Raw genomic sequence first — 120,666 nt, forward strand, 5'->3', positions numbered from 1 at the left:
CTGCAGCTCGCCGCTTCCCTGCTTTTTCCCCCACCAGCTCCCAGGCTTTTTGACAGGGAATGAAACACAGACACCCAGTGAGACAGGCTCCGGCTTCTACAAAGCTCCACTCCCTCCTGCTGCCTTTGTCCGCGAACAGCAACTCCTCCAACTCTGCCCGTAGACACGAGGGAACCTCTGCATCAGCACTTTCCTAATGGCTGCTTCGCCCCAGCCCTTCGGCCCTTCTGCTGCTGCTTCTTCTTCTTCTTCTTCTTCTTCTTCTTCCTCTCCTCTACCTTGATGGCTTCCTCTGGCTTTTTCTAGCCCAGCCCCAGCCCCGGCACGCACAGAGCCGGGAAGCAACAGCCCCTTCCCGATGGATCCAGCTCAGCTCCCCCGCGCTGCTCGGGGGGCAGCAGCCCTGCAGCCCATCCTCATCCTCGCTGGGCACCTTCCATGGAAAATCGATGGTGGGACAGCGTCCCTGAAGGCTTCACTTTGGGCTGGTTTAAGGGGCAGGGGGTTGCGTGTGTGTGGGGAGGGGAGATGGGGGCAGAGGGAGGGCTGAGAATTGGAGCCACTTCTTTCTATTGCAGGCGGGGATTATTTTTATTTTCTTTTCGAAAGGTTGACTGGAGTCCAAGTTTATTTCTTTGGTGGTGAGCATTATTTTAAGCCTTTTGGGAGGCTTTGGGTGCCTCCAGGTCACACTATCCTTATAACAGCGAGGCCTTTTTGGACAGGGTCAAAGTGAAACCTTCCCCCGCGGAGGGGAGCGGGAGGCACAGGGATGCTGCAGTGGGCTCACAACCTCGGCTGGCTCCCAGCCAGAGGGAGATGCAAACCAGCCACCGTCTGTAATTTTTGCTACACTTCCTCCACACTCGGTCACCCGCGAGATCCCAGGGCTGCTGCCTGCTCCTTTTTTGGGGATTCACAGGCTTTGTTCAAAAAAAAAAAAAAAAAAAAAGAAGAAGAAATCACAGCCAGGAGACCTCCAGCCTCGCCAGCGATGCTCGGCGCTGCTCAGCGTGGCTGTCACGAGCTGGCAGGTCACAGAGAAACATAAAGCCCCACAGAACACGGCACATGAGGAGGCTGCCTCCTCCCCTGCCCTTTGGCAGCCTCTCCCTCACTTTTCCGTGGTTCCCACCACAAGTTTGGGACCAGCAATTCCTCCCTCTCTCCTTCAGCAGCATCCTGGAGCAGCGACTCTCCTGGTGCCCAGCTCCCATCCTCTCCTGAGATGGAGCATTGTTCCCTCACTGCTCACAAACACCCCAGAGCACCTCAGGGCAGCGCTCCCAGCGCTGCCTCCGCTCCCTTCTCCACCTTGGCTTGTCCCATCTCACCCCATTCCACAAACCTCAGAAACACTGAATTTCAACCAACACCAAAATCCCAGGATGAAAAGCACTGCAGGGCCTTGCCCCAGCCCTGATGGATACTCAGTTCACAGCAGGGATTTGGGATTTGCAGATCAAAGGGGACACCAGCTCACACACTGGGCACGGTGGTCCTGTAAAGACCACTCAGGGACATCCTGACCCCAAAATACTGCTGCTTTCTGTCTGTCAGGCAGCTTCTCACATGCCAGCTTGCTCCTCCTCTCCTGTCACCCCAGCATGCCCATGGAAAGATTCCCAAATACCTCCCTGCCCCAATGCCCAGCCAGAGGTGCCAGACCAGAGTTCCTGATGCTCCCTTCAAAAATAGATTAAAAGATTGGCTGCAGAGCTGGGGTGGAAGTCTGGCCATGGGCCAGGGGCACCCACTGGGGTGAGGGGAGCAGCTTCAGGGTCTCCAGTCCAAGAGTGGGGCTGGCTGGGAAGGCTGGGAGGAGCTGGGCAGCCACAACTGGCCAGGCTGGTGTTCCCATCTCCTGCCCATGCTGGTGGCTTATCCCTCTCTCCCAAGTTTGCTACAGGAAATGCAAATGATTCGCCTGGGACTTCCATCCTGGTAAGCCCCAGATTCCCTCTGCTTTTGGGGAGAAGTTCCCCATGTTTTTCCACCAGGGCTGGGGAGAAACTCGTTGTCCCCTTCTGTCAGCACAGAACCGCAGCCCTGGGGACCCCCATGTCCCGTGGGCTCCCAGCCAGGGAACAGCTCCAGCCAGGATCCAAGCTCCCCCTGCCCCAAACCACTCTTTTAGGAATTGTCCAGGTGAGGGGAGGAGGATGAGGGGAAAGGAGGGTGCACCGAGCCCTGGTGAGCGCCTGCAGCGAGCGCGGCTGCGCGGGGCCGTGAGCTCAGAGTCAGCGCTGAGCCATTAGGGCTAATTTAATCAGGATGGATGGCCCGATTGGAGGGCTGCCGTCCATGAATCCCCCCCCCTCCCGCTGCATTAATGTCAGGGCTCCCAGGGGAGGAGGCCGAGGGGGAGGCGGGGATGGGGAAACGTGCTAAGTCACCCATCCTCCTGGTGGCCGCTCGGATCGGGTGCCACCAGCCCGTCCTGCACACCCTGGGGACACAGCCCATTGTCCCCAAGCCCTTCCAAAAACCTAGCAGCTGGATTGCAAGCAAACTGGGTTTGCTGAGCACCAAAAGGTGCAGGGTTGTTCACAAATCCCCCAGGGCAGTGTGTGCTCCCATGGGCATCTCGCCCATTTGCTCCAATGGGTTTTGCAGCAGGAGGAAGGTGGGGTGCTGGGGGAAATAGGCTTGGAGCCCCATCGAAGGCTCCAGTGTGATAACTGGGACTTGGAAATACAAGCTGAGAAAGCCCCAAGGCTGATGGATGCAACAGCCACCCCAGAGCCCAGCAAAACATGCAGAACTCAAGCCACACCAGATCACAACACCACTGCAGGACACCCCTATGGAATACCAGCTCCTCTCTCCCAGCACCCCACTCCCTTCCCACTTCTGCTCCAAAAAAGGCCATTTGCAGGCTTTTGATGACCCAAAACATGTCCCTCCATCCACTGGGCAGTGAGAGCCACACATGCCAGCTCAGGAAACAAACCCTCATCCATCCAGGTCAAAAATAGCTGTGAGCTTTGCCACGGCCACGCCTGGCCCTGGCGCTCCAGCCCCATCTGAGCTGGCTCCATCTCTCCTGCCCAGGCTGACCCCCAGCTCCCAGCCTGGGCATGGGTCCGGCTGTGCCATCTGCTCACGGGCATGGGGTGCCCACCCTGCCAGGCCACGCCGTTGGCCAGCAAAGGGAAGCAGGAAGCCAAGTCCTGGTGGGATTTGGGAAGAGAGCGGGCCAGGGGATGCGGCAGACGGAGGGGAGGAGGGATGGCACGGGCTGTGGGCACTGCTCTTGCCCCTGGAATGCTCACAGCAGGGAGGAAAGCAGGGGTGAGAGCCCAGGGCAGAAGAGATGTTTGCGTTACCAGAGGATCTCAGCCTGGGAGAGCAGGCAAGGATGTCCAGGAGCAGTTGGATGATGGAGAGAGGGATGCTCAGACCTGCCCTCCACGTCCAGAGCATCTCAAGGGCTGTGTTGGCACAGAGGGAGCACAAAAGAGCTCAGGGAGGTTGACCCCAGGGCAGGAGGAGCAGTGAGCTGTGGCACCGCCAGGGATTTCTCTGGAAACAGAGGAATGCACATCCCTGTGCACCTCTGGTTTCTGGCTGTGCTTCAGCAAGACCAGGAGGGACAGAGAGCAGGGAAGGAGCCCAGCTGGTGGCAGGAGGAGCACAGCAGCTGAGGTCCTTTGATTGTGGTGCTTTTTTGGCACTAAGAGTGAGGTCTTGGGGACCAGAAACTGCTGATAGGGACAAGAATTGGCCATTGCCATGCAGGGATGTGGAGCAGCACTCCATAGGTTGGTTGCATCATGCCCAGCAGGTCTTGCTCTCTTGGCTCAGCACCTTTGTCTCCACTCACCCAGGAAGGAACAGAAAAAGCAGGATTTGGCCTGAGAAACCATCAGCCAGGAGAAATAATCTGCTCCATGAAAAGCTATGGAGCAGGTGAGCCATTTCTCCCCAGAATGGCTAGCACAGGGGGAAAGAAAAAGACATTTGTATTTCTGCCAGTTGACAAAATGAAATGCCACTTGTAGCCAGTGAAACTCTGCAGATTTTGCTAATGAAGGACTGCTCCATCCAGCTTCCAGCTGGATCCCAGCCCCAGCCACAACACGGACACTGGCAGCATCCCCGTCGCATCCCAGCACTGGTGCCACAGCTCAGGCTCCCTGCAAACCCAGGCTCTGCCCCACAGCAGGGACACAGATCCCCCTGCCAGGTTTGCTCCCCTGTGTTTGCCCTGGGGACTGTGCTGCTGGGATGGCACCGTGTCCCTCGGGAGGCTCTAACACATCCTAGGAAATTTTCCCATTCTACTCAGTTTAATTTCACCCATTAGAGCTTGTTTCAGCAGGGTCCCGAGGGAATGTCACTCCCCAGCATCCTCCTCTGACTCTTCCTCTGCTTCTCTTCTCCCTGTGCACACAGCTCAGCTCGGGATGGCTCAGCCTTGCTCCTCCATGAGCAGTGCTGGTCCAAACAAGCACAACTTCCATAAAACTTGCACCTCCCTCCACAGTCCCAGAGGATTTCCCAGCTGGTCATGATACACATTTAGGAGTTGAAAGGTGCTGACCCCACCCTGCTGCACACAGAGAGGACAAACACTTGAGGAGACCTTGGCCAGTGCATTTCATCATGGCCAGAACTGGGAGCCTGCTCCTTATCCACAACTGAAGAGCAAAAATTGAGCCAGTTTAGGAAAATCCTGCACCCTCAGAATGCCACCACTCCAAGACCAGGCCAGAAACTCCATGACTTGGGATCCTGACTGGAAAAAAACATGAAAAAGCAGGAGGAAGGAAGCTTATCTGCTGCTGTCATGGCCTGCAGTGTTTGGGGGGAGAATTTGGGGCAGCAGGTGGGAATTCCTAGACTTTGTGCACAATCCCAGTGCCAGCTCCATGGCCCGGGCCAGTTGTGATGAGCTTTGGCTTTTTACCAAGGGATCCTCCAAAAGAACAGCAAAGAGCAGCTCCCCTGGGGGCTCACAGCACCCAGGAGAAACCATGGAGCCCTTTCAGCTCTCCTCACTCCACAACCAATGCTCAGCTCCCTTCCCCTCAACCAAAGGGTGAGGAAGGAGGAAAAAGCAGCAGCGATGAGCTGCTCCCAGCAGAGCCCAGGCTGGACACCCTGTGGGTCAGACAGGCACCTCACACGACCCAGAGGTTTGGCTGCAGCCCCAGAGCCCAAATGGCTGCTTACATAAAGGAGCTGAGGGCAGGGCCTGCAGGACCACCAGCACAGGCAGCAGATGCTCCCAGGGCAAATCCACCCGCCCGGGCAGACGTCACCTAATCAGCACGCTGGCTTCCTCCCAAGGCACTCCTGGGCCACTCTGTAAATATCTTATGTAAGCACCCCTGGCCTGGCTGGAGCCAGCTCAGCCATGTCACAGCCATTCCCTCCTGACAGAGGCACTAGAGGGGGCCTGGGGGGCCTGAAGGGGCTGTCCCCATCATGGACCTGGCAGATCCCCTTGGTGAGCCAGAGGAGGCTCCAGGGAAAACTCTGGTGTGTGGAGAAGAATTGCCCGTCCCCAGAGGCAAAAAAACACCAGAAGAAGGGGTCAAAATGACAAATCACTTCTGCCCCCAGGCTATTTGTCCTCCAGGATTTGGTAGCTGAGTGCAGGGCTGGAAGAGCCCAACAGGCCCTTCCTACAAGGGCAGCACTTCCAGCCCAGCCACAGCTGCTGGGCCCTACGTGCCCTCAGTGATGGAGACACCACACCAAGCCAGGAGACTCTGCCAGTGCTCAGCTCCCACCACGGGGGGAATTTCTCATCTCAGTCTCCCCCAAATTTCACAGCACTGCCAGAGACAAGATAGAGAGGGAGAGAGAGAGAGAGAGAGAGAAATTCCTCTTTGTCCTGAGCAGCCTTCTGGAGACAGCTGGAGTTGGGAGGCTGGAGAGAGCCCATGGATGGACGCAGCAGGGGTAAAACCAGCTGGGCTGGGGCATGAGCAGGATGCAGAGGATGGATAACCTGTGGGCATCTTCAGCACTGAAGCATCTTTCCAGGCTGCTCAGTGAGGTGAAAACCCAGGTGAGGGCTGTGCTGGCAGACACTATTTCCTCCCTCTCTCCGGGCTCACATCTTCAAAGGATTTACCCACAGTGGTTTTGGCCAAAGAAAATCCCAAATGAGTGGGATTTTGCCTTTACCTGTCAGCACCAGCCTTGGGGGACTTGCCCATGCCTGGGACATCCCCTCCTGTGCCAGACCAGGTCACAGCGAGCTCGGTGGGGTCAGACATCAGCTGGAGGATGCTCGGAGGCACAGACAGCAGGAGGCCGAGGGATCAGACAGGACACGACCCGCCCCAGCCTCCTGCTCCCTTTGACAGGTCACTTAAACACTGAAAACCCGCCCTGGCTTTCACAAGAGGCATTTCACACCCGCCCCCGCTGCTAAATAAAGATGCTGCACCTCCCGGGGCCGTGCTGGGCACCGAGCAAGGTTAAATTCATCCCTGCAGAATCAGCACCAGCAGCTCCTCCATCAGCACTGAAGCTCCAGGCTGAGCTGGCCGTGCCACCAGCAGCCCTGGGCTGGGGAGAAAAGAGAGGCAGGCAGAGAATTTGGGTCTGTAGCTGGCAGAGGGGAACATATGCACAAATATTTGTGCTGTCCTGCTCTTGGCAAGGCCTCTGTGCCCGTTGCTGGCAGCTCTCAGGGTTTGGGGGAGGGAAAAGGGGTCCAGGCAGCAGCTGCCCATGGCAGCCCTGGGATCTGGGTATGGCAATAAAGGTAAAACTTGAGGGATTGCTCAAGTCCTGTCCCCAGGCACGCAGCACTAAGTGACACTGGGCAGCTGCAGGCACCAGAGCCAAGTGGAATTGGAATTTATAGAGTGAAGAAACAGTCAAAACTGGCACGAACCCCCAGTTTTCACCCTCTGCCCAAAGCCTTGAGCAGGACTCACAGCAGACACCAGGGCTGTGCCAGGGAAGCCAAGAGGCCAGGCTGAAACAGAGCTGCATTTTGGGATCACCTGCCTGTGATGGCTTTCTGGAGGGTGGAGTCTTAGAAAACAGAGGTTCAGTAGTGCCCAGGGCCAGGGAGATGAAAGGCTGAGCTATTCTTTGGGTTGTGGAGCAAAATAAAACTGTACATTCATATGGACACAAATTATTTTTAAGTGAAAGACTAAATTATAAAGGTTTTTTTCCATGAGCCTCAAAGCAGTTTGTTCAATCCAAAGGGCACCAACTCCCCACCAGGTTTGTTGCACTCATTTGTAAATCACAGTTCTCCTGTAGATAATTTAAAAGACATTTTCCAAAGCAGAAGAGGCAATTGAAAAAAAAAAAAACTCCAAACAGAGCATTCTGACTCTCCCTGAAAACTCCACGTTTCCAAAAAGCCAAGGTAAAGCACCGTGGTGTTCCCAGTTGTTTCTCTCCCCCATTTTGAGCAGTCACATGTAATTCCTGAGCTCTGCATGAGTTTGGGATGGGTGCCAGGCTCTGCAGTGCCAGTGCTGAGCACACACGGCTGCCAGCACACCCCGGAGCAGAGCCCCAACACCCAGAAACCCCAGGGCTGGGAGCTCCTAAAGGGCTGGGGAAATACCCTTTCCCTTTTTTGGGGTGTTTATCCCTGTGGGGTGAGCCAGGGAATTCCATTTGTGATGCAGGGGTGGCACAGCAGATCCCATCAGGTGATACCTGATGCCCTGGGATGCTCCAATGCAGCAGCTCACAGAGATGACACAGAAGGGCTGAGTCCCACGTGGAGCTGCTGTGGGACTTCCTAAAGCCCTCCTTTCCAGAGGGGAGCTCAGCCCTCTGCAATGCTCAGGTGGCACATGCACCTCACATGGGGATGCCAAAGCAAGGTGAGGTGGGACAGCCAGGCAAGGTGTGATCCAGCTCTCTGGGAGGACAGGAAACTCCTCCTGCTGCTGGAGCAGCCCATGCCTCAAATCCAGTGCCACTGGGATGGGAGTTTGGCCATCAGCAGCTGTAAATGCCCAGGGCAGGGCAGAAATTATTTATGTCCTTCCCTGAGGCCTGCAGCCAGCAGGAGGGCACTGCCTACCAGGCCAGCACTTTGTGCTTCCCAACAAATTTGCTTCTTAAGAATTCCTTTTTTTCTTGCTCTCCCCCTTTCCTTTCTGGATGATGGATGATAAAAAACAAAGCAGCAAAACCTTCCCAGAGCCCAGTCCTGAGTGACCCCCAAGCCCCCAAATCTCCCTGGATGTCAGCAAGGTTCCAGTGTAAATTTTTGGCTTGGTTTATCAGGGATCAAACTGTGCCTCTCCCCAGGGGATCTTCCACTTCTTCTCCATTAAGATAAAAAGGAGAAAAGTTTTAAAAGCCCACTGTTTAACAAGGCAGCTGCAGGGAGGCTACTCCACTGATTGAGTTTTTACCTGGTCCTTACAGGCAAGCTCAAGTACTTAACATAGAAATGAGGTTTAGTCACAGCGAGGCATTTGGGATTAGAGCTGGCTGGAGGAACTCTGATGAAACCACGTTCCTTCAGAATATGCACTCTTTTCAAAATTGAAATGTTTTGTGAGATTGAATAGGTTTAGCCAGAAGTTCATTTCCCAAAGAAAATCAGGGAGAGGTTGCAGGAAAATTTGTAGAATGAAAAAAGATGTTCTTTTTCTTTTGAGCCATGCTGAGGTGTAGGTTGTTGAAGAGGTTGGATTTTTCTTTTTTTGTTGTTGTTGTTGTTGTTTTGAGGGTTTATTTTAAGTCGTGTATTGCTCAGGGAGGAACCTGAAGAACTATTTTCTCTCTAATGACAAGTTTACCCAAACTCAGCAATTCCCTGCTCCCTGCTGGCTCACAGACTGGTGGCCCTGAAGACATTTATGGCTCTGCAAGAAATCCTTGCTACCAGACTCCAAGGACAGCACGACTCAATAAAGATAAGCTATCAAATCCCACCTGGAGTGATCCTGGGGAGGCAAGGGAAACCAGGCAGGACCAGGGCAGGCAGCACAACTGCAAACAGCATCAATGACCTTCACTAAGGTGAGTCCCCAGCAGCAATTGGGAGTTTCTCACCCCAGCCCCACTGAAAAAAAAAGGAAAGGATGGGGCACCCCTCAGCATGGAAAGAATGGGTGAGTGATTTCCCTATGGAATGACAGACCATGGGGGGTTCTGAAAACCTCTTGGTTTCAACTCTCTAACTGTTCTTTTGCCAAAATCTGGCATTGCTGCTGTTGGATAAACCTGTTACTTGACTCTCTTGGTAAAGGTTCACACTCTCGGGTCCAACAGGTAAAACCTCAGGGTCAGGGTTTCATAGGGAAATGAGGATCCACTCGGTTTTTGGGCTATGGTTTGATCATCAGCTGGGACCAACAATGGCCTGGGCTTCTCCTGCTCTGAGGCAGCATCCTGGAGCACCTGCTTAGCAGGTAGGGGAAGGAGCATTGGGATTTCCCAGTGTTAGAGCCAGCAGCAAGTCCCAGAGCAGCCACACAGATTTTGCACAGACCTTCCCTGTGATCACACCCAAGGGGCTGTAATCACCTCCAGGCTTATTTAGGATATGCCAACAGCTTCCTCTGCTCAGTTTCAGGAGGCAGGAACTCCAAACTCCCTTAGATTGGCAGCAAGTTGGTGTCTCAGCAGCCCTGCCTGGAGCAGGTAGGCTCAGAGCAGACACTTTCCCAAGGGTAGGAGTAACAGGCAGAGCTGTTGGTGCCAGTCACAACAAGGGATCCCTGTTACAACTCAAACTACAGCCCAAAACATCCTCCCCAGGTTGTTGGGGGTGGGATGCCAGCTATACAAGTGGATTTTGGAGAAACAATCAACAGCCCACAGTCCAAAGCAGCAAATTCCCAGTTTTCCTCCAGCCCTGTCACAGCCACTCATCACCATCCGAATCCAAGGAGGGTTTGTGCCTGACCTCAGCCTGGGGGTGTCCAGGAACCCTCTGACAACTGTCCCTGTAGCCCCAGCTGTGAGCAAAGCACCCAAACCCAGCAGTACTGGGGGGGCTTTGTTTTTGGGATGAGAGGAGCTCTATAAAAGACTTCCTCTCCCTCTCCCTGCCAAGCGGACATTGCCGGCTCCTGCCGTCACATCGTGCTCTGCACACACACACACACACACACAGATTTCTGCCCTGGCTTAAAAAGAACATTGTTTGCAGAACAGAGCGAACAACACGTGAAAAGGAGAAGAGGAAAAAAAAATTTAAAAAAAAAAAAAAGAGATCTGTGATGTTTGCTGGAAGAAAAACCCACTCATTTGTTTGGACAAGGATTCTCAGCACGTACAATCTCAGGAACAAAAGGAGATGCTTGCCTTCTGCCGTGTTTGTGGGAAGAGTCCTGTAAATATTATGGGGTGTCTGTGCTGTAGAGATGATCTCCAACCCGCCCTCAGAATCTCCCAGCACCCCCAAAATCCCTGCTGGGGGGTCCAGCCCTCACACAGCCCCACAGATCCGGACCCTGAGCCCTTCCCTTTATATTCAGTAGCAGCCTGTTCCAACAGAAGTAACAGCAACACTGAAATTCCTTTGGGAAGAAGTTTTGGGAAGAAGCACGGCTCCATCTGACCTTGCTGCTACTCAACAAGATGTAGGTCAAATATTTTAATTGCCAAGTCACTAATCCCCCACGCACAGCTCTCCAGTATTTGCACATTGCTGCGGACTTACAGCCTTTGGAAGCCTCGGGGGGGAAAGAAACAGCGGCTGGATTGATGGGGAAGCAATTCCTGCTGAAGCACAGCGCTGGGTACAACTGCTTGGGATGAATGGCTGTGACTGCAGGGAGAAGGGAGAGGAGCAGGGGGGAGTTGCTGCTCCACCAGCTGCATTTCCAGTTGGAGTCAAAGCTCTTCCCACCTTCGCAAGGCAGCATCCCTCAGCATCGGAGCACGACTGCCCCAACTGCACAGGGCAGCACTGAATGCACCCCTGGAGCCTCCCCGCTGCCACTGCTGCTGGGGAACCCGGAGGAAGGCAGGGATTTCATTTGGATAAGAAATCAGAGAGTGAAGCAGCGCGGCGGCGGGAGCGCCTGCAATGCAGCCACCTCCAGGCTGCAGCTCCTGACACCTGAGACTCCTCGGGCAGGCACAGGACCAGCAAATGCCTCCCTGCTCCCCAAGGAGTTTGAAGAGACTGAGTGTAATTGCCCGTGATGGAATTTGACTCACACACAAAAAAAAAATACTCCAGCAGGAATCGCAGCTCTTGGGTCGTGCAGGGACAAGGAAAAGGACCCTGAACTGCCAAGTTCAGACCCTGCTATGCTGCATAATCAAGTTCAGAAATCTGTCCTGGAAATCTTTAAATTAGCTCCATTTTCTACCCCTCGCTGCTGCTGGCATCCTGCTCTGGAGCTGCCTCCTGAGGATGCTCCACTCCATGAGTGCTCACCTCAGGGTGGGCTCCCCACATGCTGGGACACACAAAGCCTCACCTTGGGGCTGGTCTCCCAGTTAGGCACCACCAGCATTAGCTCAGTGACAGCATCTCCGGAGAGGAAAGGGAATGGGCACAGGGGAGTGGGATATGTGGCGTGGAAAACCTCCCATTTTCAGGTCAGAATTAAAAAGGCCAATTACATTATCATCTCTCAGGTACAGGAATAGTCTCACCCACTCAAACAGGGCTTAAATACAGGAATAGTCTCACTCACTTAAACAGCAAGACTGGCCCAGAGCAGGGACGTTGCTGCAGCCCTGAGCACAAACGGGAAATTCTGATGAAGGCAGAGGTTGCATCATTAAAATGGAGTGAGGTGGATTCTGCCTGTATATCTGCCCCTGCAAATCCCAGAGAAAAGATTTTCCAGATGAGGTATTCACATTCCTTTCCCTGCTGTCCCATTAAGGAACACACAGTGCCCCTTTCCCAGAGCATCACCCCAGGCATGCAAGAAGCAGGTTTAAAGCTTTGGGACCCAGGGCTATCCAGGGAAGGAGATTCCCTGGAGAAAGAAAAGACTCTGGGGCTTTTCCCCCCATTTTTCCCATTTTTCAGAGAAGATGTATCTTTGTTTTTCTGTGGCAGAGGGAAAGCTCAGGGTGGGACAGCAGCAGCCCATTGGATTTGATGCACAGCAAAAGGAGTTGGGTGTTTTTCCTTGGCTGCTCCAGGTACTTAAGACACGACACTGTCTGCTGGGGCATCACATGGACACACTTCATATTCAGTCTCACTTTCACAAATAAGAAGGAAATTTTGATTTTCACTATTTCTCTTCCTTAGACTCAGCCACACGGGAGAGTTATCCCCAGTTTGGGGAGGACCCAGGAGCATGGAAGAAGCTGTGGCTGCTGGGGTACAAGGCTCATCCCCCTGCTTTGCTCCATTGCCCCCACATCTGGCCACTGGAAGGGAACTGTTTGTGCAACTACTGCCCAAAGCACGCCCCATGGAAAGCAGGGAACAGGTTGCAGGGGATGCTGGCCTCTGGAGCAGTGCATAAAACTTCAGTGTGTCCCACAGGGACAATTATCAAGTGGGAGAGTCAGTCTTCCCAACCCAAAGCCATTAATTACAAAACAGGGAAGAAGGCTTAAAGCTCTTATGTTTGAACATGTTAGCTCAGCCCTTTAGGGAACTCCTGATGTGCTAGAGCATCTAATCTCTGCAAATCACTTTTATTCAGCCTTGCTCTGGGTTTTCCTTTTTAATCAACTTAATCTTTATTCATGAGGTGTGTTACTGCATTATGGAAACACCCAGATTCTAAACATCAGGCTCAGGGAACGGAAATTGAGGAAACTTGGTGTTTGCTCCAGTCAGGGCTTAAGGTCTGGAGCAATTTATCTGGACTCGTGGCAGGCCCTAGAACTCCTCCATGTCCCAGCAGGGAGGAGGAGGAGGGAAATAGCCCAAGTTCTGGGAGGACAAGCACTACACCCCAGGGCTGGCACGCAGTGAGCAGCACGTCTCGTTGCTATATTTAATCAGAGAAGTCCCCAGTCAGCCAGCCTCAATGATAGAGCCTTTTTCTTATAGATATATAAAAAATTATAATAAAAGATTCTGTGAAATAAAAGTAATAAATTAAAGGGATCAAAGAACCGAGTGACTGGTGAGTGACAGCAAAGTGAGGCAAAGAATAAAGGAAGCATTAATGGGATTTCAAGGGGAGAAGGAGGGCAGGAGGGAGGATTTGCTCCAGAGAAAGCACAGAGCTGTGGTGGCAGGACCCCATGACCTGTCCCACATGGGATCAGATACTTATCCTGATCCATCCCTCCTCAGGCAGAGTCTCAGGAGCCATCTGTAAATGGGGATGTGGGCAGAGCACGGCAGGACAGAGCAGAGTTTGACAACCAGCACAAGCTCCTGGGAGCAGACTGGGACACAGCAGTGCTGGCACTTCTGTTGTGGGAAGGCAGGAGCAAGTTCAATGTCTGCTTCCCTGGAAGCAGAGGGCCATTATTTGGGGATGGTCTGAGCAGGACCCCATCCCCACAAATCAGAGCAGCCCCAGTTTCCCCAGTGCAGCTCTCAGCAGCCTGGAGTGCCCTCAGTCTCATCCTCTGAGGATCAGCTCCCCCCCATCATGATCCAAAGGAGCTAATGGGATTGTAATTCTTCTAATGAGCTGTAATTAATTAATTACCCTGTTAGCACAAGAGCTTTACATTTTTTGGCAAGCACGGTGCAGTTTTGTAGCTAGAGGGAGGCTCTTCCCCAGCACCATCAGGCTCCGATCGTGGCTGCAGACGAGCTCATTCCCCTCCACTTCAATCTGACACAGTTCCCTTTGGGAAAGAAACTTGGAAGCAGCCACACAGCTCACAGTTCTCTCCCAAATTACAGACAACCAAGGCACAGACATTCATCCAGAGGGATCACAAACATCTTCTCTGTCAGTCCTTCGAGAACATCCACCCCCTCTGGCAAACTTAACCAGACAAACACACCACGGGCAGAGAGCAGGAGAAACCGAGACCCTCCGTGGTCCCTGCAGAGCAGGAATATAATGTGGGAAATTCCAAAAAGCACTAAGAATGAAGCCAGAGCAGTGTCTGATCTGTGTTGCTCAGCACAGCAGCCCTGGGATGCTCAGATCCAGGATGCCCAGGATGCAGGATTGTACCCCTGCACAGCAGCCACCTCTTCCAGCTTGGCTTCTCCATTACCTCCACGTTTAATAATTAAAGCATCAGTGTAAAAGCATTAAAGTTTCAGGGACTGACACGTTCAGAGCAAGATGAAGGGCTCAGGGATAAGTCAAGTGCTGCTGCTGATTCCCCCTGAACAGCTCAGTCCATGAGGAGCAGCTCCCTGCCCCTCTGCCCCCATGGATATGTCCTTTTCTCCTCACAAACCCTTTCTTCCCAGATCTGCTTTCCAAGAGCATCCACTCCAGTCTGTAGGGGAGATTTGCTCATCATCGGGTGTCTCTAAAAAAATCCTAATAGAGGGGGGCTCTTCCCAGGGAGCCTGGCTTTTTATAGAGCACGCGGCTTTGCGCAGAGCCAGCTCCGAGCAAGGGTTACCAGGTACCTTTGGCTGGCTGTGGGGGCGGAACAGGAGGGAACAGGAGGGCTTTCTGCAGGAGCAGATGGAGCTGCCATGCCTGGGAGCCAGCCCAGCCCTGCTGCAGTGACAGACTGTCCCACGCCACCTCCCCCAGAGATGCTGCACCAGGACCCCCTTGAGGGAACTGGGGGAGGCACTGAGGGGCTGAGCACAGGCACAGCTCATCCCACCACCACCACCAGGCCCCACACCAGGCAAGCCTTGCCCAGCCTCCAACCCACCCCATTTGTTTCCTCCTATTTATAACCAGTAGGCTGGGAGGAGGATGCCTCTCCTCTCATTAGGTTGAGCTGGGCAAGAGTACACCATCTTCCCTCTAATACTCACACCAGTTAAGCTAATTGCATCCCCCTGAGTAGCTGATGCTGGTTCCCTGATCACACAGCCCAGGGTTCTGGGTCCCTCTGCATTTTGGGGGTTATGAGCCCCTTGAGTGTAGGGTAGAATCCCCCCAGATGAAACTCTTTAGACACATTATTTGCTCCTAAAAAACCACTGAATCCAACCATAAGGTTGGGAACAGAGCTCATCCCTCCATGGAGTAGCAGAGATTTGGGGTTGGTGGAGCCCTGCCCATGGGATAGCAGGGCCAGGAGAGGTTTGGGGCTGATAATGCAGGCAGGAGTGCTCAGCCAGCCCCTTCCCTTCCTGCCTCTCCTGCAGAAATGAAATGCAGTTTGCATTTGGAAGCAAGGATGAGCGGGGCCATCTGAGCCCGGGCTGCCACCGGGGCTGGGTGTGCCAGGCCATCAATCCTCTGGTGACACTGCCCGGGCCTGGACACAACTGAGCATTTCCTTGATTAAAAGAGATGGGGAAATGCAGCACTGGGTCCCAGCAGAGCCAGGCAGGACTGTCCCCCACCATCAGCTCCCCCATCACAGGTGACAGCAGGAGCCTGGCGGGTCCCACCTGCCATCCCACACTCCCAGGGATGGTCCCTTCTTGCCAGGCAAACAGAGGTTGTTCCACCCACTAATCCAGCATCTGCTCCTCTGAGGATGCTCCTGCCATTTCAGAGCTTCTCCTGGTTTGTCCCCTGCCTTTTAAGGCACTGCAGACACAAAAGACCCCGTTCTTTGTGCAGTGCCACCAACCAGGTGCACCATCCCCCCTGGGTGCAGCCCTGGACTGGGTCTAACAATGCCACAGGTCACCCTCTTCTTTACCCCCAGGTTGTTGTCCCAGTTTCCAGCCTTGTTTCACCACTTTTGTATTTCAAAGAGATTTTTGGAGAAGTTTCTTTCACGGCAATGTTTTCATAGAATTCCAGAATGTTTTGGGTTGGGAGGGACCTTAAAGCTCACCTCATTCCAACCCCTGCCACGGGCAGGGACACCTTCCACTATCCCAGATTTCTCCAAGCCCCATCCAGCCTGGCCTGGGACACTTCCAGGGGTATAAATGTGATGCACAGGGATGTCCTGCTGCAAGGTCACCTTTCTCCCAGACTGGCCCCATTTGTGCTGGTCCCTCTCCTTCACATCCCTGGAAACTGCAGCCAACTCCCACAGGGACCCTTCCCAGGTCCCTTCTCCCACTTGTGTTGTTCTTGCACCTGCTTTAGTTTGCTCAACACTAAATATTTTATTTATTACCTCTCTGGAAAGTTACTGGGGAGATTTCCCAGAATAGGAAATCATCAGAGCTGTGAGCTGCTCCTGGGGGGTGCACCAAGCCCGGGGATGGTTCCAACCAGCTCTTGAGTTGTGCTTTGAATGTGTTTTTTAATATCATCCTCATCCCTTTTGATTTGGTTCTTTGACCAAGCCATGACTTCAGTGGCACTGCCAAGATCTTCCCAGCCATAGGGAGGGTGGTGATCCCTCCCTATGGGGCTGTTTGTCCATCCTCTGCTCTTTTGGGAATGTGGTGCTCCAAGCAGAGCAGGGGTGGCAGGACCCTGTGGATGCCTGAGGACACCCAGGAGCAGGGATGGCTGCAGGGAGGAGAAGCAAGGCTCCTGTTCCTGAGCGTGGTGGCCCCACAGGCTGCCCAGGCTGCCCCAGTTCCCTGTTCCAGGTGTCAGGATGATAAAGCCCAGCCCAGCTCCCCGGAGCAGGCGCAGCTCCCATAATTAATGGCACCGCCAGCACTTCCCTGCCGGGCCATGAATAAAACATCGCTGCTGAGGACCCAAACTTTGAAAAATCTCTCCTTTTTTTCCTGTTAATTATATTTGTCGGGACACTGTGATTTTTTTTTTATTGTCTCCTCCTGCTTAATCCAGGGGCTGGAAGTGAGTTTGGGGCCCATTCTTTCAGACTGGCACCCTGTTTCCTAAAGGGATGGCATAACTGCCAGGGAGATTTCCCACCTCCCAAATTCCCTGCCCTCCCTTTGGAAAAGTTCACCTCTGCATCTTCAAACCTGCTAGATCTCTAGATTTGCTGCAGCCATTGGAATTTTTATGCATTTCTGGCTTTTTCAGCATCCAAGAGCCCCTCCTGGAAACCAGCCTCTCCAGACCCTTCTCATCTTGCAAATGTTTTTGCTACTTATCCAGGCTATGGACATGGAGCTCTCCATTTTCCTCATGAAGATGGGACTGTACCTTTTCCCTGACCCTTTTAGTCCAGAGAAGGAGGGACAAGACAGAGGCACACGTCAGCCAAGGGAGCCCAAGCCCCTCAGACTAATTCCTGGCATGAGTTTCAGCACATCTCCCTGTCTCAGTTTCCCCATTTCTCTATAAAATCCTCAAAAGGCAGTGGAGGTAGGGGAAAACCTCACAGGGCTGGGAACAGCTCAAGGGGAGAGAGGAGGCTGCTTACAGCTCTCAAACCAGACCCTGAACATTTTCCTCTGCCTCCCCACCCTGCCATGGCTTAGATATTTCCTCCATCCCAACTAACAACTCATCATATCCATCCCTGCCATGCCTGCAGCAGGCAAAGATTTGCACTCCTGAGTGATTTTGGGAGGCTGAGCCCATGTTTGTGCCACGAGGCAATCCTACCCCAGAGAGCAGCTCCCACCACTGCTTGGCTTGGAATGGGAGCAGTGTCTGAGCAGGAGAGAGATGTTGCCTGCACATATCCAAGTCTGAGCATCTCCCTGTGTGGAGAAAGGTGAAATTCCACCCTGGCTTTGCTGGCTCTGATCCAGGAGCTGCATTAGCAGGGCTCTGTCAGGTCAGAATCAGACTCAAAGCCAGTTACTGCTGTTGCAGAAGTGTCTCAGCCACCCACAGTGCTGCAAGAGAGGATGATTCCCTGCCCTGGAGCCTGGGCAGAGGCAGCAGCAGCTGAGCTCAGGGCTGTGCCATGCTGGGACACTGCAGCACAGTCCCCTTGCAGGTGACAACAGCCAGGCCTTGCATTTCCACGATTCCCAGTTGGATTTTAGCTGTGGGTCTGCAGGTCCTGCAGGGCTGGGTCCCACAGCTCTGCCCACACCATCCCCAGACAAGGGGTGTTGGGGAAGATGAGACAGGAAAGCCTTATAAATATGATTGTCTGGCAAAAGATTTGGAGAATATAGAAACTATAAGTGAGATTGAAATGAAAGCAAGCTTTGAGATACTTTAGTTACTGAACAACTGGAAAACAATGGTGTGGCCAGCTGAAGGTGATCCCCTTTTAATGGAACAACACCCTCTGCTTGCAGACAGGCCCAAGGGTCAGAGCAGACCCTACAGCTTGGCAGAAGGGGCCCAAAGAGGAGTTTGTAGGGTTTAAAATGTAACACAGTGTGGTAATGTAATGATTCTTATAGGCTGTATGGAAATGCTATAGGATTTGTATATTGTACTAGATTGGTTAGTGAGAATTAGAACATCCAACACAGAAGAAGATTTATTGTATTGGAATGGGAACCCCTCTCTCTGTTACCCTCTTACTCTCTCACCCTCTCATCCTCTCTCCCCCTCTCTTCTCTCAGGCCTGCTCTGAGCTGTGGCTGCAGCTCCCAGCAGGCCCCTGCACTTGGCCCTTTGCAATAAACCCCAAATCCCAGCAGGCCCCTGCACTTGGCCCTTTGCAATAAACCCCAAATCCCAGCAGGCCCCTGCACTTGGCCCTTTGCAATAAACCCCAAGTTCCAGACCTGGCTGCAGAGATCTCTGCTCTCCATCCGTCCTGACCCTCCTGCCCCCGATGCTCCCACAGAGGGGGATTTGCAGCAGAGGCTCTGGGACACAGCAATTTCCTGCCTGAGCAACAAGCTCTGTGCTGCTCACTGGATCCTCTGCCAGCCCATTTTCTCTCCCTGGGCTCCTTCCAGCTCGGCCCAGGGATGCAGCCAGCACATCCAACCTGCTTGGGATGGATGCAGCCCTGGCTCAGCCCATCCTGCAAGGTGCCTTCTCCTTCCCTTGCATGTCCCAGGGGGCCTCCTCTGCCTGTCCTGCTGTGCTTCTGTCCTCCTGAAGCTCCTGGGAATGTTCTGCTCCCGGTGAGATCTGTGCTGTACCTTTACAAGCAGGAGTGGAAGTGCTTGAAGTGCTCTCAAAGGGAAGAGCTGGCACCTCTAGCACTGGGAAACAGAGCTGCAGCCACTCCTGAGTGCTAAGGAGGCTTCCTTGGTTTTTTAAGAGGGGTCCTGCAGAAGAAAAGGATCTTCTCACAGCTTTGTTGCCACAGTGAAAGCCTAAATCAAGTAAAGGAAATCGATTCTGCCAAGGTGGAGTGGAAGTAAGAGAGAAAAATGACAGTAATCTCAATGGGACCACTAAAAATCTCCTGGAGCTCTTCAGCAAAGCAGAGATTAGCAGGAGGATTTGCAGCCATGCTGGAGGCTGGGACTCAGATCTGCTGCTGAGGCTTTGCATGGGTTTATGGGTGAATGGCTTCATCTCATCCCACCCTGTTTCCCTGTCTGGGAAGCAAGGACAGTCTTGATTGCCCAGAAAAAAAAAATAAATCTCCATTTCGTGGTGGTTGTGAGGCCTTTTGAGATCTCCCAAAGCAGGGAGAGGCCATGGGAGGCAGAGTGGGACACAATGGGGTGGTGGGGAACCATGGATGTGATCTGTGCTGCTTCCTGCATCAAACTCTTCCCTCAGGTCCTTTAATCAGCCTCAGTTAATTGCTCATTTGATGTCTCTTGGAGCTGCAGGAGCTTCTGGCCACCCCAGCCCCCTGAGACACCAATCCTCACCAAAACCAGCCTCATGCCACACAGCAAAACCAACAGATTCCCTCCTGAGCCAGGGATTTTTATAAGGCAGCGAGACCAGGACCACACACAGGGCACATGAGATGAGTCTTTGTGAAACTGGACCGTGAGATGGCCAAGGTCCCACTTCCAGGGGTGCCAAGGTGAATCCTTCCCTGCCTCGGGGCCCCAGGGCACCTCCCTTCATCTCCACAGAGATGGAAATCAGCTTTCCCCATCCCGGAGCCCTGGCAAGGGCTGGGCTGTGCTGGGCACTGGCACCAGGAGGCATCAAGCTTTCCCAAGCCCTCCTAACACAAATAAAACACAGGGATTTGAACTGGCCAGCAAAGATGGACCTGAAGCAATCCCACAGGGAGGATATTTTTATAAGCCAGGGCTATGAGAGAAAGGGCAGGAAGCCTGACCCATCACAAATCACTCTGCTGTCACTTGCTGTAATCTAGAAATGCTCTGTTAAAAACAGGAGCGGCCCCAGCTGCAGGCAGTGACCCAGAATGGGAGGAGGGCAGCTCAGGCTGGGATCTGCTGCCAGGGAGGTGAAATCTCTGAGGCTGGAAGTGCTGCTCTGCTCTCCCGTGGTTCATGGGGCTGCCCGTGGCATCTGTCACCCGCAGCCAGCACAGGGCAGTGGGGGAGATGTGTCCCTCCCGAATGGCTGCCTGGGCTCAGTCTCTAAAGGGCTCAGGACACAGCTCCAGGTTCCCAGTTTGTCCCCAGAAATGCCCTCCCCAGGCAGAGCAGGGGCAGGCAGGGCCCTGAGTGCTCAGTTTGGGATTGGACCTGGCGCCGATGGGGTTGGGAAGTTTCCTCCTCTGCCCTCAGCTGTGGCCATGAGCCCCTGTGGCCACCACCGCAGCAAAAAACATCAGCTAACAGGGATTCACCTGAAAAATGAGGTTCTGGGGCAACAGCAGCACTTTGCCAATTCAGCACAAACTGAGGCAATAATTACCAGGGGAGCAAAAAATAATTCAAGGGTATTGAAGCTCTTGAGGGCTTCCAAAAGGTTTTTTTCCTTGGGAGATGCAGATTCCCATTTACTTTGAGGTTTTCCAGGTGAGATCTTTGACAGCATTTCAACATTTTCCATTTGAACATTTTCCACTTGAACATTTTCCATGTCCAAACCCAGCTGCTCTGATCACAGGGCATGGAGCAGCTCAAGAAGCCCCTGAGAGAGGAGTGGGAGTCTCCTCCCTCCCTCCTTCCCTGGCTCCATCAGGGTTTCCAAACCACAAAACCTATTTTCTCGCGTCTCTCTCCCTTGACAAAACCAAATGTCCTGGACCACCTTCAGCCCCAAGCACTGGGCAGAAGATCTGGTGATGCCAGGAATGTCCTGGACACGGGGAGAGCCTGGAGCAGGGTGTGGTGAGGTGCCCCCACCCCAGGGCCCTGCTGCTCCCTCCTCTGAGGCCACTGCACACCAGCTTGCTCAAACAAAGCCCATCTGTGCAGATTAATTACCAGATGATGTTTGCTCTGTGGCAGGAGCTGATTGGCTGATGGAAGTTTAAACAGGATGGAGAAGGGAGAACGGAGCACGGTGTCCTAGAGATGGAACAGAGCCCCTGGGTCCCACCCAATGGCAGCACCCCCTGAACCCCGCACCCTGTGAGCACCCCTCTAGCACAGACACAGAGGTGGCAGCCCCAGAGAGCCACCAGCCCCAGGACAGCCTGTCCTGCAGGTTGCAGGGACACAGAATGACCTGTCCACACACAGAGAACGAAATCCCTGTCACTGTCCAAAGGTCCAGGGAGTCTTGTCAGAGACAGCCCAGCAACAGCCCCCAGGAACACCCATGGAAAAGCCTGTGGTGAGATGGGGGAGGACAGAGCAAGGAAATCCCCTTGCAGAAACAGTTCCTACACAAACAGGCTCCAGCTCTGGCCTGGCTGCCCAGCTGGGAAGAAAAGCCCTGTTTGGGGCTGGAACACATTGCTGCACCCTGAGCTAGACCAGGAAACCACCCTGAGTCCCTTCAAGCACTGAGGTGACCCCCAGACCACCCCATCCACTCTTCTCTTTGCTGCTGGGGGCAGATGAGGAGCCCAGGCCTGGAGAAAAACCCCCAGATTTCCTCCCAACCCTTCCAGGTCCCACAAGAGATGGCTGGTTCACCCCTGAGCCTCTAGAACACTTCCAGCACAGGTGGACTGCTGCAGATCACTGCTTTGAACCTCCAAATGACCCTTCCTGGCAATCAAGGAGCCTTCTGGACCTCAGTGGGAGGTGAAACAAGGCTGGAGCAGCTGCACAGGCTCGCCCATCCCATCCCATCCCGTCCCATCCCATCCCAGACTCACACTCAGCTCCTGAGATGGCTCCTGGAGCTCTCCTCTTGCTCCTACCTCCCAAGCACTGGTGGAGGAAGGTCTCACCTCTTCTTTGGAGCCAGCCCTCACCACCCTGTCCTGCTGCTGGAGCCCAGAGGAGACCTCCACACCTCCATTCCTGCCATGGGGAGGCTGAGGAGCCTCGGCAGCTCAGAGAGGACGTTCCCCACGGATGGACCCAGAGCAGGGAAAGGGCTGGGGAAGGAGGAGAACCTCCCTTCAAGCCAGCAACGCTTGCTCAACCACTGGTTAGTGGCTCCACAGGAAACACCTTGCCATGCTCACCTGGAAAGACATGTTCCCAGTGAGGCAGGGCTGGCAGGGCAGGGAGTGACAGGAGGCTGCAGGAGATCCACCCCTTGGCACATGCAACCTCCTCTTGGCCACAGCTGGTGAGGAGAGGAGGCTGCCAGCAAGGCCTTTGTGCAGGATGGGGTCTGCTGTGGCCATTCCTGAAGGTAAAATGGCTTTGTCATCCAGGACTGATCCAGCCTGGGCTTGCTCCAGTGTAGCTCTGATGTTCTAACACAGCTTTCTGCTCCTCAGTTTTATTTTAGACCGAAGCTGTGAGGCCACACATAAGGCTTTTGGAGAAATGCTTCTCCCTACCCATTCCTGAGCTGCTCCAGGACCAGGATCTACAGGTTCACAGCATGCTCCAAGTCCAGGCTATGGCTGGTTAAAAACAACAGGGCTGAAAAATGGCTGGACTGGGAAGATGTGTCCAAGGCCAGGCTGGACAGGGCTTGGAGCAACCTGGGGCAGTGGAAGGTGCCCCTGCACATGGCAGGGGTGGGAATGAGATGATCTTTGGGATCCCTTCCAACCCAAACCATTCTGTGATTAATTCAGCTCCTCTGAAGTTTCCTTGACCTTTAGGGTGTGGACAAATCCTGTGGGCGTCAGGATGCAGAGGTAAGTGTTGGGAAGGACCCCAGGCTTCACCATAAGCCCATGTGGACACCTCAGCACTAGAGAACCTCCCAGGAGAGCTGTCTGAAACTGTCACAAAGAACTGGGAACAGCAGAAACCTGGAGCAGGAGGTTGGGACAACATCGCACCCAAACAGGTCCTGCCTACTTTGTGGAGAACAACCCAAACCTGCCTGTTGGAGTCATGGCAGAGCTGCTGGATGACAAGGAGCAGCCACCCAGGCTTGTCCCAGCATGGAGCTCCTCCATGGCCACCTTCTGCTGCCAGAAGGTGGCCATGGACACTCTCATGGACAGGTGCTGGATGTGCCTGCCCTGCTCCAGCACACAACGCCCACAGCTCTGCCATGGACCCTCCTGGAGCACAGGGCATGGTAGAAGGCTCCATTCTCTGTCAGGAGAAGGTTACTCAGAGTAAAAGCATGTGCTCGTGTGTCACCCAAACAAACCCTGTGTCCTCCTCCCACCACAGGCCCCGCAGAGCCGGGCGGGATCTCCAGTGCTCACCACAGCCACGCCAGCCTGTCCCATCACACCCCTCCAAGGAGGCTCCACCACGTCCCCCAGAGCCTGCTGGAGGAGAGGAGCCCTACCTGGACGTGCCAGGAGCCATCTCAGCCCCGAGGGATGGCTCTCTCAGCTGGCACCAGCCTTACCTTGTGACATGGCACACGCCACCCCTTCCCCTGCTGTGCCCTGCCGGTGACAGATGCTCAGAGCAAAGCAGCACAGCTCCACTGGCATCAGGGACACAAAGTCCCTGCCCATGATGAGGGGCTTGGGACTAGATGATCTTAAGGTCCTTCCAACCCAAACCATTCCATGATTCTGTGACTCAAAGCCATTTTCCAAAGGCTGGTCTCACCCTCCCAGGTAATTTCCATGCTCAGACCCCTCTTCAGATGCTGTTTCAAAAGGGCCACATCATCTGCCTTCCCACACCTCCATGAGGCCCCATGCCTGCTCTGGTGCAGAGCCCTGGCTGCTCCAGGCTCAGGAAGGCTGAGACATTAAGTGGGAAAACACAGATTTTTCAAGGGACTGCACCAACACAGGTGAAGCAAAGCCCAGCCTGGGAGAGCTGCAGCTCAGAGCAAGCCAGGAAGAATTTCTCTCCAGCCACACATGAGGGAAGGGGAGGAGGAGACCCAGGTGAAGCTCAGCATGAAGCATCATCTGCTGCGTGGCTTTGCAGGATGTCACCAGTTTTCACAGGCCTGATCAAATGGAGATCTCTGGTTTGTAAACACACAAGGGTGTCTGGTGAAATCAAAGGGCTGTGGGCCCAGGGTGAAACACTCCCATAGCCATGAGTCAATCCATAGCGTTGCTGTGGACAGGAAGCTGGTGAGTCATGGATCACAGCCAGGCTGGAGGTGACCACCCAGAGCATCCCTGTTATTTACAGCCACCACACTGATGTGGGCAGAGAGACCCCAGCAGCTGCCCCAGGCAGGGACAACGTGGGGCATTCCCAGCATGTCACCTCCTGGGCACCTCCTGCGTCCCCAGCCTGGATTCCCAACCCAGAGCTGGTTCTGGTGTGCTGGATGTGCCCCCTTCACCCAGCTAACACTCTCCATCCAGCAGCCAGTCTGTGCTAAAGCCATTGCTGCTAGCTGCCTCAATACAGAACTTCCCAAGCCTGTCCCTCCATGGGCACCACTCTTGGAAAGAAACACATGGAAGAACAAACAGAGTTTGCAGGGGGATTTCTCACATAATTTATCTGCAAATCAAGGGGCACCAAGGAGATGCAGGAACTCTTGGATGAAGCCTTTCTTCCACCTTGAAGGTTTGGCTTTGCTGGCTTTGCCAGCCAGACCCCACCTGGACGGCCCAGGACTTTCCTCCCATCTCCACAGCCAGCCTTCATCCTCAGACTCATCCTCCAGCCCCATCTGCAGCCTCCTTGGAGACATTTGGGCTGTGCCTCAGCAGCGGGGACGGAGCAGCTGCGAGCACAGCATGCAGAGCTGGGGGCCAGCAGCAGAGCTTGCCAAGAGATCCGAGGAAGGGCTGCTGGTGAGGAGCTGCCCTTTGCTTCGTGCCTCCCTTCCGACTGCCTGGTGAGCTCAGCCAAATACCATTAAAGGTTTATCCACACGCTGATCAACTTATCTGCCTCCAAAGCTGGAGCCAGATCGGCCTCCAAGGGGAGAGGTGGTGGACGTGGCACCATCTTCCAAAACAACAGAGGATGAGCAGGCGCTCCGAGAGATTGGCCAGGACACTCTGGGAAGAAGTGGTGATGCCTTCAAAGTGGAGAATGGGTTGATAAGGGGGGAGTGGGGAGAGACATTTTAGCTCCTACTGGGTAATTATCACCCATGGAAAGCTGAGGAGTTAGCTGGTGGGAGGGAAATTACAACCTATCATAAAACCAATCTCTCCCAAATCCAGTCTCTTCAGTACTCAGGAGTGTTTGGTCTGGTTCCAAGGCTCGGCTCCTGGAGGAGTTTGAGAGGTCCCTCGACAGAGCTGCAGCCCTCTGCAGAGCAGACACCACATCCCTTTTGTTCGGAGGAGCGCGGAAACGGGAACGCGTCAGGTGAGGGCCTGGAGGAAAACAAACGGCTTCATTCAGGAGAACCAGTCCTGGGGAGAGGAGAAAGGGACTTAATTACAGTAAGTCCCTTTACAGCAAAACTGCCAGGTGCTAAAAGACTTTTTAATTTAGCAGAGAAAGGCAGATCAACGCCAAGCATCTGGAAGCCGGAGACGGAGAAAATCCAATTAAAAATCAGGCAATGCTGCGAGTAGAACAAGCCATGAAGTGATGGATTATTCATTCCATGATGTCTTCAATTCAAGAGAGGGGCAGAATAATCGATCCTTCCAGCACTTCCACACTGTTTGTTGAAGATGAACACTCCAGCCATCCCAACTTTTGGGAGCGTGCACATTCCACTGCGAGGGCCAGGCCCTGACTTTGGCAAACTGCAAAGTTCTCATGGATGATGGAGGACAATCCACCAGCCCTACTAGGTAAGTTGTTTTATGCTTGGAGGCATTAATAACCCAGAACTAGCAGCCAACTCCATGGAAACCAACTGGTAGTCAGTGACAAGTTCTCCTGTTGCTATAGGAACAGGGCCCAAACAAATAAAAATTACCTATAATTTCTCCTCCCTAAAGTTCTCCCACATTACATTTCCATAGCAACTAATTAGCTCATTATTGATCAGAACCAAACCAGTGGAGGTGAGAACCAAGCCAGTGGACCAGTGGAAGTGCCTGGCTGCCATGGGCAGCTCCATCCTCTCTTGTGGTGAGCTGAGATGAGCCTTTGAGATGGTTTGTGCTGGGTTTGAGAGGAAAAGCTTGAGCAGAGGAGCTGGATTCCTCTCAGGGCTGGATTCCTTCATGCCTTCCCCAGGATACCTCTGATACAAATATCACTTGCTCCCTTCTATTTCCAGCTGTCACCTTACACCTCAGGGTTTTTTTCCCTCGTTGTTCCTTTCCAGTCTCCCCCCGTCTCCTCCAAGCCCAGAGCTGCTCTGTTGGACACCTGCTTGTCTTGGCAATGTTCTCTCATCCTTCTGGCCAGGATATCTGAGTCTCTTGGCTTGCTGCTACCTCTCCTGGACCAAGCCAGCACACTGCAGGGTCCTTGCAGGAGTCTCTCTTTCCTCATGTACCCCCACAAATACAGCCCTGCATCCTCCTCTGGCAGTTCTCTGTCTTAGATCTCTTCTCTCTCCACCCCTGGAAGTGTCCAAAGACAGGCTGGATGCAGTTTGGAGCCATGTGGTTCCAGTGGAAGTTGTCCCAGGGTTGGAACTGAATGATCTGGAAGGTCCCTTCCAACACAAACCATTCTGGGATTCTCTGGTCCAAGGAGACTGGGTGCATTAAACCACAGGGCTGTACCCTGCAGACAGCAAGGAGGTAAATTAGCCACAGCTCAATGGGAAAAGCTGCTGTAACACCCAAAGCAAGGGAAACAGAGCTGTGCCAGGTCAGGGAGAGCTCAGGCAGAGCAGGAGCACCAAGCCTCTGTGCTGAACCTGCCAACCCAGTGCAAGGTGAGCTCGTGCAGTGGCAGCCCCACATCACAGCACTACAGGGGTTGGGTTGGGTTGTTGGCCCTCATCTTCTCCTCCCCTGGGCCCTGGGGTCAGCAGGAATGGGGCCCTGGAATGGGGCACACGGGTCAGGGTGGAGGATGCTGTTTTCATCCCAGTCTGGGGGGAAATTCCTGCTGTCTCAGCATACCCAAGGCCTTCCCTGCTATGCCCAAGCCCCTGGCAAGGACCAAGGGATGGAGGAGAGGCTGCTGCTTGCTCTACCCCTCCTGTTTTGGTACCCCCAAATTCACACACACAACAAACACCCCATGAAGCACTTTGCTGGCAGAAAGGCATCTGGAGCGGGGGCCAGCACAGCTCTGCAAGGAATATTCCCCCATCCCAGGGGCTGCACTTCCAGCTGAATTCATGTAAATCACACATGAATCTCTGTGATTAATTGCTGCCACCACACACATGGCAGATGTGCAGAGAGCTGAGCACATCCCTGCACAGACTCCAGGCAGGGCAGGGTGAGGCCAGGCTGGGTTCCAGCAGTGCTGGGGATGCTGGATTTGCTCCAACCTGCAGCAAGGTGGAAAGTTTTGCCAAGGAAATTGCCTTTTTTTAACCAAAACCAACACAACCTGCAGGGTTCAACCCCTACAGGGACATTCAGTTAATTTACCCATCCCCAAAACGTGACTGACCCCAGGGTGGACAGAGCCTGGCTGCTGTGTCACCTCCCTGGTGTCTCTCGAGGACCAAGTGGCATCACCCAAGCCCCTGTCTCTCCTCCTTCCTCCACCAGCCCCATTTCCACCTCTCCCATGGGAATCTGATTATCAGCAAGAGCTCTGCCACCATCAGATGTGATCAAAACCACAATTCAATTAAATGAGATTGGATTGAAAGCAGAGGGTTGGGAGGAGACAGGCACAAACACCCAGAGTGGGAGGCCATGCCCCAGGACAGGAGGCTGGGATCTGTAGGATCTGCAGGATCTGCAGGATGGTCACCCCAGGTGAAGGAAAAGCCAGGATGCAGCTCTGACCCTGGGATGAACTCCATCCTTTGGGGGCAGGAGCCTTTGCCAAGTCACTCATCCTCCTTCTGAAGGATCCTGGATAGAGTAAGGTGAGCCCAACCTCCTGAAGATGCTTTTAATTCTTTCTCATCTCCTGAAATCAAATAAAATACCAAATAAGAAACTTTGTCATCTGAGCAGTAGAAGAGGGGGGGGAGAAAAAAAACCCAGCCAAACATGCCTGGAGATGAAAGGGAATTGTAGATGGGTATTTCATCTCTTGCTCTTGTAAGGAACGTGAACATAAAAAAAAGGGAGAAACAAACAAAAAATCCCAGACACGGTTAATGAGCTTTGCATTTAAATGTGCCACCAATGTCACTGCACAGACAGCTCCTGCAAGGTCCCACGTTCCTGCTCACCCCAGACAATGGGTCGGAGCAAACATTGGGTGAGATTAAATTCCACTGGTGTTTAGTAAATAAAACATGCATTTCGAGAAATCAGGGAAAAGTTTGTTAAATATTTTAGTACATCTGGTCTCCCCACCCGTACGCGGCCTTACAAAAATGTTTTGCATATTTATTTTAGCATGCACTAGATTTATTTAAAAATAGCATCACCAGCACTGGAAACAGCCCACTTGCTTTTCATCTAGATCTTTGCATTGAATCAATGAATCCAAAATTAAACAAGGTTGGGTGAACTAAATCTATAAAAGGACCTATTTGCTGATCAATACAGGAATGGATGCCTGGGATCTCTTTGCTGGGTGAAATATGAGGACTTACGAGAGAGAAATTGCTTTTGTTATTATATTTTTTTAAAAATTCAGATTTAATCTCCCCACATAAAAAAATTATTTATCGGAGAGATGCTTGGTCCTAAATAATTCATGCTGGTTGTATAGTACCCAGAAGACAGAAGACTCCTGTCTTCCATTCCTAATGAGAGGGAAAAACACCTCAAATACTTTTCTTGGATTCACTTTCATCACTGCAGGGAGATTAAATTCTACTTGGCTTCCAGAGGGAGTCCTCCCCCAGGGGAGCAGAGCCCCCCAAATCACAGAGAAACCACAGCGTGCTCTGTATGGAAGGAGAAGAGCTTCAGACACATCTGGAGGCCAAATTTTAGCTGCCAGTAAGAGACACCTGGCTCTGGTGTTGAGGTTCAAGGTATGACTTTGGTGACCAAGGAGCCAGGACAGAGAAGGATCCTCCTGAAAAAGCTATCTCAATATGAATAATACATTTTTTTATATTTAAATATATATATATATATATATATATAGTCTATAATATAAATTCATCCTTTCCAAAACAGGGTGAAGCCACCCTGGGGGCACTGAGCCTCCAGTAAAGCAGAGCTGGAAGAGGAACAAAGTCAACCCAGGCCACCCCAGCTGAAGTACGTGGGAAATAGAAGCTGTAACAACTGTCAGTGGAAGTTTCCCCTGGCCAAAAACAGGAACAGAATTTGGGCTGAATTTGGAGCCCAGATTGGTGGATTTGGAGGAAAAAAAAAAAAGAAAGAAAAATAAAAGAAAAATTAAATAATTGGCCTTTTAGCCCATCTTGGGCACAAAATCTGGGGCCGGCTTTGGGAGTGCCTTGCATGGCTGTTTGCTCAGCCAAGTCCTTTTCTCCTAAGCCTGCTGCAGGAATTGATCCACAAAGGGTTGTACCTGCTCTGCTCTGAATAAATCTACATATCAGCCTCTTCCATGAATGAAAAATGCATGCACCAGTAAATCTGAGGTGAAATAGAAATAATACATCTGTTGTCAGCAGCCTTTTCCTTTTTTTCCCCTGCTTTTCTCTTCCACAAGTTTCATTAAGAAGAGACACATCAGCTGAGATAAAGCTGACACCACCAGCTCACTGATTGTTGCCGACGCTTCCCCGTTGCTGTGACGATGGATTGCTGCAGAAACGCCCGCCCCGAGCAGGCAGGGAGGGTAAAATCCCCTCCCTGGGCTAATCCTGGGAGAAAACAGAGCAGGAAGGGAGGGTAGAGTCACCTCCCTGGGCTAATCCTGGGAGAAAACACGAGGAGGCTGCGAGGCCATGGCAGGGAATGTCCCCAGGCTGTGGTGAGAATGGGGACACGGGGGTGGCAGGGGTGTCCCACCTGAGAGGTGCCAATGGGCTTCCTCTGAAGGACAGGGGAATGAGAAACAGCTGCCCCTGGCCAGGCACATCGTGAATCCCAGGGACAAAACTCAAGGAACAGCCCCAGCTCCACCTTGACCTTCATCCACCTGCATCATCCAGCCCTTCTCCAGATCAGGAGCTGGCAAACCCAAACGGGTTTGGGCTCATTGCACTCGGGCCATTTTCTCCCTCGCTGGAAGGGCTCCATGGTGGGAAGGTGCAGAGGGACCCAGTGCTTGATCCCCACTCAGCTCAGATGATTTCAGCCCTCACTTCAGCAGGGCAAGGCTCCCAGCAGCCATCAGCATCAGCAGGTGGGACAGTGACAATGGCAGTGCCAATGGCAGTGCCAATGTCCCCGTGCTGTCCCCTCACTGTCCCTGCCTGGCCCACACTCAGGCTGGCAGCTTGCAGCACACTGCAAAGAGGCAACAGCTGCAACAAAAGAAAAGAAAATTATTGGCCTTTTAGCCCATCTTGGGCACAACATTTGGAGCTGGCTGGGACAGTGACAATGGCAGTGCCAATGTCCCCGTGCTGTCCCCTCACTGTCCCTGCCTGGCCCACACTCAGGCTGGCAGCTTGCAGCACACTGCAAAGAGGCAACAGCTGCTCCCCGCTGGCCCAGATCGAAGATTTTAATTAAGGAGAAGATTTGGGGGAATAAAGGGGAAGATCTCTCTCAAAGCTGTAATTAAAGAAGCTCAGGGTGGGGCGGGATGATGGCAAAGGACACGTCCTGCTGCTGCTGGGGCTGAGGGAGGGCAGAGCCCCCATCATTGCCCCCCTCGCCGAGGGGAAGGATCCCCCAAATGCAGCTCACAGAGGCTGCTCTGCACCCCAAAAACAACCTTCCAGTCCTGGCTGAGGTTCCCACAGGGCTATCAGGTGCTCCAGCCTGGAGCAAACCCAAATTCCTGTGGATTCCACTCTGAGTTATGGCAAAGGAGAGGGAGAGGCTGGAGGGTCCTCAGAGCTGAATGTCCTGACCCCAGCTCGCCCCCTCTGAGCCAAAAGGGGCCAGGTCAGAGCCCAGGAAAAATTTGGGAAGTGGGGTGCAGTCAGAAGAACCCCCAGACCACTTTTGGGCTGTTTGAAGAGGTTCCTCAAAAGAAGCACAGAGTAAGTTTCCAAAAAACCCTTACGGAAAACAGCGGGGTGAGAAGACAAGCTGGAGGCAGCTCTGCCTGAGGAATCCACGTGCCATCCCTACCCCTCACGCCAGCACAGCCCCGGGAGCCACCAGCACCTCCCCATTCCTCCTGCCTTACCCCAGGCTCCCAAAATTCCACCAACAGCGCTGCCGACCCCTCCCGCCCGCCCGGGGTGTGGGGTCCGTGCCCGGAGCGAGCCGAGCCAGCCCGGATCGATCCCCGGCAGCTGCTGGGTATTTGCAGAGCCACTGCGAGCCCTGAGCATCATCCCTGGGGCTGCCTCTGCCGGGGATGGGGCAGCAGCACAGGAACCGAGCACCTCCTGCCGCAGCCAGGGCTCCCCGATCCGCAGGCACACCCTGGGGCATGCTCGGGATCATCCATCAGCTCCGGCGTGGAACGGGACCTGTTGCAGGGATGATGTTCTGCAGAGCCCGAGCAGAGGGTCGGCATGACCTGGGAAATGCTAGTTAGTCGCTAATTAATTAACTGAGTGGAGCACTGGTGCTCGGAGCAGCCACACACCACTCGTGGCAGCTTCGGACCCGAGCCGGAGCTTTTGTCAGAAACCTCGGGGTTTATTTATGAAATCCCAGCTTCAGTCAGGGGAAAGGAGTGCATCCCTCGAGGAGAAACAAGCAGCCCCGAGCGGGGAGTGACAGTGAGGAAAACACAGCTTATACCAAGGTTTGCTCATCAAGGTTTGTGTCTCCTGCTCCACCCGAGATGTAAATCGGGTGCAAAAGCCACCGTGGCTCGCCAGGCTCCTCTCAGCCCCCTGCCTGTGTGTGCCTGCAGCTCTGGAGACAAACAGCCTGTTCCAGCTCCGCTTGGCATTTCCACAAAGGTTAACTCAGCGTGAGAGGGGCCACAGCCGCCGCTCCGGGGCTGGAAAAGCTCCGGGAAATCCACCGGGGGACCGGGGCTCCCTGCGGGGCAGGTGACCCCCCCGGTCACCCCCGGAGCGCTGGCGTCGAGCTTTGATATTTTCAGGCTTTGCGCTGCTGAGGCTTCCTCCTCCCACCCCCACGTTCCCGCCTCGGAAAAATCAATAGGAGCTTCAAGCTGAGAGGGAAGGCTGGATGGAGGCTGGTGTTGCTGGGCGAGAGAGGAGTTTTCCCCCTGGCTTGGGGCTCCAGCAGAAATCACCCCAGCTTTCCAGCACCCTGCTGATGGGGAGTTGGTGTTGGTCCTGTACAATTCCCAGGGGATGGAGCAGTGAAGCAGCTGTGCATGGATGGGTGGCACAACTCACTCCATAAATACACACACTCTGGGGCTGGGTGTGCAAACCAGGCCGCTGGGACAGGCAGAAAGGGCTTGGAGATGCTTTGTGCAAGCCAGCAGTAAAAACAAAACTTAGAAACAAACTTAGATCAACCAGGGACGATCAATTATCAGAGGGAAAAGGCAGGGCACCAACACACCTGGATACCAGTGGTTCAACCAAAGTTTGGGCTCTCCTCGCCGCAGCACAAGCCACCCACACTCCCCTCTGGAGATGAGAGTTGGGAGACATCCCCAGCAGCTCCTCATGGGCAGCAAAGGCTTCTGCACCCAGTGCACCTCATTTAAACCCTTCCCTCCCAGCTGGGCTGCACTGGTCCCTCTGGGTGCCGGCTGAAACGATTTTAGAGCCTCTGGCTGGGCCAGGAAAGGCTGATCCATATTCCTGAGGCCTCATTGCTATTCTGCAGCTTCAGCTCATTAGTGCTTAGGTGCTACAAGAGCTTTGGAAGTTTCTGGGTGAGGCAGCTATTAGGGGAGGATTGAACACGTCTGGTACAAACCCCTGGCCTGGGTGAACCCGCTAATTTACACTATCGAGCGACAAGGTGCCCACAGGCCACCTGAACCAAAAAAAAACCACCCCTGTCCTAGAAACGGGCTCAGCCACCATCTGAAAAAAAAAAAAAAAAAAGGAAAAATTAAGCAAAATAAATAACCCTCAGCCCCAGAAAACTGGCTGCATCATCACACCCCCTGCTAATCCATTAGCCAGCCCTCCTCCGCACACGGCTCTTAGGAACAGCGTGAGCTCCAGCTCAGGAGCTCCTGGAGAGAACCACCACAGAATGGAAGCACAGAAGGGTTTGGGTTGGAAGGGACCTTAAAGATCACCCAGTTCCAACCCCCTGCTATGGGCAGGGACACCTTGCACTATCCCAGGTTGCTCCAAGCCCCATCCAGCCTGGCCTTGGACACTTCCAGGGATCCAGGGGCTGCCACAGCTTCTCTGGGCAACCTGTGCCAAGGCCTCACCACCCTCAAAGCCAAGAATGTCTTGTGTTTCAAACCTTTATTTTCCCCTTTTCAGTTTGAACCCATTACTCCTTGTCCTACCACAACAGTTCCTGATGAACCACCCCTGCAAAGGGCCAGTATGACCAGTACAAACACCTGCACTGTACTGGGGGAGCACTTTGGGGTCTGTCCTTTTAGAGGGACTGCTTGTAAGGCTTTATAAAGGGAAGGCCTCATAAGATGGCTCCAAGCCTGTTACTTAGGCCAAGGAGAAGGGAGATGTGGGGGAGTGACTGAGCTGGAAGAGGGGTACAGAGATGAGAGAGATGAGGGAGTATGGTGGTTGGTTGACTTGGGCTTGTTGTGCCTTAAAACCATGTACCCATGTAAACATGTTGTGCCTTAAAACCATAACTGGCTAGCTGCTTAAAAAGGCCAGGGTTTTGGCAGTGAAGAGCCCTCCTTCACACCTGCCTGGGGTCTCTCTGTCACTCATTATCACACCATGCTCCCAACACATGTTCTCAGCACAGGGCAGGGAGAGCTGTTGGCCCTTCATCTGAGCAGGACTGAGCTGCTGCAGCCCTGATGGTCCCCATGCCCCTGCCTGTGCTGGATGTGCTGAGTTTTCCCTTCTCAGCAGCAGGAGCTGTGTCCTTTCCACCCAGGTTTGGGCACTGCCTGTTCACACCTTGTGACAGTCCCATGGGGGAGTCACCAGGCAGAAATAACCAAATAACCAAATAACCTCTTTTTGCCTCTGTTTGAGACAAATTGGGGGGGGGGGGGAACACCAAAAACACCTTTTCTCCTAATAAGGGAGCTCAAAGTGATGAATTTTCCACTTCTCCTGAAGTTCTTTCCTTGGAGGCACTGATGCATTTTTAATGGTCTCGATGTAGCTATTAAGCTGGTAATTGGAACAGAGCAGACTCCAGCTCCCAGCAGGTCGGGTGTGTCCCCACACCACATGGATGGGTGTTCCTGGGGTCCCTGTTCTCCCCAGCGCCGCTGACCCCCTCCTCGACTCCATTTCCAGGCAAACCATCACCACCAAATCCTGGTGCTTGAGGGACGCAGTGATCCCGACCTGATCCTGCCTGGCTGACAGGGAAAACACTTGGGAAGGGAGCTGTTCCTTCCTCCCAGTGCCCCGCCTAATCTGCAGCTCCATCCTCCATGGGCACGATCCCCCGGCCACCCCTGCCCTAATCCCGGCCGAGGGAGGGCTGGGAAGTGCCGAGAGGGGGGCTTGGGATGGAAACGGGGGCTCCGCCGGCTCCCGCCGCCGGTGGGAGCTCATCCCTGCGGATCCAGGCTCATCCCGCGGGGTTCCCATGGTTATTCACCCCCATGGGTCCAGGCTCATCCCTGCGGATCCAGGCTCATCCCGCGGGGTTCCCATGGTTATTCACCCCCGTGGGTCCAGGCTCATCCCTGCGGATCCAGGCTCATCCCGGCTGTCCCGCTTGGTCCAGCCGTGTCCTGGGGGATGTTCACGCCGTGGATCCAGGCTCATCCCGTGGGTCCAGGCTCATCCCGTGGATCCAGGCTCATCACAGCTGTCCTGGTGGATGCTCACCCCCCTGCATCCAGCTCGGTCCCGCCGTGTCCCGGTGGATGTTCACCCTCTCGGATCCAGGCTCATCCCGCGGGGTCCCGGTGAATGTTCACCCCCCTGGATCCAGCTCGGTCCCGCTCGGTCCCGCCGTGTCCCGGTGGATGCTCACCCTCTCGGATCCAGGCTCATCCCGCCGTGTCCCGGTCGATGTTCACCCCCGTGGATCCAGGCCCATCCCGCCGTGTCCCGGTGGATGTTCACCCTCTCGGATCCAGGCCCATCCCGCCGTGTCCCGGTGGATGCTCACCCTCTCGGATCCAGGCCCATCCCGCCGTGTCCCGGTGGATGCTCACCCTCTCGGATCCAGGCTCATCCCGCCGTGTCCCGGTGGATGTTCACCCCCATGGATCCAAGCTCATCCCGCCGTGTCCCGGTCGATGTTCACCCCCGTGGATCCAGGCCCATCCCGCCGTGTCCCGGTGGATGCTCACCCTCTCGGATCCAGGCCCATCCCGGCTGTCCCGGTGGATGTTCACCCTCTCGGATCCAGGCCCATCCCGGCTGTCCCGGTGGATGCTCACCCCTGTGGATCCCGCTCGGTCCCGGCGCCGGGCGCTGCCTCCCCCTCGCGGCCGCGGGCAGCGCCTGCTGCCCCGGGACGCTCGACTCGAGGGGATCCCCGGTCCATGGTGAGCATCCCCCTGCCCCAGAAACCACAGCCTCACCCTCCTGCCCGGCCCCAGGAGCAGCAGAGCCCTGCGGGGAGCCCCTGGCAGCGCTCCCGGGGCTGCCACTCCTGGGATGCTGAGCTGGGGTTCCCGGGTTGTGCAAGCCCCAGACTGGAACCAGCAGCCCTCCCCAGCCTCCTGCACCCCCAGGCCCAGGGGGGCTGCTCCAGGGGTCCCATCCCAAGGGTCACAGCTTGTACAATCCCCAAATCAGCAGCAGCATCACCCCACACTATGGGGAGAAAGCAGGATTCCCCTACAAGCTGCTGCCCTAAACAGCCCCCAGCTGATGCTCAAACAGCAAGAGGAGACAAGAATCAGGTTTGAGGGTGAATTTTATTGGAAATAAGGATGGGGGTTGAGGGGTACAGACCATTCCCAAAAATACAAGGGGAGAGGGGCTTCCCATGCGAGTCAAAATCCTCGCCCACCTTAAAGCCAAGCTGGTTCTCACCAGGGAACTGCCACTGCAGAGGGAATGAGGTGGGACAGGGGAGCAGGGAGGTGGAAAGGACACGGGATTTGGACAGGTGAGACCTGTGTAGGATGAAGCAGAGGAGATGGCACAGGGAGGTGTGGTGTGCTGGCCTCCTCAGCAAAGCCTCAGCTCATCCCCAGGGGCCCAAGCCCACCCCAGAGCCATCTCCCCTGTGTTTGAAAGGGCAGATGCTCCCTTATCCCAAAACACAGAAATCAGGACTCTCTCCAGGAGGAGAAATGCAGAAAAAAATAAAAAGCATGCAAAAAAATTTTTTACAAAAATGAACGCCATTCCCCAAAGCACCAAAAAAGGGTGAGATAAAGGAAGGGGAAAAGAATTTAAACACAGAAGAGAGAAAACCCAAAAGCTTAACTCAAAACAAAAATAATCCAAAGTAATCAACTATGAAAAAAAATTACAATTGTACATCTCAGCAGCAAAGCTGTCAAACCAAGCAGGTACAGGTGAGTGTTGGGTGGTTTGCAGAGCAGGATGAGGAGGAGGGAGACATGGAGAACATCAATCACTTCCTTATTTTCCATCCAGAGGTGGGCTGGGGGGTCAGGGTTGAACTGAAGCTGAACAGGGTTTGTGCAGCTCCACCTGGGCTGGGTTCCTCAGGGTTTGTGGACTCAGGGAGGGGGATCAGAGGGATGGCACAGGAAAAGCCTTGGCTGTGTGATGCATCAAGGGCTGAAAACCATTTTCCCCAGAGCAGCTTTGCCAGGAGCAGCTGGTGGGGATAGATGGAGTGGAGCACCCCAGCTCCCAGGCAGGGGGTCCCCAGCACTGCATCAAACCCTGGACTGCAGGAGGGGGGGATAATGAATTTAAGGGAACATCACTCTTCATTGAGGGGGACCCTGAACACTGGAAATTCACCCTGAAATTCAGACCTCCAGGGCATGAATTTCAGGAATAACATTTTTAAAAGATTCAGTTAAAAAATAGATGCATTTCTTTAAAAAAGAAAGAAAAAAAGTCATCTTAGGCCAGAGTGTTTTCTAGTGACCCCTTCCCCACCTGCCCAAATTTAGCCAGAAAAATTGTTATTACGCCAGATCTGCTGGCCACATAGACATCCACACATTCATCACTGATTTAAAAATATATAATATATATAGAGCACACATACACACACACAAATATATATTAGAAAAGAAAAAAAAATCCTTCAGAAAAAACTCAATTATTAAAAAAAAAAAAAGAAAAAAAAATAAACAAAACCAAAATCCACAGCCGGTGCGTTTATCCGTGATCATGTACAGTAGAAGCCAGAAACCCCTCCTGCCCCCAGGCTCCTCAGGCTGGGAGCTTGGGGAAACACATCAGGTTTTCACAGTGGATTTGTCAGCAGAGAAGGAACTGCTCCTCCCTCCTCCCACACAGAAAGGGCTTTAATTTATAGCGAGTTAGATCAAACCTAGGAAACACGTTACAAAGTCCATCATATATAGACATCAAATGTACAAGAGCCCCGGGCCAGTCTCTGGGGTTTGGCTCTCGCTGGCACCCGCAGGGGTTGGGGACAGTTTGGGACGCCAGGGGTGCGAGTTCAGCCTCTGGAACAGTGTCACAGTGCGAGGTCTGACAGCAGCTCCAGGCTGGACAGCAGATGGAGCAGAGACTTCTCAGGGAGCCAGGCAGGGTGGAGGCAGCCAGGGCTGAGGAAGGCGATGCCCAGGGCAGGGATGTGACTCCCAGCCCACAGGGAGGACAGGCAGCTGCTGTGTCTCCATCCCCTTGTGCCCCCCAGGGAAGGGATGGATGCTGGGTGAAGCCCCACGGGCAGGTGGGCTGCAGCTTGTGGCACAGTGGGCTCGTGGAAAAATGCCTTTTTCTCCCTCTCCTCCTCAAGAGAGCAGCATTGATTGAGGGAGAGGGATGCCCGAGCTGGTGCTGCCTCAAAGGGTCCTTAAGGTGTTGAGCCAGGCATTAAAACATTCAAACAACATTCCTCTGGTGTGAGCAGCAGCCCAGGGAGCTCCATGAGCCCCTAAAGCTGCGTGGGCTCCTGGGGGCAGAGAGCCAGGCACAGAGAGAAGGCAAGGGAGACCAGACTCCAGGGAAGGGGCTTTGGGCAGGCAGGAGAGGAGTGGGAGAAGCACAGCAGCACTGATTCTGTCTGTCTTCCCCTGACAGCAGAGAAACACAACCCCCTGTGCCGTGCTCTGGGTACTGGGGAGGGGAGGTGGCCTCGGGCACCCACTGCTCCTCTCCAGGGACCTCCTGAGCCTTCAGAGCTCCTTGGCTTGGCTGGGAAGGTGTTGGCTTCAAAAGGCTCCTCCTGGGGGATTTTTTTCCTCAGGGCAAAGAGAAAAGAGATTTTGATGGGGCCAGAGATGCCCCCAGGCCGGGGAGGTGGATCTGTGATTTGTGCAAAGCACCCTGAACTCGAGTCCTCGCTCGCTCTCCTGCGGGGAAGCCGGGATGGAGGGACTGCAGGGAGCTGGGAGCTGGGAGTTAGGAGTCTTCCCCGAGGATCTCTGTCACAAAGGAGGCCATGTCAGTCTCTTTGGTGTCGTGCAAGGTGAAGAAAGGGTGTTCCTGCCAACGAGATCAAAGAAAACGTCAGCTGACACCACAGACCCCGGGGGGATGTCAGGCAGCTGGAGGTGGACTCCACCCTCCTCCCCAGACACCATTCTTCAGCTACAAGATGAATTTGGCATTTCTCAGTTCAGCCCCAGCAGGACACCCCACCTTGGCAGCTGTACTGCCATCCTTCCAGGTCTAAACTCTCCAAGAGCAGACAGGACAGAGGGACAAAACAGCTGGAAACCCTGACCTTAACACCCATGAAATCAACACACCCTTCCACCCCTGACACACTACACCCATCCCACTCCATGCCTGAAAAATCACCCATGTGTTGTCCCATTTCCCTGCTGGACCACTGACTTGAGTTTCAAAACTGGGAATAAAGACCAGCAGAAGCAGCTCTGCACTCACCATAAGTTCTAAATAGTTCATTCGCTCAGCTGGGTTCTTCCTTAGGCTGGAACAAAAAAATGGGACAGAAAGGCTGTAGGATCTTTTTGTTTTGCTGAACGTGGTCTGTCATAGGGGATCTCTCCTTCCCATGGGCTGCACCCATCCCTCTCCCTCCTTGCCTGAGCAGGTTTGAACCACCAGCAAAGCAGCCAGGCAAGTGACTGGGGAAGGACAACTCAGTGTTTTGCCACAAAAAGCACAAGCCAAGCAGCTCTGCAGTCTGCCCCACACGGAGAACAACTGGGAAGGGGAGGATATGGTTTCCCAGCACCTGCAGGGTGAGCTTGCTCTTGTCTGGCAGCACCCAGGGAGCAGGGGACACCCTGGGGGAGCAGCTTCCCACAAACCCACAAAGCAGCTTTCACCCAGGGGCTGCCAGCGGGTGGTTCTGGTTTCACTGCCACTTTGCCAGAAAACACCAACATTTCAGCAGCAGCGACAGGAAAAGGGGAAGAGAAACCTCTGCACCTTCCAGCCTGCCTGGGTGAGTCAGGCTGAGAGCAAAACCAGTTTGGGCAGCGCTTCCTGCCATGCTGAGCACCAGGTACAGCGAGGAGGGCAGAAATGGGCTCCCAAAGGACAGCAAAGCCAGCCCCACACCTCACTCCAACCCCCAGAGATCAGGGCTGCTCCTCAGGCAGGCTGGGAGAGCCAGCAGTCCCTGCTGGAGCCTCACCACTGTGCTGTGAAGTCCACAAACTCCTTGGAGAAGCGTTCAGGGGGCAGCTGGGGCGAGGGCTCCTCCACCACCTGCTTGAGCTGCTGGAAGGGCGTCCCCCAGGACTCGTACGGGAAGCGGAGAATGGCCAGCTCAATCTGGGGTGGAGGCAGGGACACGTGAGAAACACATCAGGAACAACCCCACCATGCCCAGACAGCTCAAATTCAAAGGAAAACCCTCTTTCCTTAACGTGAGACACACACCAGGTACAGCCCCACCATGCCCACGATGCTCAGATTCAAAGAAAAACCCTCTTTCCTTAATGTGAGACACACACCAGGCACAGCCCCACCATGCCCAGATTCAAAGAAAAACCCTCTTTCCTTAATGTGAGACACACACCAGGCACAGCCCCACCATGCCCAGATTCAAAGAAAAATCCTCTTTCCTTACAAACCATTTCAATTTGGGTCATACCACCTTTTTTTCTTTTTTTTTTTTTTTAAATATAAAGACCCAGAGGCCAAAAATACTTCCTTTTGAGGTTGGTTCAGCATATTAATGCATTTACAGGAAGTCACAAAAGATATGTAAAATGGGATTATTTAAAAAGATAATAACAGCACACAGTTTCTACACTGGCTTCCAAAGTGCTCTGCTGGCCCTAAGGCAGCCTCTGGGCCTTGGGCTGGCACTGCCTGAGCTAAACACACAAAAAATCCACAAACCCAAGAAAAATTAAGCGCTAGAACATAATTTTGCCAAAACCAGCTCAATTACTGGGTTATTCCTACAAGTCACCTCTGCTCCATCCCTCATTTAAGCAGGAAAAAGTCTGTCACAGCTCTTGGGTAGTGTCCTCATGCCAAGGATCAGTTCCTGTCTCAAAATGGGCAACAGAACCTTGAGACCTGCCTGGTAGGGTGTGATGGGATGGGAGAAATAACAAACCTGAAAGGACAGAGACTGGGACAGAGCCCAGCATCCCTCCCTGCCTCTGGCTCAAGCCAGGGGAGCTCAGTTCCTGCTGCTTCAAAACTGAATGAAGCCACCAGCCCAGGAAGGCCTGGAACAGCCCTGCAACTCAATGGCCCACAAACTGTCTGGTCTGAAATCAATCCAACTCCTTCATAAAGAAAATAAACCTAAAACACCCCAGGAAGCCAGCCCAGGAGGAAGACACAAGAAGGAACCAAACATCCTGGGGCTCCATTCAGCTGCAGGCTGGCCAGCTTCCAGCAAGGTGTCCTCTCCCTTCCAGCTTTGGAAAGGTTTGGATATTCCATCACTCAGAGTCTCCCATCCCACAGCTTCCTGCAGCTCAGATGACATTCCTGATGACATTTCCAGTCAGCCAGACCAGCTCTGCCCTGGCATGGGCACACCAGGGAGAGGGCCTTGGGTTTGGCACTTGGGTTTGGATCCCCACGCTGGGGAGGAGGGAATATTTGCCAAGACACAGCATGCACAAACATAGGGATGCAGCCCCCAAAACAAAAGCCTAAGAGGGCACAGGAAAAGTTCCTGAAAATAATCTACCCTCAGAGAGAGTCTCCTAGAAAGCAGGAGTTGTTTCCCAGGCAGCATCCCTCGGAGCAGCAGCTGGGATTTCCTTTGTCCACTGGCGCCAGAGGATCTCAGCTGCTTTCTGCAAGATCTGCTTCTTGCAGGAGGCAGATAAACCATCCCAAGCAGCTGCAATTTTGGAACTGAAAGCATTTCCCCTTCCTGTTGGCTGTTCTGAGCTACCCCGCAGGCAGGATTTGCTGCAAACCACACACAGCAGCTCTCACTGCAGCAGGACTGGAATCCCCTGCAAGGCTCTGGTGACTTGGGGGTGAAGCAGGAAGGCTGAGCCCCACCTGCAGCAAACCCTGCTCCAGTGACTACCCCTCAGCCAGCAGGCAGGGAGCTGCAGGGCAATTCAAAGCCAGACTCTTGGATATTCAGCATGGATATTCATTGTTATCCTGATATTGCCTGCTGGGAGCCTGAATTCCCTGGGTAATTAACCTCATTGCCCATGTTCAAATTGAGTCCTACTTGATGGGCACCCACCCAGCTGCCAGTGCTCCCAGCAGGGTACAGCCCCACCTGCCCAGACCCCATCCCAAACCCTGGGCTGCAGATCCAGATCCCAGCCCTTGGTGTTACCATTGTGATCCCAAGGCTCCAGACATCTGACTTCACGTTGTAGCCCTTCTGGTTCAGCTCAGGGTTTATTCTTTCTGGCTGTAACAGCAAAATGGGAGATGTTACCACTCCTGCTTTCCCAGTGCAAACCCCACAGAGCACATCCCTGGCTCCAAAAGCCAGGCTGGGTGGATTTCCCTGGCTCATGTCCTCAGGGAGGCAGGGTCTGAGGTTAAATCCAGCTCTGATGAAAGCCACATCTTGCTCCACACAACTCACATCAACTCTCCCTCTCTGCAGGGGAGTGAGGCTTGCATGATCCCTCCCCCAGGAGCACACACTTCCCACATGGATGCCACAGATGGCAAAGGGAAATTCATACTGACTTGAGGATGAAACTAAACAATCCTGCCAAGAAAAGCCTCAGCACTTTCTCTCCAACAAGGAGCAGTGCCACAACCAGTTTTGTGTCCTTCTGCAAATGGAAGGGGCAGAGGGAGAGTCACTGTGGGATTAACACAGAGCTGGGCTTAAAGGGAGGCTCTGCTGAGTCAGGGAGAGCAGAGCACTCCTGAGTGGCTTTCATCTCAGGCTGGAGGTGGAACAGGCTGATTTCTGAGCAGCAGCCTCTTACAGGCAGGGCTGAGGCTGCACAGGGGTTGCACTTACAGCCATGTAGGGTTTGCAGCCAGCATCCATGGTCTTGGCAACAGAGTCCACCAAGTAACCACTGATCCCAAAGTCACACATCTTCACGTGGCCCTCCTTGTTGATCAGCACGTTGGAAGGTTTCACGTCTAAGAGGAAATGCAAGAGGGAAAGTTGAGCTTGTTCAGGGATATTGAAGAGTCTGAGACAAAAGTGGCAATTCCCTGCAGGCCTGGGAGGGACCAGGCAGGCCCCAACACAGGGGAAGGTAGACAAAGCCCCACCAGTCTTATTGCAATAAAAGTTATTCACAGGACAACCGTGTCCTTAGGGAGAACAAGTCCCCTCTCCAACCAGGCAGGTCAAAAGGTTGAAATAAAATGTTGAGGAGTTTATCCCCAGCTCCTTAGGAGAGATTGATGGGCCCAGCACAGCCTTAAAAGCACAACTCTACCAAATCTTCAGGAGAGTTTGACTCATGCACATCCTGATCTGTCCACAACTACACAAGGGACTTCACCAGGGTGGAGAGCAAGACCTGGGTGTTACAATTCCCATCTGTGATTTTTAAGGTCTCCTTCAGCCCTCACTTTGCTAAAACTACTCAGCCAGGAGGATTTGGGGATTTTTATCTCCAAGAGCTGCCTTCAAGGCATTTCTGTACTCCAAGAGGGACAGAGATGCTCATAAAATACAGGTGGTGAGGAATTCTGTTGTTACATTCAACCCTTCATCTGGAAAGGAGGAAGAGAACAACATCCTGCAGAAAGGGAAGCATCTCAGGAACAAGCATCTAGATCTGTTCACCACAGTCCTGAGCACCAGCAGATTCCACTTTAGGCATCCCACAGGGACACAGCACACCTGGAAAGGTGCCCTCCCCTAACTTGGATCTCCAACCACACTCCACTAACCCCATCCAGCATTTACCTCTGTGGATCACAGACAGTTTACTGTGCAGGTGCTCCAGAGCTCGTACAATCTGGGGATAAGAGAGTGGAAAAGCACCCATCAGTCACAGGCAGCAGCAGCCTCTCACTGCAAACACCACAGCCCTCAGCAGAGGCCTCCAGCAGGCCCAGGGGATGCACAAACCCATCTGAGAACCCAAGAGCCACTCACAGACACAGCCATTTTCCCCAAAATGTCTTCAGGGATGGTTTTCTTCTTCTCCAGTACTTTCTTGTAGAATTTATCTAGGGAAGTGTCCATGAGTTCCATGCAGATCCACACGTCACCCTGCGGATGGAGAGAAAGCAGCTGAGAGGGAATTCCCTGGAAACCCAGGGGAGATAAAGGGCTGGGCTGAAGAACACAGAGGGGTGTTTGGGGACAGTTTGGTGCCTCCAGTGCAATCCCACAGCCCCAGGTGGCCCCAGGCACCCAGCAGGTCAGTACCTCACGGAAGAGGGCTCCATAGAAGGTGACTGTGTAGAAGCAGTCAACTGTCCTCATGGAGATGTCCAGGTCCATCAGCAACCTCTTCTGCTCCTGAGTGTTCACAGTGGCTCGAATCCTCTGAGACAAACATGAAACAACAAGAGTTTGGTGTGGGTGGGGTAACCAGATATCAGATATTCAAACAATAGAAGAAATTAGTAGATATTCAAACACTTGTTTTAGGTTGGCTAACTGGCCAATCTGCATGGCTAAAAGCAAGCAAAGCAAAAAGCCATAACTATAACTTTTGATTGAGCTCCTTGAATCCCCCAGCCTGACTCAGGACCTGCAGTCCTGGGGCCAGGGTGTTTTATCCTTATTTTGCAGCCAGCAGCACCCAGGAGGAGACGCCCAAATTGCCTCTGCCAGACAGAGCCTTAACGAATGCCAAACCCTTGGCACGCTCTGCAGAGGGTGCAGGGCCAGGCCAGCATCCTGACAGGCACTGTGCCACGCCAGCCTTGCACTGCAGGCACCAATCCTGGATTCCCAAGCCTGTTAACAACCCCACTGTGCCCAGCCAGTATCAGCACAGAGCCTGCACTGGCCAAACCACACCAGGAATGCCAGAGGCTGCCAAACCTAGATAAACCCACCCTCGTTTTGTCACAACCAGTGGAGCTCAGCAGTTCCTCTGCTCCCTTGGGGCTGTCCTTCGTGGTCCCCAGCCCAGCCAGGTGTCTCCAGCCCAGCCAGGTGTCCCAGCCCAGCCAGGTGTGCTCACCTTCACGGCCATGATGGTGCCGCTCTGCGCGTGCCGCACTTTCTCCACCACACCGTAGGCCCCACGGCCCAGCTCTGAAATGCTCACCAGGTCATCAGCTTCCACCTCGAAGTTCTTTAGGGAGAGAGGACAAAATGGCATCAGGGACAAGCAGGTTTATCAGCAAGGACATCAGCAACACTGTCAGCTCACTGGTGCAGAGCGTTTCGACAATGGAGGACTCCGGAGGCACCACGCTTGGAGAGGATGGGGGTATTTTTGGCTCTGTTGAATCACAGCCCAAACCCTCTCACCCCACACTCACCAGGGTTCATTTAATTCCCCCTCTGCAGCTGGAGATCAGGACTTTCATCCTTTAAGCCCAGGGAACGTTGCCACTACACAGGGCACCAAAGGTTGGTGCCTCAGTGCCTGTGGGGGATTACCCACCAAGGGTATTTCTGCAGTTGCTGAACTATCTGCAGGATTTTAACAGCTCCTGTGCCAACATGGGCAGCTGTCAGGAGCCTCCACCAACAGCCAGGGATCCCTCACCTCTCCCCACACCCCAAAAATCATCAGTCACAAAAACCCCTCTGTGTGTCTAACAACACCTGTGCAAAGCCTCTCTTAGATGGGGTGCACACAGCAACTCCATTTCTAATTACCAGTGAGTTCACACAGGTTTTACCCACTTTCAGTACCTTCTCCTACCACCACAAAGCTGCCAGCAAGGTAAAACCTGAGTTAACACCAAGAAAACAACTACCTAAGCTGTGAAAAAACCATGGCCAGTGCTCACCCCAGCGAGTGGCCGACACTGCAGGGAGCCAGCGAGCTCCTGCACCAGCCACAAACAAGTTTCCCTAAAGCCACGTTCCCCTGTAATTGCTGCCTCTGCTGGGCAGGGCACCAACCCAGTGACACACGGGCTATTTTTGGATGCTGCATTCATGGCTCCTAATAAGTCACAGCCTCCTTCCAGCCAGCCTTTATGCAGCCTCCAGCTTTCCTCCGGTCTCAGGGAACGAAAATAATACCAGGATGCCAAAGTGCCCCAGTGGCCACAAAGGCAGTGAGGGTGGGAAAGGAGCACGGCACAGCTCCGGATACGGAGCTACGCCCTGAGCAGGGAGAGAGGAAACGGCCTCTGGCTGGGACATGTGGCTGCCAGCACTGTCCCCTCAGCACAGGCAGCAGCCACCAGGTCTGCCCGACCTTCCTGCCAGCCCTGGTCCCAGCCAGATGTGGCTGTGGATTGCAGCCAGATGTGGAGGGCTGAGCTCAGCCTGAGCTGTGCCCTGCCCAGCACAGGAAGGTGCCGGCCCTTTCCTGGGCAGGACGTGGATCCTGAAGTGAGGAGAGCACAGGCAGAAGGCAGAGGAGCAGAGCAGGCTCGCAGGGGCCTCCAGGAAGGATCTGGTGGTGCTTTTTGGACACGTGTTCTGCAGTTGTTCCTGGTTATTGTGTTTTTCCTTTCCTGGCATTTGCCTCAAGGCTCCCAGCATGCTCCAGGAACCAGCACTGCCCTGCCCAGCAACAAGAGGTGATGGATGCACCCGAGGAGCCCTCCCAGGACAATGGGATGCATGGCATGGCCTGTGCACATCCCAGGGACCCGAGGTCACCACCCACCTCCACTCCTGAAGCTGGACTGCTGCCCCAGTCCTCTTCACCATGTTACTCCAAAATACCCGGACCAGACCCTTCCTGCAAACACTGGAGCAGGCAAGGAAGTGATTCTAGAGAGTTTTCCCTAGGCTGCAGCACTGTCCCCTTGCACACACAGTGCCCAGGCTGTCACAGAGAGCATCTCTCCCAGAGCTCTTGCTACACTCAACACCAGGCCCAGAAAACAGCACAGGCAGCAGGATTGTTCCCTGGACCCAGCCAAAGCTTCCTCTCCTCAACCCTAATCCTTGCACTGAGGCCAAGGGACCCAGATCCCATCAGCCAAGCCACCTCCCAGCCTGGAAGGGTCCAGATATAGGGCTGATCCAATGCAGGGTATTTTTAGCTCATTTGCAAACAGCTTCTGCAGCCCCAAGAGAGCCCATAACAAGAGAATGAAATAAAAGAGGGACAGTGGCTATTTCCAGCAGTGCTTTTCATCAGGTCACTAGGAAAGACTGGAGAACCAGAGAGAAACTTTGTGCCCAGCTTCTCCTGGGCCTCAAGCAGCAACACAGGCAGGATAAAGGGACTTGGTTTGGGGCAGTCTGAGAGCTTGGTGAGGCCACCCTCGTTTAGGACAGATGGGTTGGATCATCCTAGAATGGTTTAGATTGAAAGTTATACCCCAGGAGGCTGCACTCCTGATCTGACAGGTTGCAAGGCACAATCCACAGAGCTCTCCATGCCCAGGGAAAACCAAACTGGAAGGAAGCAAAAAAAGAAACCTCATTGACACGTACTTTATCTCCAATGGTAATGAAGGCCCTGGAGTCCAAGTTCCTTGGGGGCCTGCAAGAAATGAGACAGAGTCAGGAGAAAGCCCAGCTTCATTCACCCTCTTGGCCAGAGCCAGGTTTCACATTCCTTTGAGCACTTTCAGCTGCTGCTTTCCCCCTGTGCCTCACTGTAGGTTCCAACCAGCCCCCTCCAAACACCCACAAATGCTTAAATCGTGCCAGTAACGCCTCACCCCACACCCACAGGGCACAGTGAGAACCCCAGGGAATCAGCCAGGTGAGACATGCACCAAACCACCAGGCTGTGAAACCATTCCTGCTCAGGAGAGGAGCCTGAGGAGCCGAGATGAGACGTTTCTGTGGCAGAGCAGCTCAGCTGTCATGTTTTGACAGGCAGGTGTTGTACCAGCACAGCCACGTAGCCCGAAACGCACGCGAGGGAACAACAGGTAATTCCTCCCCTGTGAGTCATTTGTGTACACTCTGCTGCCTGTTCCAGGCAGGCAGAGCAGGCAGCACTTTGGTGTCACCCTTTGCACAACACCAGGCAGGTGAAAGTTGTCCTTTATGGCTTTTTTTCCTTATTGCTGCCCACTTCCCATTCTGGGCAGCACGGTACTTTTAGAGCCACCACGAGTGCTCTGCCCCTTGTGCCTCACTTCTGGGTTCTCCCCATCCCCTGGGAGCTTCTAAAGAGCAGTGATTGCCCAACTGGTTTAGTCTCAATTCCCACCAGAGCAGCCTCCAGCTTCAAGGAAGTACTTTGGGCTCTGAGCAAAAGCCTTGCACTGTGCAAATATTTGCACTGCAGCTTGAAAAGGAGGGGAGAAAAGGAGCAGTGGGCAGCTTGCACCAGACTCTGGGCATGCAAAGCCCTGCAGACTCCAGCATGAGGCCTTCTCCAGGGGAAATTCAAACCCTGGCAGGAGCAGAGACAGATGTGCCTGTGGGGGAAGGAGGTGGCTGTCACAGGCAGGGCAGGGCAGGGCTGTGCGAGGCTGCACAGCATCACTGGGGGAGCTCCCCTGCCTCCCTCTTTCTACCTGGGGTTTTCAGCAGTGATGTTTCCCTTTTGGGGACTTCACTGCTCTCCTGGAGTTCTCTAGAACAGGTTTCTGGAGCAAACAAGGCTCAGCAGTGGTGATGCAGCCCAAAGTGTTTTGGAAGAGCACCATGGAAGTGGAATTTTAGCAGTCTGCTCTTTGTCAAACCAAGCACAGCTACCCTGGGCTCTCCCCCATGGCATAACAAGCATCAGCAGCTCAAAGCAAACAGGGCAGGGAGAAATTCCAGTGCCCTGAGATACTGCTGGGCACTGGCCCCAAACAGCACAACAGTGCAGGATGTCTGTGTCCTCCTTTTAGCAGGGTAAGGAGCTGCAAACAACTCAAACTAAACCTGATACTCAGGCCGTGTAAAACACTCCCCCAACCTTTGTGCCTCTGGTTTCTGTCGAGGTCCAGCTACCACCACTTCTCCTCCCCTGCATTAAAATTCTTCCCTCAGGCAGATTTACTCTCTCTACCACATCTTTGCCATTTGGCATTGGCAGAGCCATGGCAGAAAGACTGGGGAGAGCACCCCAGAGGATTCTGAGTCTTTGCCTTTGGGACATTTCCTATCCAACAGGCACCTCCCAGAGCAACACACGTGTGCAATTCCTTCTCATCACCCACGAGCCCCAGCTTCAGAGAAAAGAACAACTGTGCTGATTTTGGGAACCCTTCACAGGCCAATCCCCCTTGAGAAGTGCCAAATGCAGCTCTGGAGAAGCTCTAAGCAGCAGAGATCCTTACGTGGTGTTGGCCACGGGTGGTTTGATGGGGACACATGTGATCCTCAGATCCCGTTTCTTCTTGCCTTTCACTGCAAGAGAAGATGCACACGTAAGGTGAGCAAATGGATTTTTGCTTTTTTCCTTCAAGTACCCTTTTCCCAGCAGCCACTAGGCAGGAATGCACGGCTTGGACCCCTCACCATGGTCAGCAAAATGCCAAGAAGGTCCCAGTGACCACCTGCCCAAAATTTCAGGCAAGAGCCAGAGCACGAGTGGGTCTCAATGACACTGTTGAGCATTGCTCTGCAGAAATAGCCAAGGGTGCACTAACAGACCATTTTCCAGGTCTTGCAGCCAAGCACTGTACCCCAAAAGTGCTCTTTACCCTCCATGGCCATTAACAGTCCCCTCTCTTTGGGATTTAAACCCTTTCTGGGGTGAAAGCTGCAATTTCTGCTGGGCACTTACCTGGTTTGTGTGGCTCCAAGGATCCTTTGGAATCTGAAAGAGAAAAACGAGACACCAGCTCAGCCTCCATGCTGCAGGCAAAGCAGAGAGCAGCCCTGTGCCCCTCATGGCTCATGGACCCAGGAGAGCTCCAGGAGAGGGAGGCAGCTGGGCTTTGGGAGCACAGCCAAGCCTGGCCCCATCCCTGTTTCTCCAGCCACAAGAGGTCCCCACGCCATTAGTGATGTGCAGGGCTCCCAAAAAAACATTCCCTGTCCAGAGGCTCCTTGACCCCCAGGGCCCCAGCCCCAGCCTGGCCTTCCTGGGAAGAGCCAGAGCTGGATCTGGCATGGAGAGCAATGACCATGAGACATCCAGCAAAAATCCAACAAAAGCACTCCAAAACCCAGCAAAAGCAAGGGGTTGGTCCCAGCAGGAGAGGGGACACCCCATCCACAACAAATGGAAAACAGGGAAAGACCAGACATGAGCTGACTGTCAGCCAGCAGTGAACCCCTCACAAATCTGGGTGTTTGAACAGGCTGAGGCACCAGGACAAGGCACCAGGAGTGACTGGCAAGAGGATGCTCTTGTCCCCCTCCTCCCAGCTCCAAACAGCACTGAGATAACAACACCCACTGCTGCAGAGGGAAACAGGGCTCAGGCAGGGCCAGAAACCTGCAGGTGAAAATTCCATCCCTGAGAAAACAAACTGACCCCAAGGGGCTGAAAGTGCAGCAGCTGAGAGCATGGAGGTCCTGATCCCTCCCAGGAGAGACAAGGAGGCAGCTGCACTGTGCAGCTAAAGCTGCTGTGGCTGCACAGAGCTGGAGGATCCATTAGAGAGCAGGAATACCAAGGTGTGCTCCAGGCATGGGGCTGGGAGCAGACAGCTCAGCGTGGCCTTGGACAGCCTTTCAGAGCAGCTCCTACCTGCCTGGCTGCTGGGAGCAGGCGTGTGGACAAAGTCCAGCACTCCAAAGGCTGCCAGGGAAGGGAGGGGAGAGCGAGGAGCTGGAATTTCAGCAGGAGACAGCACTGTGCAACAGCTCCTGCAGCTGCAGCAGGACAGAAGGGAGACACATGCCCAGCATGTCCCCAGCTCTGACAGCCCCCAGCCCTGTGCCCTGCCAGCTCCAGGACAAAACAGGTGCCTGGGACTCACTTCTCCTGCCCTGTCCTTCCCCAAATGCAAACCTCACTGAGGTTGTGGGTCAAAACTGGTCTGCAGCGTACTGCAAAGGTCCCACCTGCAGGACCAGCAGCATCCCTCCCTGCTGAGGGAATCAGCACAGATCAGCCCACACCCCCACCTTATCTGCCACTTTTCCTGCATCAGAGCTGAGCCAAAGGCTCCAAGACCAGCACAGTTTCCATGATGTGAACTTCCAGCTCAGTGAAACCAGCACACGAGCCACTCCACCCCAAGCCCATCCCTCTGGGATGGAAACCACCTGACCATGTCAGAGCAGTCACAAGTTCTAATTTGTGAGCCTGCAGAGTTTCCCTTCCCCACTGCCCACCCAGCAGGGCTGGAAGGGGCACTATGAATAGCCCCACACACCCACGGATGGCACTTGGCAAAATACCCAGTGGAGCAACGACGGGAGCAAACACAAAACGGAGCCAGAGGAACGATCCTGTCCGTGGGTTCAGCAGTGCCTCCCCTTCCCACTCCCAGCTTCTTGCTACTCAGTGTGGGAGGCCAAGAACAGAATCTAGAAACTGGGGTCCCCTGAGTCCTTCTGCACTCAGCTGGGGAGTTGCTGTGGGCACCCATCCTATGCCAGGGGATGGATTTAGCCCCGTGCTGAATGTTTCACCCCCAGGACCTGCTCCAAAACTCAGACTGCTCTCTGCTCCACACACAGCCCCCCCTCAAGCAGTTACCAGCCAGACCTCCACACGAAGCCCTGAAATCCCCCCATGCTGGCTGGGATTCTGCTCCATCTGTTTGCTCTCCCTCTCCCCAATTGCCATAGTAACCCCGCAGAGCCGGCACAAAGCGCCTTCTGTGCCATCAGCAGCTCCCCTGGCACCGTGGCTGTGACTCACAGGGCAGCAGCAGGGTCCACAGGCACCCAAGCCAGGCCTCTGCAGGATGGCCTGAGCCCCTCCTCAGCCCTTCTGGGGTTGGAGGGAGCAGGGAGCACCCAGTGTGGGGTTGGGAATCACAGGGTGCCTTGTCCAGCAGAGCCGGAGCTTGCAGGCAGGATTTGCAGCATGGGATACCAGGGCAGCAAGGGACACAGAGATTCCCTGTTCCAAACCCCCTGCTCTGTACAGGAGAGTCTTTTGATGTGCACTGGCCATGAACTCTGCTGTCACAGGCACCCTGCACACATCCCTGTACTCCCAAACTTCCACCCTTGACTTCCCAGAGGTGGAATCAGCAACCATCCCTTTCCCAGCCTGTCCTGCTTAGCCCCAAAAAGCATTTCCTAGCTCCAGCATGAAAAAGCACTGATTAAAGCAGAGGTATTACACCACCACTCCCAGACTCTGCCTGGGCCATTTGTGAAGGGCAGAAAACCCAGCTCAGCCCATTCCTGCAGGAATAAAATCACCCAGGATGCTGCCCTGCAGCCAGGGAGCTGAGGCAGAGGTTGGATTCGTTTGTTACAGCTCTCCTAAAATTTGACACGAGATTTCCAGCTCCCAAAGGCTGGCCTGAACTACTCCTTGCTGCAAGCTTCTCCCACTGCTTGTGGCTCCAGTGCCTCTCCCCAAGGAGAGTCCATGCCCCGTTCAGGGTGAATGAGAATGCAGAAAAAACTGGGGAAGGGAATAAAAAAAAAAAGGGAAGAAAGAGAGAAGCAGAAAGGCAGTGGGATGGGCATGACATGACCCTGCAATTCAAGCCCTTCAGCCCCCGCAGGCAGCTGCTGTCAGCTCCTTCCCACTGGAGAGTCCCTGGCACTGCCTCTGCTGCCCTTGAGACTCAGCACAATCCCTCCCACATTTGGGATCCCGTGAGGGTCCCCGCAGGAGGAATTGCTAGAATGTGCACAACTGCTTATGTCACCTGAAAATCCTGGAAATGCTCCAGTTTCCCAGGGCACTGGGCTCTTGCAAGAGGGGTGTCTGCAAGCACAAGTTCCCCTCAAGAGATCCCTCTGCAAAGGCCAAAAGGCAGCAGCAGGACAAGGCGATTTGGGGACGTGTCCCGGTTATCCCTGCGAGCTCCAGGGCTCTGCTGCCAGCCCCGAGCCCACGGGATGGCAGGGCACCATTCTGGGCACAGGAAAGGGCTGCCAGCCACAGACACACACAGCACGGTGCCCTGCACCCAGGCAGGGGAAAATTAGCTGACAGAAGTTCCTGGTGCGGATGAAATTGCAACCCACGTGATGCTGCAGGCACGTAACTGCATCCTTTATGCTAAGAAAGGAACCATTTCCTCCTAAAGAGAAAAAAAAAAAAAAAAAAGCCCAACGAGATTTTTTCTCATGCTATAACCACCACCAGTTAAGAACCACCAGACATTTCCTGGAACTGCCTAATTCAACACCGGAATCCTCATTTTTGCCACCACCAACTTCAGCCCTATTAAGCTGCACCTCTCCACGGGAGGTTTTTCCTTCCCACTCTGCTGGCGTGGGTGGAGAGAAATGAACAGGACAACCTAAAGAACTGCAAATAAAACTATTTGCCTGAGTCGACCTTTGAAATTAAACCTCACCACTGCCTCTCCAGGGCTCTGGTTATAGCCCCAGGTGAAGTCCTGGGCACGGGAGGCTGCTCTGAGAGCTGTGCTGCTTTTGTTAGTGCTGGGGGAAATGTTTTGGATGCATCTCGGCTCTCCTCGATCCAAGGAGGAGAGTCAGATGCCATGGATAGGGCAGAAAGCTGGAGGGTGGATCCCAGCCCTGCTGCAAATAAAGAGCTGGAACATAAAAGCATGAAGGAAAAAAAAAAAAAAAAGAAGAAAGAAAGGAAATAAATTGGAGGCAGGGTGCAGAGCAGAGAGGGGAATTTGGGTGCTTGGTCATGAGAGCCAGCTCCTCAGAAGCACACTTTGTGCTGTTTTCCACTGTTGGGAGTGGAAAAAGCTATCCAGGGAAGTGGAAAAAGGGCTCTCAACCTGCTGAGAGCCATCCATCACTCATCAGCCACTGAGGTCCCGCTGCAGAGGGGCTCCCGCGGGTCAGCGCGCTCCGCACTTCTGCAAAACTGCCAGCGAGCAGCAGGAAAAAACCATGCTGCACAAAAAGCCCCTTGCAGCCCCAAAACAGCCTCTCAGCCTGTGCTGAATCAGAGCTGCTGACTGCTGGGGCCGTGGGCACCCACCTTGCCCATGCAACAGGCAGGGGACGGCCACCAAGAGCTGCTGGAAAACCCTGCGTCCCAGGAATGCGACTCAAACCAGAGCCAGAAGCCAGCTTCACCCTCTGCATATTTTCCTTCAGACATGCTGGATTTGATTTTTTTTTTTTTTTTTAACAATTAAGACGCCAGAGTTTTAACCCTACAAAACATGCAACTTTTCCAGCGCTTTAAAAACAGATCCCCAGCTGCAAAGAGAGACCCCCTGCCCAAGCCAGGAGAAACAAAAACGCGTGGATTGACCCCAGAAAGTTACACAGCCCCTTTTAGCACCAAAACCAGCCCTTTGCTCTCCCCCACCACGTGTTTTGGAAATTGCAACATCTACCTTGCTTCTTGTCCATGGTTTCCCAGAAATGAAGAGCAGCGCCTGCACGCCTGGCACGAGAGAGGGATGGGGGCGGACTGGAGGAGGGAGGGGAAAAAATTCCCGCAGGATCCAGCGCACGGCACTTCTTGCAAGCACCGCTGATTCCTTTCAGTGGGAATGCATGGCCCCAAGCACCCGCTGGCTTCACAGAGCCCTGTGTCCCCAAATCCCAGGGGTCCCCAAGGCTGGGAGCGGCAGCCAAGGCAAGCAGGGGGAATTGGGGAAGGTAGAGCCGCGTTCCCTCATCGGCAGCTGCCGAGGTTGGCCGGACTCGGCTCCGATTACCCTTGAAAGCTCAACAGTTGTAAAAACTGCAGCAGAGAAATAGCAGGTGACGTCAACAGGAAACTGGTGGGGAGCCAAACTCCAGCTCCCGGAGCTGCCGAAGCGCTGGATTGCTAAAGTGCATCCCGGTGGGACACGTTCCCTTCCCACCAATTCAACCATTCCAAGCCAGCCTGCAGGCCCAGGCATCCCAGCGGAGTGACCCTTGCTCCAGGACAGCCCTGGCACCAAGCAGCAGAGCCCAGGCTCGCTGGTTTGGGCACCAAAGGGGTGCTGGGATGGAAAGAGGTCACGTTTCACTGTGCTGCAGGTGACACGTTAATTGCTCTGCCACTAACAACTATTACCACAACAAATAGTAGAAATATTGTTCCATGACAATGCCAGCTCGGAGCTCAGCAGCTATTCCAGGGTGACAACTGAGATGGTAGCAAAATATAAATTGCTGCATGCACTTGGCTGGGAAATAGCAAGGGAGAGTGGGAAAATAAAAGCATTCATTTCTCTGCAAGCATGTGCAAGAAAAGCCATGGCCAAGAATTGCTGCTCTTCCCCTTTCCCTCAAAGCCACTCCAGCAGAAGCCAACGCTGATGTTCCTGATCAAAGCCAGGCTCAGCTCTGACAGGCTGGAGTTTTGTTTTCGATTTCCCTGTCAGCCTGGAGGGGAGATACTGTACCAGATTCTTTACCTTGAACTAATTATAGAAAATCTACCAGTGCTTTGCTGCTGAGCTCTCTCCCGACTCCAGGCTGTGCTGGACCAGGCACATTTGCAGGCTGAAAAGTCAGAGGTCAAGGTAAACGCACATACCAACATAATGAGTGGCTCTAATTTTAAATAGTGTTTATGTAAGCCCCAGAAGGACTGCGGAAGGTATTTTCTCAGGCTCATTTCCACTCCCAGGGTATAGTTTCAGGCACAGATCATCAGCACATAAAGGATGCTGACGCAGGAGCTGCTCTTGCAGATGGCACTGAGAGCTGCCAGCACCCATCCCCAGCACTCCAGGGGAGAGCAGTGCTGTGCTGCCCTCCCATCACTCACTCTATCAACAGCTAATTCCCTCTCACCCAGACACAGACACTCCAAGGATCTTTACAGACACCCACAGAGTCAGAGCTGCTTTGGAGCAGAAAGTCCCTAACCCAGCAGGTGGGATGGGAAAGAAGATTTCTTTTGAATTTGTCCCGTTGGGTTTCAGCGCCTGAGGACCAGGGGTGGTATAAAGCTGAGCTTCCTGACATCTCAAAAGCATCTTTAAAAAGTAAACAAACAAGGGGAAAAAAGTGAAGAAAGAAAAACAAGCCCAACCATCCTTTCAAGTCTCACTGTTGGGAACTCTTTCAAAGGTTTGCTGGTGCAGTTGGAATAACCAGGCGTGCACCATTTGCCAGAAATTATCCAGTCCTTTATAGGGCACAGGTAATCCCAGGGGAACAAAAAGCATCAGGTGGTGTTAACAAAGCCTCCCCATGAGGGATGTCACCCCAAAACAGGTGAGGGATGCTGGGAGAGCAAATCTTGGGAAGAATTCAGGTACTTGCACAGGGTTGGGTATGCCAGGGCAGAGCCAGGGACAAGGATGGCTCCCATCCCTCCCAGCAGCCTCCTGCCAGGGGGCTGGCTTGAATAAGGGGAAGAGCACACCCACAAAAACAGCAATGAGCTCAAACAGTGCCCTGCCAACAGCGGGCCCCTCTCCCCACCCTTCCCCTGTGGACACTCAGCCCCTCCCGAGGCCACTGCAGTTAAGGCTGGGTCACCATCACAGCCAGGGAGTGGAGAAGGGGACGAGCTGCTTTGCCATGAGCAGCAGAAGTGTCCCATTTGGGGCTGGAAAGGAGCTTCTTATAGGTGTATTTGGGATAGGCCACAAAATTAAATTACTTCACGTGTTTCCTAAGTAGAGTTGCTGCCTAACCACGGGGACAGTCTGATTTTCATGGAATACTTCATTCCCTCTGCTCAGAGACAAGCCCATGCACCAGCTGGCTGTCCCATCCCAGCACCACACTGCCTGATGAGCCCAAATCTCCCAGGAATGGCAGCAGCTTCCCTGGTCAAGGCTGCAGTACAGGCACTGCCCCAGTCTGGGATGTGCTCACTGTTCACATATCCCATGGGAATGCCTCACATGCCCCACTATGCATGGGACACACAGGCTGGAAACTCTGCTTGAAAACAGAGCCTTTGAACTGAATCCAGGTGGAAAGGGAACAGTGTTATCCTTCTCATCCCCGTGGATGGGGCATGACATTGTCCATGAGGTTGGGGACAATCAGAGCAGGACGTCCCAGCCACAGTGCCACCAGCTCTGGATGAGACTGTGCAAGGGAGAAGGATGTGACATCCCGGTGTGTCCAGTGAGGAATTTGGGGATGGGCACTTCAGCCAGAGTGTCTGACAAGCAGAGGCACTGGCACAGCCACCTCTGGGGCTCGCAGCCACGCCCGGGCTCTGTGCAGCAGGCAGATAAGGCTGGGGCAGCCCCGGGAGGGAGGATGTCACCGCCCAGCCACATTCCTGATGTATTTTTAGGTTACCTGCACAACCTCGAGGGCTGGAAAAAAACGTTTGATTTCGTCTCCATGTGTCAGCCTGCCCCGTGACAATGGAACACCAGGGCTCCACTCCCACATGTGACCAGAGGCCAGACTCCCCTCAGGAAGCTGAGAAGCCCCATCTGGCTGACACTGACACGGTGACATTACAGGACACAACAGGTACATGCCCAGAGTTGTGGTGCTCTGCACCAGAGCTTGTGCAAAAGCCCTGTGCAAAGGTGGGGACAGTCACAGGGGCAGCTATTCAGAGCAGGCACCGAGCTGGGGTGCAGGCAGAGCATCCTCTGGGACGGCCACTGCCTCCTTTGCATCCCTTGCTCCAACTGGATTTTCTCCCCAAAAGCAGTGGCTGAGACTGCACCTCTTCAAAACTCAGCTTTGTTCTGAAACAAAGATCTGGAAGGAATCCCAGCCCTGATGCCCTGGGATTGTCAGGGGAAGGCAAAGGAGAGAATGCTTAGGGAAAGCAAAGAACACACTAGAAGAAAAAAAAGCCAGATACATCATCACCTGTGCCCCTCTCCTTGCCAGCAGGTACCAGCATCACCCCTTCCTTTGATTTCTCACTCCGTAGGCTAAGCCATGAAAAAACAAAATCTGCTTGGAATTGATGTGACTGGCTAGTGACAGTTTCCTGATAGGAGAGAAAACTCAAACTGTCCTTGGAATAGATCAGCTTGACAGGAGGCACAGTGGGAAAGGGAATAGTTTGACTTTGTAATTGTCAGCAGTAACTCAACTCCTGCATCAATAGACACTTTTTCTACCCAAAGTGGCATCATTCATGTACTTCCAGGTGTCCTTGTAAACTTATCAAGAGAGCAAAGTATTCCCCTCTCTGCTTTTTAAAAAAAGAAAAATTAGGGGAAAAAAAAAAGATTTCTACCATCCTCCCTCCCATTTGCTTTGGGCAGGGATAGAGTGATGTCATCTCTGCAAATGATGTAAGAGAGCAGACACCTGCTATGAAAATGGAATTTATGGAGGTGAAAAAAACCCCTTCACATTCCCAGCTGCCTGCTCTGGGAGAGAAGAAGAAACAAGAGACTGACCCAGGTGCTTCCCTGGCCCACAGACTTCAGGCAGGACTTTCAAGAGCAGCATCTGCACTGGGGAACAGCCAAGCAGCTGCTCAGAGGGTTCACAGTGACATTATTCCCCAGGGACCTGGAATGCTTCCCACTCCCAGGGTGCCACCACAGCTCGGGTGGACAAAGCCTGTGCTCCCTCAGAGGAAAACTCCTGACCTCCAGCACTGAGCCAGCACCACATCTCTGAGGTGCAGGAGCAGAGAAAACCTTGGATTATTCCATTTGGAGCAGGGTGCTGTTCCAGCAGCTCACAGATAGCAGCAGGAGAGTGTTGCAGTACAATTCCCGGCATTTCCTGCTGCCCCACACCAAATTTTTGCTCTTTTTGGTACATATTCAGTGCCAACCCTCTTCCCTGCCTCTCTCACCCATCCCTTCTCTGCTCCAGGGAACCAGGCAGGAGACACAAATACAAAGAGAGAGCTCAGCCCCACCAAGCTGGACCTGCAGCCTCTTTCCCTGGCATTACCCGCACCACCCTTATGACCCACACCACGTTCCTCCTGCCCTCCCTCCCATCACTGTTCCTCTGCCCCACAGGACAGACTGCATCCACACTCCCAGAACAAACCCCACGTCCAGCTGGTCCATGAGAAATCACCTGCGAACACTTCTCTCCTTTGTTCCCTCACACTCCCTGCTGCAAAGCCTAAAAAATGCCCCCCAGTTAAAGGCTGGAACACCAGCACACTGCCAGCCCCACTGCCCAGCATCACCCTGGCTCTTATCAAAGGCTGTACCAGGTCTGTGTGGGGAAAACACTTTTATTTTCTGGTGGATTTGCCCAGTACCCACAGGGCAGCTTTGATTCATGACAAGGAAAAGCTCCACAGGAAATGTGCCCACAGCTCAGCGGTGCTTTGCCACCACAGCTGCTCCTCTGGGTGGGATTGATCTTCTTTCCCCTCCTTCTGTCACTCTCTCATATCCACCCTATCACACTGCACTTTTTCCAGGGTTCAGGGAAGTGAGAGTTGCAGGTTTTTCCTGGTAAAGGCAGATTAAAGAGCTCTCCATCCCAGGAAGGCAGAGGTCTCCACAGCCGGGCTGGTCCCGACGCATCCGGCTCACATCCCAGCTCAAGAGCTCGCAGTGACTCAGCCCAGCCCAGCCTGCAGCTGTCTCGGGGCACACTCAGGGCTTCCAAGAACCATTTCCATTTGAGTAAGAGAAAATCAATTTTTAAGAAACCCCTTTTCTCTCAGAAGAGCAAGCCTCACATCCGTGTTCTGGGGAAAGGAGCAGCGCTCTCTCTGCAGGGTGAGGTGTGGAGAGGAGCTGGAAGGAGACGTGTGAAACATCAAACCTGTCTGAGATCAAGGGAAACACACCCTGCCTCCTGTCCCTGGGATGCTTACACATGGTTTCCCTCACTGAGCTGAGGCTGTAAAACCCCCTGGGGAAACCCACAGTTACCAAACACAAAACCCTTTGTGGATCCAAAATTAAGGGGAAACTCTTGCAGGTACCTGGAATGTACACAAAAACATCACACCTACAGGGGAGCTACTGGAGGAAAAGCTGAGTGGTTTTCAAGCACCTTAGCACAGCACACACAAGGCTGATAAGAATTAGAAATTCACCCACAATTTCTGCTTGGTTATTTCTGGAGGCACCTCCTCCAGCCCTCGCTTCACTCTCATCACCCTTCAAGAAACCAGGCAGGGACAGGAGTAATTAATACCTGTAAAAAGCTGCTCTTGGGTAAGAAAGCAGCATCAGCAGAGCACAAGAGGCAGCTCCAGCACAGCCCTGCAGGTATCCTGGGCTCTGAGGACTACCCCAGCCCTGGCTGGCACCAGCCATCCTCTAGCACCTGATGCTCAAAGCCAAACAATTGCAGGGATCAACCAAAAACCTGAGGGAAACAGGCTGCAGATGCTAACAGGGACTGAACACAGGGAGCTGTACAAGCAGATCATCACAACACCCACCACATCCCTCTTTTCAGCAGCCTTAAAGCAGTGTGGAGCTGCTTCCAGACCTAAGGAAAACGAGCGCTGCCAAAGAGAGGCAGACAGAGCTTGGCACAGGGGCTGGTCAGGTCCAGGCTGGTCCTCCAGCAGCATCACCACCCACCAGCACCTTCATCCCTCTTTCTGCACAATTACATCTTATTTTTTATTTTCCTCACCACCACAGGGGTGGCAGTCAGCACCACAGGTGAAACAGGTGAGGATTTAGCACAGAGTGGAGGATTTTAGTTCTGGGGACACCAGGGAGACCTCAGAAGTCAGCTGAGCACACGTGCACGCACACATGGGTGTCTCACACTGCCCTGCCCCGTGCCAGCAGGGATTTTCTGGGGCTTTTACAAACAGGCACGTGGGGCTGGGCTTGTCACCTACCCCCGAGCACCTTTCAGAGGTGTTTGGAAGGTGACAAAGAGCAGCCAAAGCCACGAATCAGCACGATATCATCTCAGCTTTGGCCAGGGTGCAAGTTGGCAGCAGGTCAGGAGAGAAACCAAGCGGTGCAGAGCAGCAGGGGATTGTGAACTATGCAGAGCAGCTTTCCTCAAAAGCCCTGACCATGAGCACATCTGGCCCTCAGCACAGGAGCCACGTCACCTTTGGTGACAAGCTGCAAAGACATCCTCGTGTCTGCAGCACAACACAGCCCTGCAGCCATGCCCCCAGTGCTCAGGGCTGATTCAGAGGGGCCATCCCAAGGGCTGAACACTTTGCTGCTTCATCATCTCCCTCTCAAGCCTCAGCTTTCCCACTCCCACACCGACTAATCCAAGATCTTGGTGCTACAGCAGAAAACTCCTCCATCCTGCAGCGTGTTTGTCCTTCACCAGCTTGAGCAGGGAACAGTCTCTGTTGTGCAGCAAGAGGGAGCATCTGCTCCAGCTGTGCCAAACACCCTCCAGCCAGCAGGGTCAGGCTGCTGCCATCTCCAAGCTGCTGTTAGCACAGCCCAGTGAAGGCATCCACAGCAGCCAGCCCAGCGCTGTGTCAGCCATCCCCACGGGACCCCAGCTAGGAAGGAATTCTCACACACACACACACACACACCACAGAGCAGTTTCTAACTGGCCTGCAAGCCCAGACAAGCTGACACACCCCAGATAACCCCGTCATCCTCCCCTAAACCACCCCAGCCCATCCACGTAACCAGCCCCGCGTGTTTGTGATCTGTCACACACATGACTGTCACCTGCCAGGCCCTGCAGGACAACTTCTTCCCCTCCTGTCCCTCTGTCCTGCACTGCTGGTCCACAGCCATCACCCATGGATGCTGAGGGAGGATGTGGCTCTTGATGCTGGCAGGACCCCATCCCAGCTGCAGGGATTTATGCATTCCTCATGAGAAACCTCCAAGATGCTTAGAAATTAAGTACAAAAATTAAAAGCTGCTTTTTACACTTCCTAAAAGGCACTAGCACAGCAGGAGAGGAGGCAGCAGGGATGAACACTGGTGACAAGGGGCACTTGGTGCTCAACAGGCAGATCCCAGGGAGAAAAGGGTCCAAGCCATTCCCAGAGAGCTGCATCAGGCACCAGCAGCTTGGCTGATGCCAGTGCCAAACCACAGCTAAGGTTAGCAGCCTCTGATGGGAAATTACTTGTATTGAGCACTCTGGAGGGTTCTTCCTTTCCAAACCCAGATTTGTCTTTGGTGGTGGTGAAGGGGGAGGAAGGGTGAATGCTCCACAAACAACTTCTGGTAAGCGTTGTCTCCTCCTCATCCTGCCTCCTCTTACAAGTTATGCTTTTAGTGGAAATTTATCTTTTAATTTTTTGTTAAATAATTTCAATTGAAATGATGAAATTAAGGCTTGGAGCACAGATCAACTCAGCAGTGCCCCTCCCTGGGCACAGTGCAGGCAAGAGGAGGGAGTTTGTGGCAGCTCAGTGGGTGCTGGAGGGGCTCCAGCTCATCCTCACTTCACCCCACTACAGGTCCCCAGCACAAGGCAATGATTTCCTTCCTCCCCTACCCACTGGGACCCCCAAATCCTGCCCTTCCCCTTGGCCACACCATAACCCACCACATCCCATACAAGCACCTCTGCTCCAGCCTTTTGCTGGGCAGAGAAATGGCTGCAAGAGAAAGGAGCACACAGGGAGCCCTGTCCCAGCTCCAAAAAAGGGAGCAGACTCAGATCCAGGGCAAACTGAGGCCCACTGGGGCCACAAGGCAGCACTGTGACATCTGAGCTTGCTGCAGTTGTGCCCAGTAATTCCAGAGTTCCTCAGGACAACAAACACTGGGACTCACAGCACTGCCACAGCACCACTGCAGCATTGCCCCCACACAGATAAGAGGCTGTGAGGAGATGGATGAAAAATCTCCCAGGTGGAAAAAACCAACAGAAACTTCCAGTTTCCATCATTAAAAAAAAAAAAATCCTCTCTGCCCTTTCCCCCACTCCAAATCCCTGACTAACACTTGACCTGTGCTACAGAGGTTTGTCAGCAAGAGGCAGCGGGTAGATCCAGCTCCACATGAACCCACAAGCCATCCTGAGTCATGCCAGCAAAACCCCAAACTTTTTGTTGATAGAGTAAAATCACGTCCCCAGCCAACACAAGTTCCTCTCCCAGCTCTTTGCCCAGCAAACAGCCAGCCCAGGCTGTGCCTTATTAACCAACACAAGCAAAAAACATCTTCTGCCCAAAAACCCACAGAGCCCCACACCTGCAGAGGTGTCCTTTTGGGGCACAAAATCACCAGTACCAGAAAGCTGCTCCCAATGGGAGCCTCTACAAAGCACAGATGAGTTTCCTCCAGCAACAACAACAACCTCTGCAAACAAACTCCAGCTCAGCCCTGGACCACGGCTCAGAGCTGGAAAACAAAGGGATCAGCCTGCAGTGAGACTCATTATCCACTAAAAGAAAAGCAGGGAAGCATCCCTCCAGGGAGGGAAATGGATTTCTGAGGCACAGCTAAATATTTATCACATCCAGCATGATATTTTCCAGGCACCCACCGTTGTGGCAGCAGAGGAGGAAGGCAGGAGCAAAGTGCTGTGTTTGCTCCAGGATCGTTAACAATTAATTGGATTCGAGCTCCATGATGCTCTAACTCAAATTAAATAATGGCTCCATGGGATCAGAGCTCCCACCTGTCCCAGCACTCACACCCTGGGAACACCAGGCTGGTTGCTGCCCTGCCTGGACAGCACAGGAGCCCAGGAGCCAAAGTCCTGCTTCAGCAGGTCACGACCCACACGTGTATTTTTGGCAGAGCTGCCTTTTTTTGGGGATGGCAGCTGGAAAAGTGTGAATGGCAGATGAGACAGTGCTGGATTCACAGACTGAATTGCATAACAGTGGTGTGCTCCCACGGAGGGCACGGCCAGGGCACGGCAGGGACAAGGCACCACCACTTATTTACCCACCCAGAATAGATGTGCCACGAGAACAAGCAGCAGTTCATCCCCAGGCCCTGGCATTTCTCACTGCTGGTTTTTCCAAGCCTCTGTGGTAAAGCAGAGCTGCCTCCCCAGAGACACAGCCTGGCTCCAGACAGATCCTGATCCCTCTCCCCAGCAGCACCTCTATTCCCAAAGGACAATCTCCCTGCTAAGGAAAAACACTCGGTTTTGAATTACTCAGCCATCGGTGCTGGGTGAGCCAGGACAGGACAAGCAGGTTTCCCTCCAGATCCCACCATGCACTCACCCACCCTCCCTCCCTCCCTGCAGCTGCTTTTCCCAGCAAACCCCAAAATTTTGGGAAACAACTGTTTCCCCACTAGCACGCTCCTGCCTGTCCCTCCAGGAGGGGCTTCCCAGGCATCAGGGGCCACTCAGGGCACAGCCAATAGCCCCAGGGATGGGCACAGGGATTTCCATGTGCAGGGCAGGCAGAAGATACACCTTGAGGCCCAGGGAAAAGGCAACAGCCTGGTTTTGTACCCCCAGAGTCTCAGACCTTGCATCCTCCACTGTGTTTCTGCACCCACGCAAAGGCTGAAAATTCCCTGAGGCTTCAATCCCCTCCTGCTTTAACCCTCTGGGATACAACACCCTCCCCCTGCACAGCATCCATTCCCTGAAAAAGGTGGAACCTTTTGGAAAAATCACACCCAGCCACATGCTGCAAGCTGCAGACAGAGGCTGTGTCCCTTGCAAAGCTCTGCAAGGAGGACACAGGGACAGCTCCAGAGCTTTGTTCCCAATCCCTTCCTTCAGTGCCACCCAGGCCATGAGACACAGCTCAAGGGAACTTGGGTGACCTGAGAAAACAGGGAGATTTTGCATACATGAGTAAACATCAGCCTCAACAGCACAAGATAACACAGGAGATGCTCTCCCACATACAAGATCATGTGAGATAACTTGGATCAAGCAGACAGGAGCGATGGGAAGAGGAAGAAAGAAAGCCAAAATCCTCCCTAAGCTCCACAAAATCCCCAGAAGGTGTTTATCTCCCAAGCTATGTTTAGTGCAGAGCAAAGCCCCGGCACAGCACCATTCCTATCACCGGTGTCACAGCCAGCCACGTGTCCCAAAAACCTCCCGAGGCAGGAGACTGCCCTGTGACTAAACCAAAGTGATGGCAGGTGAGTTTTGGAAGGCATCTGTCACAAAAAGAACCAACCAAGAGCCTCAACACAGCGGCCTCTGTTTACAACCCTGAGCAACACAAACCCAAAGAGAACCAGCAAGGGAAACCTGAGATTTTTCACTGAAATTCCCTAAGGAAAACCAGGGAAATTCAGCTTTAATTCAGGCTGCCTGAAAGAGAGGGAAGCAGCTGCCATGAGCAGCAGGTGCACACAGCCAGACCTGCGAGCATCCCTGGAAAAACCCCCTGGGAGGCAGGTGCAAGGCAAGGAGAGGCAGGATGAGAGGAGGCAGATGTGTGCCACACACTCAGGATCCACCCTTGTGCTGCTGCTGCTGCCCTGGTGGAAGCAAAGGAGCTCAGGTCACACAGGGACTCGGAGCTGCCAGCACACGTGTGACACCTCCAGCACAGCACACCAAGCTAACTGCATGAATGAACCAGTTTATCGCAACCAACAGAAACCTGCACGCACAGAGCAGCTCCAAACCTCCTCCGAGGAGAGCACCGTGCTCCCAGGTGCTCCTCCAGGCATCACCTCTTGCTGCTTCCCCCAAAATCCTCCAGGCTCAGCTTGAGCATCATCTCCCGTGGGGCACAAGTGGTCCCTGGGCCAGGCTCACCTCGTCCCTCCATGCACACATCCGCTGGTCCGGCACAGGCAGCCGAGGAAAGGTGTGGGCTCAGGTGTCCCAGCCTTTTAAGAAGCCTGGATGATCCCTTCCAAGGCTGGATGGCTGGAGGCATGTGCTCCTACCTGTGAGTCAGCAGCTCCACTCAGCAGCTCCGAAAAATCGCTGCTGATTCACCCCCTGCTTACACAGCAAACAGGAAACTCAGGTCCACATTCCCTCCGGATAAGACACGGATCGTTTAAAATCAGGGGGGGGGAGGAAAAGAAAAAAAAAGTCACGGGAGGCGCGTTCATCTGCTCACATGGCTCCTGACTTCGAGTTTCCAGAGCATCAGGGAAAACCCCTCGAATTTTATTCCGCTGATTCGAGAGGCGGCAGCCACACTCCGTGCGCTCCCTGCTCCGCCCGGTGTGCGGATGGGGCCGGCTCCGGGGAGCACCGGGACACCGGCAGAGCCACTGTCGCCATCCATCCATCCATCCATCCATCCATCCATCCATCCATCCATCCATCCATCCATCCATCCATCCCTCCCAGCACGGCCACCGCAGGCCGACACCTGCAGGCCGGTGCTCACCTGGCGATGGGGACACCTGAGTCACGGCCGTGCTCCACAAATAACCCCGGTGACACACGGTCACGTTCTCCGGCCGGGACCGCGGGAAAGCAGCGAGGCAACCCCGGCACACGCCGGCATCGGCTCCCGGCCGTGCCCCAACACCGACACGAGGCGACACGAGGCGACACGAGGCGACACGAGGCGACACGAGGCGACACGAGGCGACACGGCCCACGCCCGGAACCTCAGCCCGGTCCTTCCCACCCGGCTGAGCTACGGCGAGGGCTCCCAGCCCAGGATTCCCGAGGAGCGGAAGCTCAAGGCAGCGAAAACAAAACTCGCCTGTTTTTATCGCTGTCCCCACGCCAAACGCAGCCTCGCCCCGTCCCCCGCGGCCCCTCCGCGCATCCCCGCTCGCTGCCCCGCGCATCGCGGCTCCGGCCCCAGCGACGCCGCGGGGTTGCGGAACCACCGGGGCCCGCGCAGAGGAAGCCGCGGGGAGCCCAAGCCCGGCGGGTTGAGCACCATACCCGGCCCCGCGGTTCCCCCCCGGCCCTCCCGAGCCCGCTCGTACCTCTGGGCAGGGACATGGCGCTGTACGAGCCCGGCGGGCCCGGCCCGAGCGGAGCCCGCGAGTCCCGCCCGCCGCGGCCCCGCCGGCAGCCGCCCCGCCGGGCCCGCCCCCGCGCCGCCATTGGCCAGCGCAGCGCGGGGGCGGGGCTAAGGCCCCCGCGCGGAAACGGCTTTGCGGTTCTTGGGCGCTGCTGTGAGGGTGAAGTGAGGCGGGCGGGCGCTGCTGCCCCTCAGGAGAGGTGGCCTCGGTGTCACCGTCGCTGGTGTGGCCCCTCCGCGGAACCCGTGGGGTTGGAGCGTGGAGCATCCCCGTCCTGTGCTGCTCCTCGACCCGCGCACCTCAGCTGTCAGCTAAGGATGGCCAGCTCGCCACATCTCCCGTGGGTCCCTCACGGGTGGCAGCGGTGTGTCCGGCTGGGAAATGGACGGGGAGTCAGGGGAGCGGCTGGAGCTGGGCCAGGGAGGATCGGGTTGAGTATGAGGGAAAAGTTCTACCCCCAAAGGGTGTTCGGGCGCTGCCCAGGCTCCCCAGGGAATGGGCACAGCCCCAAGGCTGCCACAGCTCCAGCAGTGCTTGGAAAACGCTCCCGGGCAGGCACAGTGTGGGTTTGGGGCCTGGAGTGAGACTGGGTGACCCCTGTGTGTCCCTCACAGCTCGGGACACTCTGTGACTCTGTGGTTAATTCCTCTCTGAGTCACTGAGGAATCAATCCCTCCTAAACGTGGCACATCCCGGGGTAAGGATGCTCCCACAGCCCCCCGAGCTGGGCTGCAGGCACAAGTGCTGCACAGGATGTGAGAGATGCAGTCAAAGAAGCAAAAAAAAGCAGATTCCAAATGCCACTTTCTGGCTGGAATTCTTAGTGTGATCCGTAAAGATGCAAAGGAGGGGTTGGAGGGGTGGCAACTGCTGACAGGACTGGTGAGATCACAGCTGCTCTGCCACAGCCAGCTCGCAGCTTTGCAGAGCATTTGGGATAAATTTGAGGACTGGAAAAACCTCCTGAAAGCCAGGCAGTGGAGGGGAATCACTGCCAGAGGGAAGGAGCTGGAGGGGTTGGGATCTGTGGCTGCACGGGTGCCTCAGGCAGAGCTGCGATCCAGCACCAAAGGCACCAGATCCAGCTGCACGCTGAAGGTGGAAGAGTTCAAATGGAAAATAAATTACAGGTTTTTAATGGGGAGAGCAATTACCTTCCCCAGAGACGTCGCAGATTCACCACCTTTCAAGTCTTTCAACACAGACGAGGAGGAGTCTTTCCCAAAAAAAAGCCACCGCTCCGCAGCCCAGCCACGGGTCATCAGCTGATGCAAGAGCTGTGGGTGTCACTGCAGGGCTGGGCAAGCTGAGGGGCCCTTTCTGACATTTATCCACATCTTGGGTAAAAGATCTTGCTGATCTTGGAATCAGCAGCAGAGTTTGAGCTGATCCACACAGCTCTGGGCTGAGGCAGTGCTTGGGTGTTGGATAATATTTTTTTTTTTTGGCCCAGAGATGGGGCAACTGAGAGGCATTTGAAAAAATTTTATTCTGTTTTCAGTCTCGATGAGTACTGAGACACAAATGATGTAAAACTCAATGCCATCCTATCAGAAGCTAACTTATTTATTGGTCACAATACTTTATAAATGTTTTTCAGCCTGTTAGCTTTTGCCACACAATGCTGCTATTACTTTTACCACAAATCACTTGTATTTTTTCCCCCACTATGGCCTTCTATTCTATGGACTTGAATTCTTTACAAATCCCTTTCCCACAGGGCAGCAGGAGCTGAAGGGATGAGTAAACAAAGGCTGAGCTACATGAGATGGTGTTCAGGTGCAGAGAAGCTGCCGGTGAACTATTCTTTATTGTGAATTTAGGTGCTGCTGCTTTTCCTGTTGCAGCTGCCAGCACAGCCACCTCGGGCACTCTCAGCTCCTGTCACTGAGAGCTCCGGGGTCACAGATGTGATGTGTATGTGATATGTGATGTGTGTGTGATACATGATGGAGCACTTCTGCTGTGGGAGAGCCAGAGGTGTTCAGCTTGGACAAGAGAAGGCTCCAGAGAGACCTCAGAGCCCTTTCCAGGGCCTAAAGGGGCTCCAGGAGAGCTGGAGAGGGACTTTGGAAAAGGGATGGAGGGACAGGACACAGGGAATGGCTTCCCACTGCCAGAGGGCAGGGATGGATGAGATATTGGGAAGGAATTCTCCCTGTGAGGGTGGGAAGGACCTGGCACAGGTCCTGGAAGTGTCCAAGGCCAGGTTGGATGGACTTGAAGCAACATGGTCCCAGAATAACATAGGAGCCATGACCTGGGGCTTCTCCCCACAGCCCCAGCAGAGCCGGGCACAGGCAGGGCAGAGCACAGGGCACAGGCCAGGGCTGACCACAGAGCACAGGCAGGGCTGACCACAGGGCACAGGCAGGGCAGAGCGCAGAGCACAGGGCACAGGCAGGGCATAGGCAGGGCAGAGCCGGGCACAGGGCAGAGCACAGGGCACAGGCAGGGCAGAGCACAGGGCACAGGCAGGGCACAGGCAGGGCTGACCACAGGGCACAGGCAGGGCAGAGCGCAGAGCACAGGGCACAGGCAGGGCATAGGCAGGGCAGAGCCAGGCACAGGGCAGAGCCGAGCACAGGCCAGGGCAGAGCACAGGGCACAGGCAGGGCAGAGCCAGGCACAGGGCAGAGCCGAGCACAGGCCAGGGCAGAGCACAGGGCATAGGCAGGGCAGAGCCAGGCACAGGGCAGAGCCGAGCACAGGCCAGGGCAGAGCACAGGGCACAGGCAGGGCAGAGCCAGGCACAGGGCAGAGCCGAGCACAGGCCAGGGCAGAGCACAGGGCACAGGCAGGGCAGCAGCCCAGGCCCTGCTGCAGAGCAGCCGGCACCGCGGGCAGCCCCAGCACAGCGGCCCCGGCCACCCAGAGCAGAAAACCGGTGCAGGGCCAGTAAAGGACCAGTAAAAACCAGTATGGGACCAGTACAGAACTGCTACAGAACCCGTGCAGAAGCAGTACAGATCCCAAGCAAGACCAGTACAGAACCAGTGCAGGACCAGTACAGATACCAAGCCAGACCAGTACAGAACCAGCACAGAGCCAGTGCCGGACCAGCACAGAACCAGCACAGAACCCGTGCCGGACCAGTACAGAACCAGCACAGAACCCGTGCCGGACCAGTACAGAACCCGTGCCGGACCAGTACAGAACCAGCACAGAACCCGTGCCGGACCAGCACAGAACCAGCACAGAACCCGCGCCGGACCAGTACAGAACCCGTGCCGGACCCGTGCTGTTCTGGCGGCCGCTGGTGGCGGTGCCCGCCCGCGCGGGGGCGCCGGGCGCTGGCTGCGGTCCCCACGGCGGTGGCGGCGTTGCCCCTTTAAGGGCCGCGCGGCCGTACCAAAACAAAAGCGCGGCGCGGCCATTGGCTGCGGGGCGGGCACGTGCCGCACAGCTGGGGCTTCCTGCGGCCGGGGCCGCGCCGGGCCCGCCCGCGTCTCCGCTCCGGCACCGACGCCGGCACCGATACCGGAACCGACCGCGGTACCGGCACCGGGCCGCCATGGCGCACTCGGCGCCGCTCGGCCTCCTGGAGCAGGGCTGCCCCATCCAGGTGGAGCACGATCGCAAGCGGCGGCAGTTCACCGTGCGGCTCAACGGTAAGGGACGGCGCTCGGGGCTCCCCGGGACGTTACCTGCTGCCCTCCGCCCGCGGTTCCGCCTCGCTGGGGACACAGATTCCCGTTCCTTTTCAGTTCTCGCTGTGCCCCCCCCCCCCTTCGCCCCCCTCCCCCCGTCTCTCCCCCCATTTCCCTCCCCGTTCCTCCCCCCTTTTTTCTTCTTGTTCCTCCCCTTTTTCCGGTTCTCACCTATTTCCCCCGCTCCCTCCTCCTCCCGTGCCCTGTGTCCCGCTGCGCTTTCCCCCGTACTCTCCACCCTGCCGCGGTGTGACCCCTCCAGTGCCTCCCACCCCCTCCTACCCCCAGAACCTTCTCCCAGGGGAGATGTGGGCATCGCTCGGCTCCTTCGGCTGGGGCCGGGCTGTGGAGCCCGATGGTGGCACGGGCAGGTTGGGGGCACTGCCTTGTTGCCCCCCAGCAGGTGCCTGTGGGGGATGTGGGGGTGCCAGCTCTGGGGACATTCCTTCAGGGAAACCCCTCGGGAGCTCCAGCAGGGTCTGTGCCGCGGTTCTGTAGGACCAACGACATGGATCCAAGCTGCCACAGCCACCTGTGGAGCTCTGGTGACACAGTGACCCCCGAAAAGCTCTGTCACATATTGGGTGGAGTGAACAAAGGAACAAAAAGTAGATGCCACTAAAATTTCTCTGTGGTGCACTGATTCTTTCCCAGCCTTCATCTTGGTGGTTAATTACAGATATTCAACCATCCCAGCATCTCTTCCCCATCCATTTGTTATGATGAGAACTACTCTGGGTATAGAACTACTCTCGATACAGAAATTGCAGGGTAGCTGCCTTTAAAAAAAATAAAAGTGTAGTTCAGAAATCATAGGGAATGCAGGAGGCTTTGTCAATAAAACAAGAATAGTCCAGATTTTATTTTAGACTTTTCTTCCTCCCCCCCCACCCCATTTTCATTTCAACCACTAATTACAAAGTGCAGGCTGGAGCTCGGCAGTGGTGGAGCGAGGAAGGAGGAGACGGGTGCGGAGAAAACAATTTCACCAACTGCTTATTTCAGCCTGAGATCAAACAAGATCCCAGGTGCCGGGTCCCCACTGCCACCAGCAGAGCATTGTCCCAGCCAGTGAAGTTGGTGTGTGCAGGAAATAGAGGGGACAGCCAAGGGTCAACAATTATTAGGGAGACATAATCTTTTATTGTGGTTTTCTGGATAAAAGCTCTGGCAGCCACACCACGGGCCCAGCAGCATTTGGTGGCTGAGCAGGGATGAGTCGTGACTGGAGAGGGTGAACTTTGAGAGGGAGAAATTCAGCTGTGGGAGTCGTGTGTGAATCAGCACAGAACCTCCTGATTCAGGAGGGGGTCCTGGAGTCACAGAATCCCAGAGTGGTTTGGGCTGGGAGGATCCTAAAGCTCATCTCATTGCAGCCTTGGGCAGGGACACCACCTGTGTGTCCAGACATGGACCAGGTTGCTCCAAGCCCCATCCAGTGTGGCCATGGCCTCACCCAGGTGAATCCCCATGACCAAGGTTGTGTTTTCTCTGGGAGCTCCGGGAGTCTGAGCCCTTTTTTGTGAGTTCAGCCACGCCAGGCTGAGCAGTGCTGTGCTGGTGTCTGTGCTGCTGTGCTGACTAACATCCACGTGGAGTGGGTGACCCACCTCTCCTCCTCCTTGTTAGGCCCTTGCTGGTAGCAGCCAAGCCCTGGAAGCTGCTCAGGAGATAACATCTCTGTGGGAGTGCATGGCTGGGTGTTTATTTCCTGCACTGCTCTTTGTCCCTCCTGGCATGATGAGCATCACTGGTGTGGAATGCCCCGGGAGGTTTTCCCTGCAGCAAGCAGGGAATGACAAGAAATGGGTCAGACACAGATTTTGGCATCAAAGTGACGTCCATGTCCCTCAGAGAGCACTCTTGTCCCGTGTCACTGAGAGATGAGCAGCACTTTGTGGGCTCCAGGGTCAACTTTCCTGTGATGTCCTAATTTCTGCTAAATGTCAAGTGTGGATGATACAGCATGGATGCACCAGGCACGTGGACCAAGCAGCCAGACTTTGACAGCTGGTGGTTTATGGTGGTGTGATGCTGGGTAGAAAACTTTGCATGGTGATGAATTTCTGGAAATCCCAGGAGCAGGAGGCTGAGACAGTGAAAGCTGTGAACTGGTTGTGAAAGTGTTCATTTGCAGCATCATCCTGTGTTTGCCTCTGCGCCCCTGTGTGACCTCGTGTCAGGACTTCCTCCTTGTGCACAGGGAAGATGAATTGCACTCGAGTTTTCTGAGTTTTTTGGGGCTTGCCCTGTCTTCCCTTTCTCTGCTGGTTCGTCCCCTCTCTCATTGCTGCAGTAGCTGCTAAATCTCTGGTAGGAACAGCTGCTTCATTTGAACACGTTCCCTTTTCCCCTGCATCCTAAATGAAGGAGCATTTAGAAGCTGAAAGTAAAGCTGATTATAACCAGACCTCACTGAGCCTCGTTATCCCTCGAGAGGAGGGCAGAGAGACGCCCAACTGGATTTGTAATGGGTTAGGATGTGACTAACAGCCTGAGCCAGCCAGAAACCTCCCTGTGCAGAGACTCTCTTGGAAAACATCAATTTGTCAAAGCTAAAAGCTTCCATGGGAATCATATAGGCTGGTTTTGTCAGGAATAGTTGGGTATTTCTTTGAGTCTGAGATGAAATTTCAGCTCAAAACAAGAAACTCAAAGGGACCCCCAGTGCCAAAGCAGTTGGCTGGTTGGTCCAGCTGCTGGCACAGATGTTTGGGGCAGGGGAAGAGCTTTTAGCAGCAGCTGCTGTCTCTTCTTGATGCCCATCACACCCATCAGGCTCACCACGAGCATGGAGCAGCTCCAGTTCCTCAGGGATGCTCGGGCTTCTCACACATTCCAGCTCCAACACTTCTGCTGGCTGCGGCACACCACACTTCCCAAACCTCCCACTCCTCCCCAGCTGCACTAGGGCAGGATTTTGGCTGGAAGCTCCTGCTTTGCCCACTGCTGATCTGAGTCTCAGGAGCTCCTTGTCCAGGAGCCCAGGCTCAGGTTTATTGGGAAAACTGGAGCAGGTCATGCCTTGGAGCTTTCCTGCCTGATGGGCAGGTGCTTTCAGGAGGGGAGAAGGTGCTGAGTTTGCAGCAGGGACCAGGGGATCTCTCACCAGGCCCTGCATCAAAGACATCCCCACTCCTCCTGTGCCACAGGCACCCCCAGAGAGCTCCTAAACAGGAAACTGCTCCAAGCCAGCCCCCCCTGCTGCCCCTCCTGCCAGGGAGGCCCCTCCACGAGCCCTGTGCTGTCTCCTCTCTGGCTGTTGTGCTCTGTTGTGTTTTCTCTCCCTAGTAACGTGCCAGTAGCTCCCTGGGGAGTGAGGCCAGCCCATGGCAGGCAGAGCTCCAGCCTGGGATGCATGAGCTCCTCAGCACTTCTTGTCCTCTCAGCCCACCCCACACACAGCTTTTGCTTTTGTTTTCCCCCACTGTTTGGCTCAGCAGCAGCAGACCTGAGCTGCCTCCTGCTGCTGGGACATTTGTTCTGTCCCCCTGCTCCCAGGGAATGGCTTTGAGCAGTGTCCAAAGGGGGCTGGGGCACAGAAATTGGCCTTGCAGGCAGCAGCCAGGGCCCTGCCCTGGTCCTGGGCACACAAAGGGGTGTCGTGGGCTGGGGTTGGTGCAGGGGACAGGGACAAGGGACAGCCCTGCAGTGCTGCAGCCTCCCCTTGTTGGGTACTTTGTGGATGCCAGGAGAGGGGGGCAGTGAAGGATGGGCTGGGCTGGGGGGTCTGTGTCCTCCCAGATGCCTGAGGTGTCCCTTCCTCAGCTGGGCTGGGACTGGGCTCTCTGCTGTTCCCCCAGGCTCCTGAGCCACCCAGCCTGGGCACTTGTGTCTGGCTTCAGGGCTGAGCCCACCACTGCTCCTGGTGCAAGCAAACCTTCCATGGAGAGCGAGGTTACAGCTGCTCCCTTGCCCAGTTCCCAGAAGAGCTTCCCCTTCCCTGTGGCCCCTGGGAGGGGGTGAGCAGGGCACCAGCTGTGCTGCCATGGCTGCCATCCTGCTCCTCTCTGGCTGTGCTGATTTGCATCGACTCCACTTCCTCAGTGTCACTGAGTCAAACTCCAGGGCAGGCTGTCTGTGCCCAGCTGTGTGCAGGTGATAAACTCCTGTCCCAGAGCCCAGGGGTGGCACAGGCTGGCAGGAGGTGTCTCTCATGCCATGTTCTGGGGGGGTTTCTGCTTGTGCCCCCTCTCTTTGGGGGGGATTGCACCAAACTGGGGCTGGAAGGGTCAGCACAGCCCCCCCACCTGCTCTGGGAGCTGCCCCCATGGCCAGGGCAGCACACAGCTCCAGGGTTGGCTCTTTCCAAGCCATGGCTGGGACCTGCAGGGCCCACACCACACCCTGAGGCACGAGGGTCCTTGGTTTTGGGTGCTGTGCCACCGAGGTGTGTGGATGTGATCGTGCACTTGGCTGAGCTGGGATGTTTTTCTGAACTGGGCCCAGTTTCCAGCAGCACTGACTGTTGTAAAATCAGGCTGGTTGTAAAATCCTCTCTGTGTGTGTTCATCTGTGCCCTGGTGGCACTCTGCAGCTCCTGTCCTGGCTGGGTGCTGCTGTGGTACAGGGAATATCCAGGAAAAGCCTGTCCAGGACATGTCTGAGATCCTCCAAACACTCCAATCACCTCCTGCTTTAAAATGCATTTGTGTCTTTGATACTTCTAAACAGATAATATGTTTTAAAGTGTATTTAAAGAAAAAAGATCTTTTGTTCTGTGGTCAATTTAGTTTTAAACTCCTCAAAGCTTCAGGCAGAGGCTATGGAAAGTTTTAGCCTGGGAGGAGAGTGGGGTGGAAGGGCTGGAACGAGTGAAAGCTGCTGCTATAAGATCATTTTACAGCCTTTGGTGCTGCCAACTCTGCCCTTGCCACCCCTGAGAGCTGCCACCAAATGCTCTGTGAGGGTGAGGGCACCTCATGCCCCAGCCTGGGCAGGTTTCCCTCCAGGTCTGTGCTGCAGGAAGGGCTTCACCCGCTCCCTTGGCTTTTTTGGGGTGCCTGGATCCACATGGAGAAACATTGCAGTGCTCCCTCTTTTCTGTCTGGGGGAAACTCAAAGCTTTTTGGTGAGCCAGAGCTGAGAGGGGCAGGACTGAAGCCTAGAAATACTTGGGGGAATGGCAGGGAGGGAAATTATTTATGTCCACCCAAGAACAATGTTGGCACAAGAAGGAGTGGGCAGAAACCAGCAGGAATAAACTCGGGCTGGAAATGTGAAGGTTTCCATCCAGTGTAGGAGAATGGAGTGTCTGCATAAAAGGAGCAGGAATAAAAGCTTGAGCTGCTTCTCTGGAAACACAAAATTCCAATGGGCTCCTTTCTAGTTTCTCTTGAATACAGGGGTGAGGCAAGCTGGGCTGGAGTTGTCAGTGCAGTGAAATGGAGGGTACTGAGCTCAGCTAAAGCTCATCCTGAATGCAGGTGAACTTTGCAGCCCTTCAGCCTTAAAAAAACATCAGAGAGAAGTAAAAGTTCCCATTATTTTAATCAAACTTGTCTCTTTGATTGGGATCTTGCATTTCTGAAACTCACTTTTAAGCACAGAAACTCTCTAGAAATGAAACATTTGCTTTTGCACTGAAGGCTCAGTTTCTGTGGATGAAACCAGAGGGCTGTTCTGACTCCTCTGATTTATACATGAGCTGAAACTTCTTTTTTCCTGTAACTGAGCTGCTGTGAGAAAGGTCAGGCTGTTGAAACAGGAAGCCTGTGTGTGTGTACATGTAAATTTATGTGCACAGCCCCCCTTGCACACCTGTGTGTGCTTTCCTGTGTGTTTGTGGGATTCATCTTTCCCAAAACATGTCTAGACAATGCTGCAACACCAGGCCAAGGAGTTTTGTCCTGTTTTATGTGCCACAACAAAAAAAAACCCCTGTGCTGGAGGAGAAATTAACTGGCTGTTACCTGGGTCAGCTTTGTTGGTTTTCCCCCTCTTCTTTTTACTCTCCCCCACCATCAACACATCTCCTCCCTCCCCACAGCTGCTTTCCCACCCTAAACTTGTGTTGCTGGCATCACTGATTCAGAGCTGGGTCAGAAACCTGCTCCTGCTCCAGGGGCATGGAAAGGCCTTGGGGGGACCAGTGAGGACATCCAGGTGTCACTGAAAGAAAAGCCACCACTGAAACCCAGCACCAGAGCCATTCCCGTGGCATGAGGGATGACGTAGCAGTCCCAAAACTGCCTGTCCTGCTGGGGACATCCCAGCTCTCAGTCCTCTGTCCCATCCCCTGCTGGGGTCTCTCTGGGGACATCCCAGCTCTCAATCCTCTCTCTCATCCCCTGCTCTGGGTTCTCCAGGGACATCCCAACCCTCAATCCTCTCTTCCATGCCCTGCTGTGGGCTCCCTGGTGTCACCCCAGCCCTGTCCCCTCTGTGCCACCCTCAGGTTGCCACGACAAGGCCGTGCTGCTCTACGAGTACGTGGGGAAGCGGATCGTGGACCTGCAGCACACGGAGGTGCCGGACGCCTATCGAGGGAGAGGAATTGCCAAGCACCTGGCAAAGGTACAGCCCCCCAGAAGGGCAAGGTGCCCATCCTGCTGCCATCCCAGCTGTGGGTAAAGATCCTGGCTGAACCGGGCCCTGTCCTGTTGGAATTGCGTGTGTGCCTTGTGGGAATCCTGCTGTGATGGGAGATGGGGTGGCTGGAGGGGCAGATGGAAATCTGGGCTCAGACATTCCTGGGTTTTGTGGCAAGAGGAGCTGGGTAAGTGTCAGCAAATCCAGCCACTCCCCCAGGTTCAGCCCATTCCTCCTCTCAACAGAAATCCCTTGTGCAGGGGCTGATGGCTCAGCTCAAGCTGGACCCCTCCTCTCAGACCTTCACTGCCCTCATGAGCCCTCTGCCTGCTTGGGCTGTGAGGGGGAGCTGGGGAGCCATGAGCACAACAGCGGGGTGCTGCTTTGGGGTCCAGCTGCTCCCTGGCCCTGTAAGCAGGGACAAAGGGATGATGAAGGTGGCCTTCACAGGATGGCCTGTGTCACCTGCAGCACAGCATCCACGGGGCTGGATGTGCTGAGGGTTAAACTGGGGACTCTGTGCTGAGCTGGTGGCTGTGGCAGGACAGCTGTGCCTCTGCCTCCACCTGCCTCACACAGGGGGTACCTGAGGGACTCCTGCTGCTTCCCCCATCTGGGTGAGGGGTACAGGACTCCCCTGAGGCTGGGGGTGTTGGTTGTGACCCATCTGATCTGCACTGCTTGCAGGCAGCCCTGGACTTTGTGGTGGAGGAGGACCTGAAGGCGCACCTGACGTGCTGGTACATTCAGAAATACGTCAAGGAGAACCCTCTGCCGCAGTACCTGGAACATTTGCAGCCTTAAGGCAGGACTGCTCCCTCACCAGCACACCTGGCCCTGACTGTTCAAGGCGGCCTTGGCTTCTCTGCAGTCTCAGGAACCCCCTTCCCACACTGGCAATTCCCGGTTTTTTAGCGTGTCCATGCGGTGTGTGAGTGAGGGCACCACCTCCTCCTCCTCTGTGCCCACGTGTGAGCATGGCCACAGCCCCTGGGCCAGGCTGCTCTGGGCACACAGGCTGCCCACCAGTGCTTTTCCCAAGCCAGGGGATAGAAGAGGGTGAACTTTCCACCAAACTCCATCACAAGGCCAGGGCATGACTTGTTCTGCACCTCATCCTCTCCCCCCTGCTTGGCAACAGCTCTGAACTTGCTGGGGGATGTTGGTTAGGGCTGCTCATGGGCTACCAGCCCCCCTTTGCTCCTGGCAGCTGGGGAGATGCTGTGGATTCAGCTTTGTGGGACAGAGGGAGGTGCTGGAGGAGCCCCAGCCCTGTGTCAGGCTCATCCCCTGCAGCACCTGGTGGGCACCAGGCCGTGTCCAAGGCCACCTGCAGTACATACCAGAATGTGTGGACCATGGTGGCACCTCAGGGGCTTTGCTGCCCTGGCTGTGGAGACACTGGGATGGTGACACCCTCGAGGCTGGAGACAAGAGCCGTGTGAGGAGTGGACTTGGACTGCAGAGGCAGTGGCAGAGTCTGTGCAGAGGAAGAAACATGGCTGAGTTGCAGATGCTGCTCCCTGGAGATGCCAGCTCCTGCCCAGCTTGTGTACAGAACCCAGAAGTGGCATCCCAGAGGGTCATGGATGGTTATTCCTGTCTCCCTGCCCTTGGTGTGGGCACAGCCTGCTCAGGAGAAGAGACCAGCCCCACAGCCAGCCTTGGCCTGAGCAGTGAGGGACATCCCAGGGCACCAGAGTGGTTTCCTGCAGCTGAAGAGGAAGGCTCCCTCCATCTCCCTCTCCTCCATCTCTGCATCCCTGTCAGTGCCCCAGATCAGCCCCACCAGGACATCCTGAGAGCAGCAGGGTGAGGCCTCCAGGACCTGCTCCTGGCCCATCTCCAGGGTTCAGTGCTGGAGGTGCTGCATCCATGTGGATTCCAATGGCTCCTCCTTACAGCCTTTGGGAAGAAGCCCTGGCTCATGGCATTACCTGTCTGCTCAGGGCCCCCTCACAGCTCCAAGCTCAAGGCACTGGCAGCATCGTGGGGACCTTGGCCAGCAGCAGGAACACCCTCATTTCGTGCTCTTCCCTCGGTGGATGATGATTCTGTAGCACAACCCAGCATTGCCACCCTCAGACGTGGAGGTGACACCACGATGGCAGGGCACTGCCAGGTTCCAGCTTGCTGCCAGTCCTGCCTTGCCTGCATTTTCCAGGGCCTGAGCTACACCTCAGAGCATCTCACACTGAGCTCTCAGGATTTTGGAGCGTCCCAAGGCAGAGCTGTGGTGAGGGAAAGATGTTTGCAACACTCCCAGCCCTGAGCAGCCACTGGGGGCTGCAGCCAGGCAGGACATGGAGAACCTCTCACCTGGAGACCAAACCCAGGCCTTGCTTAGCTCAGCAGGGACTAAAGTTTACAATCTGTGCCACGGAGTGACTGAAGCCCCAGGTGAGAGGCAGCTCAGCCCTTTCCCAGAGCCCAGCACAAAATCCATGGCAGCAAAGGCAAAAACTCCTACAAACTTCTCTCCTGGTTGGGGTGGCCAGAGATGGAGACCCTGTGCCAGGATTTCAGCCTGAGCTGTCCCTGGCCACCAGCTCGAGGGGAACCCTTGCTGCCTGCCCGTGCTTTTGGGCTGCCCATCACCAGCACAGCACAGCACAGCCCTCTCAGGCTTCCAGAACTCCCAACCTCCATCCCTGCCCTGCACACTGCAGGCTGTGAGACCCCTGCCCGTGCCCACCACCTGTGCCAGGGGGCAGAGCCACCTCTGCCCTGTGCTGCTCAGGAAAGGCTTCAAGCTCAGCCCTGCCTCTGCTTCATTTCTGCCCTCCTGCTGCTTATTTCACCCAGGCTGTGACCTTTAGGGTGGCTTCGAGGGACTGGGAAAGGGTGACAGGTAACAAACTAAAGGGGCTCAAGAAGAAACGTGGGCTGCTAAATGTTCCTTCTTTAACATGCACAACACACTTCAACACATAGTTACAGGAGCAAGGCTGGCTCTGGTACTGCTGTGATGGCTGAACCATCCCTTCTCTTGATTCCAAGGTGAAGCTGAGCTGTTTTGTCCCCTGGAAGCCAAGATCAGACACTTGTGTCTGTGCCACAGCCGGGCTGGGTGCGATGCTTGAGCTCTGTCCTGCTTTAGTGCTCATTTCCACTGTGAGCAGTCTCCAGCAGCCCCCTGATGTGTCAGCTCAGTGGAGGGTGTGCTGTGCTCACTGTCTGGGCAGAGCCCCATGCCCAGCCTGGCTCTGGAGCCCCTGTGCTGCTCTGGCAGGAACCTCGAGCTTCCCGGCGCTGGATCCCCGCAGCGATCGCTGCCTTAACTCAGCACAGCTCCCGGTTCTGCTGCTGCTTCCTTCGAGGTGCTACAACCCCCTGGTGTCTGAGCTGGCAGAGACCTGTGCCAGTGGCTGTGCCAACCATTTCTCTACTGTGTCCCTGCTCTGTCCGTCCCAGCCTCCCCTCCTCCTCGATGCCAGTGAATAGCAATACCCGCAGCTCACCAGCGATGAGCCCACGGTGCTCCTGTGACCCTGCATGGCTGGGTGGGACCTGCCTGGGGGTCCCTCGGTGCTGGGTAACCCTTCCCTGCCTCCCCACCAGCTGCCTTTTCCCAGCTGGTCTCTGCAGAAAGGAGCTTGGAGTCCTGTGCTGCCCTTTGGTGCTGATTAAGCCTGGAGGAGTTTGGGATTTTGGACTCTCCCCGGGCAACAGGAGTGTGGAAGTGGTTTGGTTGAATGCTGAGCTCCCCAAACCCGTTTGAACTACAGACCTGTGGTGGGTGGGGGAATGCAGGTGGCTGTCAAACCTGCTTCCACAGCCCCCAACTTGAAACACCCCCTCCCTCATCCGCTCTCCAGCGTTGTCTTCCTCTGTCCAAGGTTTCCGTTCTGTTGGATTCGGTGGTTACGATGTGCCTTTCCTTCTCAGGACCTGTTACAAACGACCTTTCTGCTCTTGTTTTTGTTTAACATTTATCTTGATCCCTCCCTCTGTCATACTATAAAACATGAACATAATGCATGGAATACAATACAATAAAAGTGTGGCTTAACTGAGCTGCAGTGGCTATGCTGTGCTGGGGGACCACATGCTCCCACTGCAAAGGATCAGTAGGTAAGGGGTGAAATGATTGTGTTTTGAGATCACAGGGCTGGCTGACCTGGTGATGACTGTGCAGAGCTCAGGGTGAGCAGGATCACAACTGGTTCCTCTCCTTTGCCAGCTGATCCAGCCCTGCTCACCTTCACCATTCCTCCTTGGGATTTCAGGCCAGTCTTTGGGAGTTGTCCTGCAAATGAGCAGACACTCAGTGTTTGTGTCCACTGCTTTAAGATGGCTATATATCCATTTGCTGTGCTTGTCCAGAGCAAGGTGGGCAGGCAGGTGACTCAGAGGGACACAAGGCACTTCCCTCCTGGAGCCAGCACTCCCCAGGGCTGGGAGCACAGCCTGGGCCCTCAGGATCCTAGCAGGGCATTTGTGTCAATTCCCAGCACTGTGAGAAGGCTGCAGAGGCTGAGTTTGGATAACTCAGATTGCCAGGAAGGCTGGTGTGGGGAGCAGTTATGATTTGATCCAGCGTGACAAGCTGCCCCTGGGCTGCAGCAGGAGCGTGGGGTTTGCTGCTCCCGAGGGACAGCACGGCCGGTTGGGATCTGTGGCCGGGCTGTTGCTGGTAACACACTCTGTTTACATTCCACATTCCACACAGTCCGTGCTCCGGCGTGTCCCAGCCCTGCTACACGTTCTGCCGGGCTGGGCACGCTTCCCAAACACCTCCTTGTTCCTGTGACTGCAGCCTTCACCTCCCCCGAAACAGCTGCCCCCCAAAACACAGCTGGGAGGGCAGCGCTGGGGGAGGGCCTCGGCATGCCTGGGGAGGTGGAGGCAGCCAGGGGTTTGTTCTTACAGTCACATTACATCACTTGGGAATAATGCTGTCAGAAAGAGGGTTTTTGTAGGAACAGGAGATGCAGAGGCAGCGCTGTCAGGCTGGAGGAGGGCTCTGAGAAAGGAGGGGGTGTGGAGCAAGGAGCTGCTGTTTGATAAGGAAAACTTAAAATTCCTTATAAAAAGGCTCCTCTTCTGGGAGGAATCCAGCCCGGAGCAAGAGGGAGCCCTGCAGAGGCTCAAGCACCCTGGAGAGACCATCCAAGCACAAAACCTTCTGATGGATCCACAGGAGCTGGGAAACCTCTGGCAGTACCAAAGCTACACTGCAATTCTAGAGAAGCGTTTGGTATTCAATTTTATATTGAATTAATGATCTTGAGGTCTTTTCCTAAGTGATTCTGTGATTTATTCCTCCTCAGAGATGCAGCAGGGGAGTCTCCCCATCCACTGCCCCTATTTCGAGATTGATTCAGGGGGCGAAATTCACCCCCAAACCGCACCGCCTCTTCTTCCAGGGAAGTGCTGCACAGGGGATCCTCCATCCCTAGTCTCTCCAGGGAAGGAGCCCCCTGGGTTTTTGGGATCAGGAGGCGATGCTGAACGGCGCCCACCCTGGGCAGCCACATTTCCTCACGGCGGGGCCGCGGGGCAGGCCGGGACTCGCCGCCGCGCTCCTCCCACAGGCTGGAGGATCCCGGGCGGCGGGGCCGAGCCGAGCCGAGCCCCGCGGAGCCGCTCCGCCGCCGTTGACGGGGCTGTGCCCGGGGGTCTCGCCGGGCTCTCACCGCGGTGCCCGCCTGGCCCCACCGCCCCCGTGCAGGGGACTACACGCCCCAGAGCCCCCCGCGGCCGTGCGGCGGCGCGAGGCACTGTGGGACTTGTAGTCCTTCCGCGGGCTCAGCCCCACCCCAAGCAGCGGCCGCCGCCGCCCCCACGCACTACATCTTCCGTCGGGCATCGCGGCGCGCCCGCGGGCCGCCGGCGGAGACATTTGCGAGGCGAGTGTCTCCAAGATGGCGGCGTGGGGAAGGAGGCGCGCGGGCCCCGGCAGCACCAACAGCGGCGGCGGCCGGGACAGGTGAGGGGCAGCCGGGCGGCGGCGAGGGGCGGCGGGGGTTGCGGGGCCGCACCGCCCGCGGCGGCCCCGCGACCTCGCGGCAAGGGCGGGGGCGCCGCGAGGGGAGCGTGGCCGGGCGGGGCGGGCGCGGGACGCGGCCGCGCTGAGGCGCGGAGGGGCCGGCGGCGCTCGGCGGAGCCGGGCCCGGGGAAGGTCAGCGCGGCCCGCGGCGCGTCCGGGGCAGCGCTGCCCGCGGCGGGATGCGGCGCTGCGGGCCGGGGAGAGGAGGGCCGGCCCCGGGAGGCTCCTTCCGTCCACGGCTATTTTTAAAGGCGGGGAGGGAGCGGCGAGTCCTCCAGGGTGACCTCCTTCTGCCGGGGCCGCGGCGGGCACGGAGCTCGGGACCGCGCTCCGGCCTCTGCCGGCGCGGAGGAGCGGCCGGCACAGGCTGGAAATACCCACGGAGCAGCGGTGGAAGTTTGGGAATCGCAACTTTAAAATGGGGAAAAGAGACGGAGGGATATGTCACGGAATCAGTTAGGCTCGAAAGACCTCGGAGGTCATCGAGTCCAACCTGGGAGCGATCCCCACCCCGTCACCCCGAGCAGAGCGCTCAGTGCCACCCAGTCCTTCCTTAAACACCTCCAGGGACGGTGACTCCACCACCTCCCAGGGCTGCCCATTCCAGTGTTTAATCATCCTTTCTGTGAAGAAATCCTTCCAAATGTCAGTCCTGAACCTCCCCTGGCACAGCTTAAGACAGTGTCTGGTCGAGCTACTTTAAAACCTGTGTGCACAGCCCTCCACCTGCTGAAAATGTCTGGGTTTATCCCGCATTTCCTGACGTTGGCATTTTTCTGTTCTGCCCCAGGGCTGACTGATGTAACCGGCAGCTGCTGAAAGCTGCTGCAGTGTTCTCTGAGTTTTTCTTTGTCCTGCTGCCTCGCCTCGAAACTCTGATATCCCTCTTAATTAGAAACTTTGATATCCCCCTTCATTTGTCTCGTGGCTTTTGCTTGACTTTGTTCCCTTGCTGTGATCCAGCAGCGTTTGCTTTGATGCTGTTGAATCCACCCGGCCAAGGAGAGCCACAAGTAGCCCTGAAAATTCTGGCGCTAATGTGAACTGCAGGAATGCTGCCTATGTTCAGGGAATTCAAAAGTAATTGAACTGGAAGGGCCAATGGAATTCCTGCATCAGCGTGGTTTAAATAAACAGCTAAGAATACCACAGTGGTAAAACTGTCTGCACCCAGGGCTGGCACTGCCCCAGCATGGGAGGTGTGGCGTTTTCATGTGGCAGACGTGTCCTCCCAGCAGAAGGGAAGAAACAGAATATGGAAAAGAACACTTAATAACTTCAATTATTCTTCCAGGGTGAAAATTGACACAGACTTAAAAGTGAGTTGTTACTGTGTAACTTCATCTGTAACCTGTACAATATTCTAATTGTTGTTTGAGGTGATCTTTTTTTCAAAGCTGTGATTGCTCTTGATCTTATGATCAAAAATACTCCTAAACACGAGTCACTCCATGAACCTGCTGCATTTATTATTTTTCCTTTGCCAGTGAGAAGGGTATGGAAGAGAACAGAGCAGCACATCCTCCCCTGAGCAGCATTTCAGAATCTCCATCAAAAGCTGGTGGTTCTTTAGGTGTCACCCTGGACAAACGTGGCAGGAGGAGAATTCCACGAGGTGTTGGGTGATGTCAGCAAGGTGCTGCTCCTTCCTGGCAGCTGCAGAGCAGGAGCTGTGGATGACTGGGCCTCTGCCTGTGCCTCAGTGGCTGATCCCAAACCACCCCTGCCTGTCTTGCCAGGCTGCTGCAGCACCGGTTGAGCAAAGGCAGCGCTGACAGACCTGATGTCATCACATGATGACATGTGCTTTTTATAGGCTGAATACAGTTTTCTTACTCTGGGCAGGATTCTTGTCCAAAGACACGTTCCTTTGAACTGAATGTGCTGATCCAGTTCTCCTGGTAGCTGAGCTGTTTCAAGGAGGGTTTGTAGTTGTCAGCCAGCCGCTCTAAAAGGCATCTGTGTGTCGGAGGTGGTGTGAGGAGACTCAGTACTGAATCAAATCCTGTCTGCTACGAGAATACAGCAGCTTTCATTTAAAATTATTTTTAAAAAAATAGACCAGCGTATCTCTGGAGACTGAGTCCCTTCATAAGTGACTTTATTGATACTGAGAAAGCTATAATTGGTTAAAAAGTACTTTCCTTGCTAGGAGTGAATGTAAGGACATTAATTTCAAAGGATGTTGACTGTGAACTCCAGCTGGCTCTAGTGGTGAAATAATAATGTTAAACAAAATAACCAAAAACACTGAAGAGAACCAATTAAATATTTGTTTTTCTTCATTCTGGATAGACTCTTTAATGGAGCCTGTCTAAAGGGAATTGTTAATCTGTAGACCAAAACAACTTTTTCATACAGAACAGACACAGGATTGTGTGGGGTGTTTCTGTACAAAAGGCAGCCTGGTGCCCGCCAGAGCAGTGGACAGCATGTCGTTTGTTCCCCTGGGAGATGTTCTGACAAACTCTGGAAAGAGCAGCTTCCATGTCATCAGCACTGCCTGCACTGGTGCCCTCACAGAGCTCCCCTTTCGCTGCCTGCACTGCTCAGATTTCTGTGCTCTGCTTGCAGCAATGATTGACCTATTTCCATCAGCCTGGCTAATCATTAGTTGACTTAAAATTGACACCTCCTTGTTGTCTGGGGCTGGATTTGTTGTAATGGTCTGGTGATGTTTTCCTTAGAGTTCAGGTAATGTTGTCCCTCCCTAAGGCTGCTTGAAGAGCTTCCCAATGTTCTCCTGTCCTTTTTCCTATTTGAATTAAAGGTGCATCTTTTGAATTCAGGTCTTGCTTTATTGCCCTGCATTTCCTGTTCTTCCTCTGCTTGAGTGCCCTTCTTAAAGCCCCAGGCCTGACAGCCCTGGCTGAGGGCTTGAGCCTGGTGGATTGTGGGGACCTTCAGCAGAGGAACAATTCTCCAGGTGTTTAGGGTGGGATGTGTTTGTGCTTTCTGTGCACCATATCCTGAGTAGAAACATCCACTGGGGAATATGACTGGGAGGTGGAATATTTCCACTGAGAATTAAAGCCAGGCCACAGCTCATTTCTTAATCTTGGAATTAAATTAAATTTCAGGAAGAATTTATGTTGGAGGGAGGGAAGTTTAGTGTTTGGATTTGTCAAGCCTTGACTCTGTTGACTTCCTCCAGCTTGCCTGAGATGCCAGCAATGCTCCCAGACATGCTCTGGCCATCTCTAATGTCCTTTTTCTGAGATCTTGGAGAGCCAGCACAAAACCCCTCTTGCACTGCTGAGCTGGGCTGTGTGTGCTGCTTGTGACCAAGTGTTATCACACTGCTGCAAGCTTCTTCTTTCTAATTTTTTTAACTACTTATCAAACTGGTCTCCATTTTCAGTTAATCTGATTGTTTGGTGCTCTGAGCAAAACTCTTGGCCAGGAGAGAAAACTTTACCAAAACTTGACCTGCGTGTTATGGGAGGGGCTCAAAAGAACTTTTATTTTTGTCCAGAACTGTACTTGTGCAGCTTAAGATTATTTCCAAGTGTGATTTTGAGCATTTGCAGAACTGAGATAGTTGGATAACTTGAAACCCTCACCAAAAGTCTGTCTGGCAGGTGCCATTTGGCTGAAGGCAGCAAACTCAGGAGGCTCAGTCCTTCTCCAGACTGCAGGTGGGCAGTGGTAGGAGGATGCTGAGGGTTCTCCCAGGATGTTTTCCCCTGCCTTGTTCCCATTGCTCTGTTCCTTTGTTTCTGCTTTTGCCACTTGGCACCTGGCAAAGCATGGAGTGACATTGTGCCTCCTCTTTGGAATGTTTCTTATTTCTTCATCCATAGAGACTATCCAACTGAAATTTCCATTTACCAGGCAGGCTGCTGTTTCCAGGAGCCTGCTTCCAAGGTGGAGGCAGAGAAATGGAGCCGCTCTGAGGACTGGAACTTCAGAAGAAATTGTTCCCTGTGATGGTGGTGAGGCCCTGGCACAGATTCCCAGAGAAGCTGTGGCTGCTCCTGGATCCCTGGAAGTGCCCAAAGCCAGGTTGGGCAGGATTTGAAGCAATTTGGGACAGTGGAAGGTGTCCCTGCCATGGCAGGGAGTGGAACTGGGTGGGCTTTGAGGTCCCTTGCAACCCAAACCATTTCAGGATTTGATGAACTGCTGGAGCTGCTATTGTTCACCCTCTCCTGGTGCTCTCCCATATTCCCATGTTAGGAAGACAATCCAAATGTAATTTGAAGCTTGCTCTATAGCTAGCAGACACTTCTGCCCCTCCTGCTGCTGCAGCTCTGTTAACAATGGATTCCTTATTTTTAACTTGGGCAATACCAAAATTTGACATTGTTGAGTTTTAAGTGATTTACATCTTGCTGTGCTGAATAGCTGAGAGTTCTGTCACATCCTCCCATCCAGGCATTCATTCAGCACCAGGAATGAGACACTAAAAGTTCTCAGATATAGAATGCCTGAAGCTGCAGTAGAACAAATATTTGGATATAAGGCCTAGAACTATTCCTACAGAAGAGCTCTACAACTTTTTAACTGTGCCCTCTTCTTTGGGGTGGGGAGACAGGTCCTGGAAAATCACTTGATTGAATAATATTAACAACTGCTTTTAGGCTCCAGTCTGGTAAACAGCCCATCAGGCTTCTGAACACCTGGCAGCATTTTATGTCTTCTGGCATTAGGTGCTCTCTGGTTATTTACTATTCTTTCAAGTAAAATGGAGTTTATATCAAATCCCCACACTTGATAAGTGGTGGATGCCAGCTCTGAGTTGCTTGCAGAGCTCTGCAGTTGTGTTTGTCATGGCCAGGGTGGGTGACAAGCTCCAAAAGGCAAACTCCAGAGCCTCCAGTGCTTGAGCAGATGCAGTTGCTTTGACTGGATTTGTTGGTGTGCAGCTGCTGTGCTCAGTGGAAAGGCTGTGTCAGGAGAGTTGTGTCTGTGAAGTCCTCAGCTGAAACCTCCTCAAGCCCACATATCTGAGTCTCTTTCTGTATCATCTGAAATCCAAACAGTTTGCAGCTTTCCATGCTCCAGGGGCAGCCAGTTCTTGTGTGGAAATAATACATGATACCCCACTTCCCTGTGCAGAAATTGAGACTTGCTGCCTGCTTTGCTGACTCTTCACATGTCCTATTTAAGCAGATACCTTTTTTGGATTGGCTGTTTTGCCATTTGCAGCTTCAGCACTATGATAGAGATTTATTCTGATTTTAGAGGACTCATTTGCAAAAGCAGCACAGTTGGGGGGGGAGACTCTTTCAGGGATGGAGCCTTTGTGCCGTTCAGTTCCCAATAAATTTTTATTTTTCCCAGCAGAACATACTTGAAATTCTGCTTGTTTTGGCATTGGAGGCCAAGAAAACAAAGCATGTGCTTTTCTCAACTGTATTGTTATAAAGCCCCAGAGCCTGGCAAGCCAGAAAATTCCAGAGGAGATGGGCAGTGCTGCCTCTGGCCAGGCTGTGGGATTCCTGCTGACAGGTGGCTGTTTGTGGTGTGGCTCTGCTTGTGCAGTGATGCTGAAAGGAAAAAAGGCTGTTCAGAGGGAAGAACAGGCAAGACTGAGCAAGGAGAAACGAGGCTGAGGGTTAGTGCCACCTGTCCTGGTGCTGGGCCTGGAGAAATCCCATGTAGGTACTGAATGCTAGAGTTAGAAGCTCAGTTCCCATGGCTCTTGCAGAGGCAGGGAAGGAATGGCCTCACTTCATCCCTGTTTTCCCAGTGGTGACAGGGAGATGTGGAATGACAACTGTGCTGTGCCCAAGCCTCTGGGAAGTTCTCTCTTGAATTTGGATTCTCCTTCTCTATTTTGCCCACCCATCTGCATGTTCCTAGGTATTACAAAACACTGAAAGTGCTCCTTGTTGGGAATATTAATTTTGTCTGGAAAGTTGGATTAGCTCTGGGTTGGCTTCCAGCTTGAAAATGCCTTTCAGCAATAGCTTTTCCATGAAGTCATTATGCCCCAGCAAGTGGTTTCACAAAGTCATGGGTGGTGGTGTGCAGTTACCTTAAGCCTCTCTATGTCTTTTGCAATGAAACTGGACTTTTGATTTGGAAGAAGCTGCACTTGGAGCAGCTGTTATCAGGGAAAAGAATCCTTGGCAGAAACCATGACCAGCTGTGTCCTTGGTGTCAGTGTAACACCTGCTTAACTGGTTTCTTGTTAGAAAATCCTTATATAGAGCCTGTTCTTAAATTTTTTTTCTCTAAATACCACTCAGTTCACTGCAGAACATCAGAGCCCACCACATCCTGTGCTGAAAGGGTTAATGGTAATTTTCCCAACAATATCTAACAACTCATTGCCCTAAAGAAGCCCCCAGCATGCACAGAATTAAGCTGGACTTTTATTTTTCTTTCTACCCATGAACAGGCCAAGGGGGAAATGCGCTGCAAGAACTCAATAACTACATTGTAAGTTGAGTTTTCCTTGTAGGTTATATAAATTCCAGCTGGACTTTTAATGAAACTGCTTATGACTCTGCTTTGGGAGAGGGTGGTGCCTCTCAGGTCCTGCTGGTTGATATCCATGTCTGCAACAGCCATGTCTGCAACAGCTTGTAATTTAACAATATTCTTGATTACAGCTGGCCACTGCTCAATCCCCTTTGCAGCCTGAGTGGAGCTGCACATTAAGGATAATGTTTGGCAACAGCAGCTTGTGAGTGTGTATTTTTCTCCCTTTTTTTCCAGTGCATGCACATAAGTACCACTGCACTAATGGAGCAAAAAGTGCTCATTCTGTTCTCCACATCAGCAGTGTGTTCCTCCTGATATCACGGGGGTCTGAATGCTGTTGGGATGAGGCTGTTTTGTCTGCTGTGATTAGGTCAGATGTGTGATTTGTTCTCCTTCTGCTAAAGGAATCTGTTAGATATTTTTATCTTTGCTAGGCCATGTGCTCAGTTTTGCTCTGGTTAAGCACAAGTATGCCAGAAATATTCATTTCTGCATAGAAGAGAGGATTTTGCCTGGTTCTGATGGACAGGTTTTTACCCTTTCTCAGAGCAGGTGAAGAGTCATAATCCTATTTCTTAGCAGTCTGTACATGAATGTAGCTGCAGATATAAGGTGATGTGGTGAAGGGGGTGGAGGGAAGGTGGAAATTGATGTGACATTAAGTAGCTGAAAGCTGCTGCTCCAATACAAGTTCCCTGAATCCCCTGAGTAGGAAATGTGCTCCCAGGTGAAGTGAGCAGCTCTTTCTTCACTGTTTGAGCAGTGCCTGGGCTAAAAACTTGTTCATGTCTTGCTTTGCTGCATCCCACTTCAGGAGAGAGAGGGAAGCGTTCTGCCACAAACTGAATGCTCTGCTGCCTTCTTCACCTTCCCTTTCAGCAGCGTTCCTTGGCCATCCTTGTTGGATCTACCATGGATTTACTAGGCTGCGTTCATATGGAGGACTAAATAGCAAGCTGCATCAGGAAGCAAGTGTATTCATCTGGAGATGTTTCCTCTCTCCAAACCTCCCAGAGCAGCTTGTCCTCCTGATCAGTGAGCTGCTTGTGTTGGTGTCTGTGAAAGCTCCTGAAGTCTGTGGGGTTTGTTCAGTGATGTGTCGTGGTCACTAAGGTGTTAGTGACACTTCTGCTTGGGTAACAGTGTGAGAAACCATTTCAGGACTGCTACAAGACCCTATTTCTCAAATTGTTCTAGGTCCTCCAAGTTAGGAAAAGGTAAGAAAAATACATTGCCTTCTTTCAGGATGAATTATTGTACAGCAGGAGTAATCAGCTGATGTGGAATGAAGCTTGAGTTGAGAAGCTGCTGGGTTGTGAAACAGGCAGTGACCTTGAGGGGCTGCCCTCACTTGGGGCGCTTCTATCCTGCTCTCCCATCCGGGTGGGTGAACAGCCTTGTCCTTCAGCCCTGTAGTTTTAATTCTTCATTTCCCCTCACCAGGGTGACCTTGTCCTCCACGGACTGTTACATTGTGCACGAGATCTACAACGGGGAGAACGCTCAGGACCAGTTTGAGTACGAGCTGGAGCAGGCGCTGGAGGCGCAGTACAAGTACATCGTGATCGAGCCCACGCGCATCGGGGACGAGACGGCGCGCTGGATCACCGTGGGGAACTGCCTGCACAAAACGGCTGTGCTGGCAGGCACCACCTGCCTCTTCACCCCCCTGGCACTGCCCGTAGATTATTCTCACTACATCTCCCTGCCTGCTGGAGTGCTGAGCGTGGCTTGCTGCACCCTGTACGGGATCTCGTGGCAGTTTGATCCCTGCTGCAAGTACCAGGTGGAGTACGATGCCTATAAACTTTCGCGCCTGCCCCTGCATACGCTCACCTCGTCCACTCCCGTGGTGCTGGTGAGGAAGGACGACCTGCACAGAAAGAGACTGCACAACACGATAGCACTCGCTGCCCTGGTGTACTGTGTAAAGAAGATCTATGAACTCTATGCTGTATGACTTCAGCAGGGAAGAGAGAAACCCACAAAGACAAGTGTATTAAGACTCCCACAGTAACATTTTGTTTTTCCTCTTTGAGAAGCGGTGGAGACTGGGAAGGATTTGGTTTGATAGAGCTGTTATTTTTCAAATAACATATCACTGGTGCACCAAGGTTTTTCAGCTCTTCGTTACACTTGAGATGTGGATGTGTGGTGACTTGAGATCCGTATGTTAGGCCAGGGGAGTCCAATCCAGCAGCAGAATGTCAGTGAAAGAAAGCAATAGAAAGAAGGGGTGTGAGAGCTGCTTTCTTTTTTTTTTTTCTTTTTTTTTCTTTTTTTTTTTTTTTTTGGGAAACATTTAAGTATATTGTTTAATTGTATTACACAGAACCAGCCAGAAGTTATCATTGACCATTAAAGGATGAGAATTTCAAATGCTCTCGCTCTCTTGTCACTGTTATCAAAGTGATGTCACTTGAAGTGTCCAGGTACAAGCACATTCTGCTCAGTTCTTGTACAAGTTCTTCCTAAGGTGGATACATCTCTGAAATGCCTTGGGGGCTGCCAAGATGGGAGCCCACCTGTCCTACCTTTGTGCTGTGCCCTGACCACACAATTCCACTGCTTTTGCCTGGAACACAGGAGCTGTTTGCTCCTGCTGCATGGCATCCACATGAGTGCACCTTGTAACTGTTACCTGAAATTTTAGAATTCAGTCCTGTGCATTATTCCATTTTTTAGCTCTAAACTCAAAATCTTGTTCTTAAAGTGGGAAGCATTTACTCTTCTGTGACATCTGCCAGTTATTTTTAAAAGATAGGGGCTTGCTGTCTGTAATCTCCTCCCACCACATGGGGAATAGGTGTGGCTGGCGTTGGCAGGGCCAGCTTGGCACAGCTCCAGGTGTTACATTTGAAATAGGAGAGCAAAGGCCTGCAGTGAGAGCTGCCCGTGCACTGTGTGCTCCCTGCTCCAGTGGGAGCTGCAGCCTGACCTTCACAAACACCGACCTTGACAGGGGTCAGGCCCCAAATTCTGCCTTTCTGTCTTTATCTCTCCAAGCTGCCACAGCAGGCACCAAGGTCTCCCTGTCCTCATGTCCATGGGCTGTTCTGAGCACGGTTCTGACCTGTGCTGCTCTGCTGGGGCAGTTTTTCTGTGAGCAGGACACACAGCCCGTTGTGTGTGTGCTGGGCAGACTGGGATTGCTGGGTGTCCCAGCCCTGAGCACCAGCACAGGCAGCTGTACCTGAGGGGGCTGGAGGAGCTCCAGTGGCACTGAGACATTTCTGGGTGGCAGCAGCCCTTTGTACAGTGCTGAGCTCTCTCCCTCCAAGGTTAAAAGAAGCTGGGATCCAGAGCATCTATTTATAGCAACAATGTACAGTTGTCTTGGCAGAGAGGAGGCAAAGAAATGCAACTACTTCATCTCTCAGTGGTCAGGCCAGGCTGGGCAGGCTGCCCTCCCACCCTGACGTGTTTCCAGAGTCCTGCTGGATGGATTTGAAGCCAGTGGCACATCTGCCACAGCTACTGCTGCCTATTGCTACAGAAGGCCCTGAAATACCTTTGTGCTGGCCACACCGAAGGTGTTCCTGATCTTTTTTTCCTCAATGCAGAATTCTCAGAGCTGTTAGTTCCTTTCCTGCACCAAACCTCTGGGGTCCTGGTGCTTTTTTGTGTTAAGCTTCCCCTGGTCTGGAATGATCACTATGGCAGGTTCCCTAAATGCATGGCTGGCATCAGAGACTTGAGTTAAAAATTAGCAAGTTTCCTGGGGTCTCTTATTGTAGGAGGAAAGGTGAAAAGTCAGCTTAGCTGTCACAACGGGTAGGTCTGATTGAAAAACACAGCTGTTACTCCATTCTGAGGTGGAGGGGCAGGGGAGTTTGTTTTCCAAGGAATCTCAGTGATAACGTAGCTAAAATGCTTTTTAACATCCTGGTTGTTAGTCAGTCAGGGCTGTAACTGTGCAAGGTGACCTGGGAGAATGAGAGGGGTCTTGAGAGGCATTTTTGTACATGGTGAAAGGGTAAAACAACTTCCAGAAATTCCCATCCATGTGGAGTGATGCTGTATCTGCAGTCCCCAGTGCCAGTAGCTCAATGGAATCATCAGTGGCTGGGGACAAACCTCCCTTCAGAAGCCCCCACACTTTGCTGTCCCCCCTGCCCATTGTGGACCTGCTCTGGAATGTGCAGCATTCCCCTCATCACAGAGAGGGAATTTACCTCCAAAGGGAATGGCTGCACTCTCAGCAACCTCTGCCTCGGAGCTGTAGCTCCCACAGGAACTCCAGGAACTCCCCACACATCATTTTCCCCTCAGGCCTGATGTGTTTCACCCTCAGTGCCCTGGATGGGAACACAGAAATGCAAAGCAGCCCCTTGGTCCTTCCTGGGTAGCCACGACCTGGAACACCAGAACATGGAGCAGCTGAACAAGCCTGGCAGGAGCACTGCATTTCACCAAGGAACTGAGGAGCTGAGCATGGGAAACACAAAAGGAAAAGCACAACTAACACCAACACTCCCCTTGTGGAGAGGCACAGAAGGTAATGCCTTGCTTTCCTCTCTTAACAGGAAAAAAGGTGTCTACACCTGAAAGCTTCACCTTGTCAGCCCAAGCCCAGGCCTTTCTGTGACACAGGGAAGGTGGCAGAGGATGGATGTCCTGACAGAGCAGCAGCATTGTCACCATTAAACACATCCTGGTTCTCAGAGGTCGTTTATAAATCTGTAGTGGTTAAGAAGAGGCTTTTGGAAGCAGAAGGTCCTGCTGAGCCTGCACACCCATATCAGAGTTTGTGTGACTAATCCTCTGTGTGGATTCACACTGTGTAAGCTAACAGGTCCATAAAGAGGGCTGGGATAAAGCATGTTGTTCTGCAGCTACTACTGGTACAATAGCACCTTGCAGGGATGTAAGGAAAAACAAAACCCTCCTGCTTTCCCTTCCTCTTATGTGCTGTGAGGAGCTGGAGTAGACCAAGGGATTCATTTCATAGCAATGTAATTTATTTGTCATCAGATGTGCACTCCCAGGCAGGACATGTGAGGCAGGACACCTGGAAAATGCTGGCAAGTGCATGGAGGGGCAGGAGAGGTCTGAACCTTGGTTCCTACTAGTAATTTCAATTTTAAGATTATTTCTGTCCTCTATCTGTGCAGCAATTCCTTTTTCCTAATGGTGCTGGTATCCCTCACATGAGGAGAAGGGCTGAGGAATGGAACACAGCACCCTTCAGGCTGTCAGGCTCCCTGAAGTGATACCTGAACAGGCAGGTATCATTCCCCACTGGATGTGATCCTAATTAGCATCTGTGATTGCTTTAAAGCAGATGAGAACAAAGGGTCTGTCTGCTACACTCTGCACTTTACACACATGGATTCTTCTCTAGTGCCAGAGAGTGCCTGGCATCCACAGGATCACACCTGCTCTGTGCTGCAGGTGGCCCAGGTGTGCTGCTGTCACCTGTGCAGTGTGTCCTGGCAGCAGCTGCCTTGCTGTGCTGTTCTACCTGTTCAGTGCTTCCCTGCATTCCTCGGGCTGGGATCCACAGAGCTGTCACTGCAGAATGAACTGTCCCAGTCCATCAGCAGGGCATGATTCAGACAGGTAAAATGATGCCAAATACACCCAAATTGTACATCAGTTACTTCTTTAAAAGTGGCACTGGACTGAGCCTAATTTATCAGCTGACTTGGCACGTTAACAGGAAGAGGCTGTGAAGTTTCCCACTGCAAGCAGCATGTCCTGGATCAGACTGGAAGGAGTGGGAATGAGACACTGATCACGAGAGCTCCCAGCTGAGGACTGTATTTCACAGGGGTGGGGACAGCCAAGGGCTGCTCGTGTGAAGGCAGAACAGGTGGGTTTTATTTGTAGCAGGCCAGTAAAGCTGAGCATGCCTGCAGTGAGGTGAGGAGTCTCCCAGCCAGGGCCTCCCCAGCTGCAGTGTTCCCCTGACCCCTCCCCTGCACCTCAGCTCTCCCCCATTGTCCAAGCACCTTCCTTCTCCAGCTGAGGTTTAGGTGCTGTCTTCCAGCAGTGTGGGGGAAACCACTTCCCAGTCTCCATGCAATGGTAAACAGCTTTTGGAGGAAGGGTTTTCCTGCAGGAGCACCTCCAGTGATGTCCCAGCCGACTGCAGGGGCTCAGCCTCTCCCTGCTCAGGGCAGCTGAGCTCTAAGAGCCTTTTGCTTTTCTCTCCTTTTTTGCTCTAGATGCCATTAAGGTGAAGAACAGCCTGGGGCAGAGGTTCCTCAGGTAGACAGCCAGGCAGGGGGTCAGGCCAGCCACAAGCACTTCCTTCTTCTTCTGTCCCACTGCATTGAGAACCACCTGAGCCACCTCGGCCGCCGTCTGTCCCTCAGCCGTGGTCTTGTCCATAACTGCCAAGGGAAAGCTGAGTGAGCACCAGCAGCAGCAGCAGCAGGTAAACCCCACTGAGCACCTTTCCTAGGAGTGCTCTAACTGCACATGGCTGCTTGCTCTGGCCCTCACTCCAGCTGGGTATGGGAGCACAGGCAGCTGTTGCTCATGGCTGGCCCTGAAGGCAATAGTTGTTGTCTGGAAAGGTTCAATTTTGGGGCTTGCTGTTCCTACCCTACATCCAGAGGTGGTTTTTGATCCTTCAGGGCTAACCTGTGGCCCCACCAGAGGCCATGTGTTGCAAACACACCTTATGATGACATGGAGATGCTTTGGAAAGGGCAGTGAGGGGTATCTCACCTCCATAGCGAGATCCATCCGCCGTGACAGCGTTGAGGGACAGGTTGGTCTGGATGTACCCAGGGCTCACAACTGTCACTTCAATGTCATACTGCTCCACCTCTGCTCGCAGACAGTCAAAGAAGGCCTGGGTAGCGTGCTTAGAGGCAGCATCTGGAAAACAGGACAAGGACTGTGCACCAAGGAGAGGAGCAGGCTGAAGGAATTTTCACTTTCTGAATGGGATTTTCACTACAATGCAGCCACTCCTCAGCAAGAGCTGCTCTCCAGCCTCTGCCTTTGTTTTTGTTTAGTGAATGGCAGCAACAGGTAGTAGGAGTCAGAGGCAATTTAGGAAGACAAAATGTAAACTCAAGTTCAAAACTGGCTGGGATCCTGAGCTTAATATCACAGCCCTGCCAGAGCACTCCAGAGTGAGCCCAAGCTGCCTCCCAGTCCTGATAAAGGAGACCCAAAGCCTCTGCCCTGCACGTGCTGAGCACCAGGGACTTGCAGAGCAGGCTCAGGGCTTGGCTGCACAAAGGAACAGCAGATGACACAGGCAGGCACAGCAGGGAAGCGTGGCCTAGGGCAGGATTTTCCCCCATGAAATGGCTGAGTGACTCCTTGTGCTTGGTCACTGCCTGTGGCTGCCCCCACCACACCAGCAGCACCAGAGCCAGCTCAGCAAGGGCTGAGGACCCTGCAGTGATCCAGGCAAGGGCTGAGCTCCTGCTGCCACATCCACAGGCTCTGGTCCCTGGGAGCTCCTCAGAACACACTTTCTGCAGCTGGACCCACATCACCTGCAAAACCCCATGGCTCAGACATTCCAGGCTCTCCCCCCCTCAGCATCATTCCTGACCCACTGCATGCCATCACCACTCTACTTCTGGTGTTCACTTTCAGTGATTTACAGATGTTTGTGTGTCTGCTCTCATCCTAGTTCATCCATCTTTTAAAAGGTTTTTTTCTCAGTAATCCCACCAATATTTCTTGTCATAACTGATTTACCTTGAAGAGTTTGCTGGATCAAGATTGTTTAGGCTTTTGTTCTGGCATTGTTTGTACTACAGCACTTCATAATTTATTAAAACCAAAAATTCCTGCTTTCTTAGAGGAGATAAGGCAGACAAATGACAAGGACAAAATACCATAAAATTATGGAATTATAATGACTCTCAAGATAGGACAATCAAGCTGTTTTCAAAACATATTCTCCATCCCTTAACAACTTTAGGACAGGGCTAAGATTTTGTATTTAAGAGTGCTGTCAGTGGTTTGCAACCCCTTTGAGGGTGATGCACAGCTCTGCCTTCCCTGCACACAGCCAATTCCATGGAGAGCTAAATGTGGAAGCAGGAGCCAAGTATTTATTCAGCCTGGTGCCCCAAATATGTCTTTCCCATCTTCTGTGGAGGTACTTACATGCAGATCTGAAAGGAATGCTTATTTTGCCTTGCACGCTGCTGATGGCCACAATGTGGCCTTGTCTCCTCTTGATCATGGAGGGGAGAAGTGCTAGCAAAGGACAGAAAAGACCCATTCAGACAACACTCCTGCCATTGCTGCTGTCAAGAATCAAAGCTTTCAGAGCACTCAGAGATGCTGAAGGGAATTACAAGATCCCTTTTCAGGGCAGGGGTTGGGACAGTGCTTGGGGTGCCTCTGACTGAAGCTGTGTCTGCCTGGGAGGGTCACCTGTGAGGAGATTCCTTGTGCCAGAGGCTGCACAAGGGCTGCTGTGGTGGCTCTGATCCCCCACACAGTGGGCAGCAGGATTTGCTTTTCTTGCCACCAGAACATCTTCCCATTTCCTGTAGCTGACACGCTCCAGGCTGATCTTTCTGTGTGACCAAAGCTTCCCAGGAAAGCTGCAGCTCCACTGGAACCCCCCACCACATTCTGTCAGGGCAGACAGGATAACCGGACCTCTTCCCAAGCCCCTGCCAGGCTGAAATCAGGAGATGGAACCAGGGATCATCTCCACTGGGGCATTTCCCACACAGTCGTGCCCTCAGGCCTGCCCAGAACCCCAAACCTCCCTTAGCCTGTGCTGTACCAGCCACAATGACATCACAAGCAAAGCTGTGCTCAGCTCTGGTGGTCTGCAGAGGCATCAGCCTAATCCTGTGGGTCACAGGTACCTTTGGTGAGGGCTACAGGTCCAAAGTAATTTGTTTCCATCACTTTTTTATCCACATGCAGCCCTGTGTCCACGATGGTGCCTCTGAAGCTGATGCCAGCGTTGTTGATCAGGATGTCCACGTGACCCAAGGCCTTGAGGATCTCCTCAGCTGCATTCACCACAGCCTTGGTGTCTGAGAGGTCAAACACCACGGTGTGAGGCTCGTGTGGCTGTGAAGAAACTCAAGTTAGCAAAATCCAGTTCAGTGCTGGGTGTGCCAGCTCTGGGATCCCCCAGCTCTGGAAGCACAGGAGCAGGGCCATGCAGACCCTGTTCCACGTGGGGAATTCATGGCAGAAGCAGGTTGTGCTCCTGTACCCTGTTCCTTATCCCTGAGCCTAGCAAAGGGACAAGGGGGATCTTCCTCAAGTACTAAAGTTTCCTGTTGTCTTATTAAAGAAAATGCATCTGAAAAAGGCAAAACCTAACCCATGTGTTTTCTGCAGGAGCCAGCAGTACCTTTCTTAGCCGCAGTCAGCAGGCATAGGCATAAAAAATAAAAACAGAAATGAAGTCACTTTTCTAGATTTGGTGTATGAGGTGCAGGTGTAAGGGGTCTGGACACTCTGCCCTCGTGTGCTTTCACTTCCATTTCTAGCCAAACTGGCTTCTTTTAGGGGTTTTTACAAGGAATGACATGCCAGCTCAGTGTACTCCTGTATCAGCATCCATCCCTAACCACAGAGCTGCATTTTTCCTATTGCTCAAGAGAACAGCCCACAGGCAATTCTGTAACTCCTGTGAGAGCCCAAGCAGAAATCCAGGCCAGGTGAGGCCAGGGCCTGTCCTGGTGCCACACTCACGTTCTTGCGGTGATTCTTGACAGCACAAAGCTCCTGCACCAGCCCCTTCAGCTTCTCACTGTCTCTGCCACACAGCACCAGCCTGGAGCCAGCTGCATGGAAAGCTTTGGCACATTCTGTGGAGAAGCAAGAAGAGAGAAAAGTGGGCATGTGAATATCAGCCAAAGGACAGATCCACATCAGCCCTGGGGATAGCTCAAAGTGCTGTTTGCTGCAGGGTCTTTATTGCAGGTGGCTTTATTGCTGCTGTGTGGTGGCCAGGCTGACTGACAGAGAGGTCACAGCCACTCCCACTCTCCTGGGACTGTGACAGACACATGAGGCAGCTGCTGTGCTCACAACATTCAGTGCTGGTCAGACACTCACTGTGCTCTTCACACATCCTCCCCCTCAGCTGGTCACATTTACCTCTTTGTTTTTGACCACAGTTACCCTGTGTGTGTCATCTACCACAGGTCTTAGGAGTTTCAGTTTTAATGAACACCTCCAGAGGTTCTGGGAGCCTGGGCTTTAATGCCTTCATCAAGGTGATTCTCTTCATGGGGAAAAGCCTGGAGAAGGGATGCCAGGCCATTGTCCTCCTAATTGCATGTTCCTGTCCCCTCTGGGAGCCAGAGGGACAAACTGCTTGTTTGCACAAGGGGTGACAGTGGATGGCAGTGAACACACAGTAATTAGAGGTGGTCTGGTGTATTAATAACTAGGAGTAAGGGGAGTTGTAGAAGATCTTGCAAATGAGTCAAAAAGGGAGGAAACTTTACAGTACAGTGGTGGAAGTCTCTACACCCCACAGCACAGACAGCTCCAGCTGGAAGGTCTCTCCTGGAATGCTAATTTCCTCTCTTCTTGATGAGAAGTACAAGATCCTTTACCACTCCCACTCTTTGGTTGAGGCAGGCAGAGAGAACCAGTTCATCTCCTTTGGCCAGTTCCTGAACACCCCTGTCCTTAGGGACAAACTCACATGCAAAGGCAGCATCAATTAAAGCTCTATTTGTTCTAGAAATGTACTCATCCTAATGAGAGGCCTTGATAGCAGAGAGCACCTTGTCTTCTCTTCAAGCAGCTTTTAAAGCAATTATAGAAAGCAGAATTAGAGAATGTAGCCACTGAAGCAAAACATAAGTTTCATTTGGAAAAAAATACTCCCTGGTGTTAATAATGCCAAGAGTTTGACTTTAGAGTGGATGGATTTGTACCATGACAGGTACCTTAACTTGAGTGTGAGGGACAAAGAAAAGGAGTGGAAAGTTTTGCAGAGCAGCTGGAATTAAGTGAAGGCAGAACACAATTTCTGGGAGGTTTTAAAGAAATAATTTGGCTTCCTGGCTTTTTCAGGATTTAGGGAAAAGACCCCTGACAGCACAAGAACAGCATCTAATTCCTTGTTTGATGAGCTCCAGTTTATACAAGGTGATTTAATTTTTTTGTACCAAATGTTGAGACTTCCTTGCATATACATCTACAAGAAGAATCAATCAAAATTACTGTCTGAAAGGAAGAATGATCATGCACTTTTTTGACTTCAGGGACAATATGTAATGATATGGAAGAATCAATCATTTAATTTACACAAATTAAATCGAAAAATAAACCCCAGAAGAAGGTAGTTTATGCCATGGCAGCCTTACTGGGAGCTGTAGTTGGTTCAGAGCTGGAAAAAGCCATTTCAGTCCTGCTTGCCCACCCAGGTGGGGCAGCAAGAGCTGGAGCTTCATGCACAGCACAGCAGTGACCTGAGAGCTGTGCCCAGGCTGCTCTGCTCATTTCCCTGGCATCTCCCAGGTGCTTATTGGAACAGGAATGGTCTCTACCAGGCTGGCAGGTGCTGGCAGAGCTGACTGAAACCAAGTGCTTATGACTCAGGTGGGAGCTGCGTGTCTCAAACTCAGATCAGCAGGAGCTTTCAGCTCATTCCTGCTTTGCTCCTGCCACAGCCCCCTGCCCGTGCTGCCCTTGGTGGGCTGTGTGTGTCCATACCTTTCCCCAGGCCAGAGGTGGCCCCTGTGATCACCACCACAGCCTCCTGCAGGTAGGTTCGCATCCGCACCCACTGCAGCAGCCGGAACAGCGCGAAGATGCCCAGGCTGCCGAAGAGCAGCGGGATGATGACAGTGCTGGTGAAATCCATCAGCTTCCCTTTCTCAGCTGTCTTCCTAGAGCCACAGGGTGAGAGGAAAGAGATCATTTCACCATGAGGAAAATGAGCAAAGGCCTGAAAACTACTTTGAAATTATTCTTCTTAACCCTGCCTTAGACCACCAATAAACCACCAAGGTACCTCTGTGTCTTCAGCAGGTTTTCTCATCCCTTCATTCAGGTTTTGGAAAGTTCACATCAGTACCCAATTTTAAGCACTGAAACAGTAATGAAGTGAACATCCCAGCAGGACACTTGGCATTGCATCCTGTCAGCTGTCCCATCACAAACTTGGGTTCAGGGATGCTGTTCCCATGTTTTGCCCTAAATTCACCCTCTTGTGTGGAAGTTCCTCAGGGCTGGGATATTTCTCCACATTCTTCTGATTGTATAAAACTGTTCAGATTTCTCTAGAACAGCCAGTACCAGAGTATCTACAAGCCAGAGATCAGTTACTGTGTGTTATCCCAGATGGATATAAGCCAGTCTGTCTTTTGGAGGCTCCAGGTTTTCTCTCTGAGCCAGTAATTTGCTTAACACACTGAAATCTCATCCTGGGATTGGATTCTGATACCAAGGCATAGCCCTAATCTCCTTGCTAAGCCATTCCTTCAAGAGAGTTTATGTGACAGCTTACTAAGGGCCAAAGAGCAAGTGGGACTCCTGTGAAAAGGCCACTAATTTTCCCTCTGTATATCCCTGAGCTTTTATCAAAGCTTGGTGTAAGAGTACAGTTAATTACAACCCCTTCCTGAAATCTTCTGGGTCACACATGAAGTCACAATGAAACATCAGGGTATTTTCCCTTCCCTTCTTCTTTCTCATGCAGGCAGAGTTTGAACTCTTGCAGTCTGAACTGCAAGACAGGCCTTTACTGGGAAGATACTGGGAAATTCTGGGCACACAACTTGTGCTCCTTCAAACACAAGGAGAGCATGAGAAGCAGAAAACAAGAGGTAACTACAATGCTAAGGCAGAATTCAGTGTCACTGAGGGGATGGCAGAGGCTCTGCATGCCATGGAACAGAGCTAATGTGGAAAATGTCAGGCTCTTCCAGATACCCATCAGGGGCTTGGAGAGAATTCCTCAAATAGCTGCTCAGTGAACAGCTTGCTGAAATAGTAGTGAACTGAATAAAATAACTATTTCTGGGGTTACAGCTGGAACACAATAAAGTAACACATAAAGACAGCTCTAAATAAACCTGGCAAGGTCTAAAAACAAAACCACCAAGGTAGAACACAAATCTTCTTGGGGTCCTTTGGAGCTTCCCATTCCCAAAGTGACTCTTGTGTGTCTCAAGTCCTTCCTGGTGGGATGCAGTGGGGATCATGCAGGGAGACACCAGAGCAGCAGCTGCCCAGGCACAGGGAGCGTGCCCAGAGTGGGAAAGCAGAAACACCAAAGGAGGATTCAGCTCAGGCACTGCACAGCATCTTATTCCTGCACCCGAGTCTGGGAGTGCACACAGGGCGTGTTTGGCACTGGTTTGCAGCCAGGGACTGGGACAGTTCATTTGGCATAAGATAATGGATCTTCCCTGGAATAATTCCTGTGAAAGGGATGTTTTGACACAAGCCCACTGGATTTTCAGGCTGGATGAAAAGGTTCTCCTGACTGGTTCATGCTCAGCAGCTGCCTTCTCTATGATTCCCCTTTTTTTGCTCTCTCAAAGGTCTCTTGAGATTCACAGCACAAAGTGTGGGCAGGGACAGCAGGTGCTGTGCTGACATTGGGCTTACAGGACATTCTGGAATAAAAAAAAAAAATCCTCAGCCCACGTTCAGGCCCTTTCATTATTTCCCAAGTGGGAGCTGACAGCTGCACTGGCACTTCCTTCATGAGGCACTGGAAAAATCTGGCCCTGCTGTGGTTTCAGTGAAACGCAGGTGCAAAGGTAACTGAAGAGAGGGGCCTTTCCTGACACCTCTCCTGACTAAAGCACACTGAGATCTGACAAATATTTCTAATCTTTTATTGCATTTCTTTCCTTTTTCTCATGCTATACACAGGAACTGGGCAGATTGTCCATCTCTGCCTGAAGGCTGCAGCAAACCAAGAACCCAGGCAGGAGCAACAGCTGCTCTGGCAGCTCCCAGGCTGGAGCCTGAGCCAACAGGTAACAGCTCTGGGGAGGGGAAAGATGGGATGGGGAAGAGAGGGAGAGGAGCCAGAGAGACAAGGATTTGCCAATCAGAGATGTAAATCCCTCTATATATTTTAATTATATTTTTAATATATAATTTATATATCTTCATCTATATATTTATGTATATAATATATTTAATATATATTATATAATTTATATATTATATATTAATAATAGATTATTTATATAATATATAATTTAATCTATAATAATATATAAATATATTAATATATCAGTTATATTATATTATATTTATATTTATTTTTTTGGGGGCATGCAGATGCAGTGCCTTCTTCCAAGGTGCTCAAATGGCCACTTATAAAAAAACCCCAAAACAAAGAAAATCTCAGATCAGTCAGACTTGAGAGAGAGCACAACCCAGCTGAATAAATCATTTGGGACAGAAAAACTTCTGTAGCACTTCAGACCCACAGCAACAAGTTTTGCTTTGATTTCCTGACCTGCTTCTATCACAACCCCAACTTTAGGTGACACTGAAGCAGCCAAAGGCAGCCCAGAGCAGGAAATGCTGTGTCACATTGAAAATGGGGGTGAGGGTGGGGGACACCCCTCATCTGAGATGCATTCACCATCCCAGGCCTCCTGCTCCAAGGTCTGAGACCCCACCATCACCTCTATTCAGTAATTTGGGTATTCAGGCTGAAAAACCCCTCTGTTTTTAACAGGTAACGTTTATTACACCAGGGTTTCAGCCTGGGAGAAGCCTCTGCTCATTAACTGCAACCCAAGTCCTGCAATTCCCAATTCTCCATCCCAAAGGGCAGGATTGGGACATGCAGGTTACCAGAGAGCAGAAATAAGAACACTGATAATGTCAGCAAATACAGGTGACAGGAGACTTTCTTTGAAACTTTTTAAATCACATTTATCCACTTTAATTGGATAAATGTGATTTATTCCCATAGAATAAATTACAATCATCCAATTAAAAATAAACCCAGAACTTTCCCTTTAAAACAAAACTGGGTGTTCTCCTATAAAAGCCAGGACAGTGGTTTCTCAAAGAACAAGGATTAATGACCTTATTCATTAATAAGGTCAAGGGTGCAAAGATGAGAGCAGATCCTAAAGAACCAAACCCCTGGAAGCTTCCCCAAACAAGGGGGGAATAAAGCTGATTGTGCAGCTCCAGGCTCCCAGAATCACATTGTCCTTTAGGTGACAAGTGGCACCAGCTGGGAGGCTGCAACCCCAAACCCAACGGCTTGAGGGATAAAAGGAAGGGGGGAAAAAACTGGTTTTCCTAAGGAAAAAAGCACAGCCCCTGTGGGCTTGAGTGAGGGCTTTAGTCTGAAGAAAGCACAAGGTCCTACCTGAGAAAGGAAGGGGCTCACCAACAGTGGCTCTGAGCTGGAGCTGCCTCGGTGCTGCCTCAGGACAGCCCCGAGTTAAATGTGGAACTGGCAGCGATCCAAGCAAGTGTCCAATGCCAGCCCAGCCCGGGCTGCCTCTAAAAACAAACCCAGGGAACACAGCCCTGACCTTTCCAGGGCACGGGGAATTCAACCCCCACACCGAGAGTGAGCTCAAACGCTGAAAGCAGTAAAAACTGCTCAGGAGGAATGCAGCAACTGGGCAGAGCTCCTCATCCAAACAGGGAGCAGGAGGAGAGAACAGCCCAGCTGGAATTCCCAAAGAAAGCTGGAATTCCCAAAGCCAGCCAGGCATTACCTGAAGCATCAGCCTCTGCTGGATCTCTGCAGTCCTTCAGTGCATCCTGCCCGAGTTCTTCAACCCAAGGTGCAGCAAAAAGGGAAAAAAATTGTTTGCAGCACCCAGAAACCAGCCCGGACTTGAGGAATTACCTGGAATCCCACCTGGTCTAGTGGAAGGTGCTGGCAGGGGTGGAATGAGAGGGGATTTAAGGTTCTTTCAACCCGAGCCAGCCTAGGATTCTATGAAATCGTTTTCTCTTATCTTCCTGCCCCTTTTACTCGGGTACAAAGTGTAATTCCAAAGTGTAATTCCTCCCTCCCTCCCTCCCACACGGAATTCCTCCGTTGGTGTTCGGGACAGAAACAAAGGCGGCCTGATCAGAAAACTCAAACATTTGTTGTTCCAGACAAAGCCTTTTGCAGACATTTACCAAATCAAGAGCCACTTAAACTTCCGTGAGGCCATGACAGCCGGCTGTTCCTGATTTATCTGTAATTGGGTTTTTAATGTCGGTACCAGCGGTGAACTCTGTCCCGGAAAGCGCCTGGCGTCCCTGCGCGCTCCAGCGCCGCCTTCCCCCAAGCTCTCCCGCACTCCCCTGAGCCCCGCAGCCCCCCGGCCCCTGCCAGGTGTCCCCCCTGTCCCCTCTGTCCCCACCTGGCCGCCGCCGTCACCATGGCCACCGCCGGAAGTGGGCCCGGGTCGCTTCCGCCCGGACTCTTCTCCCCGTGACGCCAACCGGAAGTGGCTGTGGGAGAGTAGCTGCCCTCACATGTCCCTCCGCCTGCGCAGCCCGTCCGGAAGCGGCGATGCAATCAGAGGTTCCGCCCTCTCGGGGTTCCCGCCGGGTGGGTCTTGCCCTCAGTCCCAGAATCCCAAAATCCCGAAGCGGTCAGGCTGGAAGGGAGTGTGGGGCGTGGGTTCAGCCTCCCTGCTCAGGGCCGTCCCAGAGCACGGAACAGGGTTGCTCTGGAATATGGCCGGTGAGGGAGGGAGGCTCCACAGCCTCTCCCCTCAGAGCTCGGGCACTGTGACATCGGCACAGGACACCCCAGAATCCCACCCTGAGGGTGACATTGGCACAGGACACCCCAAAATCCCCTCCTGAGGGTGACACTGGCACAGGACACTCCCAAAATCCCACCCTGAGGGTGACATTGGCACAGGACAGGACTGTGCAAGGTGTGACTGTGAGGAACAGCAGTAAATTCCTGTAGGAGAAAATAGACATTTCTGCAGAGCCTTTTTCAAATCTGTGATGGGGAAAAACCCAAATTTCTCTGATTTTCCATGAGCTCTGTGCAGAAATGGAGCCTGGACGAGCAGCTGTAAATCCCCTGGCACTGATAAGGGCACAAACCTGGCCCCAGTGATCCCAAAAGCCCAAAGTCCAAATGTGTCAGGATTCTTGCCCTGAGGAAGGAAAGGCACAGGGCATTGCTCTTAGTGAAGGATTTTGTGAGGTTTTTATGATTCCATTTACAGAGGAATCAGAAATACTGAAATGTTTCCAAGGGTATTTAATCCCAGATGTCTTTCCCTGTGCACAGCAGAGAGATAAAGGACAGGGTTTTTGCAGCAGTTCTTTGAAAGGTGGTTTTATCATCCATTTTTATGGTAAATTTTTTCTGCTCATCTCTTCTAATAGGGAAAACACTGAAATTAATTCAAAGCTTCAATGCTGGTTCATGATTAGTAAGGGATCAATATTTCAGGGAAAAAAATGAGAAAATAATTCAAAATCTTCCTAAAAATTACTGTCTGAAAGGAAGGATGATAATGCACTTTTTTCACTTCAGGGACAATATGTAATGATATGGAAGAATCAATCATTTAATTTACACAAATTAAATCGAAAAATAAACCCCAGAAGAAGGTAGTTTATGCCATGGCAGCCTTACTGGGAGCTGTAGTTGGTTCAGAGCTGGAAAAAGCCATTTCAGTCCTGCTTGCCCACCCAGGTGGGGCAGCAAGAGCTGGAGCTTCATGCACAGCACAGCAGTGACCTGAGAGCTGTGCCCAGGCTGCTCTGCTCATTTCCCTGGCATCTCCCAGGTGCTTATTGGAACAGGAACCTGCTCAAATGCTCTCTCCCAGGCTGGCAGGTGCTGGCAGAGCTGATTGAAACCAAGTCCCACAGCAAAAGCTCAGATTGGAGCTGCAGCTGCAAAGTCAGTGGAGTAAAGGTTGACTTTGTTGCTTTGACTGGGATTCCATTTCCTTAGGTTAATCTAATGTAATTAGCAAGAAATTCACCTCTGATTTAAAGCTGCTCATTGACACATCATGCACTGGGATTAGAAGATTTACTGATGTCAACATGTCTTTGTTCTCAGAACCACCAGTGAAGACTCTCCCCCAAATCTAGGACTGGTTTGCAGACTGGGCAAGCCCCAACTGGTAAATGTTGGCATCATGTAAAACTATGCTTGTTGGTTTTATTTGCACTCAAATCTCTTTCCTTTCTCATTTTGTCAGGCCACAACTGCAGAGGGCTGGAATCCTTTTAGCATGTTAACACTTCCTTGACAAACATCCTGCTGTTTTGTTGCTGCCCTCTTGCAGTGCAGGAGCTCTTTCTTGACGGGGAGAAAAGAAAAAATCTCCAAACTCAAGGATTTGAGTTTGCACTTGTGTTTGGTGACATCTGCAATCACTGAGTGCAGATCTGCAGCCTTTTAACCCTAATCTCTAGGGCAGCAATTTTGTGCCCTAGTTCCTGTGGGCTCTTATTTGTCACTTTTTCTTTTTCCAGGAGTATAAGATGCAGCTTCTTTCTGTAAGAAAAGCTTTGGTTGCTTACCCTAAGAGCAAAGATCTGGGCAGAAATCCCCACAGGGTAACAAAACCCTTCCCCAGGGAAAACATCCTTGAACTAGCTTGAACTGAGAGTTCCCAGTTTCACAATGCCTGTGCCTGGGAGATGTAAATGTTCCAAGGGCTGTGGCAGGATTAAAGATTTTCTTGTCTCAGCCTCTCATAGAAGGGTGCAGACTCTCATCCTCCCCTCCCTGTTCCCACACTGGAGTCAATGAAAACATTCTGGGGTGGTAGGGGGGAAAAAAGCAGACCTAGGATGGAAAACAGACAAATAAGGGCTTCTCAGGGCTTTTCCAATTCTTTGCCCCTGCAGCTGTTTGCAGATTTGTCTGTGTCCCTTTCAGACAGTGACCCAAGAAAATGTTCTTAACTTTTGCCTCATTTGTAGTTCTGGTTTGGACCTGGGCTCTGACTCAAGGACATCAAACTCCTTTCAGAGAACTTTCTGGGTACTTGGTCACTATTTCTCTCAGCTCTTGTCTCTGGGAGAATTTTGCTGCAGGTTCAGTTCATTGCAGTTCAGTTTTTTTCCACCACCTGAGTATTATTTTTCTTTCCCAGCTATTTTCTATAAGGTTTGTTTGTAATTACTGTCTCCTCCAGAGCCTGCACTGCAGCATTTCCAAGCTCAGTGTGAGAACAGTGTAGACTTAGTGAAACTGCATTTCTGATGTGTGATCGTGCTGCAAATCCCCAATCCTTGCAGATAACCCAAGAGCTGGGGAAGAGGGAGAGGCAGCAATATCCTCTCCTCCTGCAGATCCCTACACTCCACAGCCACTTTAATGGAGCTGAATGCTTCCAGGGGAGAGAGTGATGTTTTGTCACACACAGAAATGGCAAAGCTGAGCCACCATTTCCATAAATAGATGCTAATTGTGGTTGTTTTAATTGATGAGAGGACAGCTCAGGCCAGCTTTACAGAAGTATTTCCTACCTGCAGCTTCACTGCTCTCAGGATACCCAGCCCTGCCCTTCCCTGCTGCCTTTACTTGGTTTGGAGGAGGAAAAGCAGGACCAGGCTGAGGGTTGGGCCCCCCAAGAGCTGTAAAGGTGCAGACACATCTGCAGAGGAGAGGAGAGCCCACCCCTGTCTGGGTTTGGGTGGGTCAGGAAGGAGTTAAATGACAGCAGAGGGAGAGGCTGTGCTATTGTTCAGGCATCCCTGGGTCTAGGGTGGCTGATCTCTATTCCCGGATCTGCCTCTGGCTTCCTGCACGACCTTGGACCGCTCCCTTACCTTTTCTTTTCCTTAGCTCCCGAACTACAACATGGAAATCCTTCTCTTCCTGTGGTGCCTCGTTCCCTGCAGGATTCAGGGGGCTGAGGTTCTCTGGTGGGAGATCAGGGGAGCACAGGAACGCGTTTCCACTCAGAAAGATTTAAGGAGAGAGCAGCAATTTTTGGGGCATGTTCCTGATCGTTCGGATCCAGCACGAGCTGTGCATATTTGGGTGATTTGGGGGTTTTTTTAGTAGCAAACTTGTGGTGAAAGGCAAATGTTGGTGCAGCTGCCCAGAGCGCTGCCAGCTGCAAGGAGCCTGTTCTTCACTAGATGGTGCTTTGATCAAAGATTTGGATAACCGCAGTTCTTTCTGCACAGAATTTCCTAATTTTTTCTTCCCCAGTCTCCATTCCTGCCCCTTTTTCTGTGCTTTAACACCACGGGGGACACTTAATGATGCTGGATATCGAACAAGGCTAATCTGTGGTACTGCAGGCTCCAAGCACCCACCAGCCCGCCGGGCTCCCGGGCTTTGGGGTTTGAAGTGTGGATCAGCGCTGCTGGGCTGTGGCAGAGAATTGAATTCTTTCCGTGTTTTCTATTCCCATAAGGAAAAGGCTTCAAAGAGCAGGTCCCCTCCCCCTCTCTGCTGGTGAAGGGCATTTAGGGAAGCTGGGAAAGAAATCCAGCCCTGACAGACGCATTTATTTAACAAACCACTGCCTTTCCCTACCTTAGCAGAAAACTGGGTGTTTTTTTAAAAAGGGGATTGCTGCTTTTATATCCATTTTTGTATTCAGGAGATGGTTACCTAGCCAAGGTCATTGCTGCTGCATGCCTGGATCGAGCAGCGAGCAGCTCCTCTTCGTGAATGAGCGCTGCTTTCAGTGGGGCTCCCCCAAGGAAAAAAATAGGAATTAGGCTTGGATCTGGGCAGCACAAGGTCCCAGGCTGCTGCCGGGCAGAGAAAGCCACAGGAACAGCGTCCCCTTTTCCAACGGCAGCCGAGGGGATGAATGAAGCTGTAATCAAACATTTCCTGTGCAGACATGCACGGGGCTGGGCTGGGCTGTGACAGCCTGTTCCAATCCGGCACACACGGGGAGAACCAGCGGCTGGGCCCCCGCCACGTCTCCCTGGGGCTGTCGCCTCCCTGGGGACGGTCCCTGCAGCCCCAGTGGTGTCGCCAGTGCCTCGGTGCCAGGCGGCTGTGCCAGTGCCCGCGGGCACCCCGGCTCTGCCGGCGGGTCCCATCGCGCACAGCTCCCTCCCCGCTTTGGCGAACATCGATGAATGGGCTGGGGCTGGGGCTGGGGCTGGGGCTGGGGCTGGGCTGGGGCCGGGGCCGGGGCTGGGGCCGGAGATGGGGCTGGGGCCGGAGATGGGGCTGGGTGCCAGCTCTGACCCCACAGCCACGCTCAGTCACAGCCCCAGACCTCGCTCCTGCCCCCAGCGCCGCCCCGGCCGCTGCTGCCAACGCCAAGGTGGCGGGTTCGATCCCCGGCTGGGCCGTTCACGTCCGAGTCGGGCTCGGTGATCCCTGTGGGTCCCTCCCAGCTCGGAATTTCCCGGGATTCTGTGCCTGCAGAATCCTGTGTGTGCCCGCAGCACCTCACTCCTCACACGCAGGACGTTGCGCTCATGGCAGCGATGTCCCCACAGCAGGGACACAGCGCTGCCGGACTGCAGTGGGACACAAAACCCCTCTGGGGACCGGGGCTGACACGGATTTCTCTGCCATTCCCCTGTTAGCGTCCCACTGCACATGCATTTGTTCATCGTTATTAAGATATTGATGCTGACTAAACCCTGACCCTGATCACACAGAAATTCACCCAGTGAGAAGGGGGGACAGGGCATTTCCTCACATCTCTTCCATCTGGAGAGCAAACCCCTCTCCCAGTCCCTCCTGCCTGACAGGGAAGGGGTTTGGTGACCCAGGAATTGCATCACTGGCGCGTGCAGATTTTTTTTGTTGTTTTCCCCCTGAAATGTGCTTGTTTTATTGTTTTCCTCCGATGGAATTTGCCAGCGTGTCCCAAATTACGTGGTTCTGAGATGTAAAAGCAACATACCTGTGTGGGGGAGAGAATGAGTGGTTTGCACTGTGCAAGCTGGCTCTTCCTTCCCTCCTCCCTTCTCCCCACATCCCCATGTGCTATGGAGCCAGCTGCTCCCGGAATAGTTTGGGAATGAAATGTCACCATTTGAAACTGGTGAGTCACACTTTTGGGAGGAGGGGAGGGGAGAATCTGAAATCTTGCCGTGTGGCAGAGCGTCTCCTGGTGAGTACAGAGAGATTTTTAAAACCACAGACTCCCTGATGATGGAGTTGAGGGGCTTTGAACAGAGGCTGCTGGGTGTGTCCACGCTGCTTTTTTTTCCTTTTCTTTTTTTTTTTTTTTTTTTTTTTTTTAGGAGGATCTCAAAATCTTTGGCAAAGTTGAATTTTCTTCCCCAACATGCCCATTGCAGCTGGATGCTGGTGCCTCCTCCAGCAGCCCTGGGTTGTGTCTGTCTGACAACACACCTCCAGTGACTCTCTTAATTAAGTCTCCCTCACTGCTGCGAGGTGTGTAATTACAGCGAGACCTGACTTAAGCATCCACTCGAGGGACTAACAAAAAGAATTCTTAACCAGAGCAGGGAGGAACAGAACTTTACTGAATAAATTTTTAAAAATATATTTTAGGGGAAGTTTATTAAACAAGGGAGGGTAGTTATTTTGGGTTTTCTTTCTCCCAAAATAAGGATGATGCCTTTAATATACTGAGCATTAACAAAATCAGCTTTTCTTTTCCTACCAAAAGCATACTTGATAAATTCTGTCTTTTAACAGAGATTACTATAAAAAAAGTGTCAATTAGTGCAAATGGTGGCAACGATCTTGCAAAATGAACTACTGTTTATCAGAAGCTCAGCAGTTTTCCTCCTCTGCCCAAGCCCAGTGACAGATTATTTTAGTGAAAGGGCAGCACTCAGGATTGCAGTTTTAGGGTGCTATAACCACCTGGCAGCTTGGCCTCGCAGGTGCCAAGATCTGTAAGTCTGGAGGTGGCTGTAACACTACTGGTGCCTCCCAAGGAGTGCAGCAGTTCCAGGAGGGTGGATTTTGGCTCTTGCTGCCCCAGCTCACTGTCAGAGGTGCCAGTCCTGCCCCGAGGTGGCAGCTGGGCTGTGCATCCCCACACACAGCCCGGGGTCTCAATCCAAGCCAGCAATCATTTCAGGTTCTGCTGCTATTCCGAGCATTGTGGTGACACGGAGAGATGTGCCACCCATCCTGCAGCCCCAGTGATCTCCAGCTGAAGGACAAGGAGAAGTTGGAAATAGGAATATCAGAAATAGCCCCCAGAGGGGCTGTCAACCCTCAGGTCCCACCTTCAGTGGCATTCTGAGTTCATGCTGTGAGTAAAACTCCCAAATTGCTCACCAAGCTTGCAGTGAACTTGGTGGGGATTTTGCAGGCATAAGGCCCTGGAGGGTTTGATGCCATCTCTGCTTTATTTGGAAGACTGAGCTCAGAGCAAGATTTTATGAAGTGTGCATTTCTATCTCAAATTCTAGATAGCTTTAACAAGAAACCCACATCCTCCATTGTCACTGGATTTGACAGAAAACCCTGGCTGCAGAAATTTGCTGCAGAGCCTCAGATTTTCTTTAATACAAAATAAAACAACCTCAGAGACAGCATTGAAAAGTGAAATCTGGGTGCTATTCCACGTGCATTTTCTCAGCAGAAAAGCCTGTTTATTTTCTTAAGTGTATCACTGTTGTCCTTTTTTCTTAACTCAGACTGTCACAGTGATTTTGCACTGCAGGGCTCCTCAGAGTCCAACCAGCAGCGCTGCAGGAGCTGAAAGTTGCAGCAGCAATGCAGGAGTGAGCCAAAGAGCCAGGTCAGAAAAGGGAACCCCTCTGGGTACCTGCTGCACCCTCAGGTGGGAACTTGGAGCTATTCCAAACCAGCAACTCCTCAGAGATGGGAATGTCAGTGGATTATCAATTCTGAGGCATAGTGACACCATTTTAGTGCTTGGTGTTGTCTTACCTGTGTTTGTTCTAGCATAGGTGTCTGTCTGCTGGGTTTAGCTCCCCAGATTCCTGCTGGGGATTCCCTTTAGCCTGCAGCTTCCTGCAGATAACTCCCATGATAATGCTGGCAATGATCAGTGTAAATACTCCCTATGGAAAAGCAGCTTGTTTCTCAGAATGAGGTTATTGTCCTTTCAAATAGAGTAACAAAAGACAAATTTACTGAGTATACAACTCACTGAAGTACTGCATCTTTCAGAGATATGTGATGATTTCTTTAAAACTTGGTGGATTTTTGCCCAAATCAAAGGATTTTGTCTCATCAGCTACAGTGGGATTTCCCAGAGGGCCTGAGACAACACATCCTCAGCCTCTTGGACCTTGGCTGAACTGATACATAATGTGTGGAAGTCTTCCCAACAGGAACAAGCAACCCTAGAAGGCCAAGATTACCACTGATCTGGTTTTGGGGAAAAAAAAAAAAGAAAAAGACAACTGAAATGACGTTGGACATTCATTAGCAGAGCATTGTCAGAACACAATAGAAGAACAGACAAAAGCCAGTCCAGATTCTGTGGTATTTCCTAAAGGGCTCCCTCTGGCACATGGCTATTCCCTGCCAATCCTTCTGTATTGTTTTTGATAATGAATAGAAGCTGAACAGATGATTGTTGTATTGTCCACTAAGTGATTCATTTACATTAAATAGTGCTCCAAAAGTAGGCTTTGGGTGGACTTTTTTAGTCACTTCAGTTATTTATTTATACAGTTTAATTACTGTCTTTTAACTCTCCACTGTAATAATTATTTCCTGATTGCTTCAGCTAAATTACTCCTCTGGAGTCAGTGGTCCAACAAGCCCTGACATGAGAGGCAGCATCCATGCATTTTCAAAGGAGCTTAATTTTGAATGGCCACCTCCAGGGAAGTGCTCCTGCTTGGGGAAGGTGCTGAGATTCTTGAGCACCTGCAGGGCCCTGCTGTCCCTGGTGCCTGGCACTGAATGCAGCAGGAACTTTTCTGCATAAACCATCTCAGTTCCATGAATTTCCCTGTTAACCTCTCAACTCCTGCTATATCTTCACCAAGGTTCTTGATTAACCCAGGGCTTCCATTGCAATTTCAGACTTGTCTTACAGAGGTCAATAGTTTTGGTTTGGTTTGGTTTGCAAATATGACAGATGTTATGTGCTTGAGGCCATGTTGTTGGAGGAGAACTTCAGTGTGAGAAGATATTTAGCCCCAAATCCACATCCAGGGCTGCATGACCACTAACTGGGATGTACTAATGGGTGGGGGAGAATGACATGTACTGAAGGGCTCTTTGATGGCTTAAGAATTTGAGGAAATCAACACTCCAGGCCTTTTGATCTCCAGTTCTCTGAGAAGCTGCATGACTTTGTTGAGTGGCTGCAGTTGCATCTCAAATTCCCTGATTTTGCAATTTTTCTCTCCTCCCTATTCCATGTACAAGGCAGGGAAGCAGGGACACAGAGAGAGGAAGGGAACAGTCCCAACAGTGTTGAGCTGTCCATGTCATGTGGCCCCAGTTTAAACCTCCCAGGGCAGAGCAAGGCAGCCTTTGCAGGCTGGCATTTCCTCAGTCCCCTCTCCTTCCATTTGGGAAAAACAAACTCGCCAGCCCTGTGCCAAGATCCCAAAGAGAGAACAGAAGTCTGTTTTGATGAGTTTAGATGCCTGTACCTGCCAAAATGAGGCAAGATTGACTTTTTGTAACCAGTTTCCTACCAACTTCTCAGCCAAATGAACACAAGAATATTCCAGTTCCACTGTAGCCTTCCAGCTCCTCGCCATTCCCTACTGCTCTGGCTACAGAAACTGGGCAGAAGCTGCTGTGTGACTACCTAAGATTTAGGTTTCTGTTTGTGTCACATTTTTGTTACCCAGCTTCAGAAACTGCCATTACCTGGCCTGTGATTAAAGCAAACTCCCCACCCTCGGCATCTGCCTGAGCTTCAGCCTTCATCTGGGTTATGTGGCATCATCATCATCAATGGCGAGACTCAGCAGACACAGAAATAAAACCCTCCAAGCAGTGCCAGGGTTTCCCCTGCTGGCTCCCACTTTGCCCTGCAGCGTTGCTCTCCCCGTGTTCCTGCTCTCCCAGGGCTCCGTGCTCAGTGGCAGCCATGGAATCCAGCCCTGCATTAGCAGCTCCATAATAGCTGTGCTCAGTGGAACCCAGCTCCCCTCATTAATCCAGAAAATGAGAGTTGTTTTTGTACATTTGAGAAGCTAATTATTTAAGTGCTGGGAATTAAGGCTCATCAGATGCTGGTGACTGAGTTTGGCTTTGCATCCCAGGGGATGGAAGGAGACCAAGGGAAGCTGGTTTTGCACAGGTGAGCAGTACAGCAGCTCACCAGCTGGGAACAGATCCCTGCCTACCTCATGCATAAAAACCCCTCTCTTTGTACATCTCTGTTCTTCCAGACATCATCCAGTGACTCAGAGAAGATGTGGATGCCCCATCTCTGAAGTGTTCAAGGCCAGGTTGGACGGGGCTTGAAGCCACCTGTTCTAGTGAAAAGTGTCCTTGACCACAGCATGGGGCTGGAACTGGATTATCTTCAGTATCTCTTCCAAGCAAAACCATTCTATGATCCTGTGATTCTTCCCATTCAAAGAGATTTTTTTTAATCACCACCAATCAAGTAATCCTATATTTAAGATTTCATTTTTTCCTACCAGGAGAAGGTGTGCCCCACTTGAGGTTGACCTAACCTTTATATTTTGCAATGAATCAATATTGCCTTGTCTCAGGTGGGTTTTTAGAAAATTAAATGAGCTCACACCATTTTTTCTCCTATAATCAGTTGTCCTTCAGCCTTACCTTTGACCACCATACTCAGAGAAAGGTTTAGATAGAAATGCTGCTCCCTGACCTAAGAAGGGACCTTCCAGTGCCTTGAGAAACAGGAGATGAACTGGGTGAAAACCCCCCTTGTCTGTGAGAAACCACAGATGAGGCCAGATCTGCAGTTCTAAACAAAGTTTTTACAAGAGAATGACTTGCAACAGTACATGGGTGCTTTTGACATTCTTCCCAGAAAGTGACAGAAAATCCATTGATGCTATTGCCAATAACTATAGGCTAAGGAACAGGGACTTGGTTCCTGGATGTCACTGGATGGATCCCCTCTTCATTACAAGCAGCTTGCCAAGGACAAATGTTTCATTTCTTATGGAGATAGCCAATGTCCTGTGTTGTCTTCAGAGACTGAGGGAGTGAACTGCTCTGTGTGTTCACTTGAAGCCAGATGTTAAAAGTATTGTCTGGATGTAATTGCCTTGACAAATAGCAGGAGTGACATTTTAGCTCCATTCAAGTCAGTGGCAAAATTCCTGTTGAGTTCAGCTGGGGCCAAGATTTCACCCTCTGACAGCGCTGACGGGAAATCTAACGAGGGATCTGCAGAAAAATAAGCAGAGGCATTGTGTTTTTCTAGGACTATTTTCAATCCACAGGCCATGAATCCTTGGAGTCTTGTGCACTGCTTTGAAGAGGTCTGCAAAAGATCTCAAAGACAAGGAATTTTAGTGTCAGTACCTTTAAATTTGCTATACAGGGGGCCATGAATCCAAAGTCAGCTTTATCCACTGCAATCCACCTGTCTGTGCAGCCCTTGGACTGACAATCATCCTTCTGGCAGGATCTGCTCAGCTGAACCAATCCTTTGTCATGGAATGTTGTGGATTCCAGAAACCACTGTGTCCTAAGCTAAGACTGAGCCACGTGGAAATCTCTGCTCTGGCACCTACCAGGTGCCATTACCGATGGACTGGGATGAAAACCAGGCTTTTTAGAGAAGCTGGCATAGCTGGGACTTTCCAACCCCTTTGGTTTTGTAGCAAGGTCAGTATTCCTTCCCCAAGATAAATGACAGGTACCAGTGTTTCCCTACAAACCTTCAGGTGTCTGAGGTAACTCAGCTGAACTTCACAGGGATTCAGAAGCAATCAGCTTCAGGCAGAATCACACAATGGATTCTGCCTCTGGTATCTCCAGAGCTTTTAGCCCTGCAGCCAGACATTCAGCCTCATCTGCTTTAAAGCCTGTGGATTAAGCAATGGCAGTACTACTTGCATGGAAGTTTACAATGCTTGGATGACAAAAGAGTTGAGCTCAGGGGAAAAAAAAAATCCTGAAGATTAAAAATAGGGTAATTTTTAAGAGGTAAAAGTGTTCTTTTTAGGCTTTGAAATATTTTTCTGTGTGTGTTTAGGTAAGCATAGTAGTTTTGTAAGTTCTTTCCTTTTAGAATGTGGAAGAACTTGTATTTTTAGAGTGCCTGAAAAAAAGCAGGAGAGGTACTAAGGAATCTTCCCATATTCTGTACTGGTTATTAGCATGGAGAGCCTTTGTGCTTGCAGGAGCAAAGCTCCTGAACACCCCCCTTCAATTCCACTTGTGGAGCCAGGGCCTTCAGCCTCTTGCAGGTCCAAACTTAGGCCAGCTCCACTTGTAATCCAGGGTTATGGGAGGAATCCTACCCAAATCCTTGATGCTGCTCACACACCTGGACAAAGGGAAAGGTTCCTTTTTACCTAAGAATGAAACTGGACATTTTAACACATATCATGGCAGAGCATGCCCAGGTGATGAGGTGACAGCTGATTCATGGCTATCTAGAGGAGCCTAGAAGTGCCACCTTGGGATGACATGGATAGAAGAGGCAGTTACTCTGCTCCTCCATGTGAAGAATGCTGCTTCTCCCCAGCTGAGCTATCATGGAACGCAGATGACTCTCTGGAGGAAGACTTTGCTGCACATTTGCAGTGTGTTTTAGCTACTATCAACATTTATATTCCACTGGCATTTGAGGGTAAGCACTAATTAGCATAATCATCAATGCTTTAAAATTAAAAATTCTTCTAAGAGACACAGGAGAGAATGAAACTGTTTCTTCCCCCCAGAGGCAAATCCTTTCCCAAGCTATCTGCTGCACCAAAAGGTTTTTTTCTAGAAACATTCCCAAGAGTAAATTAAACTACAGCAAACTTGTAAACTTGTGTGTGTGTGTGTATGTGTGTGTGTGTGTGTGTGTGTGTGTGTGTGCAGCAAGCAGGCCCTGATTTGACAATTACTACCTGACAAAATGTTGTCACTGTTTTCCAGTCCTGTTTTGTTTTGGCTGCTGCTCTGTGCTGTTGTGTCGCCTTTAGTGTGTGGGCTGCAACAAGCAAGAAGTGTTGGTAGAGTTGGAAGTTTTTATACTTCATAGGAAAGATTCTGGTGTCTTCACAGGACAGAAAGCAAAGGGTTTAATGACATGTGTAGAGTTTTGCCTCAAGCCCCCCAAATCAGGAGCTGGCCTCAAAAAAATCTCAAAAGCCACTGTTTTCTACACTGTTCCAAAGTGGATTTTTACTCTGGTTCCAATTTACCACAAGAACCCCAAGTTGAATTTCTAGCATAAATAAACCCCTTTTATGGAGATAAGGTGCCAAGGGAACCCTGGGGGAGCTTTAAGTTTGAAAGGTAACATCTACACTTTGGAAATGTCCCCTAAGAGTTGATCTTTAAATTTCTACATTGCTGCCTTTGGGAAGTGACAGTGGCTCTCACCAGGTGGGGTCCAGGATGGGTATCCTCCATGTGGGATCCTCCATGTGGGTCCTTTGTGGCTCTCAGGATGCTCCTCACACCCTCAGCAGGGTCAGAAACCTCAGGACAGGAGTAGGTAACTGTGCTAATTATTCTGGAAGTGGCCAGAGGCAGAAAGATCAGTATTTTTTCAAAGGTTCTCTCTTTGAAAGAGAACCACTAAAAAATGTGTTTCTTAAAGCAATTGTGTTTAAACTCACAATTCTTGTTATTTCTGCATAAGACAGCACACCCTAAAGGGAGTAAACACAGGGACTCTGCAAGACAGAGTGGCAGAGAAATCTCTGTGAAAATTTCAGAGTCTGCAGGACCTTGAACATATGTATTGTCTCTTTGGTATCCTGCTTTTTCAGTGAGATGGACTTAAATTTCATTGGCAGAAATTCTCTCTTTTATCTTTATCTCCTGTTTTGATGTGGTAGCCATGGAGAAAAGCCCCAGATTAGTAACAGTAGGTTGGTGCAGAATAAGAATAACTTTCTGCTTGTATTTAGACTGTAGCAGTATCGGAGGCTTTGTTTAATTGGAAATATTCAGAGAAAAATTATTAGATGCTGTTAGGACACTAATCACCCATCCTGTTCCCTTCTATGCACCTTGAGCTGGTAATCCGTAACTTCCCTCTTTTCTGAGGGTGGTTTTCTCAGGGAAGGCGCCTGGCTCTGACTCCTGCTTTTGAAAACTGGTTAATTCTCCTGGAAGTTGGGTTAACACGGGAAGGACGTGCAGCACCAATTGCCGTTCCCATTCCAAGGAGCTGTAGGCTGCACTGTGATGACTTAATAGGTCTAATGATTACACAGGGTCAAAGAGAGGGTACAGCCTCCCTCCACATTCCACTCATAATCTTCTGAAACATTCAGTGCAATTTGTGTACACAGCGCGATAATTGGGTCCTCTCCTGGCTCTTGGCACCTTTATTTTTCCACCTGTGGGGCAATTCCAGGTTTATCACTGGAGTATAATCCCCAGACTGTGTGGAACAGGGATTTCTGGGAGAGGCTAATAAGTAGTGTGAGCCACGAGGAGCAGCAATTACAGGTGTCCCACGCAGAGGGACAGCGTGTCCTGCTGCTGCCTCAGCCTGGGGGCACAAACCCAGCTCTTTGCTCAGCCCTGCTTTGCCACCAAACCTTCTAGCTACGTACAGATCATAAACCAAGCTTCCTACTATTTACCTTGCTTTCTTTTTAAACCAGCAGCACCTCTGGAGGAAACGGAAAGTCCTCAGGTGATTGTCACAAATTTTTGTATTTATTTCTGGCAAGCTGCAGCAGCAGGTCAGGAAACTGGACGCTATATGGGGATCTGCAAGGTGAAGATTTCAAGGTTACAGCTTCTGAGGAATGGGATTAGCATGCACTGAAAAATGGGATTGGTGAAATAATGTGGTGGCACTTTGCCACTTATTTCCTTGTTGCACAGCGTTTGCAGTGATTGTCTAAGAAACCTCTGCAAAGCCTCCACTCTCACTCTTGAGAAACCACGGCATAATTCCCATCCTTTCCCCCCTGCCTCACTCCATTATGTAACCCTATAGTGTGTGTGGCATACAAGCTGAAAACTATGTACAGATCCCAACATTTTTCACTGTCCTCCCATTTCCTTGTATAGGAAAAAGCTGAAATAACACCAGTTCTGGTTATACACCGCTTTTGTTTCTTCCCTGTGGAACACCAGGACGCAGGCTGGCGGTATGGAGGGGCCATATATGGTCCTGGGAGCCGGTCGGAGCGTGGCGCGGAGCCCTCCCGGGAGCACGGGGATCACTCTCCCCTCAGGAGACCCCGCTCCCCTCAGGAAGCCACTGAGGGAACGGCAAGAGCGGCACCAGCGGATGTGACAGCAGCGAAGGCCGCTCTGAGAGGGACCGCCCCCCTCGCGGACGCACCCAATCCGCTCTCTGCCTGCAGCGTGACTGACGTCCATCCCAGCCAGTCATACTGCCGCTCCCACCAAATAGACCCCACCCTTTATCTCCGTTGGTCAGATGAGCTGTTAATCGTCCGGGATGTCCCGCCTTTTTCCGGCGGGGGAAATGCTAGGTAGGAAGGGTGGAGGGGGAGAGAAGAAAGGGAAAGGAACCAATGAGACGCTAGAGATGGGTAGATTGACAGGTGGACGGGCCAATCGGCGCGCTCCTTCCCCCCGCCGCTCCCTCCCTCGCGGGCGGCGGGGCAGAGGGGGCGCTCCTCCCGCACCTTCCCCGTTGGTCTATCCCACTCCGGGCCGGGCGGGCTGGGTTGAGTGAGCGGCTCGGACCATTGCTCGCGGCGGGCGGGGGGGGCGCGGGCGAGGCGGAGGAGGAAGGAGCCGGCGAAG

At 52.7% G+C, this 120,666-nt stretch overlaps 4 protein-coding genes and 1 long non-coding RNA gene across 12 annotated transcripts; 3 read left to right on the top strand and 2 right to left on the bottom strand.

The window, feature by feature from the left end:
* Window positions 1-25,482: 25,482 nt before the first annotated feature.
* On the top strand, window positions 25,483-29,683 carry LOC136563545 (uncharacterized). Its single transcript, XR_010784631.1, has 2 exons — window positions 25,483-25,854; window positions 29,233-29,683. It is a non-coding gene; the product is annotated as an uncharacterized lncRNA (long non-coding RNA).
* Window positions 29,684-36,066: 6,383 nt separating this feature from the next.
* On the bottom strand, window positions 36,067-66,462 carry MAP2K3 (mitogen-activated protein kinase kinase 3). Of its 2 annotated transcripts, none has more exons than XM_066561044.1 (13): window positions 66,375-66,462; window positions 49,466-49,498; window positions 49,017-49,086; window positions 47,224-47,272; window positions 44,831-44,944; window positions 44,065-44,184; window positions 43,789-43,905; window positions 43,597-43,648; window positions 42,688-42,815; window positions 42,040-42,117; window positions 39,901-40,040; window positions 39,183-39,228; window positions 36,067-38,777 (listed from the first exon to the last, which is right to left on the bottom strand). In XM_066561044.1, the coding sequence occupies exons 1-13, from the start codon at window positions 66,388-66,390 to the stop codon at window positions 38,694-38,696; spliced, it is 1,047 nt and encodes a 348-aa protein (XP_066417141.1). In that variant the 5' UTR covers window positions 66,391-66,462; the 3' UTR covers window positions 36,067-38,693. The 2 variants fall into 2 exon arrangements, with proteins under 2 accessions (XP_066417141.1, XP_066417142.1); XM_066561045.1 differs by lacking the exon at window positions 66,375-66,462 and adding an exon at window positions 54,099-54,285.
* Window positions 66,463-69,887: 3,425 nt separating this feature from the next.
* On the top strand, window positions 69,888-80,610 carry NATD1 (N-acetyltransferase domain containing 1). The gene is made up of 3 exons (XM_066560723.1): window positions 69,888-70,024; window positions 76,461-76,579; window positions 77,282-80,610. The coding sequence occupies exons 1-3, from the start codon at window positions 69,928-69,930 to the stop codon at window positions 77,396-77,398; spliced, it is 333 nt and encodes a 110-aa protein (XP_066416820.1). The 5' UTR covers window positions 69,888-69,927; the 3' UTR covers window positions 77,399-80,610.
* A 1,790-nt stretch (window positions 80,611-82,400) lies between these two features.
* On the top strand, window positions 82,401-91,278 carry TMEM11 (transmembrane protein 11). 2 transcript variants are annotated; one of them, XM_066561179.1, is made up of 2 exons: window positions 82,401-82,526; window positions 90,465-91,278. In XM_066561179.1, exons 1-2 carry the CDS (start codon window positions 82,462-82,464, stop codon window positions 90,979-90,981), a joined length of 582 nt encoding a protein of 193 aa, XP_066417276.1. In that variant the 5' UTR covers window positions 82,401-82,461; the 3' UTR covers window positions 90,982-91,278. The 2 variants fall into 2 exon arrangements, with proteins under 2 accessions (XP_066417276.1, XP_066417277.1); XM_066561180.1 differs by lacking the exon at window positions 82,401-82,526 and adding an exon at window positions 88,493-89,223.
* DHRS7B (dehydrogenase/reductase 7B) lies at window positions 84,664-105,331 on the bottom strand. Of its 6 annotated transcripts, XM_066561176.1 has the most exons (8): window positions 105,293-105,317; window positions 104,651-104,707; window positions 100,650-100,825; window positions 98,670-98,785; window positions 97,826-98,036; window positions 97,107-97,199; window positions 95,700-95,852; window positions 84,664-95,359 (listed from the first exon to the last, which is right to left on the bottom strand). In XM_066561176.1, the coding sequence occupies exons 3-8, from the start codon at window positions 100,798-100,800 to the stop codon at window positions 95,154-95,156; spliced, it is 930 nt and encodes a 309-aa protein (XP_066417273.1). In that variant the 5' UTR covers window positions 100,801-100,825; window positions 104,651-104,707; window positions 105,293-105,317; the 3' UTR covers window positions 84,664-95,153. The 6 variants fall into 6 exon arrangements, 5 of the variants coding, with proteins under 5 accessions (XP_066417273.1, XP_066417271.1, XP_066417275.1 ...); XR_010784641.1 differs by lacking the exons at window positions 104,651-104,707; window positions 105,293-105,317 and having other exon boundaries at window positions 84,664-88,078; window positions 93,197-95,359; window positions 100,650-100,839; XM_066561174.1 differs by lacking the exon at window positions 104,651-104,707 and having other exon boundaries at window positions 105,293-105,331.
* Between the last annotated feature and the right edge of the window lie 15,335 nt (window positions 105,332-120,666).

Source organism: Molothrus aeneus, chromosome 16 (genome assembly GCF_037042795.1).
Source record: "Molothrus aeneus isolate 106 chromosome 16, BPBGC_Maene_1.0, whole genome shotgun sequence".
In the NCBI taxonomy this organism is placed as follows: domain Eukaryota; kingdom Metazoa; phylum Chordata; class Aves; order Passeriformes; family Icteridae; genus Molothrus; species Molothrus aeneus.

Coding starts and splice junctions, on each gene's coding strand:
- DHRS7B (XM_066561174.1), bottom strand. CDS start 105,312: ATGGTGACGGCGGCGGCCAG. Junction 100,826..105,292: donor ATGGTGACGGCGGCGGCCAG/GTGGGGACAGAG, acceptor CTGTGGCTCTAG/GAAGACAGCTGAGAAAGGGA. Junction 98,786..100,649: donor CACCTCTGGCCTGGGGAAAG/GTATGGACACAC, acceptor GCTTCTCCACAG/AATGTGCCAAAGCTTTCCAT.
- NATD1 (XM_066560723.1), top strand. CDS start 69,928: ATGGCGCACTCGGCGCCGCTCGGCCTCCTGGAGCAGGGCTGCCCCATC. Junction 70,025..76,460: donor GTTCACCGTGCGGCTCAACG/GTAAGGGACGGC, acceptor TGCCACCCTCAG/GTTGCCACGACAAGGCCGTG. Junction 76,580..77,281: donor TTGCCAAGCACCTGGCAAAG/GTACAGCCCCCC, acceptor CACTGCTTGCAG/GCAGCCCTGGACTTTGTGGT.
- MAP2K3 (XM_066561044.1), bottom strand. Junction 43,906..44,064: donor ATGGAGCCCTCTTCCGTGAG/GTACTGACCTGC, acceptor CTCCATCCGCAG/GGTGACGTGTGGATCTGCAT. Junction 39,229..39,900: donor GTGGACTTCACAGCACAGTG/GTGAGGCTCCAG, acceptor TTTTTGTTCCAG/CCTAAGGAAGAACCCAGCTG.
- TMEM11 (XM_066561179.1), top strand. CDS start 82,462: ATGGCGGCGTGGGGAAGGAGGCGCGCGGGCCCCGGCAGCACCAACAGC. Junction 82,527..90,464: donor AGCGGCGGCGGCCGGGACAG/GTGAGGGGCAGC, acceptor TCCCCTCACCAG/GGTGACCTTGTCCTCCACGG.